The sequence below is a fragment of the Pinus tabuliformis genome, chromosome 1_2 (genome assembly GCF_031772625.1).
Source record: "Pinus tabuliformis cultivar Carrire ecotype Pingquan chromosome 1_2, CPIR1, whole genome shotgun sequence".
In the NCBI taxonomy this organism is placed as follows: Eukaryota; Viridiplantae; Streptophyta; class Pinopsida; order Pinales; family Pinaceae; genus Pinus; species Pinus tabuliformis.
The window spans coordinates 407,087,578-407,231,756 of NC_142298.1; the positions used below are offsets into that span (position 1 = coordinate 407,087,578).

A 144,179-nucleotide genomic window follows, 5' to 3' on the forward strand; every position below is an offset into this window, starting at 1 on the left:
GCTGGATCGACATGCACCCCCTGTTCATCAATGATGTATCCCAGATACTGAACCTGGGTCATGCCAAAAGTGCATTTCTCCAAATTGGCACATAGCTTGTGTTGCCGCAGTGTTTGGAGAACCTGTCGGATGTGGTGGAGGTGCTCTTCCCAACTCTGGCTGAAGATCAGAATGTCATCCAAGTATACTACTACAAAGAAGTTGGTGAATGGCCGCAAGATGTCATCCATTAGCCTCATAAAGGTTGCAGGAGCATTCGTCAATCCGAAAGGCATGACCAACCATTCGAAGAGGCCCTCCTTGGATTTGAAGGCAGTCTTCCACACATCGGACGGTTCGATTGGTACCTGGTGATATCCTGACTTCAGATCGATCTTGCTGAAATATTTCGCCCCCTTTAGTTGGTCTAGGAGGTCATCAATCCGCGGGATCGGGTACCTATTACGGACAGTGATCTTGTTCAGCGCCCGATAGTCAATACAGAGTCTCCACGTCCCATCCTTCTTCTGTACCAACACGATCGGGCTCCCACAGGGCGATGAACTCGGACGGATGTGACCTTTCTGCAGGAGCTCCTGAATCTGCCTCTTGATTTCATTGTTCTCCAGAACGGAGCGCCGATAAATTGGTCCATTGGGTAGCGACGCACCTGGGGTCAGATCGATGGAGTGCTTGACCTGACAGTGCAGAGGAACCCCTGTCGGGGAGGTGAAGATGTCCTCGTACTCCTCCACAACCTTGTCCATCTGTAGTTGTCGTGCAGAGGGACCCCGTTTGGAGGTCGCGGCCACTGTCTTCTTCTTTCCTTGAGGGCGTATCATCAGGAAAACAAATTTCCTGGTTTTGGAAATGATCTTACTGCATTGTTTTGCAGTAATCAAAGAGATGGCGGCAGGTGGTGCTACCTCTGGTATCCTGAACAACTTATTTCCCAATGTAATAATAACAACGCGGGGCCTTGATTCATACACAGCATGTCGCTTCCACAAGTATGGTTGTCCTAGTAATACATCACAAACTTCAAGGGGAGCAATGTCACACAATACCTCATCCGTGAAGGGCTTGATGTTGTATGGAAGGCGACACTGTTGGCTCACGCGAAGATCTCGTCCTTGGTGAAGCCACCCAATGGTGTATGGTTGTGGATGTGTTGTGGTCGGTAAGCCCAACCGCTTCACGACCTCTGCCGAAATGAGGTTCTTTTGACTCCCGCTATCAACAATGAACTGTATCGGGGAGCCCTTTACCCACATCTGGGAGTGGAAGAGACGCTCCTCCTCCTCTGGATCTTCGGGTTCATTTTTCTGGATCTTTGCGGTAGCAACAGTGGCGCTGGGATCCGCATCAATGATCTGCTTCCCTTTTTCATACCCCTTATCAGGTTCTGACTCAGAGTCGGAACATGCATCTGATTCTGAAACCTTTAGCTCAGCCACCAGTGACTGCTTGGCCCGACACTCACTTGTGTTGTGAGTGGAGCTCTTATGGAACTCGCACCATTTTCCAGTGTCCTTTCTCGGCTTCGCGGCGCTGTTCTTTGCTTGCGGCTTCGGCTGGTTGTCTTGGGCTGTCCCGCCTTGGCTTTGTCCTTTGTTCTGTGGTTTAGGGGCACCTTTCCCCTGCTTTGGATTCACAGATCCAAAGTCTCGCTTCTTTTGTTTAAACTTCTGCTCGACCTTGACGGCATATCGGTATGCTGCGCCGAGCGAGGGGATGTTTAGGAATTGTATTTCTTCCTGGATGTACTTGTGCAGGCAGCCACGGTATTTGAGTATCAAATGTTGCTCCGAATCCTTGATACCCTACTTTGTGCGAAGGGTATGGAAAAGATTGGTGAACTCTGGCACGTCTTGGTCCCTTCCCTGCCGCAGTGTGGTCCACTTTATGTATTCATCCTCATAGCTTCCGACAGGGTAGTACTGCTCCTTGATGGCATCCCGGAACGAATCCCAGGTGGGTGCGGCTGAAAATAGTGAGCCAGTACTTTCATCCTTCTGCTCGCAGTAGGTTTCCCACCAGTCCTTGACGTGGGGGGCTGCTTTGAGAAGAGCAAAAACAATCTTTTCCCGACTCGAAAATTCATGAACAGAAAAATAACCCTCTAGCAGATTTAACCATTTATCTACGGCATCTACGTCTATCTGACCCTCGAATATGGGGATTTCAAAATTAACTTGTACCTTAAAGGGTGTGGCGTTTCCAGAGTAGCTACTGGAAGCCGATGCGTTGCTTCTGGGTAGCCGTTGAAGGATTTGGGCAAAGCTGTCCATCATCGCGTTCCGTTGTCGCTCGAGGGCTTCTTCGAGCAAGATTTTGATGGGATCTCCTGCCCCCTCGTCTTTCTTCTCGTCCGCCATGGGAGGCCGTCGGGATTTGCGAGGCTGGTCTTGCAAAGGTTCAACCAGTTCAAGTCCTAACTCCTTATATCCCGACCTTGTTGGGGACATGCAAAGAAAAACAGAGAAAAAGCAGACTGCTCTGATACCACTGATCCGGATTTAAACAAGAACGCAACAAATCACAGAGATAACCATATACACAAAGATGCAGCGGAAATAATACCTCATTTCATTAATGGAAAATACTGAAATATGCTTACAACCAGAAATGGAAATAAACCAGCTAGGGCGATGGTAGTTTATCCCTGAGAAGAGATGTGATGGCTACATGCCTCTGAACTCTGTTACAATGAGGCTCGAAGGCCTATTTATTGTTGAGAAACAATGGAAAACCCTTAACATTCCAAAACCTAACCCTAGGAGATGAAACGCCAAACTGTGGGCCCCGTTTGGGGGTAAATTGGTACATCAACTTCCCGGGGTCGTAACTTTGGCATATGATCTCCGTTTGACGCGTACAATAGCTCATTAGAAAGATCTATCCGAGCACTATCATTGTTGGAACAAGCAACATCGGTCCATTCCATGGACCCTTGTTGCCCCTGGATTCCCCAAAAAACGTCGTTTAGGGCCTCAAAACGGCTCCGGAAGTTCAGGACCCGAAAAACTGCTAAAAATAGTAAGTTGTGCTACAATTAAGGAAACTGAAAATGCTGAGAAAGACAATGGTGGGGGTCCAGGTGAACTTGGCAGGTGGCCACCAATATCCACCTGGATCAATTGCCCTTCTAAAAGGTTTCTTAAACTACCAATATTCTTTACTTCAACTTTGTTTGGTTGGACAAGGAAGTGATAGGATCATTGTCTATATTTACTTGAACTTTGTTTTGTTGGACAAGAAAGTGATAAGATCATTGTCTGTCTTTACTTGAACTTTGTTTTGTTGGACAAGAAAGTGATAGGATCATGTCTGTGTTCAAAAGTTTGCATAATTGTATTTAAATTATAGTTGCTCCTTTAAAGGCTTTGCTTGAGCCTCTCAGGGGGACTTTTGATTTTGGATTTCAGAGTCTGGAAATTATGGCACTTTCGATTTTGGATTTCCAATTTGGAAATTATGGTTTGAATATTTACATAGGATTTTTGCATTCTTTGGATGTCTCAGTCATGTCTTCAAATGGCTAACAAAGCATGCTCGTGAAACAAACAACAAAAATTTCATGAGCATAGACTGTATTTGGATGAAATATCAATAGTTTTGCTAGAAATAACTCATAAACATACCTATGTTGTCTAAAGCTTCAACATTTACTGAATTTAATAGCAATTTCAAGTGTGCTTAATGTAAAATCATTTACTAAGTATATATTAGTCGGCTTGTGTGGAATTTAGTTTTTAAAATTTTATGGGAAGGGACGGGTGGTAGTTAATTTGAAATAATATCAAACTCAAGAATTTTAATGATGGTATCTCACAATTTTAATATATCATTCTTATATCATCAAACTCTACCAAATATCACACAATTTTAATAGTAGCATCTCACATTTTAATAGATCATTCTTATTTCTCTCTTATCTCAAGGAACATCAAGCTCAATCCAGCCTCATACAATCTTGATGATAGCATCTCACATTTAAAAAAAAAAATCATTCTTACATCATCAAACTCTACCTAACTTTACATAATTTTGATGATAGAATTTCACAATTTAATAGATCATTCTTACATCCTACCTATCTCAAAGAACATCAAGCTCAATCTAGCCTCACACAATCTTGATGATAGCATCTTACAGTTTTAACAAACCATTCTTACATCATCAAAGCCAACCCAACCTCGGACAATCTCTTGATAATAGTGTCTCAGAGTGCAATAGATCATTCTAACATCTTACCTACCTCAAGGAACATCAAGCTCCATCCAGCTTCACACAATCTTGATAATAGCATCTCGTTGTTTTAACAAATCATTCTTACATCATCAAACTTGATCCAACCTTATCCGCTTGGGGTAGCTCAATTGGTAATGGTTGTGGAAATGAAGTCTCACCAAACCGGAAGTCTTGGGTTCAAATCTTGTGCTATCCCCCCGATCAGGGTGAAAGATGGACATGATGAAGATGTAGTCCTACCAAACTCACAAACAAAAAGAACTTGATCCAACCTTACACAATCTACAAATCATTCTTATATCATCATACTCGATCCAACCTTACACAATCTTGATGATAACATCTTAAACTAATTGTATTTAGATTTATAGGTTAATTGTATGATGACTTTGTAATGATGTAGACTATACATAAAACTCTAAATAAGAATAAAAAATAAAGAAAAATAAAATAAAAAATCAATTAAAAGATAAAAATGAATTAATAAATTATGAAAAATAATTATATATGTAATTAAACTAAATATATAATTATAACATAATTATTATAATGATACAACATAATGATTATAATAACTTAAAATTATATAAATGAACTTAATTATCTCATTAAAAAAAATTAAAAAAATTAATATAATAAAATTTAATTTAATTTAACTATATATCTACAAAATTGATATGGTAAAATAGAATTAAACCTTATTATATAATAAAAATGCACACCAATTTGATAATTATAAAATAGAATTTCCCTTCTAAAAGGTTTTTTAAACTACCACTATTCTTTACTTAACTTTGTTTTGATGGACAAGAAAGTGATATGACCAGTGTATGTGTTCAAAAGTTTGTATAATTGTATTTAAATTATAGTTATTGCTTTTAAAGACTTTGCCTGGGCTTTTTAGAGGCACTTCTGATTTTGGATTTCGAGTGTAGAAATTATGACACTTATGATTTTGGATTTCGAGTCTGGAAATTATAGTTCAAATATTTATAGAGCATTTTCGCAGTTTTTGGATATTTTAGTGATGTCTTGAAATGGCCAACAAAGCATGCCAGTGAAACAAACAACAAAATTTTCATAAGCATAGACTGTATTTGGACGAAATGTCAGTAGTTCTGGTAATGAAACAAACAACAAAATTTTCAATTTTCATGAGCATAGACTGTATTTGGACGAAATGTCAGTAGTTCTGTTAATGAAACAAACAACAAAATTTTCATGAGTATAGACTGTATTTGGACGAAATATTAGTAGTTCTGCTAGAAACAACTCACAAACAAAGCTATGTCGTCTAAAGCTTCAACATTTACTAAATTTTATAGTCATTTCAGGTGTGTTTAATTTAAAATCATATACTAAGTATATATTAGTAGGTTTGTGTGGTATTAGTTTTTTAAATTTTATGGAAAGGGACGGGTGGTAGTTAATTTTAAATAATATCAAATTCAAAAATTTTAATGATGGTATCTCAATATTTTAATAGATCATTGTTATAACATCAAACTCTTACCAAATCTCACACAAATTTAATAATAACATCTCATAGTTTAATAGATCATTCTATCTCAAGAACATCAACCTTAATTCAGTGTCATACAATCTTGATAATAGCATCTCACACTCTTAAAAAAATCATTCTTACATCATCAAACACTACCTAACTTTACATAATTTTGATGATAGCATCTCAATGTTTAATAGATCATTATTACATCCAACCTATCTCAAAGATCGTCAAGCTCAATCTAGCCTCACACAATCTTGATAATAGCATCTCAAAGTGTTAACAAATCGTTCTTACATCATCAAAGCCAACCCAACCTCAGAGAATCTCTTGATAATAGTGTCCCAAAGTGCAACATATCATTCTAACGTCTTACATATCTCAAGGAACATCAAGCTCCATCGAGCCTCACACAATATTGATAATAGCATCTCACTATTTTAACAAATCATTCTTACATCATCAAACTTGATCCAACCTAATCTACAAATCATTTTTACATCATCATACTTGATCCAACCTTAGACAATTTTGATGATAACATCTTACAATTTAACGTATCATTCTTACATCTAACTTATATTTAAAGTTAATTTAAAGTTAAGGTTGAAAAAAAAAAAAAAAAAAAATCTAAATTAATTAAAACTGCTATGATCCTTGTTAGGCACTAATATGGGTGCATGTCCTTCAGGGAAGAGAACATGAAAGCAACTGCGAGCAGGTACAGTGATAAACCGCTTTTGGTGTGATGCCATTATTTGTGAGTGTAGTTTAAACCGTTTACATTTTTGTCTGGAAATGTTGATTTTTTGACCATTTTTTATTAAATTTAATCGGAATTTTTTTAAAATCAGATTAGTTGTTTAAATTGTAAAATTTTGAATACTCAAAATCTATTTCTGAAATTGAAATTGTAATTAAAAATTTTGCAATCCAAAAATTACCATCAAAAAATTATTTCAGTCGAAATTATTGCTTTTGTGATCCTCGCTGCACTTGTGGGGGCGTAAAGAGCACTGTTGTCGCTCTACCCCATAATTAACTTTAATTAATATATTAATTGAAGGAGGTGGAATCACTCTGGTACTCTGGCATACTAACACCGACCACGTGCAATGGTTGCCGAAGAAGGTGGAATCTGTTGGCACAATGTGATGGGCATTGGATGCCAAAGATAAGATAATGTCTAACATGTGGACTTAATAATTTTAGAATTTGACCAGAACCATCACTATCTGTTTCAAATTATAATTAAACATTTTAAACTTAAACACAATTTCAAATCAATTTTAAAACTTCTGTATTCCTAGATTTGACAGAAGCTACCCTTTTATTTCTATTTAAACAGAATTTATATATAGGGTAGAGATATGAAAGGCAGCATGTGAGGCCACTTGGTGCCCAGTTGTTACGATTATGTTGGGCACAGTGGGGTTTGTTGCTATCTATTACTAAAAATAAACAGAGAATATAGTGCTTAGGTTTGGTAAAGGTTAGTGAATAGAACAAAGCTACATGGATAAGGTGCTGCAGTGACTCTTAGGGAAGCCTGTACCCTGCCCTGTTTGGTGGGGGCATAACATGAAATGAAAAAAGGTAACAAGGCGAACGACATAACGGTGAAGCCCACTTTCCCCAATCTGCGAACCTTATTTATTTATTGATGCCGACCATCATTGGGTGCACATCACACATTTGATTTCTTCTTCTCGTCCAAACTATCTCCTCCTTGAAGAGCACCATGGCCACCCATCTCTATTGTGGCCTTTTTTCTCTCTGTATCATGGATTCCCAGCTTTATCTGGACATGAAGGAGCGAGAAGTGAGAGGACTTGCTTCTGATATGGAAGAAGATGGCACCATTCAAATCCCCTGTGTCAAATTCTGCAGTTTTTCTTCTAAACATGGTGTGTGCTCAAATTGGATGTGGGTAAATCATTAACCCCATATTTCAAGCCTTTTGATCTTCGTTGGATGGACACAGATCGGATGTATGCTTAATCCCTGCCAGTTCATAGAGAGAAAGATAGAATATGTGGCTAAATATCCAACTGGTTTGGATGAAAAAGCAAAAAGTTTTCAAAGGATAATATTGTCCTCTCAGTGAAACTGGAGTGGAGATCATGATACCCTCACACCCTCTTGAGTGTTGGAGTCATCGATTTACATGCTATGACCCTCCCGATGGAGAGACATAGTAACTATTCTTCTTAGATTGAGCATGCCAATCTTCTTAGATATTGCCTGTTCCTTCATAGGAGAAAGCAGGGTTATGGGGATAAGCATATGGAACGCATCAATAAAGTTTGGTTTGTTGGGTTTTCAAATCTGCAGCCAGAACAAGTGCCTTGTGAAGGTGAGCAGTGAAAACAGCATTAAATAGATGCATACATGACCACCTGACAAATCTGGGAAGAGATATTGCGGCTCAGGAGAGGTCTTAGCCATTAATGCTGCACCCTGTTCGGCCTCCAAGCAAGGACCTTCGTGACCCGCAGTAATCTTTTTGCGGAAGAATTTGGTCATCTGGACTCCTGCTCACACATGAAGTCGCTGCCAGATTCCTTTGGAAATCTAACAAACCTCCAACACATGGATTTGTCCAACTCATCCGATTTAACATTACTCCTGAAAGTGTTTGCCCCAAATGTGTGTTTGCCCCAAATGTGTAAGATCAACTCTTGTAATAGTAGGATGGACATGGGAGCCTGTGTGAGGCAAGGGCAACTGATGCTTGCCTTCCATCACATCTCACCGTCCTACCTTTCTAAGAAGATCTTCAAAATTTCTTCAAATACTGCCAAGAATCTTCTGGTTGATGACAGAAATGTCATATAGAAAATGTATAAACAGAGGGCAAATGCCCAAATACATTGAATAAATAGAAGATTGGGTGGAGACATGATGTCTTTGATGTGTAAAATTGGTATTTTTGTCCCTGTTGCAGGGACATGTGGTTTTACTTTAGTTAGCATCTAGGGTATTTTTTCATATCTCTAAGTTATCTGATTGCATCTGTTGCAGGGACATCTGGTTTTACTTTAATTAGCATCTATGGTATTTTCCCATATCTCTAAGTATTATCTGATTGCATTTGTTCCTTTTTATGTTGATTACTTGCCTGCATCTCTTTCATCGTATAATGTTTTACAGGGCTCCTTACTTACCTACCCTCTCTTTCATTGCATACTGTTTTACAGGGCTCTTTATGCTCTGTTTTTCTGTTTTACGACATGAAACTGTGATATTGGCATTCCAGCAAGGAAACTCTATAGGACTAGAGGGTTTTTCTTGACTGTATAGTAGCTGTTTAGTGTTGGATCATAAGATTAGAGGGTTAGTCTTGAGATTACAGTAATGCTAAGCAAGGAACAATATTGGAACATCGTTGATGCTTCATCATGATGGAAATTATCTTTATGAAAAAAGTGTTCTGAGAAGAAACAATGGTGAGCTATATTTGGGCATCAGGAAGATCTGTGTTTGCATTACCTATTGATGCCAAAGTACAAGCTGATTTGCAGAAGGGAAGATCATTTGAAAAGGGCATTCATCCTTAGTGGCATGTCAGGACTCAATGGTGAAGACTTTGCTGAAGGCCTTATCTGGGTTTCACCGATTCATGGAGGAAGATCGAATGGGACTACCATGGGAGGAGAGTTGAACTAGAACGTGTGTAACAGAGTATTGATCTAGGAAAATTCCAAAGGACTGTGAAGGTTTAGACTGCAGGTGGATTTTAGTAATTTGGTCAAAAGTGAACCTTTTGAAGGGCTTAAACCTGGAACTGTAATTCGAAAATTGATTGTTCAAAAGCGAACCTTTTAAACCTGCGAGTGTAATTCAGAAATTGATTCGGGGTGAATTTTAGTGATTTATCAAAATTGAACCTTTTCAAGATACAGAACTGTTTTATAAATGTAATTCAAAATTTACCTTAGAAATTTAATTTTTAATTCATCAATTCTGTATGAAGAGTGATAAAAATTACTGAAAAGAAATAAAATTATGTCATGTGTATTGTGCAAAAGCATGTGAATATTTTCATTACTCTCGTGTTTATTGTATCCCGGAAAAGGATATGAATCTGGAAAATAGGGGATTACGTATAAAATCATAGGTATTGTGCCCTGAAAAAGTATGTGAATCTGTGAATCTTTTTACTACTCTCATGTTTATTTTACACTTGGAAAAGGATTAGGATGTGAATCTAATAGGGAATTCAATATTCATTATAAGATTAACAGTATTTATATTTTCATTTATTTGTTGATATCATATGCTGTTTCATCGAATCTATTATTTAATAACTTAGGTTAATATAGTTTTGTTCTTATATTGATAATTTTAGTGTTAATGGATGGAAGTTTGTAGGGGAAGAATTGATCTATCTCAGTGTAACTTTGTATCTTAGTGTTAATGGATGGAAGTTTGTAAAAGAAGCTGTGATATATTGGTTTTTTCAATTTTTTCCTTAAATTTATAAATATAAATTTATGTAATTTATGTGTTATAAGCATAGTTAGTATTGTTGAGTATGGTTGATAATATTTGTTTGATTGTAATATTATTTTATAATATTATATGATATCAAGTTTTATTTTATTTTTAATATTTTTAATTAATTGGTTATGATTTATAAGTGTTTATATAATGGTATTAACAATTTATTAGTAATATCAACACCAAATGTATGGTTTAATGAAAATTTTTGAACTGTAAACAACTTAGATTGTGTGAACTTCTGCAAAAAGGTTCTCTTTATTCTCAAGTTCAGATATTTTCTCTCTAATTATATTTAAGGTGTTATTCCATAGTTATGTGTTGCATTTGTTTATTCCATAGTTATGCATTGCATTCGTAACTATGTGTCACCATATTAGTAGTGATAATATGGTTATGGTTTAATCCATAGTTACCACATTATCAATGATAATATGGTTATGGAATTTGGCATTAGTATTTGATTATTGATTGATCATATTAGTTTACCTCTCAACATTTAGTCTATAGTTCATAGCATCTTCATTATTGCAATCAATATTGAATACAAAACATGAAGTCTCAACAATACATTGACATCTTAAAATGGTCTTAGTCAAGATAATGGGTGGCTTTTGTTTATTTCGCACAAAAGCTCATTAATGATTTTGTCTAGGATAACAAACTCTATTATGCTCTTTGAAAGTTTCTAACATGTACCTTCTAGATTAAGTTTAGATATGTTAGCGCAAAATGGACCTTACCAACATAATAAAACCTAAAATTGTGATTATGTCAATGAGCATTGTGATTTTAGTCATTAGTTTTCTACATCATCATATCATCACTCCTCTTTTCTCCAAATTGTTCATTCTTGTTTTCCCGATTCTATGTAATATATCAATTGCACTTTTTCACCTTTTTTCCATTTCCTGTGAAGTTGACAAATGTATGATGATGCCTTCTTATCGAAACTTCTAGGATACCACCAAACCTTTATTTTCATGTATCAGCCTCATCCCAAGGCCAAGATCCCTGAGATTATCATTTGCTTCTTGAATGCTTGGAATAACATTTATTGTATATGGCTACGATTCTTAATCAGGTTATGAATAAGTTAACAAGATTATTGCTACCACCAAAGCTATCAGCATTAGGGATTCTCACGTTGAATCAACTATGACAGACATGTTTGCATGGTTTCAAAGATAAATTGAACAATCATTATCATCAATAAGAATAAAAGACCTGGTGGCCTTGATAAATAATGTCATTTAGCTCTTGTTTGTGTGGATCTCAAGGTCTCCAAATTATAGACATATTGGCCTAAATATTCAATCATGGATGCAATCATGCTAGATTTGCATGTTCTTGAATATCCATAAAGCAAATATGTCTCCTCTGAGCACTTATCATGTCTTATAAAATTATTGACATTTGGAAAAGGCTTTAAGACATGCTACAAAATATTCTTTCCTAATGGTATCTATCATTGATATTCCAAATGTCTTAATTGGGAATTTAAAGGTAATTAACTCATTTTGATCATGCTTTGTGATATGCTAGAGACATGAATCCAAGATGTAATCCTTGCTCATAATATGGATATACAAATTATCTCCTCATTCATATGTGTATCCCAAAATGATTTTTTACACTTTAAATTCTCCTAAATAAATGGGGGCATTTTTTGTGGAAATTTATTTTTTCAATACACATAATCATGTGGTTAGACTTCGTGTTCGAAACCTGATGATATTTCACAATAAATTGGACCACTTATTGTTATAATACTTAAACAATGAAAACTATATTAATGTTCGAAGGATTAACTGGAATGAGAATTTTTGGAGACTTGGTAACTTCGAAAGATAGGCTGCGAAGATTACACCAAATACAACTATTTCATAAATGCCACAATGGACCAGTTACAACATGTCTTCAGAGACTTGAACCCACGTAGTTGGGGAAATGAATTTTCACCAAACCACTTGACCTGAGATCCTTTGACACCTGTTCAAGGCTATATTTCAAATTACAAGATATTCTTATTATTAATTTCTTAATTGCAACCATAATTTATCTTTTTGTGGTTGATTAGGTTTTAACACAAGGGGCTATATGCTATTTTTCATTATTTAATGAAGTGCGCTTGATTTACTCTTAATTAATTGAAATACAATTATATTTGCAACTTTTTATTATTGAAGGGGTGGAATAATATATACTCTTCAACTTGAAATTAGGATCCACTCTTCAAACTTGATTACTAGTTCTATATGTGTTTAGATCTATGTAGTGTGCATGGCAATTAGATTAATAAATCATTGTTATATTTTGTGTGGCCTACAAGCCCATCACTCTCGTTACTTCTTCTCATCCTCTTGTTTTTGTTTTTCCTCATTTCAATGGCAATTTTCCTTCAAATAAGGAATCTCTAACTCCCCTCCCTTCACTAGTTGAGGATATGCATACCATTCCTATAGCGCAACCTCTTCCTACATGGCCCATCTTGTTGACTAGGATATATATCCTATGAAACATGTAAGGGATAAGCATGCTGAAAACCCCTCAAATGTGGCTCCCCATCCCTTTAGTTCTTATCTTCCAATTTGAACCATGGTTCCCTAGAGGTAAATAATAATGAAAATCAATTTTCATGATTTTATTTTTATTACTAAAAAGAAAGACAAATTATTTATAGCTTGTGCATTTCTATAAGGTAGGTGGAAATAAATGTTTGTTGAAGAAAGTGGAATTTAAACTTATGAGCCAACAAAAACAATTATAGCATATGATAAATACTGAAGCAAAACTCTCAATAGTACCATGAATTGTTCAAATTTGACTCAATCTAATTCTAAACAAGGAATAAAACAAAAGGAAGCAATTCTTATAACAATTATACTCAATGTTGATTTGAATCTAAATGCCACAACAATATTGTAGAAAAATATATTCCACGAAATTAGACTCGTAAAGGCAGCAACATCAATGGTGGAAACTTATGCTACATTCTATCAGCCACTTCAAACATTTGAAATCCATCGCAAAGTCACCCACAAGGCCAACGAAAACTTGACATATGCACGAGGAAGTCATAGTTTATTTCAATTCAAAGGATTAACTTAGTTGGTTTTCAACATTATTGTTAGAAATTTGGCTAGTATATTTCAATAGGTGCTAGGTTTGAATCCCCCAAGGTTAAGCACACTAGTTTATGTCAACAAGTTTACTAGGTATTGTTGAGGTGTTGTACTATGTGCAGGTAATTTTAGTTGATGGGAGTTTGTGTGGTCAATTGGTTGGTTGTGTAATATGACTAGAAATGAACCTCAACAAGTCTATATAAAGACAGTTGACTAGGATAGAAAGTCGACAAGATGGTTGTAGTCAAGTTGATGAGACGACAACTCGACAGTCAAGTCGATAGGTCAACAGTGAAATCGAGAGAAGTTACATCAATCGAAGTGAATGTGTAGTTGAGCAACCAATGGAATTCAATACTTAATTGGAGAATTTGAAGGGATTGCAGTCATGCACATGCACTAACCAATAGAGACTGGTGGGAAACGGTGGTTGAAGAGAAACATACTATAGTTAGAACTAGTCGAAACATGGTTAGGATCCTAAGATTCTTGATATCTCTAACTCAAGAAACTATGAATTAGGGTTTTTTCTGCCTATAGATATAACATGGAGTAAGGCTGATGAGAGATGGTGAATAATCATGATCAATAGAGATTAGACTATGTATGAGTGAATTTGTACTAAGGTCAATATTCATTGTAAACTAGCTTTGATATTTGGTCGAGAATATAAGAGCAGTGAAACTCAAAGGTTAGCTAGTTTTCCCTATTAAGGGTTTCCAAGATAAAATCTTTGTGTGCGGTTGAATATTTACGGTATGCCATTATTATTTTTATGTTCTTTGAGTTCTTTAATATTCATTTAAAGGTTTATGTTAATTGAGCTTCCACTCTGGTTTACATGTCTACTCGACTCTGCGATTGGACTTTAGTAGAAGAACTTTAAATCAAGTGCCTTAAGCCCAACACGAATAACATCCACGATTGTGGAGAAGCATCCCTCGGTTCTCTATACAAAACTTTCCATAGAATAAAACACACACTCTTCATTTTATTAATTCAAAATTGTTCCCCTCTAGATTGGAGAGATAATCCACAATTTGACCTACATCTCAACATTCGAATGGGAACTATGCAAGGAGATCAAAACCAAATCAACTTGGTTAACTCCATCAAACCAACATATTCCTTCTTCAACTCAAAAACCCCCTCTACCAGGGGTTCCTAAAGAATAGTGACCTTCTATAAAATTGAAGGAACATACCATCTATTATGTTTTCTACCAAACTCAAATCACTTTAAATCAAGTAGGACATCAATAATAATTATCAAAACTCTAATATCTCCAAAGTTAACATCATGCACCAAAACTTTTTGGCACCACATCCAAAGTTTCTTAGTACATATTACAAAAATTATCACATCTCCAAGCAAGACCTATCATACATACCAAAGACGAATATAATAACCTGCATACAACTCAACTCATAGATTGTTAGCTACTAAGCTTGTGGTAAAAATAACAACCTATAGAGGGTTATTCTCAAACTATGAACACTAAAATCCCTCTCCTACACCTCAAAGCCTTTGGGAAATGAAGCAATGACCCAAAAATGGTCATCTCCCTCTTTCTAATTGAGTTTTCAGGCAAGAGAAACATCAAGATCAACTTCTCCTTCCTAAGAGAATCCAACAACCTTCTCGCTAGTACTAATCACTAGTCCCATTAACGAGCTTGCAATCGATCATTGACTCCCCCACCATAGGTCTTGCATGTATCTCCAAGTTGTCCCCCACAAAATTATTTAATTCCAAAATATCCTTTGCTCTACTAGAATAAATCCAAAACCCTAGTGGACTTTTATCTTCCTAGGATTTTCCTCAAAAACCCAAGAACTCTAAAACAAGATTATGAAGTATAACCCACATGTGAAGAATACAACATCAAAGATAAACTCTCCAAGGTTGAGGATAAAGTGTAATCTCTACATCATACAAATGAATAAGATGACCTATTAATATTCATCAACAACTTATAAGCATCATACTAGTTATCACATCTATGATCAATCTCAATAAGTACAATGCACGAGATGTACAACTAGCACTATCCCCTAGGGAAAATAAATCACATACTAGCCAAAAATGCAGTACATGCTCCACCTATCGTAGATGAAAATATACTCTCATCACAAGAGAAACATGGGTTTCAACCCATCAAACCCTTCATAGGAGAAAGTGCGCAAAAACACAATAGGGTTTCAACACCCAACATCATCTTAGGGGTTTCAATAACTAAAATATCCAACCTTCAAATCAAGAAAAATGAAATCTTGATCCAATTAACTCTTAAACCATATGGAAATTTTCAAAATATGTTCTTAATGTGAATTCCAATTTTTCACCTCATTCACTTGAGGTTTCTTAGATTTGTTTCCTTGAACTTTCAGCATTATCATTAAATCTAATATATCAATTATATCAGTGTATATTTCACTTCTAACCAACCAAGGTCACTAGGTAGCAGAAGAAAACAAACGTCAAAACAATGTACTCCAAGGGGAGAAAATTCACAATGCTAAGGGATTAATCCACTTCAAAAATCAAATTCAGAAAATGCTTTATAATAGTAGATTTATTACAATGCTCATTAGGGTAGCCCAAGAGGTTGGGACTCACAGTGATAATGTATCCCACTGCAATTCAAATCTTGGCTAACCTTTCTTAGTATGGTTTGTGGGCTATCATATCAACCAAAGGGGGGTTTCTTGGTAGTAGTGTTATGTGACCCTTAGCGGCAGCAATGATTGTATGTTCTAGTTATTGATTTCCCCTTAACATAACCTTTAAAATATATATACTTAATATAACACTAAATTTGTGCCTTTAATTCCTTCTTAACTTGTTAAATAACTTAACAAATATATTAGAAGTTCATGATAAATCAACATACCAAACAACTCTAGAAGCTACTCATTCACATGAGAAACATAAAATAATCGTTTTCATATATGCAATGCACAATATTTGGACATCAAAATTACACATCATATTACAATGTAATGAAGATATTTGGTACATGCCATCAACTCATCACAAGTTGGTACAACATTTCCTATCCAATTTTCACAAAGTAAGACATTACAACTACATCCAAACCTTAGATAAGGCATTTATCATTAATCACAAACATAAACTAAAAATCACAACCTAGAGAGGCATCACATAAATTTATTTCTAGCCACTCCAAAGTTTCAACAACAACCTAGCATCAACACCAACAAGTCCACCCTTGATCTCCCACTTGGCCCTACATTTTCACCTGCAAATGTGCATCCACACCACTATGCATGCACCATCATGAAGTATTTGCAGTTTTCCTTTCCCAATAGTCACAATTGGTATGCATATCTATCACCTTGAACTCTTTTTCCATTCGTATCTATGCATTGCATTCGTAACTATGGTGGACAAATCTATCCTTTTACAAAGTGAAGCCCATTATTTATAGCCTTCTTGAGTAACAATACCATGGGTGGATGCCACTTCCCATTCATATCATCAAATGCAAACATACATTTTCACTGTCCATTTTTCAAGTAAAGTTGAATGTACAACCATTTCATCTCGAGGGTAATCTTTCTCTTTGTCTCTTTCCTTCATACAATCGGATCTTCTAAAGACTCTCCTACTGGGAAAGAGAGGTACCCCTATCTTGCACTTTTCTCCCCAAAGGCCCCTGCCTCAGATCACTCCATAGGTCATGAACAAGGTTGGTTTTCAAAGGTTTCATGGCTTCTCCAATTGATGACCATCACCCAAAGCACCTTCTCCCCTTCAATTACTCCATAGATGTGATGGTCCATCTCTTTCTACCTAGATAGATAGTGAACCGAGACATCAAACAAGACATATATAGATTATATACTCAGGTCACCTAGACCTCACCCTCATCAAGCCTATGCTTGAAGATATCTTTCTACTTGTACTTTTTGGAGTTACAATATGGTATCATTGTCAACCTCCCATACATGTATAGGCATTGGATGCATTCACTCAAATTCCCTCGAGGACAACTCCAAGTCAATCTCATCGACTCCAAGTGGACACTAATCACCACATCCCACGTTCTAATAAGGTCTTGTAGATGTGCCACCTACAAGAGCAAGAGATAGATACACCTCATTTTTTTATGCCTTGTATGTTATAAGATTAAAGGACATTACTATTGCCTCTATAGGGACTCAGGCGACTCCCTCTCCACTTTCTTTCGATATCAGGATCAGAGGTGTCTAGCTCTTTTCATTAAGGATATTTTCAGTCACAAATCCCAGTTCTTGAATATTGTCCAACCTCTTACCGCACCCTTCCCCACCACCTTGGGCAAACCAAGAGGATCAACTCAAACTTTCATGTCCTTCTATTAAATCATAGCAACAAAGCAACAAGTTAAGTTCTAGAGTACTTCAAATCATAGTGGTGATACCTCGAGTCTCCTCTCAGCCTCCCCTCTTAGGAGATCAACTAATATGTTTGAGACCAATTTGAAGGTGCAAAACCATACATCCAATCACACATCCTCATAGTGACAAAGGGTTCAACTCCAAACGGATCCAGACTAAGGCACCTACCTCTAATTTGATTGCCTTCTGACCCTAGCAAAGCAATTAAAGATCTATTTAGAGTTTCTTTCATTCAACCTCATATGGTAGATGAACTAAGCTTCCTTACTTCTACATCCCCCCATGGTCATATAGTTGGATCCCCCGTTGGTACTCAAAGACTTTGATAGGGAGCCAGTGCAACACCCCTCACCCCCCTTGCCACCTATCATCATATCTAGGAGAAGTTGACCTCATTGGCTTTATCTCCAAATATTTTTCTCTCCTTCTTGACTCGTATCAATTTGTTCAACTCCTACCTTGGACACTGTCACTTTGTATCACCATAAATATGAGATAATATTATACACTTTATTTTTGGCCTTAGCTAGACTTGGTGCTTAGCATTGTCAAATATTTTCCTAGATTGTACTTTCAATTTTCCTATCCCTCTCTTCATCTCATTATTCAGGAGTTGCTTTTGCACTCCCACATTGTATTCACCCTTTGGTCCCATTTGACCTACTTTTGTGATCTTTTGTTGGGCATCAATTAAATTATCTTGTCTTGTCAATCCAAAAAGTTGCTTCAGTGCTAATGTCTTGAGATGCAAAGACCCCAACCCCTCAAGCTTATAAAGATACTTTTGGTCAACCAAAATGGAAAGAAGCAATAAAGAATAATATTATTATTGTTGGAAAACAATATTTGGGATTTAGTCCCTCTCCCCCAAGGTATAAAAATTGTGAGATGCAAGTGGGTTCACAAAGTCAAATTCGTTGTGAATGGAAGTGTGAATAAACATACTACTCATTTTAGATACCAAAAGTTCCTCTCAAGTTGAAGACGTCAACTACAAAAAACATTTATGAATTAGCTAAGATGGAATATATTCACCTTGTTTTTCACTTGCTACTTCAAAGCATTGGATGCACTTTAGATGGATGTCGAGAGTGTCTTTTGCGTGGAAATTTGCAAGAAGTAATCTATGGAGAAACCTCACACATTTGTTCAAGGTGACTCTAATTTTGTTTTTGCCTTCACGACTCCTTTTAAAGACACAAACAAGCACCACAAGCTTGTTATGAAAAGATAAATCAATTTCTTCTTGATTGAGGCCTTTCTAGGTGTCACTCTAGCCCTAATGATTTCACCAATCCATGAATGGTGAGCTCTTTAGTCTTATGTCATTCTTGTGTTATATGATGATAAGCGCATCCTCAATGGAAATGATACCCACTAGATCAACCATGTGAGGTCATGTCTTGAGGGTCAATTTCAAAACAGAGTTAGGATCTTTGCATTGTTTTTGTTATCTTTAACTTCAGCAAATGAAGCATGTTTCTCTTTCTTAGCCTAACCATGCACATGGAAGATTGGAAGCCAGCTACAACCCCTTTTTCAATCTAGAGTTGAAACATTGTAATAAGAGTTTCATATCAAAGGTGGACCGCACTTGGTATTGGCCATGATTTCTAGTGTTGTATACTTCAATCATACTTAAAGAGACCTTTATTTTGTTGTTGGTCTACTTTCTTCGTTTATGCAAGTTTCACACAAGAGCCGCTAGAAAACAACAAAGAAAGTACTTCAACATATCCAAGTGTACCTCTTTCTATTGATGTTCTTTTGGGGGTTCTACTTCTATGATGGGTTTCACATATCCTTATGCATGGGTTTCAAAAATGTACTACAAGCTATAGCTATAATTTTGATTCTTGTCCTATTACTTGGTCTTCCACGTTACATGATACCATTTCTCTTTCTTCTTTGGATACAAAGAAAGATGCAATGCATGCATGATAAGAATTTTGACTTCAACATATACTCCTTGACTTTTGCATTTGCAAGGACATCCCACTACTTTATGTCGCACCAATCTAAGTGCTATTCAAAATGTTAAGAACCAAGAACCTTAGGACCCACATGCATTTTATCTAACAAAGGATTCAAGTGTCATATCATTGATTTGACATACCATCATATAGAATATCAAGTTCCAGATATCTTCATGAAGCCCTTGGTCAAAGACCAAATTTCTCTATATTTGGCTTATGTTAGGAGTGATGGAAGTTATTATTGAGGAGGTAAAGTCTCTAATGCCTCCCTCCACCGGCTTATGTGATTTTGTACATCCTCTCCAATATAGTTTTTAAATGTGTTATAATATTAGGCATTAAGAGAATGATCATGAGCAACTTGCTCTTAAATCAACATTCACAATTTTGTCTAGTACATGAGTAATTCTATCTTGCACGTGAGTGATCTAATTAATGATCATTCTCAATAATAACAACACTCGATCCTTTTCATTGTCTTTCTTGTGAACCTGTCATTGTGTTATATTGAAAACATTGAAGTTTTTCTTTTGTTAAGTTTTTACATTTGAGGTTTTCTCAACTAAAAATTTTATGTCTTGATCTTGTCCGCCCCTGCGAATTGATGCTTTACGTGTTCAATGTTGTGATTATAACATTCTCATTCTCTAACCGATTTTGTAGTGAACTATTATTCGCTAGAACTTTATCAGTATACTCATCCATCTTAATATGTCCATACCAATCTTTTTATTATTTTATATAGAGTAAAATATTCTTGGACGTCCTCACCAATCTTAAAGGGAAGCTTTATGGTACATTTGCATGGATTCGACAAAATATTTTGTAATCAAAAATCACACTAATGTCACAGAGTAGCATGCAACACCCGTGTAGTTGATACCATGAGCATACCCACAAAGTTTTCGTAATCCTTTGACGGATTTCAAATTTAATTTTAAAAATGTTCAAATTGGCTTTCAACTAAAAAAATTATTTATCTTCCTCGTTCCATCTAAGGTGTACCCATATTTCTTTAATCAACGGAAATGTATAGGAATGTGTAGGATGGGAACTCGTATTGATACTAAACACTAGATATGGTCAAGGTAACAAAAGCGGCCGGAAAGAATTTAAAAAAGACATCGCATATTATCAAAGGTTATGATGGTGAACAACTTTGCAATCATCACCAACTTGACATATATGAATATTATATATATTATAAATGGTTGAGATCAGGAAACTTTGTAAACTCACTGTATTTTTCGATAAGCTCAAATAATACCCAGGAATTTATACTTGCGAACGAGTCCACACCAAAAACCAAAAATCAAGGTCATAGGAGAGGTACTCGATTTCCATTACCTTCGGCATGTACTTCATTACGGGAAATGGACATGTAAGATCAGGTCCACCATTTGAAGAATTGTACTATATAATTAGATAAAAATTCCCAAACCCTGGTCATTCCCAGTTCTTTTCTTTCACCAAAAAATACTTCATGAAAATAAGAGAAACGCCATTTAAGAACTTCCTATGCTGCCTTGAACTTTCTGAAGTCTTCAATGGTAAAATGTTATCCTTTCTTGTCAAATACAGTGAAGGCATGACAAATCAAATTCGATGACTCTTTACACCACGCTTAATATCAGCTCTTATTTAAGAGGTAGTCTATATGTTAGCAGTCTTCAGATATTCGCTATTCATTTAGTTACAACTCATCTCGACAATATGTTTAATGTAACATCCCATGAAGGAATATTACAAGATGGCAATTTATCACATGATTCGATACAATGAAAACCAACTTTAGCTAAGTAAGCAACTTTTTCATATAGAATTCTGGTTTAGTCAAACTAAATCTATACAAATTCTGTGCTTCAATTTTCCTTCTTGAAGTACCTGCAATCTATTTCAAGGATTTATAGCCAAGCATCATAATTATTTAATTCCAAAATATTTCAAACCTAATCTAATTGATGAAATGAGTTAGTCTATAACAGCCCTCACAGATAAAAATTTCCTAGGATGATCAATTCAGTGAAGTGAAATTTGTCAAGGTAGGATCACGCCATATGATTTTAAGTGATATAACAGTAATAAGAAAAAGTATTGGGATACCAGTAATAAGAAAAAATATAACCATCCTTAGAACAAATATCTGACAATCAAGATTGTCCAGCAAGTTGATCCTGCAATGCAACCATATAATGATTCCAAATCTTGTAAAGCATATACTGCATTAAAACAAGACAACAAGAAGCAACACCTGACATGTGTTGAGCATTGAATGATGATTGAATATTGACTGAAATAAATTTTGATCACACAAGGTAAAACATGCCCCAAGAAATTATACAAAACAACCATGCTAATTAAAAACTTGTGACTTCTGAGCAATGCAGTTGAGCAATAGTGAAATGCCATCAATAAAAATACATCAAACAATGTCAAAAGAACTGACAAACAATAGGAAGTGCATCAACTAATAAACCTGCTCACTGTCAAAAATGTTCTGCCTTCCGGAGGCATTCAGATAAAGTTGATTGGCAAAATAGTAAGAAAAAAGAACTCCACAGAAAGATTTGCATAGGGATCAAGAAAATCAACTGTCAAACATATGAATTCCCTCCCTGGATAGAACCATAGGTAGAAACAAGTACAATGGAATCATCTCTGAAGCACTCCAACTACATCTGGAGATTTAGAAAATGAATTTTCCAGCTAAGCATCTTCATGTTTCAACCGTCACTTCATCCCTCTTCTCGTTGCAATTGAACCCCACATTAGAATCACAAGGAGAAACTTCTCCATTCTCATTACTACTAGACATCTTCTTCCTCTCAATAGTCAGATGAGGATCATTTGAATCAACTTCAGGTCTTTTTCTCTGTGGTATAACCTGAAATAGAGATTTCCTCCAGTCCTTGAACTCCAAAAATGTTATAAGAATCTCAAATACTTGATTCACAGTCAGAACCTGTAATTTTATAAACATACCAATCAAATATTTTCTTTTAGAAATAGCATATGCAAAGCAAAAGGCCACTAAACTTACACACTAAATGATCTCAATATAAACTTAAAAAATTACATCCATAAAAACAAAACTGACAAGCATGAAAATATGTAGAATATTATACAGGAAGAGAATAATGTCTCAAGGTATATGTTGCAGAGTATAGTAATGAATGGCCAAATGTGAAAACCATAAGCAAAAAACTCATAAAACAATTATCAAGTACAGAACTTGCATGCAGTTGCTCAGCATGTGATTTGAAAATCTTGAAATATTATTATACAGAATGAGATAACACAGCAAAGTGGAAGCATCGGTTATAATATCTAGGAAATTTCTAGCCAGAATAGCAGCATGGATGTTAGTACGAGGCATGATGTATCTTGATTTTAGTCAATCACAACATTAGAGCTGAAATCATTAGATAATTTCTAAATCTGAAGACTAAAATCAACATACATCATGCCTCATACTAAAGGAATAATAGTAAATACAAAGATGAGTGCTTCATCATTGAACGCTTTGCTAATGTGATAATGTAGGGTAGGTCGAACTACATATCCTAAAATGTGTCTACAACCTACATCCTCATCAACTGCATATTGCAACTCTAAATCATGAATACAAAACAGGGGAACCAAAAATGTTGGAAGTTGTAGTGAAGGCTGGACTAGTGGCATAACATCCTCAAGCAGGATGAGGTGAGTCATGGTATTACATGTCAAGTTTAGAATTTGATAAAAACTGGAGGTTGGAATGAACATACACAAGATCCTTAGCCTTTGTTGCTCCCAATTTGTTTTTCTTCATCAAAAGGATGACACCATATGTACTCCCATTCCTTTCAGTTGATGAGGAATTGGCTTCTTATTCATCTTCATTGTGGGTCGAACCTTCATTAGATAGCATTGGCACATTTATTAATGTTCTTTGATGATGCACTTTATATTGGAGCGTCCATGCATGCCACTTGTACTTGCTTATTATTTGGTCTTTTTCCCAGTTTTGGATGACAAGTGTGAAAGGGTACTTTTGGTGCTAGCTTATTAGCAAATATCGTTTGACAAAGTGACTGAATTGCTACCAGAACAACACTATTAGATGTAAAGTAGTTGTGGCATTTCCAAAAATTGCAAAAGAGGTCCAAAACAACCAAACAAGGGCAAATGAACTCTACATGGTTGGATTGAAAGGACAACTTTCACGCAAGGCCAAATGGTACTCACGAAGAAGGTAGAGGAGGATTTCCTCACCTCGTTTAGTAAAAGATTTTGGGGACCAAAAGCCTCCCTAAATGGGAAGCTATGAATCGAAAATGGATCAGTATATAACTTGTTGTCTATTTCGGTACTCTAGAGAAGAAAAATTGTAACTATTGGCTTGTAGGTCCATTTTAGGCGCAAGTTCCGCTTTTGTGTTTTGTGGTTTAGAAACTTCTTGAACCTGTTTGAGGTATCAATAAATGTTTTCTAGGGTCAAAACTTTGCAAATAAAGCTCAGAACCTATAAGCCATTATACGCATCGAGAGCTTTCCAACAATGCAAAGATCACCCCAACTAGAGTTTGCATGAGGAAATTATGCCTCCTAGAAGTTGACCTATCCGATTGACCACTGTGATACCAAGCGGATGAAATATCAACTTCTGTTACCCACACATGGATCTAGTAATGTGCGGACTTTCAAGAATATTCTAGAGTGTCCAAAACCCTAACCCTAGACAACCATCAAACCATGTTAAATATCGGGCCACTATGAAAGCAAGGGCTTCCATATTTTATTGTTTATTGTTCCAAAGTTGAGCAAAGCATATGGAAATAGGATATTGAAGCACAACAGAGGTAGTACATCATCTTATAGCAAATATATAAAGCATACTGTCCATTTCAACTCCATAGTGAGTGCACTTTCATTTTATTTGCATTTCATAACTAAGAAGAAAAGATCAAGGCATAAGTCTCACCTTTTAGTTGGGCTTCTCATGTAATGAGTTTTCCCAACATACAACTTCTGTCCATTGTGTGTACAATGTGTTATTTGCTTAGCTTCTTTCATTTCGGGTTCAATTTATTTCAATATTCTACGAGCTAAGATAGAAATAGTAAATATGAAATCTAATGTAAAACATTGCATAATAAGAGATTGCAAAATATTGTAAGATTTGTTGCGATGCACTATTCTAGTTGAATATCTGCAACAATTTACAAATCAAGAGAGAATCATCAATAACACCAAAAGCAACAACAATGAACATATCCTTAACATCTTTAATATGCACTCTATTTTGCCAAAACTCAACTTTCTTACCATCTCCTAAATGAATTGGTTGGTAAATTCAAAGAAATTTGAGGTACATAAATTACATCATAAAGTTTACCAGCATGCATACGAAGATTGCTAGATCCCAATAAATAAAGGAGAATTATCACCTACAAAATTTGATTCCCTAAAATCACATCTCCAATCGCAATGTGGAATATTATGTGCAATCAAGGAGGAACTTGTCAAAGAAAAGGCCACAGGTTAACCACTGGAGGAACTCGAGGAAGAACAATCAATTTTGATTTTATTTTCCTTGTAGCCTCAAGGGCTTTCATTTTCTTATGAACATTGTGCCTCGAGAAGACCAATCTTATGGTGATAAGAGCATTCGTTACCCGACTTCCTCTCTTTGTTTCTATAGCTTCGAAAGATGAAGATGAATTCAAAGGAGAAGTTTTTGCTTCCCACTTAGGACCCGAAAGTGAACCCTTATAACCCTTTGGAATGTGGCTTGTTTGAAGGACCCTTCTTTTGTTTAACCACAAATTCTTTTGGAGCCATTAGAACCTACTTCACCAATATGGCATAATTTATCGTGTTCTCTAATAAATTGCTCACCAAAAACATCAAATGTAGGCGCAACACATTTGTTTCCCAATGCAACTTGAGTATAATGGAATGTGGAGACAAAAACACAATAGGGGCAAACAATAATATAATTGGGCCCTCTAAGACTTCAAAGAAGAAAACACACCATTCAATCATCATCTTTTGTAATATCACATTCCTAGAGTTGGTTCTTAGTTGCTTTACCTTGGGAACCTATCCTAAAGCCACTAAAAATCTGTTGCATCAAGACAAATAAGCTAAATATTCAAGCCAATGAGCAAGTATAGTATTGGTTTTGTCAAAGAGATCTTTGGGGCATCACCAACCTATCGAGGATCATTCATATCTTGAATAAGAAACTTCAAATTTTCAAAAATAACCATATGAATGATTCCCCTTGCTTCATCATAAATTTTAGTCACTTGGACTTCACATCTTCATCTAACGGTTCAAGTTCATCACCACAAATAATTCTGAACAGCACCTTACACAATACCTGTTAATTTTATATAACAATGGTATGTTCTATGCTTAGCACAATTTACTTCAATGTTCCTTTATCAGCCCAATGACAATTCCAATTATATCCAATAGCAATCACATTAACCTAATCACATTGACAATAAATGCAAATAGAACATAAAAACATATACAGAAAACAAGCCAAGACAAGAGGACACCAGATTTGGCGGATGTCAAGGAAAAACCCCAATGTGGGGAAAACCCTTTGATCAAATCTTCTTATTATTATTCAATAGTTCAGCAGAGAGAGAGAGTACAAAAATCAAATTCACTTGCCCAATACACAGTGAAATCAGCCCTATCAAATTCTACAATCAACTGCAGTCAATTTCAACCCTAACCAGAAAGTCAACGCTGGTCAAAACAACAACAACACTTCACCAATGCAACTTGGTCCTCCTTAGTCAAACTCGGCCTGAAGAGGAGGTCAAATGCAGCCCAAAACAGCTCAGTCAAACTTGGTCAAAGGAGAGAGAAAAATTATTGTGATTTTCCGTGGTCAAAACAGAAGTCAACCTGAAGTCAATGTTGGTCAAACAGTCCCAAACACCTTAATTTTTGTGCCAATAAATACAGCCTCAAGAGATTGAAATTTTGCCCTTGAAAACGATGTCAAACTTGGTCAATAAACCCTTGGTCAATGTTGCCCTAAAACTCTGAAATTCGACCTGCAATTTGACCCAAAAATTCGTCCTTCCATCCACACGTGTGAGAGAGAGAGTTGATCTTCAAGTTGTACGAACCAATCAGATTTGGAGAGAGAAGAAATGATGAGTGAGTGATGTCCAAATGAGGAGAGAGGTCATTCCTATTTATACAATTCGATGAGGGTGAAAGGACACATCTATTGGGCTTCTTGAGCCTACATTAAGCTGAGGCCAACCTTAACAATTTGTGCATGAGAGAGAATAAATTCAAAATTCCACTTCTGCTTGACCGAATGAGATGATTTTTATATCAAATTTGGACCTCTCGAAAAGAGGAATCCAATGCAATAATCATCTCCATCATATGAGTTGTCCCAAGGTGGAATTTGGCCCTAGTTGCCAATTTTAACACTCCCTCTCAACTAGGGACAATTCCACCTGCCAATCCATTTGTCATCATCATGATATCCTGTCATCATGTACCATCGTTGTCATCACTGCTCTGCTGAACCATGAAGTAATAATGAAGAAGTGATCAAGAGTGAGTCACAAGACCTTACGACTCTCCACTGACAAAAGTCAATCCTTGATCCCAGATCAAGTTGTTGAACACCATGCATCATAGTCATAGGGAGTACAACCGTACACGATGCGTCCATTGGTAGTGCTATGGTCCCTAACAACTTTTCCCAACTCATTGGCCAGATGAGAGGTACTTCCCATGAGTCTCGGACTCCATGGGTAGGATGTGTGTTGGGGCATCGGCAGGAGAAGGTGAACCACTCATCCTATGCATATGTCAATCGTAGGGGAAGGTGAACCACTCACCCTACATACATGTGTCCGCAATCGTAGGGGAAGGTGAACCACTCACCCTGTATCTAACGCACCACTAGGAGAAGCTGAACCACTCACCCTGTATCTAACGCACCACTAGGGGAAAGTGAACCACTCACCCTATGGTCGCTCATAGCTCCAAGAAGTACCCAAAGCCCCCAGGAGCTCCCAGAGCTCAATGTCCAACTCATACGAGATCCTCATAGGAGGTTATTTCCACAACTCCAAGTCTCTCTCAGAAGTTTAAGAATTTGACCTTCCCCAAGGGCTTCATGAGAATGTTTGTGCCCTGCTCATCCATCTTGATGTGATGGAGCCTTATTGCTCCCCGTTGTACCATATCCCGGATAAAGTGGTACCTGATATCAATGTGCTTGGAGCAGTCGTGGAACACGAGATTCTCTGAAAGGCGAATCCCACTCTGGTTGTCGCAGAAGATCATGGTGGTATCCAACACGTGCTCAAATAGCTCACTGAAGAGCTTTCTCAACCAAATAGCTTCACAACAGGCCATACTCGTAGCAATGTATTCGACCTCGGTGGTGCTTAAAGCAACCGATTTTTGCTTCCTGCTCATCCAAGATATTGAAGCAGACCCCAAAGAGAAGCAACACCCAGACGTGCTCTTATGATCCACCACACTGCCAGCCCAGTCAGCATCTGTATATCCATGTAGCCTCAAATTCCCGACAATGTATCTCAGTCCATAGTGGATTGTGCCCCAGAGATATCTCAAGAGATTCTTAGCAGCAATCCAATGATTGTGATGAGGCTTTGTTGGAAAATCAGAAAGGCAATAAAGATTTTCTTGTTCTTGATAATTACTTGTGATGTTTCTTATTATTATGATTCTTTATATCTTCTTTCTTTTGTTCATCAAGCAATTACCAAAAGCAACAGCACATAAAACAATAGACACAAGATGTAGGCACATGCCAGGGCAAAACCCCCCTCGAGGGGAAAACCCAGTCAAGATAATTCTTCCTTTCAATAGTATTCTTTGAGACTCTTCACCCTAGACCAAGACAAGACCTTCCCTCCACACCAAGTTAGCCTCCCAAAATTTCGACCTCTTTCCAGCAACTTCGACTAGGGCAGCAGCTCACAGTAACTGGCAACTTCCGGCAACAACGAAACTTAGGAGACTTTGTTCTCCCAATACAGAACATGAAACAAAGAGAGAGAGGCACCAAAATTTTGATTTTTCCTTTCTCCTTAGACTTCCCCAAACTCACATTCACTTCGGCTTCCCAGCAACAGACTTCGCACCTTTTCCCAGCTACAAGAGAACTTCGCACTTCTACCCAGCAACAAGAGAGTTCGAACTTGATGAGAGAATGATGCTCCAAATGAATTCGATGTGCTTCCTTTTATAGGCTTCTTGTGGGGTCGAATGGGTCCTTAGGCCGACTTGATCTTCTCTTAGGCCGACATGGTGTGGAGGTTACATAATTCATATTTGACTCAATACTTAACCTTTTTACATGATTCAAAATCCCAAGAAGGGTCTCTTTAAATGTACAATAATTCTATAGACTCGGAATAAATCCTAGAAGTCTTCAATGGGGACTTAGACCTAAAACATGGTGACCCAAGCATGAAACCCAAGCTTTAATAATAATAATAGTTCTTTTCTTTATTCTTTTGACAAGTCCATTACAAGATGACTCAAGTACATTATTGAAGACCGAACACAGTTACATTTTCCATCACTCCCTCTTAACTAGGGAGGTATTCATAATGTACATATACAATGGAAGATCTCAAACTATACGAACTATGAAGAACTTTAGGCATTGCAATGCCATGGACTAGATTCCTGACCAGGGAAACCTATCCAAATAGTCACTCAACAGTTTATGCACCACGATGCCAAGGACTAGATTTCTGACCAGGGCAATATATCCAAACAGTCACTTAACAGTTTAGACACCGCAATGCCAAGGACTACATTCCTGACCAAGGCAATATATCCAAGCAGTCACTTAACAGTTTAGACACCGCAATGCCAAGGACTAGATTCCTGACCAAGGCAATCTATCCAGGTGGGACTAAGATGGACTCAAGCTTTCAGCCCCTCTAGGTACCATCAAGCTTACTTGCTAACCATCAACCCAAAAAATCCACATGTGTATCCAAAACAGAGCTCTATGACCAACACCACCTTTCCAACTTCTAGACATCAACACAATGTATCAGCCAGATGTCCTCCGAGGCAATGCTTCACTCACAAAGCCTCAACACCTCTTGATCCAGCAAATTGAGAATGACCAATCTCTCCCAATCAAACTGATTCGTAACCAGCATGCTATCAAATCCTTCAAGAGATTCACATGTACAAACACTACCCCAATCAATAATATACTTTCACATGTACATAACCAAATACAAACCTCCAGGGTCTTTCAGACAACAGATATTACTTCTCAACTTTCCATAGTAGGACTATCAACCTAATCTTTGATAGAAGATTCCTCAATCATACTTTATTCTTCCTACTTCATATGCAGCAACATATTCTTCAATCGTATCCTTATTTCCTTCTATCAGCAGCACCTCAAAATTCATTCTCCAATTTCTTTCTCCTACTCATGGTCCTCACCAAAACTTACGGTTGTTAGTCCTAGTCTAGTGCATGACACATAAAGCATAGAATCATATCTATCACTCCCTCTTAAACAGAGAGGATCTAATCATTCCTATAAAAGGAACATTCTCAACCATCCTCTTATCCTAGGGAGATTCCTTTTATTTGAACTCTCTCTTAACCTAGGGAGTTCTACTTCTTCTTTTCGTCATTGGAGAATCTTTTGTGGCTTCCAACCATTTCATCAGAGTTATTATCATCCTCATCATGCTTGTCATATCAAGCATCTTCACCAAGTTGAAGATTGTGTACCAGCAAAGCTTGCTTGTCACACCAAGCATCTTCACCAAATTGAAGATTGTGTACCAGCACAACTTGCTTGTCACATCGAGCATTGTCACCAAGTCGAAGATTGTGTACCTGCACAGATTAGATAGCAAGTACAACCAAATCTATAGAAGCATGAAGTTAGCCATATCAGAATCACGGAAGAATTTCATAGTTATACATATTAAATACCCAAACTCAATTTTAAACAAGAGACATATTCTTCAACATATTGCTAGGGACTTTGTTATACACCCTAGACTCCTTCATAACAACATTCATTCCATCTAGGGTTTCAATGTGTCTTCCAAAGGTATGACATACCTTACTACAACATATAGCAAACCCTAGAAGCAATTCAAAACAAATATAGATCTACAAAGCATCTAACAACCTTTCAAGGTACATATGTTAGACTTCACACTAGGGATAAATCCTAGATTTTATACAATCAAAGTCAATTACAGCTTAGTCGTTAATCTGACCAGCTTCCACTAGGGTTAGTTCCAAACCCCTTTATTTTCAATCAACCATCAATTATTCACTAGCATGACCAGTCACCACTAGGGTTAGTTTGCGAACCCTAGATTTCCGAGTAATCATCAAACTCAACCAAAAATTCAAATTTCAACAATTTCTTCACAAATCTCAAATCATATAGTCAACACTCCTCAGAGATTTCTACTTTGACTAAGGTTTAACTCCAAAACCCTAGAATTTCACAATCTCAACAATCATGACATACGTAGATCTTAGATTGTTACATTTCACACTAGACAATGTCACTACTATGATTTAACTGCAAAACCGTATATTTTCATTCTCAACAATCATCTAATAGATTTCCAATTGTTATATCACACATACTAGACAATTTTAACTTCACTAGGGTTTAGCTACAACACCTTAGATTTCCATTTAGCACATCAAATTCATTTGGAGCATTATTATCTCATCAAGTTTGAACTCTCTTGTTACTGCGTAGAAGTGTGAAGTTCTCTTGTAGTTGGGAAAAGGTGCGAAGTTTGTTGCCGGGAAGCCAAAGTGAATGCGAGATTGGGTATGTCTAAGGAAAAAGGAAAAATCGATCCACATAAAGAGATCATCCACATACAAGACCAGAATGAGAGGCCTGTCCTTTTCAAACTTGAAGTATAGGTGCGGGTCAGCTTCACTACTTGTAAATCCCAGCTTCATAATATAGTTATTTATCCTCTCGTACCAAGCCCTGGGGGCTTGCTTCAACCCATAGAGGGCTTTCTTCAACCTACATACACGTGTCTTACAATCTTGAACTTCCAACCCGTCGGGTTGTTCTACATAGACTTCCTCCTTAAGAGAGCCATGCAAGAACACAGTTTTGACATCCATTTGGTGAAGGCTTAAGCCTTGAGAGGCAACGAGGGCTATGATCGAACAAGTAGTGGTATATCGAGCAACTGGTGCAAGTATCTCACCATTGTCTACCCCTTCCTTTTGAGAGAAGCCTCGAGCAACGAATCTAACCTTGAACTTTTCAGCACTCCCATCAGCTCCACGTTCGATTTTGTAAAGCCATTTTGAAGTGACCACAAACTTGTCCTTGGGTCTGGGAATGACAACCCAAACATCATTCTTCATGATTGATTCATATTCCTCATTCATCACATCCTTCCAGACTTGGCGTTTCATGGCTTCTTCGAATGTACATGGCTCAAATTGTACAATGGTACTCATGGCAGCTAAGTACCCTTGGTACCTATTCAACTTCTTGCCTTCACGAAATGTCCCCCTTGGTGCAATATGTCTCTCAGCATCTTCAAGAGTATCTTTTAGCCACAAAGGTCTTTTTCTTGAAGTTGAAGTAGAGAGCTCACTAGGAGGTGGATCAATAGGATCCATCAGGCATCGGGTCATCAGTCAGAGGTTCATCCTGCTTTCCTGTATCATCATCATTGTCCTTCCTAGGGATAAAAAGATCTCAGACTTTCCCAAGGGCAGAATCTTCATCGAAAGTGATGTCATCATTTATTTCCACTTCTCTTTAACCAGGCACATAAATTCTATATGCCTACGAAGTTTCACTATAGCCCACAAACGTTCCTTCTTCCCATATGCATCTAGTTTGATTCTTTTCTCCTTTGGAACATGAAAATATACGGAACAACAAAAAATTCTAAAATGACCAAAAACAGGTTTCTTATCGGTGAAAACATCATCGGGTGTCTTGAAGTCCAATGCCTGATGCACACATCTATTTTGAACATACACAGCAGTGTTGGCAGCTTGTCCCCATAAGAACTTCGGTAGACCTTAGTCATGAAGCATGGCATGGGTGGCTTCTATGATAGTTGGATTCTTCCTTTCGGCAACTCCATTTTGCTCAAGAGTATATATAGTAGTGGTCTCCCTCTTAATGCCAGATTCTCTACAATAGTCATTGAATTCATTTGACTCATATTCGGTCCCATTATTGGTCCTCAATATTTTGATCTTCTGCCCTACTTGATTCTCGACCAAGGCTTTGAAAGAGCGGAACCATTTGAACACTTCGTCCTTCTTCTTCAAGAAATAGATCCATGTTTTGCTAGAGAAGTCATCCACAAAAATTGCATAGTACAAATATCCACTCAAAGATGTTACGAGCAACATACCTGATAGATCAAAATGGACCAACTGAAGAATATCGGTAGTTTCACTTTGCTTTAGGGGAATGGTCCCCTTGTATGTTTTCCAGCTGTACAACCCTAACAAACTCCTTCATGATCTAAGTTGAATTTAGGCATACTTGTGACCATCTTCTTTACATTAAGTAACGCTTTGTAATGAAGGTGAGCAAATCTTCGATGTCATAATTCAGATTGAAGAGAAGTATCACAAGTCATTGCTCCCAAAGGACTTCCTCCAACCTGATAGAAACCTTCAACTCTAATTCCAAGAGTGAATGCATCTTTCAGGTTCCTTTGCCAAACACGAACCTTCCCATCAATGAATGTCATCTTGAAACCTTTATCTTCCATCGCAGAAATAGAGACCAAGTTCTTTTTCAAATTAGGTACATACAACACTTCTTGTAAATGAAGGGTTTGACCTGTATTTAAATGAACAATAACAATCCCAATTCCTTTTACGGGATAAGTGGCATTATCCCCAAGTATAATCTCCATATTAGTCTTCTTTTCAAACAAGCTTGAGAGGGCCTCTTTGTACCCAATGAAGTGCCTTGAGGCACCATTATCAATCAACCAATGATCCAATGTATTGGAGGAGAGGCGGTGGTGACAGCAAAAATAAGATAAAATTCTTTTTGCTTTTCTACAACATTAGCTTCTTCATACCTAGAGCTTCTCGACTTCTTGGGAGGACGACCATTTCCATATCGAGCAACGGGAGCCTCTTTCCTTTGTTGTTGAACGTGTTGTTCCTTTGATTTCCATTGCCTTTGTAGTTGTTGTTATTGTTGTCATCATCTCTTGGAGTATCCTTCTTGTTGAGCTTTGTTAATCTGATCCACTTGGAAGGGCTTCTTGGAGGGGGTTGACTTGGTGCTTGGAGGAGAACTTGGTCTAGGGTTTGGGTCTTGGTTGTATGACTTGAAGAAGATTCTATAAGAAGTGAAGAAATTTTTCTAGGTTTTCCCCTTGGAGGGGTTTTGCCTTGACTTAGAGCCTAATTTTTGTGTCCATTGTCTTTATTGTTTTTCTCTTGATATTTGTTTGGTGAAAATATCTAATAAAGAAACACAAGAATATAAATAAAGTTCACAAGCAAATATTAAGGATTAAGTAGAAATTGAATTAATAGATGCCTTACTGCATTTTCCAACAACCCCTAGGTAGGGAGAAAATATACACACAAACTACCCTTTTAGATGATTCACAATTTAAAAAATAAAGGTTATTTTAATCTTAGACAATAGTGTAAGGTCCACTACTTGGCACTAGAAGTGGTTATCATGGGAAGAAATTGGCTTGAGGGTTGAATATGGAAAAGAAAGGAAAAGATACACGAATCTTCTAACATGCAGCAATGTTAGGCTCAAGGAAGAAGAGGATTAGCTACTCTGGTCATTGAATCTAAGGAGATCTTGTCCAACAGGATCCCAGACTAGAGACTGTGTTAGCTAGAGTGGAGAAGACTCAAAGTCTTACACTTATCTAGAGGATAAAAAAGGAGAAGCCAAGAAGGTTAAGAAAGAAGAGGGTTGTTCTTCTCATTTTAAGGACCTAAGCTACGAGACATGTTTCAGATGTCACAAGAAAAGACATTATGCATGCCAATGTCCAAAGAAGAATAAGGAGAAGTGATAGTAAAAGCACTTTGTAGGGAATGCAGAAGGTCTTCCCTTCTTGAGGTGGCACTACCTCCAAACTTTAAGGAGGTAAATGCAAAGCAAGAATGGCAAGAGGCCATGACAAAGGAGTACAACTCCATCATCAAGAATGATGTGTGGGAAATTTTTCTTAAGGCAATTAGGAACTGTGTAATTGATTCTCAATGGTTGTACCATAGTTTTAAAACTAGGTTGGTCTGACTCGGAATTGGCCTGGTTGACCGAGCCATACCCCTTCCCAGACTGATTAGGCAATTATTCAGTTCGACGGTCGGTTTGTTACCGAACCAGCGGAGTTGGTCACCAATTCCACTGATTCCGTAATGGACCGACCGGACAGACCAAACCCGACTTAAATCGGTTGGTCTCAGCGGTGGGAAAAAAGGCAGGCTGGGCAGACTTGAAATCAAATTTTTTTTAAACTATTTCCTAGCCCCTCTACCCTTCTCCCACACCTATAAATGTAACCCAACCCCCTCATATTTCCTCACAACTATCTCATTGCATTGATGTGAATATTTGAGAGGAGTTTGTGAGCAGTTGGAGTTGGTTTTTGGAACAGCATTGAGGAGTTGGTTTTTAAAGCAGCATTGGTTATGTGTTTTTGCTTTGATCTCTATATATTACATGTATTGGACAGTGCACTCCCTGCCATTTTGATATAATAGATATATTCATGAGCATGCTTTGATCAAGTGTTTTCTTCTCTCTATTATTCTAATGCTTTGAGTTTGGAAACATGAATGAAAATCTTTAAAAATATGACTTTTCATTAAAATTAAATATTTAATGTACTTTTTACAAACACAAGTCATTGGAATAAACTAGTCAGAGTCGATATTGAATCGAAGTCCGAGCCGAATTTGACCCTCGGTCGGTTCCAAATCCGAGTCCAAGTTTTAAAACTATGGGTTGTGCAAGATAAAGCATGTTGTGGATGGCAACATCGAGAAGTTCAAAGCCAAATTTGTAGCCAAAAGATTCTCTTACAAAGAGGTAGTAGCTTATGATGAAACATGTACTCCTCTTGCTAGGTATACTTCTATCCATACCTTTATGTCAATAGCATCTAGTTTTGGTTGCCCTTTTTACAAGATGGATGTATACACTACTTTTCTTAAAGGAGTAATTTAAGAAGAAGTATACATGAATCAGCCAAGAGGGTTTGAGGTGCATGGGCAAGATACCTATGTATGCAAATAGAAGAAGACCCTTTACAGGTTGAAGTAGGCACCACAAGTTTGATGCTCTTTGGCAGATGAGTACTTTTTGAATCTAGCCTTCTCCAAGACTTGTGAAAATTCCAATCTTTATTTTTTGTATGATGAGAATGATTTGTCTGTCTTGGTGCTATATGTAGATGAATCGATACAGGAAGTTCTAAGAAGCTCATTGTGTGATGAAAGCATAAATTAGCCAGCAAGTTTGATATGAAGGGCATTTGCCTTCCGCATTACTTTTGTGTCTGGAGGTATGGTAGGGTGAAGGTGAAGTCTTCATTGGGCAAAGGTGCTGCAAAGGTAAACCTTTAACAGCAGTATTCAAATGTTTGACTATAAACCATTGGTTATGCCTATGTTTCCAAATTTAAGCTAAAAGGTGTTGACAAAACCAATTTGGTTGGTCCCACCTTGTACACGCAATTGATTGGGTCCTTGATGTACTTGGTGAATGCTACACCTAACTGTGAAAATTCGGAAACCTGAATTTATTGCAACAATTGGAAATAATTCTCCTAATTGTTAAATTAATTCTCAACAAATTATTTATTGTTTGCTACAACAAATACTGAATCATTCACACTACAACCTACACAAATAAATTGCGGAAGAAATACTAGCACACACACATAAAATCACAGTTATTTTTGGACCAATGTCCCCGGAAAAACCCAACTTGGGAAAACTGGTGCAGCAACCGATGGTTTTATTATTATGCAGCAATGAAATAATTGGAGTACAACTAGATGTCAAAACTTTTGCACTCAGCTCAGAACAGCTTCACCTCAAGCTGTCTGGTCTGCTACTATCTGGGAAAATGTCTCTCCTGGCCTCTAGAACCTCTGCCCAGCTTCTGACACTGAAACTCTGCTTCTCCCCAACAATTTCGAAATTGCCTCTAGAGGCTATTGCGTTGCTCTGCGTCAGCCTCACTATGCCTCTTCTGCCTCTCTGCAAATGCACTCACCGAAACTAGAATCCTTCCTCCAGCTTCACTGTCCCTGCGCCTCTCTCACTATTTCGATTTCTCTGGCTCTCTCTCCGGCAAATGAATGCTACTACTCAGGAAATCAATATGTTCATGAAATCAAATTGCACAAGTGCTTTCTCCAAGCCCCATCGACTTCTTTTAATCCTCGGTCAAGACTTCAACGGCCGAGATTAGATCTTAATCGATGGCTAGGATTAACTTGAAGTCGATCCGTGTGTGTTTCTAGAATATTCACACATTAACTTAATTAATTTTGATTAATTAGTCATATTCCCTAAGTTTAGACTTAGATTTAAAAACTGACTAATAATCTAATTAAGTCATTTCTAGGCGAAATTTCTAGAAACGATTTCTGGGTTTTGAAGTTCTCATGCATTCTAACCTCTCCACAAAATTTCAAGGCTAGAACAAATCCGATGCTACAAAAACTAACACTAACATTTGCTATGTAGTAAATAAATTGAGCTGATTTATGGTTGAGCCTCGCTAATCTTATAGGAACATTGGTAAGCATGTTCTTGGGTATCTGAAGGGCACAATCCATTATAGCATGAAGTATTCTAGAGATGGTGAGTTGTTACTACACAAATTTGTATATTCAAATTGGGCTAGAGATATTGGTACTCAAAAGAGTACTTCTGACTCCTGAGTATTGTTTATGTTTGCGAACAAGTATGATTTCCTGGTTTAACAGAAGCAGGCAACAGTTGCTCATCTAAAGCAGTGTATATGGCAACTTCATCTACTCGTTGTCAAGCCTTATGGTTTCACAAGCAAATCTTGTGTAATATGGCCATTATGGCAGGGCCTTAGATATTATGGTCATAAATAAGTAATAAAATCTTAATCAGAGTCTTTATAATAAAGTGATGTAATCATTAGTTTTCTAAGATCTAGAGGAATTGGTAGCTGGTCAGGTTGCCTGGGCGAGGCCCAGTTTGAAATCTGGCTGGCTGCCACTATAACCCCTAAGTTAGTGCCAACAACCCGCAAGCCAGCACCTAGCAGGAAACTTATTAGCAAGAGCCAACACATCCCACCAGGGCAATCTACCCTTCTAGCTTCATCACAACAGGCCAACATGTCACTCTATGGAAATGGAACCCAGGTGGAGCAGATAACAAACAGTTTTCCCAACCACTCGAGTTAAACCGACGTAACAATGTAATCATTAGTTGATAAATGTAGCCATTATAAACTTAGGTCTCTATGGAAATGGAACCCACGTGGAGCAGATAACAAACAGTTTTACCAACCACTTGAGTTAAACCGACGTAACAATGTAATCATTAGTTGATAAATGTCGCCATTCTAAACGTAGGTGTTTGGAAGTTATGAAAACGAGTGGGCTGGTGAATCTGCAGAAGCTTGTATAAAAAATTGGTATAATGAGAAAGAGCTGAAGGACTTTAAGGCTTTGTCTTATCCTATATCTGGAGTATTTGGTTGGCATGAAACTCAGATTTGTGTAGAGAAATCCATCCCTTCATTTCAAGTTTCATAACAGGTTAGATGAATCTATTCAGTGAAGTAGACCTACCATTCCAAGGAGTCCCTAGACAGATAGGGAATCTGGAGATAGATCAAACCCAAATATGGGGTTTTTTGATGGAACCAGGCAAGAACCTCCAGAAGTTAGTGGTGCTGGTGAAAGCATGCATTTGTTAAATAATTACTTTAGGAAGTTCAAAACTGGATTGGGGGCAGGAACCAATAATTATGCCAACTTTATGGTCTTCAGATGACTCTTAGAATGTGTGCTGTAAAAGAATGTTAAGAAAATCTAGATAGTTGGAGATTCCAGTCTAGTTATCAACTTGATGAAAGGCTTTATTCGGGTAAGTAATAACTAATATATATCTCAGGCCTATTGGTCAGCAGCTAAAAATCATGTGAAGTTCAGTTGAAGCTATCTACTTCACTCATATTTTCCAGGAGCTGAATGTGAAAGCAAATGCCTCATCAAAGGAAGCCCTTCAGGTTGCAGAGGGAACCCTTCTTCTGGAGGAACCTATAGGAGGCATAGCTGTCACCTCTTCAGTCTGTTTATGATACTTGATTCCTTTCTGTTATTTCCTGTTGATGTATAGTGCTGCACTGCTGAGAGCTATCTCTGTTTTTTAATCTTATGACTGTTGTTAGGAGAATGATCCACTGCTTACTTTTGTTGGATTATGGTTTAACAAGCAGAACGATCTTTTGATATTACTCTGGATGTATGGAGTGTTAAGAGACCTGCTCGTTCGGATTACTTTGTTTCAAAGAGGAATATTTTTAAAGGGGCAGTGAAAAATCCATGCATTTTGTGAGTGCAGAGTGCACAAGAAATATTTTAATTTTTTTCATTCAAGCCATGAATAGAAATTGCACTTTTTCTCTGAAAAAGCAAGATATTCGAGAGTTACATAATACTCCTCTCTCTCCTATTATGTTTTTCATTCAAGCTGTGAATAGAAATTGCATTTTTTTCTTTGGAAAAAGAAAGATAGAGTTAACTACTCCTCTCTCTCCTGTTATGTTATGAGACATTGCATCAATCTATTCCCTCTCATTATTATGTGCAACCTGCCTACACTCCTTGTGTGTGAGAACTAACAATCATGACATTAACAGCAAGACTCCAGAATATTCAAGAATCAAAAGCTTTGAAATAAGAAGGCTTTCAAACTCCAAACCTTCCTCTCATGCTCTTACTGAGGCACTGATGAACTAGAGAGAATAACAAGGAATAAATTACAAGCACTATTTTCAACTTACAAAATTTGGGCCCATAACCATTGCCAGCTTAAAAACCTCAAAGAAACAACACACATCCCTGAAATAGACAGATGGAAATTTTCTAGAAATGCCAAACAATTAGATTTGATATTCACAGCAACATTTCCTAAGCCTCAGAAGGAAGAAATAAATAAATTGGTAGCAATCTAGATAATCATACACAAGAAGACCTTGCTAAGAGATCACATGATTGAGTTAGTTTTCAGGCCTCGCAAGGGCTAGAGGAAGATAAGCTAAGCTCAGGGCTTCGAGAAAACACAGTAAGTCATATATGTAGGATAGATTAAGCTGAGTGAGCTTGCTATAAATAACTCCATTGTCTCTTTTTTAAATTTTACACACCTGACTATAATAACAAGAAATATTTTTATTGCATTGCTGTGTGTTACTGTGTGTAACATTAGTTGTATCTTTTAGAAATAAGAGAACCAGTCCTTTTATTGTTTTGCATAAGTTATACAGCTTTGTTGCAAATGTTACAGTCCACATCTAGCACATGGTAATCAAATCATTCCTTTCCAATAAGATTGCATCATTACATTGTTGCTATACAATTTCATTCCTTATAAGAACTATCCTTCAAAGGTATTCAAATTTTTTGCAAATATCAAATGACAATGTTTTCTGAGCCAGGGAGGAGTACATAGCCCATATCATAACACTCCTGTATTTGTGAACCAACGTGTGTCTAGACTCTACATCCTTTTGTATAAATTCTAACAGTTCATATCTAGTGAAGCAGCGTAGAATTTCGCTGACCTGGGAGCTTGTCATACTCAAGTGCTCAGCAATAGGCAGCTTTGCAGTTTGAATACCTTGCTCTTGTGCTTTCTGCATAGTTATTCCTTTCCACCTGTTGCGATCAACAAGTCCCCCAACAACATAAATTTTAGATGTTTCCACTTCTTGAAGAGTATCTTCTGAATCTGCAGTAAGATAAACTAAATCTTCTTTCCGCTCATGTAATGCTTCGATATAAGAACGGTCTTCCTTCTCAACAAGCCAATTATGAAAACCTGGAACTTTCTGCATCCGACTCATAATTTCTCCTTTACAGCCTGTCAGCCAAATATGGGCTGGTGAAGCAGCTTTCCTATTGGCTGCATAACAATACATGATCTGCCATCCAATGTCAGTGATATATCCGACCAGTCTTTTCAGTATTTCCTTTAAACATCATCCACAACAACTCCAAGAAATCACATATACATTAGGGATGCACACAAGTAACACAATACCAAATAGCATATAAATAAGTGGAAAAAGGCATAGAAAAGGCATACAGATTTAAATACTTTTTATGCTCTTCCTATCAAGTTTCACTTATTTATAAACAGAAAAACTGTTTCAAGATCTGCATATAAATTCTAGAACACATTCATTTTCTTTTTCTAAATTTACCCATGGGCCAGATAGAATTTATATAGCCTGTTTGGAATGACATTTCTAATTTTCTTTTTTACTTCATCTCTTTCAGAACTGGACCACACCTTAAAAAACCATTTCATTTGGTAGAGAATGATAAAAACCTGTTTATAATTAGAACCAAATTTTAACCACCTGACAAGGGGGGGTTGGTTCAATAGTAAGGTTTGCAGAATGTTAAGTCCACAAAGGAAAAATAAAACAACCCACCAAGGAGGTTATTGATTCACTAGTGAGGTACATGGAGCATTAAGAATGTTAGCCTTTGGAGCCACTCGAAAAGTGTTTTCACCTTGCTAGGAAGGCACTACATCTCCTAGTCGATTGGTGATTCTTCATGGACATAAGAAAAGCTTAATTTGGATGGATGCTTGGCCTCGGTTAGAGTGTTAGCATAGTGCCTTTACCTAGGAGGTTGTTACCATTCAGCATGATGGGTAACCCATCAGGTGTACGCAATGGCAATAGGGAAGGTAGCTACCTAGCAGGAGTGCTAGGTACCTGGAGGAAGGTGCTTAGCCCTAGAAGCTTGGGACCATGTGATGTAGACCTTGGAGCTTGCACACTTGACTCGAGGATGCTTGGGTTGAGAAACATACTTCATGGAGGTTGGTGATGGCCTTTCACACATATGTTGAGGAGAGTTGGAGCTTGGTGACCACAGTGGCACATATAAGAGTAGCATTGTGTTGAAAAGTGTAACTAGGTTCGGTCTTCATAATGACATGTAATTGAGCTTTTTGTAAATGATAAAAAGAAGAAAATAAAATTATTATTGCAATGCTTGCTTCATGGGTTTCATGAGCAAGAGGTTTTATTTTAGATGGCTCCCATTGAGAGCCTTTAGGATTTGTCATAAAAGTCATATAGAGTCAATGTCATGTATGAAGAATGTATATGAGTCTATAAAAGTGTCTAGAAGCCCTCCAACGACAAGCACTAATCCTCCTCTTCAAGTCGGCCTTAAAACAGAGAGAAGAATTCATGTTGGCTCACCTTAAGAAGACACACCTATTCGAATGTATAGGTCGGCTTATTATATGGGACAAACCACTATATATAGGTGGGCAGGGTCTTCGCACTAGGACAGTTCAGAAGTTCAGATTCCTCTGAAGTTTCGGTGACTAAGTACAGTCAACAGTTCGGTTATATCTCTGAGATTTTCGGTTGGACAAGGCAGAGACAAGTTCGGATGGAACTCGGATGGGTAAGGAAGGGACAACGAGTTTTGTTTAGGGCTGATCACAGTCAGTAAGGCTTGGATCTCTCTGAGATTCGGATCACAGTCACAGCGAAAAAGGAAGAGACAAAGTCGGATGTCAAGAAGGAACTTGGATAGTTGATGGAGGAGCAGCGAGGGTCCTTTTAGGGCTAAACAGGATTTCTATTTCATGAGATAAAGGTCTCGGTGTTACAGCAGAGGAAGACCACTGTGAGGTGCTATGAATGAGCTACATCACAGTATCTTGGTGCTGCTACAGTGGTCACATTTTGTTGACATTACATTGACATGTTTCGGTGCAATATCTAGTGTATCTACAGTTCGTTGAGGAGATGATCTTAGTGTTAAGAAGGTCGAAGAGGAAGGGTCAAGAAGAAGAAAGGAGCAGAAGACAGAGAACTAGTGTCTTGGTCTTGGAGTGGCTGATAAGGTCAAAGGTCTTGGTCTTGGTGTTCGTCAATCGGAATCTCTATAAGAAGAATTTGTGCGGGTTTTCCTCTCAAAGAGAGAGAGGTTTTAGCCCTGGGTAATAGCCTACATTCTGCATCTCTTGTCTATTTAATGTTCATGCATTGGTTACTGTTTGATGAAGAAAAACACTAATAATCTAAGAAGAAGAATTCTAATCTAAAGAAACAAAAAGCATTCACAAGCAGTTACTAATCGAAGAGAAATCACATAATGCTAATACCCTAGATTTCTCAACACATTGGGCACGTGAGAGGACATATAACACACAGTTGGAGAACCATTGAGGAAGAGAGAGCATTAAGCTAACAACTTGTTGGAAAATGCACCATCTTAGAGGAGGGACATTGAACCCAAGGAGGATCATGCTTGGTGGGTATTTTTTGGGGGGTTGGATAAGCCCTAGTTTGACACATGTACATCCAACTATTGTAAAGCGCTCCATGTGAAGTTTCCTTGTTGGTTACTTGCATGGACTTGTGTCATTGTTTATCTTAACCTCCCTCACCTTGTCTGTATATAAAGGGATGAGAGAACTCTTGTATTCATTATCATCATTGTACTCTTTGTATTGTCTTGGAGAAGTCTTGTAGGAAGCGAGATGCTAGGGTTCGTGAGGAAACCCAAGGAGCATGATGTTAGGGTTCATGAGGAAACCCGAAGACAAGGGGGGAGAGAGAGACGGTTTTTATGTTATTACAAATATTGTTCATATGTAATGCAAAGGTGCTCTCCCAATGCTAGGGTTTGTGCCGTGCATGTAAGCCCTAGACAAGAACATGATGTTGGGAATGATGATGGTTATTGTGGCTCTTGTTGTAGCACTAAGGTTTTTACCCTAATAGAAGACATGTAAGAAAGATTTAATGCCTTAAATAATTTTGGAGCCTTGTTCTTACAAAACGCGAGGCTAAGGCAAGATCAAGGAGATGCTAGCTCGATGAGTCTTGAGCTTGATATGATGCCTTGCTTGGAAGAAGATTTGTGTATTGAATCTTTGATGTTCCATGGAGGTCTTGGTAATTGTGTTGATGCAAGAGTTGAAGACTTGGGTTTTGAGGATTCCAACCCTGAGATGGACATGTATATCTAACACTAGAGTTGTCTTGGTGTGATGCAACATGGCTAGAGTTTGTACACGCTAAGGAAGAGAATGGTGCTATAGTGTGGAGAGCTTGTGTGATACAAGCTTGTTGTATTTGCCAAGGACTTGTTGGTGATGATGGTAGCATGTAAGGGATCTTTGATGGAGTCTCCAAATATGTTTGGGATGATTCCTAGCTAGGAGGAGTTGGTGGCTAGGGTTTTCTTATGGTTTCCCCAACTACAGCTTAGAGAGCTTGACTTTTACCAGCACTGTGATAAAGCTATGGTATGTACTTCTACTTCATCTTTTACATACATATGAAGTTCCCAACTGTCAAAATATTGTGTCCTAGAAAATTTGATTTTCATTTTATGTTATCTTCTTGATTGAGTAGATTTCATCCCTTGTTGTTCATGTTGATTTGGCGTAACATATAGTTGATTTGGTTAAGTGATTTAACATATAACCATAAGATAAAGGAGAAGATTTTCTGCTATTATAATATGTTGTAATAAGACATTTCAGATCTATTATATCCTTTGGAAAAGTGTTCCCCAAGGCGTGCAGCATTACAGTATCAAAGTACACCGTATGGTATCTTTCTCTTGGGCTGCCAGATGAAATTGGGTTTAAGCAAAGTGAAATATTATTATTCTGATGTAATATTTCAGATCTGCCCTAATGCTGTAAGTTCACAGGAATTAGATCAAGGAAACTTCAAGTGAATTTCAAAATCACATTAGTTGCTCAATTCTTAAAACTTCTTCAAAGCAGTTGACCAAGTTTCCATTCTGGTTGTGCCCCACCCCACCATCAAGGCATGAGTATCTCTTGCCCATTTATATCTCTACCACGTAGGGATAATTATGTCAAAAAAGTATATCACGTTAAAACTCATTTATATCTCTACCACATAATTACAACCCTAAGTTGCAAGAAACGTGGCCCTAGGGGGCGTTTCTCCAAGGGAAACGAAACGAAACGCGTTTCCCCGTACCGTACGGCCTGGAAACGCGTTTCCGGCCGTACGACCACGTTTCCCGAAACGGAAACGTGGCCATACGGTCGGAAACGCGTTTCCAGGCCGTACGGGCCACGTTTCCCCCAAAAAAACATTTGTTTTTTAATTTTTTTTTTCTAATGTAGATCTCTTACATTTGTTTGCCCTAGTGTTGATATGCAGTTCATGGTAATGTTAAATTCTTAAAGTAAAAGTGGTATTCTCCTTTATTTTTCATTTTCATCCTTTTACTTAAATTTTTAACATTACCATGAAATGACTCAGGATGTTTGAGAGTGGTTTCGCCGTCATTGGATTTCATATGGAGAAAGTAGAATTTTAGATCTTACTCAAAATCCAGCAGACTTATCTGTTTTTCAGGATTTCAGGATTGGGGGAATTTCAATGTTTCCATTGGATTTTATCATGTACTAGGGTATGGAACTTGTATTTAATCGAGAGAACAAAGCCCTCTATGCAAGGGAGACTCCCAATAATCAAGAGAATGTAGGGTACTAGGGTATGAAACTTGTATTTAATCAAGAGCACTAAGGTCATTCGACTATGTAGGAGGAGACTCCCAATCAACCACGAGACAAAAAATTAGAAATTTCTCGTGGCTGATTTTGGATATTTCTATTTTCATTATGTGATTACTCATGAGTAAATGTGATGTAAATTTCGATACTTATAGTCTATGCATTGACAATTGACAATTTTATCATAATGTAATAAATTAGAATGTATCATATATGCTTTATGATTGCACATATTTCTTAAATTCCTAATATATATATATATATATATATATATATATATATATATATATATTCGCGTTTCCCCGTTTCCAAAATTTGGGGAGGTCGCGTTTCGTTTCGCTTCCCGTTTCGGAAACTCGTTTCCGTTTCCCCGTTTCGTGCAACTTAGTTACAACCGATGTTGAAAACATAAAGTCAGCGAAGATACTATCAAGGATCTAGAAAACAACTTATCAACAACATCAAAGAAAAGTATTGGCAAGCTTTAAAAAAATACAAAAAAAAAGACAATTTTTTTCAAAATTTTAGACATCTCCAGTTACAACAACATCAAATAAATACATTGCCACATAAAATATGAAAAGAAAATTGATATATAGGATGAATAAGATGCCTAGTGATATATCACATTAACACTGAATTGGGTCATGAATCTTGGCTCATGAACCTCAAAATATCATCAAAAATAATAATAAATGCATCTCATCATCATGAATCAACTACAATGAAATCAAATACATAAACTAATGATTCCCTCTACCCCTTTTAGAGGCAAAGGTAATGGCTCTGGTAAATGCTCTTCCTCTAGATGAAGAAGGCCCTATGGTTGTCATTGGACTCTATTGTGCCCTAAATAAGGAGGAGAAGCTAGACTTTGATGTCCTCTAGACGAAGGACGAGAAGCAAGATTCTAACATCCTCTACTAGTGCTACCACTGAGTCCAACTAGTATTTGTGTTAGTGTCGCACACTCCTTACATCAATAGTGACTTCCAATATAGGGTCTGCTCTTGAACATCCTCCTCCTCTATCCCACTCTCCCCCACCACCTACTCTTGGTCCTCACCCTATAACCAATCAAGGGCCAAATCCATGATAGACCTCCTAGTCTCAACCCTTGATGCAGTAGTTGTGTCAATCCCATCCAACAAAATGGCCTCCACATCAGGTGTTTTATGCATAGTTTTAAGAACCAAAACCAAGCTTTGAACCAGGCCAGCTGTCAAATCAAGATTCAAACCGGAAGCGGATAAAACTAGATTGAACTGAAATTCAAAAAAAATACATAAAATAATTATTTTTTAATGGAAAGAAAATTATTTTTAAGATTTCAAACCATGATTCCAAGACATTAGAGACAAAATAAGTAAAATTTTCTCATCTATATACCATGTAAGGGTGCATATATCAAAATGACACCAAGGGAAATACATATCATCAACAAAATATATAATCAGTGAGGCTCTATATGGCCTCTAGAGTCCAAAAACAATGCTACAACTGAAGCTACTAGGCCACTGGTCTATTACAAATCATTGATCAACATGATCACCCATCAAACTTCTGCTTGTATAGCCTTTTCTCTAACCTTTGCCTCCTCAAACTTCTTAAGGTATTCTGCCCTAATAGGCACTATCTCATCATCTGGCGCATCACATGGGATTACATGGCCTCTTATAACAGCCAAGTGTTATTTCAACCTATGGATGCCCCCACCCCCTTGGGAGCTTGCAATATTTGCACAACATTTTTCCCTCAACAACATCACAATGAACCCATGCAGCATCTTTTGCTTTTGTGGCCATGGTGGATGATGGCCTTTTAGATTTGAAAGAAAAGAGATCGGCAAATAGAAGAAAAAAATGCAACCAAGTAAAATGCAAAACCTATGATAGAGGCAGATTTAGCCTACAAAGCCTCCTCCCAAAGATGCCAACTCTACTAGATAGTTCCAAACTAGCTCCAAGATGAAAAAGAATCTCCAGACTTCTTGTTGCAGAACTCTCCAAGCTCTCATATGATCACAAAAACTTGAAATGAGAAGTGTGAGGCAAATAGGAGCTCAAGGCTACTTTTATAAGCATAGGAGGCCACAAAATAGAGGGAAATTGCCCATGGTTTCCTTAAAAACCACTTAAAACCTCAATCCATGGGCCCACATCCTCATTGCATGGAGAGTAGTTGACTCAGACCAATTTATGACGGAATCAGCTAGTTTGGACAGGTTGGTACCAGTTAGGTACCAAACCGGTCAATTTTATACCTAACTGGTACCAACCAATCCCCAAACTAGTTCAATTGGTCGGCTTGACCTCAAAAATTTGTTGACCGGTTTCTTGTTCGGACCGATCAGGTTTTAAAACTATGATTTCATGAAGCTATCCCACCCACAATTGAAGATTATAGTACATGTAGACCACGGCATTAAGACATTGTGATTTCATCCCATATGAGGTTGATGGAGCATAAAATTATAATTTATAATGAATTCAAAATTTGATTTGAAAATTTTTAACCTATTGTGTTTCTTAGTCTGTATTTTTTCGAACACACACCAATTATGCTCACATCCTAAAGAGCTACATGTTTGACTAAGCACCCAAATGGCAATTTTTTGTAAATTGGGTACTCTTGAGCCATAACTTGTCCACCAAGAATCCACAACAAACAAGAGAAACATTAAAAAAGGCATTGAAATTTGAAACAAAATAAAGCTCACCTGACATTTTGGTCTTCCTTCCCTGAACAACCATGTCAAATCCAAATCTTCCAATGGCTATCCTATATATTTCCATATCTTTAGAAACCTCTACACTTTCTTACGAACTTGGCACCATCCTCTAAACACGTGTGAGGAATCAATTTGTAACCTCAACATCAAATCTAGAATGACAAGAATAAGTGAACAAGGGATTGAGTTAGATCCTTGTAGCGTTATGAACGTAATAATAATAATATAATAAATGATGATAAGTTAATTAGTTAATGAAGAGATGTGTCTTATCAAAAAGACTTGTTCATTAGTAAAAAGGCACCCTACCTAGGTATTTATAATAGGGGTCCCCATCATAATATTCAGCATTCTTATTCATTCTATCAATTATTTATTCATAAATACATTTATACAATTACAAATGTATTATCTACACACATACAAACATATATTGTTTGTTATATTGGTATCAGAGCCAAGTTTTGGCTACCATTATGTTTTTAGATCTTAAAATTATAGAAACCAAGACATTAATCAACGAATCACAAAAATAATTGCTACATGAAATCAAAGAATTAAATACAAAAAGCCAAATGATCTTAAAATGTTGGATCCAACACATGAAATCGAAATTTCCATCAAAGAAAGGAGTATTCAAAGAGTATTCAAGGTAAATATAACGTAAGTGCAGGTTCGAACGCTGCTAGCAAGGCCCAGGTAGACCCCTTTGCCAAAGATTTGGGTTGCAATAATGAGTAGTGAAGATCGAAATCAAAGCAACAATAATGAACAGTTTGATGAGGAGGAGGAGAATTTAATGCTACCGAAGGATGACGAGGAAAAAAGGAAGCTAAAGAGGGGATCAAAGACCAATCTCAGTGTTTATTTTCCGAGGATAATGACCTCCAAGAATCATTACATTCAAGGAACAAAACTATAAAAATAAAGGAGCTTGAAACCCTTTGGGACAAATTGCATGTAGTGCTTCGTAATGCACCCGATGTGACAAAACTAGTGATGAATGCTTTGGAGGCCTTGTTTTCTCCTAATAGAAAGGCCTACATTGATCCCTAAGCCTGTCACTATCAACTCTCTTATGTGTTGACCACAGAGTCTGCAAAATTATTCCTAAATATTGCTACCACTTCCAACCCTCAAACTCACCCAATAGCCAACAAATCTATTCAGCCTTCTCCTAATTTCTCCCGGCTATAGCCCTTTGGAAGAATGTTGCAATGGCCACACTAGATCCACCACTGCATCCACCAGAAATAGGCATTGTCGGGGCGAACTGAATACAAATGCTAGAAATCTCTCTACAAATCTCCTCTGGATGATAATGGATGAACCTCTCTAGGGTGGCACTCGAAGTCCCCCAAAAAAAGGGTGAGTTCTCTGCTTGGAAAATTCTTGCTAAACAGCAAGTGACCCGACTAAACAGCTCGAGCAACAAAATCAAATTCAATAAGCCAAGAATGCCAAATGAAGTGTGTTGCCTTCCTTTTATAACTTTCGTGGAGCCTTTCTTCCCGCCTTTTCTTCCCTCTCATGCATTTCGAATCATTGGCTTAGGGAGTGCGTATTTCTTATGTGGGTGGTCCCCACATATCATAAACAAAACAAAATAAAATTAACTTGTCTCTAACTCCCAAGTCTTTTATCAAAAATCAAATGGGCCTCGTCTTCACCAAAATTGGCCCCCAAAATGTAGAAATAAATCTTGTTCCAAAATAATTTAGGAAGGGACATTACAGTCCTCCCTGCCAAAAATTGCTTGTCCTCAAGCAATGCCTGAACAAGTGCCCTCTCTGACTGTTGATCACCACTGTAACCACCAATAATACTAAGGTCCCAAATGTACTATTGAGTCATCCCCAATCTCAGCATTGTCTCGACATGAAGGAATCCCTCGATACCAAGATCCCAAGCCATCCTAATCAATGTGAAGCACACCTTGCTCCACTCGCTATCCAACCAAATACAGGTACCAGAAGCCCTCTACATACTAGCAATAAGTAGAGAATCGTGATAATATAGGACTCTGCCCAACTCCCCATGAAATTTCCCTACTGAGTAGTCCATCTCATGCACTACAAGAGTAAACTCCTGAAGATGCAATCCAATCCTGGTGGGATTGAACCCTCATCTACCCGGGCCTCCCCTGATCTCCTCCTGTCGATCACCCTGCCACATTGGTGAAGTTCCCCACACCATCAATGAATCACTAAAACCAAATGGAAGATCTGGATGACCCTCCCTTGTAGAACCCATCTCACCTTTACGGGTAGCTGAAATGCTCAACCCTGTTATACTAGAATCCCCTCCCTGTCGCGGAAGAAACCTATTCTGCGACATCGTGACACTCTGGTCATGAATGACTGCCTAACATGCTCGTACCAGAGCCTCCTCTCCCATAACTCTCGGCCATAATCTATGCAATGATCAAGGCTAGGCCAATCTTACCAAAGCAACTCAACAATGCTAGTGCCTATCACTCCATAGCTAGCCCCAATCCTGAGTAACAATCTGCCTCGTCCTATGGTGAGGGCTTCGGTGATCCCCCATGTGTCCGCATGTGAATGAATCAGTCTGCCTGTTATCCGGACCACGCTCATTGAGGAGTGGAGTATCCCACCAATCCACTGGATCCCATGACCATACTGAAGGTCCAAAACCCCCAATCCTCTTTGTCTGTCGTTGTGATATTGTGGCATGTTCCATGCAATCTGGGTGTAACTCTGTTGGTGTGAGTTGTTCTACAATGTTTGATGTGTCCAGTAATGGTGGGAAGTATGGTCGAAGGCGGTCCATTGATCTAAACTTAAACAGGAACGCAACAAATTATAGATACAACCAAGGATCCGAACTTAAACAGGAACGCAACAAATTACAAATACAACCACAGATCCAAACTTAAATAGGAAAGCAACAAATTACCTGTCCCTGAGCCAAACTCTTCTTTGAGCGAGTATGGGTACATTTTGGGATCCCACAAACCATTATATCAGATCGGGATATCAAGTTCCTAAGCACATTCTGGTCAAGCCTCGCGACACTATTGGACACCAAGCTCACCAAGTCCATTGCCTTCCATCCCCAAACATGACCAAACAGAGGTCGTCATAAGATGATAGTGCACATACTCCGCATGTACAACTCCAAGCATCCACGAACCTAGGATGAGAGTCTTCCCTATGTGCAGCACAGTTATAATAGAGCTCTCCATAGCTCGATTGGTCGCAGTCCCTTTCAAGTGGGTCTAGGATTTCAACCATTGTGTTTGATTAATGTTGCCATGCCTCATGCGACTACACAAACAGAATCCACACATGTATTGTCTGAGGTTGATAAAGCGACCAGATTTATTGAACGCATCCAACACATCCGCTAGCAGGTTCATGACATCTTGGAGAAGTCAAATGCCAAGTACAAGCAACGACATGATCAACATTGGGTGCCACACAAGTTTCAGGTGGGCGACAAAGTTTGGTTGCATTTGCAAAAAGAACGCCTTATCGGAGCCATCGGAAGCTCAAACCACTTCAATATGGTCCTTACACCATTACCAAGGTTGTGGGAGACAATGCTTTTGAGCTCAGCATTCCCCCATTCCTTGGCCTACACCCAGTGTTCAATGTGGACCGCCTTCAACCATACTTCCCACCATTACTAGACACATCAAACATTGCAGAACAGCTCACACCAACAGAGTTAAACCCAGACTGCATGGAATAGGCCACAACTGATCAAATTATGGACACACAGGTCAAGAACACTCGCCAGCAGAAGATCCAACTATATCGGGTTGTCAAAGTTAGCCAACTCCTGCACCAAGGCAAGTGGCTCACCAAGGACCAAGTTCAACAAAAGTTTCCCCATCTCATGGAGGCACTCAACGCAATGGGGACCATTGCTTCGTACGATGGGAGGACTGATCCAAGTGGATCTTGGTGGCCACCTGCCTATTCCACTTGGACCCCCACCATTGTCTCTTTCAGTTTTTCAATTTCCTTAATTGTAGCACAATTTACTGTTTTTAATAGTTTTTCGGGTCCTGAACTTCAAAAGCTGTTTTGAAGCCCTAAACGACGTTTTTTGGGAAAACCAAGGCCAACATTGTTCTTTAACCGATGTTGGTTGCTCGGAAGTCGCAGTCCTCGGATAGATCTTTCTAACGAGGTATTATGCATGTCAAACGGAGATCGTATGCCAAAGTTACGACTTCGGGAAGTTGATGTACCAATTTACCCAAACGGGACTCATAGTTTTGGCGCTTCATCTCCTAGGGTTAGGCTTTTAGATGTTTAGGATTTTCGATTGTTTCTCTATAATAAATAGGCCTCCAAGCCTCATTGTAACACAGTTCAGAGGCATGTAGTCGCCACATCTCTTCTCAGAGATAAGCTACCATCGCCCGAGTTAGTCTTATTTCCATTCTGTTTGTAAGCATATTTCAGTATTTGATATTAATGAAATGAAGTGTTATTTCTGTTGCATCTCTATATTTATGGTTATATTTGTAATTTGTTGCATTCTTGTTTAAGTTCGGATCAGTGGAAGGCGGTCCACTGATCCGAACTTAAACAGGAACGCAACAAATTACCTGTGTCCTTGAACCAAACTCTTCTTTGAGCGAATATGGGTACATTTTGGGATCTCGCAGACCATTATATCAGATCGGGATAGCAGGTTCCTAAGCACATTTTGGTCAAGCCTCTGGACACTATTAGACAACAAGCTCACCAAGTCAACTGCCTTCCATCCCCAGACTTATGGTCAGACGGAGGTCGTCAATAGGATGATAGTGCACATGGTATTGTAAGTGACATCAACCCATGGTATTCATCCACCCATGGAATTTATCCATGGTATTGTAAGTGGGATCCACCCATGGTATTGTAAGTGGCATCCACACATGGTATTCATACACCCATGGTATTATAAGTGATATAAACCCATGGTATTCATTCACCCATGGTATTTATCCACCCATGGAATTTACCTGTGGTATTGTAACCAAAAAAAGCTACAAGTAACAAGTCGCATTTTGTAAAATGACAGATTGTCCACCACAATGTAGCCTTTACAGTTATTATCTGTTTTAATAAAAAAAAAAATTCTTTGTGGTTTTGTTATTGTGTGTTCTCCTATTTTCTTCTGGCATTTCAATTTTTCAGATCTTGGGGGTCTCCCACCCCACCCAAGATCCATTTCAATTTGTTAAATCTTGGGGGCCTCCCCCCAAGATCCGGATCAGTGGTATCAAAGCCAGGTTATGGCTCCATGGGAATGAGGGTATCACGCATATTTCAGTTTGAAAGTTTTGCAACAATCTTCAACAAATTTCATGCACGTGCTACGACCTCCATAGAGGACTTTATAAGGCAAAGCAGGAAGAATTTTTTTTATTTTTTCTTTGCAAGAATTTTTTGGGCGGCGAGTTTACAAATCAGATCTGAAATTTTTAGTGCAAAATGTACAAAAACCCATAACAGATCTGGATTCCTTGCGAAAAACACCCAAATTCAAAAAACAAATTGGCCGAATCGAAGTTCAAATGAAGGAGATATCGCTGATTTAAAATCAGCTATTTTTTCAGAACTTTTGTGACGACAGAACAGTTGCAACGCGAATTTGAGTTTCCAATGTGTCCCGAAAGGGATTTCAAACACATGGGAAGATGCAGAATGGTCATTCTATTTCAAAAAACGGGTTATAATAAAGCTTCTGAGTTATATTGACCGAGTTATGTCCATTTTAAAACTGGAGTAGCATTCGGAGCGGGTTCCCTTTGGAGACATGCTCTCCTACCCCGCTTTAGTAGGCACCTGCTTCACATTCATCAGTTTCAGCATAGCGACATCCAACTTGGGTTCTCTGGAGACGTGCCCTCCCACCCCAAGTTATGTAGGCACTTGTTATTTCATCAACAGTCAGCATCACGGTTATGGGTCAACTGCATAAAATCCTGGTCATCGAAGTCCATTTGCTAGGTCACACATTGTTAGTATCACAGTTGGTCACAAGCATTACGAGGTATCTCTATCCTCGTATCTTCATTTGTTATGGTTATGGGTCATCCACAAACCCACATTTTATCGAAGTCCATTTGCTAAGCTGCACATTATCAATCTCACAGTTGGTCACAAGCATTACAAGGTATCTCTATCCTCGACTCTTCATTCATCACAGTTATGGGTTAACCACACAAAACCCTTCTCTTTAGTGGCTCTTCATATTCAACAAAGGCTTCTCAGGAAGGAACTTCACGCAATGGGGACCATTGCATCTTAAGGAGGGAGGAATGATCCAAATGGAAATTGGCATCCACCCATGGTATTCATCCATACATTGTATGTATCCACCCATGGTATTGTAAGTGGCATCCACCCATGGTATTGTAAGTGACATCAACTCATGGTATTCATTCACCCATGGTATTTACCCACCCATGGAGTTTCCCTGTGGTATTCTAACCAAAAAAGGCTATAAGTAACAAGTCGCATTTTGTAAAAGGACAGATTGTCCACCACAATGTAGCCTTTACAGTTATTATATTTTTTAATAAAAAAGTTTCTTTATGGTTTTGTTATTGTATTCTCCTATTTTCTTCTAACATTTCAATTTTTCAGATCTTGGGGGCCTCCCCCCCCAAGATCCATTTCAATTTGTTAGATCTTGGGGCCTCCCCCCAAGATGCTAGCTGTTGAGACCCCTTTGTGCCCCGTCTCTACCTCCTGTAAGTATCCAATAGGTAGGCACCGAACATCAAGAACCTGTGTCGTGAATATCCAGCTACTCTATGCCTGCCAAATCACAAAATGAGATCTGTTATTCCAACTCCTAATGATGTGCCCGAATACTACCAGAAGCCTAGGCATCATCTTGCCAACAAGGACTACCGTCCTCCGCTCCTCATGCTCACCTAACGCCTCAAGTTGTCCAGCTGAAAAAGCACCATGTAACTCCCTCTCAGTCACCTCACCAAGTGTGAGCCTATGGGTGGAACATATGCTACCTCAACAATCAACCATGCCATCCCTAAGCCTATAATTGTCAACTCGTGCACCCCTAAAATTATGGAAACCAAGACATTAATCAATGAATCGCAAAAATAATTGCTACAAGAAATCAAAGAATTAATTACAAAAGGGCCAAGTGATCTTAAAATGTTGGATCCAACACCTGAAATCGAAATTGCCATCAAGAAAGGGAGTATTCAGATAGTATTCAAGGTATATATAATGTAAGTGCAAGTTCTAATGTTCCTAGCAAAGCCCAGGTAGACCCCTTCACCAAAGATTTGGGTTGCAATAATGAGTCGTGAAGATCGAAATCGAAGTAACGACAATGAACAATTTGACGAGGATGAGGAGGATCTAATGTTACCGAAGGATGACGAGGAGCAAAGGAAACTTAAAGAGGGGATCAAAGACCAATCTCGGTCTTTATTTCCCAAGGAGGATAATGACCACCAAGAATCATTGCATTCAAGGAACAAAACTGTAAAAATAATGGAGCTTGAAACCCTTTGGGACAAATTGCATGTAGTGCTCCGTAAAGCCCCCGATGCAACAAAACTAGTGATGAATGCTTTGGAGGCCTTGTTTTCTCCTATTAGAAAGGCCTACATTGTGTGTTAGATTGGGAGAAGTAAATTCGATTTCAATTAGCAAACAAATTACAATGAAGATATGTGCACAAAATTGCATGATACCCAGTATAATTCAACATTAGATTCTAAAGAAGCAATCAAGTTGTTATCTTTCGCAAATTTCTTTAGAGTAGTAATTACAGAAGAACTTGTAGTGGGTATTAAGCCAACACTCAGTTCTAGTCCTAAAAGCTTAGTGGGGGTTCGTAAAGACATCGAGAAATTTTGTAAGCCCTCAAGGTATTCAACAATGTATAATACGAAATTTCCCTACATGGCCAATGCTAAGAAGCCAATGGAGGTTATTCAACTCCCAAGGACTCATGGTAAAGAAGAAAATATATTATTGGCCAGGTATAGATTAGGCATACTCTTGGGAACAAGGGCATCTGCAAAGGTATACCTTGCAAGCAATATAAAAATATGTTAAATTTTGGTATGTTCTATGCTTACAGCAATTTACTTCAATTATTTTATTAGCTCAACATCAAAATCCAAATTAGCAATCACATTAGCATGATAGTAAAATGCAGATAGAACATAAACATAACCAGCAGAAGACAAGCCAAGACCAGAGGACACAAGATGTGGCACCAGCCAGGGACAAACCCCAATGTATGGAAACCCTTGATTAATTCTTCTTATATTCTTCAATAGTTCAGCACAGAGAAAGAGATAGAGTACAATGATTTGAAGTCAATACTTGACTTGCCAAATAGGAGATCAAAGATCTTCACCATGAAGATGATACAATGAAGTTGCAATTCTGGAAATCAAGGACTGCAGATTTGAATACGGGTGAGGGCATGCTTATTAGTCCTCGTTCTTCAATTGGTTCTCCAAGGTGATTACACCACCACTCTGCTCCTTGCTAGCTGACTAATCCTTAATGCAATACTTCTAACCCTTGACAATGGCTCTGTCCATATCTTATTCCAGTAGCATTATACATCCCTTAGAACAAGTCTGAGGCAGCCTTTCTAGAGGACGGTTCCATCCTTTATGAGCTCTCAAATAGCTCCCTCTATCCTCTGCCTTCCAGCAAGATACACAGCCTCCTCTTCAGCCCTTCAGTCTTCCTTTATCACACAGTCACCTATAGCAAACACGTTGTCCATTCATGCATCTTAGTGCTGAGTTAAGACACTTCCTTGTTGCGTTCTAAGGCTACCTGTGTTGCGTCTTAGGATCTTTACATAGTTGAGTATTAGGGCTCCATTGACAGTGGCTTTAGGCTTCTTTGACTACGAATATAGAGCTTCTTTGTTATATACCTAGGGGGATAATATGGGGTACCAAGGGAGGTACCCAAGGTAATAATGTAATAATGGGATGGGCCATATTAATAAATAAGGTGATTAACCCATATCATCTAAGGGACCACAAGTAGTTAATAATAATGTAATGGGCCCATGGTATTAGTTGATGGTATGAGGGAACCATGGTAATGACCCATGGTATTGTATGTATGAGGCCTATATAGAGGCTAGAGACTCCACATGGAGAGTCAAGGATTATTGTATGAACAGGCATATGGCTTGTGGAGTGTTCTCCTTCCTTAAGGAGTGAATGTATGGTGTTGCCCTACCTTAAGGGTTTGATAATAAAGAAGCATTTCTATCTATTTCTCTCTTATTGTTTATGGGTTTATTGCTATTATCTTATATTTCTGGGTTAGATCTACAACAAGTGGTATCAGAGCACTTTCTTGGGCACAAAAGTGGAGATTTTTTTTTTTTTTTTGCAGGGTTTCGGGGGCGGCGACTTTGCAGGTCAGATCTGTACATTTTGGTGCAAGATCTGTAAAATATAATTACAGATCTGGATTCTTTGTGCAAAAATAGTCGAATTCAAAAAAAAAAATCAGTTGAATCGGAGTCCGGATGAAGGAGATATCACTGATCTAAAAATCAGTGGGGTTGCAGACAATTTTCAGGGCAGCGATTTTGCGGCGCAGATCTAGACGTCCTGGTACAAGATCTGCAAAATCTAATTGCAGATCTGGATTCTTTGGGAAAAAATACCCAATTTCAAAAAAAAAATCAGTCGAATCGGAGTCCGGATGAGGGAGATATCGTTGATTTAAAATCAGCTCTTTTTGCAGAAATTTTGGTGACGGCAAGAGAGTAGCAGCACAGATCTGAAATTTCAAGTGCCTGGATCAAGATTTCTACCACATGGGCAGATGCAGAATGATTGTTCCATTTCTAAAAACAAGTTATAATAGAGATTCTGAGCAATATTGACGAAACTGTGACAATTTCAAATTTTCGCCAAAGTAAGTGAATTTTTTTCAAACCCTCTTCATGGAAAATTTTACTGGAAAAGATGATAGCCCTACTATTGAAGAATTCATACAAAACCTAAAGAAAATATTTGAGGAGAGATGGAAGTTTATGGTACCACTTTTTTTGAAAGAAGAGGCCGCCATATGGTGGAACTCACTGGGCATTATAGGCTTGTCCAAATTCTCGAATGAAGAAATGGAAAAACTCCTTATGGACAAATGGTCTCAGACTAGAAAACAAGATAAGGGGAAACATGTGGGGTTATTTCCTACTGGTATCTCCTTATTGCAGGTTCATGGATTGATTCAGAAGGAGAAAATCATTGTTTCTATAAATCCTAGTTGCAAGCATAATTTCATCAATGTTAATTTGGCAAAAAAATTGCAAGTTCCAGCAAAACAAATTGAAAATACACAGGTTGATGATGAGGATGTTCAAATTTATAAGGATTTGAAGCTTTCTATGGATAAGTATGTGCTTCATGGTGATTTTTATGCTTCAGATATGGATAATATGGATGTTGTTTTGGGATATCCTTGGATGGAATCTGCGGGTACAATCAATATTAATGTGCAGAAGAAATTCCTGAAGCTATGGTATAAAAAGAAGAAAATTACATTACAGGATATTTCCATTAATAAGCAGGTAGAGTCCAAGGAGGTTGACGCAGAAGATGTTCCAGGGACTGACATATCAGATGATGAGCAGTTGATGGTCGACAATCAAACACAAACAGAGGCTGAAGCAAAACAGGTTACAGGTACTGACACATCTGATGAGGGTTCAGTGGTTGAAGTCATATTGGAAAAGAAGACACCACAACAGGGTGAATTAAAGAAAAAGACATCGTGGGTTAAAACTTCAACATATCATCACCCACATCACCCCGCAAGACAACCATCAAGATGGAAACCAAGTAGTCACATGACGGATAGCGAAGAGAGAAGATCTACCCACTACACATCAACACAGAAGAGCTGCCACGGTCAACTTCCATCTCAAGCGAGCGAGGCACCAGCGAGATCGACGGTTCACCTTTCTCTTGGATGGCTAGATGCACGTGCATGGTACCAGTGGACTACTCTTTTGAGTAGATCTTATTATTTGTGTTCTTCCCATGTTTCGGGGACGAAACATGCTTAGGGGGGTGGAATGTTATATACCTAGGGGGATAATATGGGGTACCAAGGGAGGTACCCAAGGTAATAATGTAATAATGGGATGGGCCATAGTAATAAATAAGGTGGTTAACCCATATCATGTAAGGGACCACAAGTAGTTAATAACAATGTAATGGGCCCATGGTATTAGTTGATGGTATGAAGGAACCATGGTAATGACCCATGGTATTGTATGTATGAGGCCTATATAGAGGCTAGAGACTCCACATGGAGAGTCAAGGATTATTGTATGAACAGGCATATGGCTTGTGGAGTGTTCTCCTTCCTTAAGGAGTGAATGTATGGTGTTGCCCTACCTTAAGGGTTTGATAATAAAGAAGCATTTCTATCTATTTCTCTCTTATTGTTTATGGGTTTATTGCTATTATCTTATATTTCTGGGTTAGATCTACAACATTCTTAGAACAGCGGATTTAGGGCCTCTTGGGACAGCGAATTAGGACTCCTTGATTGCTGTGTATTGGAGCTTTCTTGACAGCAAGTAGGACCACCCTTGACAGCGTCCTAGTTTCCTTCATGACTGCGGATTAGGGACTCCCTTTAGCTGTGTTTTGGAGCTCTCTTTACAACGGATTAGGGCCTCCCTTTAAGTGCAAATTAAGGCACCTTTGACCTACGGCTAGGGCAACTTAGGACTACGCATTAGGGCTTCAGCCTTCTCCTTCAGCTGTGTATAGGCCTCCTTCATTGTGGCTAGATCTCCCTGCTTGGACTGTGGCTAGGCTTCATGAACTACGGCTAAGTCTCCTTGCTTGGACTGCGGCTAGATCACCTCCTTTAGAACTGCGGCTTGGGCAGCATTAGACCTTCCTTAACAGCAGCTAAGGCACAACTGAACAGTAGCTTGCTTCCTCCTTGACTGTGTATGAGAGCCTTCTCTTTGACAGCATCTAGGGCTTCCTTTTAGATCTAGAACTAGGGTTAGATCTCCTCTAGGACAACGTATAGGGCTTCTCCTTTAGACCTCTCCTTCCACCAAAACCCAAACAAGTGGAGAGAGATCACAAGAGATATGAGTGTGTCAAAATGACTTGAAGACCTCTTCTATTTATAATGCAACGTTGAGAATAAGTTGGGGTAATTTGGTTGCTGGCCAACCTTGACAAATTGTCAAATAACATAAATAAATTCATATCTCCATGAATACATGTCGGAATCGGATTGATCTTTATATCAATCCTACACCTCTCGGAGAGAGGAATCCAAGAAAAATATCAGCTGCCATAAATAAGATGACCCACATGGAGTTTGGCCCCAGTTGCTAATTTTAACACTCCCTCTCAACTATGGAGAACTCCATCTGCCAGTCTGTACTATCTCTGCCATCAATGCAATGCCCTACACTGCTCTACTCTGCCCTGCTCTTCTCTGCTGAGCTATGAAGAAGTGGTCGAGAATGTATCATACCATTCTCTACTGACTCGAAGTCAGTCCCAAATAAAGAGTGTCGCATACCACTCTTACTGATCCGAAATCAGTTCCAAATAAAGAGTGTCTCAAACCACTCTTACAGACCCGAAGTCAGTTCCAATTGATCCCAGATCAATAACATCCTTGCATAGTGAGTACGGTAGTACACGATGCGTCCATCGATAGTACTATGGTCCCTATCCTCATTTCCATGCTCATTGGCCAGATGAGAGCTACTTCCCATGAGTCCCAGACTGCATGGGTAGGATGTCTTCGCAGGAGAAGGATGAACCACTCATCCTGCCTACATGTCGCCATGGGGTATCCAAGGGGAAGGCTGAACCACGCACCCTATACACAACAAATCACTAGGGGAAGGCTGAACCACTCACCCTCTGATTGTGTCTTAGCAGGAGAAGGATGAACCACTCATCTTACCTACATAGCAAACCACTAGGGGAAGGTTGAACCACTCACCCTATGGTTGCTCATCGCTCCACGAAGTACCCAAGCCCCCCGGAGCTCCCAGAGCTCAATATCCATATCATATAGGACCCTCAGGAGAGGGTCTCTCCACGACTCCTAGTCGTTCTCGGAAAGTCAAGAATTTGACCTTTCCAAGGGGCTTCGTCAGAATATCGACGACTTTCACATCACTCCCAATGTGATGGAGCCTTATTGCTCCTCGTTGTACCATATCCCGAATAAAGTGGCACCTGATGTCTATGTGTTGGGAGCGATCATGAAATACGAGATTCTCTGATAATCGAATCCCACTCTGGTTGTCACAGAGGATCACGGTGGTATCCAGCACGTGTCCAAACAGCTCACTGAAAAGCTTCCTCAACCAAACAGCTTCACAGGAGGTCATACTCGCAACTATGTATTCGGCCCAGTGTTGTTAAAAGCGCGATTTAATCGCGCTTTTTTCCCTCTGGCGATTTAATCGCGCTTTTTATGGGTAAAAAGCGGCACTTTTTTTTGGCGCTTTTTTCGCAAAAAAGCTCGAGGGGCGGCGGCAGCGGGTTTTATAATGAGAATTTCATTTTTTTTTGTTCATTTGCACTATGGGCGCGCGTAGGAGGAGGAGAAGGTGTTGGAGAGAGGAGCTGGAGGGTTTGTGAGGAAATCTAAGGGATTGTAGGACAAATTCAAGAGGAGACCAATAATTTCTCCATAAAAACGGTATGTAGATTAATTTTTTTTTTGTTTTCCTTGTTTAAAAACATTGTTTTTCATTGTTTTTGGTTGGAAAACTTCATATGGGCACCATTTTCCTTTTGTTTTCATTGTTTTTAAAGAATTTTTTGTATTTTTTCATTGATTTGAGATGGGTAAATTGATATGACTATGGGAACCAATTTTTTATTTTTTATTTTCATTTTTTTTAAACATTGTTTATGTTTTTTCATTGTTTTTGGCATTTGCCATTTGGTTGGGTAACTTGGGTTTGGAACTTTGGATTCTGGCAATTTGTAACTTGTAATTTTGTAAATGCTAAATTGTAATCCTAAATTCCTATTTCCTAATCCTTGTTTTCCCATAGGTTTGCAAATTCAAAATTCAAAAACAAACATGCCAAGGAAATTGGATCCTTTCTGGGAATATGGTGAACCTCAAGCTCCGAATGATAGACAAAACTTGAATTGCAAGTTGTGTGGAAAGGACATACGCGAGGGGGTGTACAGGTTGAAGTTTCACCTTGCACAAATCCCTGGACATGATGTGGGGCCCTGTATAAATACAAATCCTGAACTTATCCAAAGAGCCATGAGAGCATTGGGAGAATTAGAGCACACTAGAGAGGCCAAAGAAAAACTCAAAAGGCAACTAAAAAGGTCAGCTGAAGGAAGTGGGCCAAGTGGCACTGGTTCTACTGCAGCATCAGTCAATCCGGTAGCTGCATCATCATTTTTTGTTCCTCGAACCACACCTGGTTCACAACCATCTATCGGTTCAATGCTAAAAAGAACTGAAAAAGAACAAGCTGACAAGTTGATGGCAAAATTTCTCCTCTAGAGTGATATTCCTTTCAGCATTGTAAGGAATAATCCATTTTTCCAACCTACTGTTGATGCTATTGCCAGTGTTGGCCCGGGGTACAAAATCCCTTCTTATCATGATTTCAGAGGCCGGCTTCTTCAAGATGAAAAGCATGACTGCACCCAAAGATTGGAGGATTTTAGGGCATCATGGGCACAAACAAGATGCACTGTTATGTCAGATGGTTGGACTGACCAAAAGGGGAGAACCCTTATAAACTTCTTGGTTAGTTGTCCCAAGGGGACTATGTTTATCAAATCTGTTGATGCATCTCATCAAATCAAAGATGCAAGAACTTTATGTGATTTGCTGGATGTGTTTATTTTGGAGGTGGGTGAACAACATGTTGTCCAAGTCATAACGGACAATGCTGCAAATTATGTTGCTGCTGGTAGAATGTTGATGGACAGGCATCCTACTTTATTTTGGACACCTTGTGCTGCCCATTGTATTGATTTGATGTTAGAGGACATAGGGAAAATTCCCTTTGTCAAAGATATTGTTGACTCATCAAAAAGCATCACAAAGTTTATATATAATCATACATCTGTGCTTAGCTTGATGAGAAAATGCACCAACAACAAAGAGTTGGTGCGCCCCGCCATTACACGGTTTGCCACGAGTTTCATATCTCTTCAATCCCTCTTGAATTCTATGTGGGATGTGAAGAGAATGTTTCTTTCAGAGGAGTGGCGTGCTTTGCCAATGAGCCGCAAACCAGAAGGAGAGACCGTATGCAGACTAGTTTCATACCAGGAAGACTTCTGGGCGGGAGTGCAGGAGGTGTGCGCGGTTACTGAACCTTTGGTAAAGGTTCTTCGGTTGGTTGATGGTGAGAAGCCCGCAATGGGCTATTTGTATGAAGCCATGGACAGGGCCAAAGAAGCCATTCGGGCCTACTATGATGATAAGGGAGATGATGGGTTTCAGAAACAACTCCTTCTATGGGGAGTGATTGATGAGCGATGGAACAACACACTCCATCGTCCCATTCATGCTGCTGGGCTTTTCCTGAACCCTGCATTTTCTTATGCATGTGGGTTTGATTTTGATGGTGAGATCATGGATGGATTCTTATCTTGTGTCCAAAAGATGGTGCGATCTCCAGAACAACGTATAGAGATCTCTAAACAAATTGAGACATATAAGATGGCAGGTGGCACATTTGGCTTTGAGATGGCTGTCACTGATAGGACGATTAAAATGCCAGGTATTTGTTAGTTTGTAACTTTGTTTCAAATTTCATTGTCTCTTCAAATTCCATTTTTTTCTTATGTTTATTTAAAATTTTATTTGTAATTTTGTTGTAGATGCATGGTGGAAGATGTATGGTGGCAGAGTACCCCTTTTGCAAAAGCTTGCCGTACGCATCCTCAGCCAAACATGCAGCTCCTCAAGATGTGAGCGCAACTGGAGTGTATTTGAAAAAATACACAACAAGAAGCGCAACAGGTTAACACTTAAACATTTAAAATATTGCAAATTTCCAAATAAATTTTTGAATTCATTAAACAATATTTTTTTTATAATATTAATTATTAATTATTATTTCATGATCTTTGTACAGGTTGGAGTCCCAGCGACTTAATAACATGGTCTACGTCTACTACAATCTTCGATTGTGGGTGAGGCAACTTGAGAGGACACCTGATGTGGATGCCATCTCATTGGATGGGATTGACACCACTGCTGCATGGAGGGTTAAGGCCGAGAGGCCTCTCATGGATTCTACTGATGATTGGTTAGCGCAGGATGAGGGGGAGGAGGAGGAGCAGGAGGGGGAGCAGGTGGAGGAGGAGCAGGAGGAGGAGGTGACACCGCCTACCCGGGCTACCACTAGGACCAGTAGAGGACGTGGTCTACCTCCTATAGCTCATACTTCTAGTTCTTCAGCTTCTAGAGCACATCAGACTCCACTGCCATTTCCACCAGCACAGGCACCAGCATCTACATCTAGAGGGAAAGAGAAAGCTGTGACATTTTCTCGCAAGAGGGGCAGAGGAAATCAATAGGATTAGACTTTCATTTTATTGTATATGAGTCTATGACATTATGACATGATGAGATACATTATCATATTTTTTGTTGATATTTTGAGGCTGAGCTGGGACTCAGGAGTCAGGACTTACTATTCAGGACATGATTCAATGTTATGTGTGATTTTAGCGCTAGAAATGATATTAAACATCTTATATATTAGTTTTCTTATCATATTTATGTGTCAATGTATTTATTTTATGTTGTAGATGGTTTAGATATTAAAAAAATTGAAAAAAAATGAATATTTTTGTACCAAACGCTTTTTTCCCCCTTTTTTCCGCTTTTTTCCCGCTTTTTCCGATTTTTTCCACTTCATTCCCGGCGCCGATTTAATCCCGCTCGCGCTTTTCACAACATTGAAATTTCGGCCTTAGCAGTGCTCAAAGCAACCAACTTCTGCTTCCTGCTCATCCAAAATATCGAAGCGGAACTCAAATAGAAACAGCACCCAAAACTGCTCTTGCGATCCACCACACTACCTGCCCAATCAGCGTCAGAATAACCATGTAGCCTCACAACTCCGGCAGTGAATCTCAGTTCATGAGTGATTGTGCCCCAAAGATATCTCAGAAGATTCTTCGCACCAATCCAATGTGAGTGATGAGGCTCAACCATATATTGCCTCAACATGCTAACTGCAAAACATATATTCGAACGAAAGTTCACCAAGAACATCAATGCTACTATGAGTTGACGAAACTCAGAGACATTTCCTAATTCAAGTCCGGTAGCACTACCGCATAACTTATTAAAGTTAAGCTCCATCGAGGTAGTCACAGGCTTGCAATCCACCATTCCAAATTCGGAATCCAACTCCCTCTTACTTTTGTAAATGAGAGGGTTTGTACCTATCAGAAAGAGGTCGTCCACATAAAGTACCAGTATGAGAGGTCTATCATCCACAACCTTAAAGCAATGGTTTGGATCGACTTCACTCCTAGTGAATCTCAGCTTCATCAGATAACTATCAATCCCCTCATACCAAGCATGGGGTGCTTGCTTTAAATCATAGAGAGCTTTCATCAACCTGCATACATGAGATTCCTGATCATGAATCTCAAACCCCTCGGGTTGTTCCACATCTGTGGTCTTGCTATTACATGAGAGGAATGGTTCCCTTGTAAGGTTTCCTTAGATAAATCTCGGACGTGTACCTTCATGCTCTTCAAGCATCCCTGTCACCATCTGTCTCACATCGGGTAGGGCCTTACAATGAAAATGGGCAGACCTCCGGTGCCCTTGAAGAGATGTGTCATACGACATGGTCCCCAATGGACTTCCTGCAACTTGATACATCGTGCCAACCCTGAACCCAAGAGTAAAATCATCTTTAAAATTCCTTTTCCATGCACATACCTTTCCATCGATAAATGCCACCTTGTAACCTGTCTTCCATTGCTAAAATGGACACCAGGTTCTTCTTGAGATCAAGTACATATAGAACTTCTTGTAAATGAATCAAGTTACCCTGATTTAATTGAAGGGTAACATTTCCTACAACACCCTTTACGAGATAGGTGGCATCGTCTTCGAGAATAATCTCCAAGTTTATCTCCTTCTCTATCAAATTAGAGAGAGCTTCCTTGTATCCGGTGAAGTGCCTTGAAGCACCACTCTCAATAAGCGAATTTCCCAAAGAGTCCGGAGGAGAGGTAGTGGAGAGTGTCGAAATAAGATAATACTCCTTTTGCTTGTCAGAAACAAGATTTGATTCTTCATACCTGGAGTTCCTTAATTTCTTGGAGGGTTAACCATTTCCTTAATGTCCCGCATTCCTTGTTACTTTGCCATTGTACCTGTCATTCCTTCGATCATTGTTATTGAAGTTGCCCCTGGAATGATTGTGATCATCATCATGTGATGTGTCCCTTCTATTTGGACACTCCCTCGCATAGTGGCCAAACTTATTGCAAGCAAAGAATCTGCCTTTCCTTCCACCCTTAGATCTAGGCTTTCCATTGAAAATACCTTTAGACCCTGCATTATTTCTCCTTTTGGCATGAGTGGAGAAAGCAGTAGGGTTGCCTCTATTAGAAGGCATTTCTTGCTCCACCATTCTGGTTTCTTCTTGAATGCATCTCAACATCAATTCTTCAAACCCTGGAATTCGATCATTATTGAGAATAGTGGTTCTAAATATATACCACTCAGGTGGGAGCCCTCCAAGAGTAGTGATAGTAAGCTCCGTGTCAAAGATGGTTTCTCCAATCGATAGAAGATCATTTTTGATCTCGGTGATCCTTAAGAAGTAGAATTGAATATCCTCGTCCTTGCCCTTCTTAATATCCTTCAACTTATTTTTGACGAACAAAATTTGATTTGCATCACTAACCTTGAACATGCTTACCAATATGTTGTAGATCTCCTTGGAGGTGTTTAGATCAAAGATGTAGGCCGCAAGACGCTTGCCAATGGAATCTCTGATAATCTTCTTCGCTTTGACTTCACCCTTGGTGTACTTGTTCTTTGTAGCAGCCGATGCATTTGATGAAGGCTCGAGGATTTTACCCTTCACATAATCCAGCACTTCTTATTCTTCCAATGTCAAGATCAAGAGACATCTTCCATCCATGATAGTCAGACTTTTCAAGGAGTTTGTTTTCAACCACGAAGTGGGATGAGGAACCCATTGAGCCTTTTGTCCTTTCCAACTGTCTTCAGTGATTGCTCTTTCACTCTTGCTTGGGCTTTGTCTTCACCTCAGCTCCGATACCATGTTAAATTTTGGTATGTTCTATGCTTAGATCAATTTACTTCAATTTTCTTATTAGCTCAACATCAAAATCCAGATTAGCAATCACATTAGCATGATAGTAAAATGTAGATAGAACATAAACATAACCAGCAGAAGACAAGCCAAGACCAGAGGACACAAGATGTGGCACCAGCCAGGGACAAACCCCAATGTATGGAAACCCTTGATCATTTCTTCTTATATTCTTCAATAGTTCAGCAGAGAGAAAGAAATAGAGTACAATGATTTGAAGTCAATACTTGACTTGCCAAATAGGAGATCAAAGATCTTCACCATGAAGATGATACAATGAAGTTGCAATTCTGAAATCAAGGACTGCAGTTCTGAATACAGGTGAGGGCATGCTTATTAGCCCTCATTCTTCAACTGGTTCTCCAAGGTGATTACACCACCACTCTGCTCCTTGCTAGCTGACTAATCCTTAATGCAATACTTCTAACCCTTGACAATGGCTCTGTCCATCTCTTATTACAGTAGCATTATACAACCCTTAGAACAGGTCTGAGGCAACCTTTCTAGAGGATTATTCCATCCTTTATGAGCTCTCAAACAGCTCCCTCTATCCTCTGCCTTCCAACAAGATACACAGCCTCCTCTTCAGCCCTTCAGTCTTCCTTTATCACACAGTCACCTACAACAAACACACTGTCCATTCATGTATCTTAGTGTTGAGTTAAGACACTTCCTTGCTGCGTTCTAGGGCTACCTATGTTGCATCTTAGGGTCTTTACATAGCTGAGTATTAGGGCTCCATTGACAGTGGCTTTAGGCTTCTTTGACTGCGAATATAGAGCTTCTTAGGACAACGGATTTAGGGCCTCTTGGGACAGCGAATTAGGGCTCCCTGATTGCTGTGTATTGGAGCTTTCTTGACAGCAAGTAGGATCACCCTTGACAGCGTCCTAGTTTCCTTTATGACTGCAGATTAGGGACTCCCTTTAGCTGCGTTTTGGAGCTCTCTTTACAGCGGATTAGGGCCTCCCTTTAAGTGTGGATTAAGGCACCTTTGACCTGCGGCTAGGGCACTTTAGGACTGCGCATTAGGGCTTCTCCTTCAGCTGTGTATAGGCCTCCTTCACTGTGGCTAGATCTCCCTGCTTGGACTGCAGCTAGGCTTCATGAACTGCGGCTAAGTCTCCTTGCTTGGACTGCAGCTAGATCACCTCCTTTAGGACTGCGGTTTGGGCAGCATTAGACCTTCCTTAACAGCGGCTAGGGCACAACTGAACAGCAGCTTGCTTCCTCCTTGACTGCGTATGGGAGCCTTCTCTTTGACAGCATCTAGCGCTTCCTTTTAGATCTAGAACTAAGGTTAGATCTCCTCTAGGACAGCATATAGGGCTTCTCCTTTAGACCTCTCCTTCCACCAAAACCCAAACGAGGGGAGAGAGATCACAAGAGATATGAGTGTGTCAAAATGACTTGATGACCTCTTATGTTTATAATGCAACGTTGAGAATACGTTGGGGTAATTTGGTTGTTGGCCGACCTTGACAAATTGTCAAATAACATAAAAAAATTCATATCTCCATGAATACATGTCAAAATCGGATGATCTTTAGATCAATCCTACAACTCTCGGAGAGAGGAATCCAAGAAAAATATCAGCTACCATAAATAAGATGACCCACATGGAGTTTGGCCCTAGTTGCCAATTTTAACAAAATAGGCAAGACTGTTGCACTCAAGGTGATAAGCAAATAAGAATCACTTGACATGAAGAAGCTATCTCTCGTCAAAACCAAACCTTCCCCCATGTGATCCCTCGAGTATCCTAACATCATGTCGCTATACGAGGTTATGTCCAGTAACATGAAAATATATTTTGTGATGGAGTATGCAAAGGAAATTTGTACGATCAACTTACAAGCATCAACAAACCATTCCTTGACGAGAATACATCGAGGAGATATTTCCTGCAACTGATCAGCATGTTGACTTTTTGTCACAGTAGGGGAATTTACCACAAAGACATCAAGCCCAAAAATATGCTCTTAGACAAGAACGGAAACCTCAAGGTAGTCGATTTCAAGTTGAGTGCAATGGAAGAGAACGTGGGGAAGGATGGCTTATTTCATACTTAGCACAAGTCCTCTTTATTTGGAACCCGAGGTGATACTCTGGCAAGGCTAGGACAATGCCAAGGTAAACATATGGTCGTGTGGAATAATTTTCTACACGCTCAAGTCAGGTCATGTTCCATTTTATGGCAATTTGGAGGTCATGTGAAGTAAAATATACAAGAAAGAGTACATTTGCCCATACAAGTTTTTCACACAAGAAAAGAAAGAGAGGTACACTTGTCTCCAGGAGTTACAATTCAAATTAGGGAAAGAGAGAGGTACACTTGTCTCGAGGAGTTACAATTCAAATTAGGGAAAGAGAGAGCTACACTTAGACATGAGAGAATATTTGGTGAGAGTTACAAATCGAATTGAATGAGAGAGTTACAAGTGCATTTAATGAAGAGGAGTTACACTTTGGCCATACATTGAATTAGTGAGGGAGAGTTACATTCTCTTAAGTGTGGAGTTACTATCTTATTCCAAGAGAGAGGTTTGATTTGCCAAGTAAGAGACTCTCAATTTAATTTACTTATTCCATGAGAAAAATCGTTTTTATTAATCAATTAAAGGTGAATGACTTTAAACTATTTTTTAAATAATAGTATCATAATAATAATACTAGTAAGGATAAAAATATTAATTATTGACTTGTATAATCATGATTGATTTGATCTTAAAGTGGATTCCATATCTCGAGATCATCCTTGACCATTTAGACATGACTTTCTATTTTTGGAACATCGCTTCCAAATTGAAATGTGACTTACTATTTTTGGAAAGTCATATTAGAATTGTCAGAAATAAAATTTTATTATAGGTGGTTCATGTTGAGAAATCTATAGGGCAAGGATTATAGTGATTTCTCTTTTCTTGATCACTGTTTGTGATCTCTTTTTACTTTTTCTTACTTATTAGCTTCTTTACCTATTATTATGTTTGTATATCATCAAACAACTACCAAAACAAGAACAAGAACACAGAATGCAGGTTGAAAGCCAAGGCCAAATCCTCTCCACTTGAGAGGAAAACCCGCAAATCTCCTCTTCTTATAGATTCTTCAACTGACGAATTCCAAGACCTCTAGACCAATATCCTCCAAGACCAAGTCCAACACTTCCTGATGATGTGCTTCCTTTGTCCAAGTCAAACCCAGTCAAATCTCTTCCAGCAGCACAACTTCGACCCCCAACTTCAGAATTTCAGCCTCTACTGCAGGTCTGAAATTTTCGGCCCTCCCAATAGCAGTTGTTGCCACATGTGAGCTTATTCTAGCCTCCCAAGACTTCTTCAGACCTTCACTTGGATTTCTCCTTCTTCTGGTGCTTGAGGATGGCCTAATGTGACCTTCGTTAACCTTCTTTCTCTTCCTTCTTCAAGATCGAACCTACAGAAGAAAAAACCTAGTCCAACAGCAGAAACCCTAGCCTTCCTTTGCACGTGTGAGAGAGAAATAGCTCAGAAACAAGTCTTTTTCGTCCTCTTCCTTCTTCGTTGCCATTTTCCTCTTCCTCTTTTGTTTGAATGAGTGAAAGATTGAATGTAATCCAAGGAGGTCAAGTTTCCTCCTTTATATAGGCTTCTTAAGGTGGACACGGCTCCTCAAATTAGGCCGACTTCCCAACTGCTAGGTTGACTTCGTCTTGAAGTGTATTTTGACACTATTAATGACAAAAATAGTTTTCTTTACAAGTTACAATGTGCCCAATGGGGTCTTCAGCTTATGACAATGACTCTTTTGACTTCTTGACCTAGGACAAATCCTAGAAGCACTCAATGGGTGCTTGACCTCTAAAAGAAAAGACCTTAAGCATGAAACCCATGCTCCAAAAATAATAATAATAATTTTTCTTTCATTTTACAATATACAATAATCAAAAGTACATTTCATATTTATGAAGACCGAACCTAGTTACACATTTTTCAACACTCCCTCTTAACTAGGGAGGTAGTCACGAATGGTACATGGACATTCTCAATCTGAAGAGATCTCATAAGAAGAGTCGCATTGGTAACCCATATGTTTAGCATCATATCAACTAGCATTGTCATATATCAAGGCCTTGGCTAACAACTCTATCTCTCCACAAGATCATAGCACAATGCTAACGAGATCAATGATTTAGATACCATCATCATTGTCTCTCTCGGATCATACCCCATCCGGATTCTCTCAAAGCATGTTCCACCAAGACTATTCTTATCTTGGATAGCCAGTCCTCAAAGAATATCGGTCCTCTATGACTACTCTTATCTTGGATGCCCTAACACATCCCAAAGAGTATCGCATGCCAAATGCTTACCCAATCCTCCATTCTTTCTTCCAAAGTGAAGACAAGAATGATTGCCTATCTCTCCCTCTCAACCAAGGAGGATATATCAACCAAACCAAGCTTATCTCCCCAATACACAAGCTTTTTGTTAGGAAGAGATTTTGTCAAAATATTAGCAACATGTTCATCAATGGAGATATACCATAGCTGCAATACACCATCTTGTACTAGCTTCTAAAAGTTGTTTATATGCTTTGTCTTTCCATGAAAAACCGGGTCTTCAAACAATCTTCTACAACTGGTCTTATCACAATGTATCACTGTAGGGTCCATTGGTCCTTCAAACAAGTTGGACAACAGCTTTCTCAACCAGACAGCTTCTTTGCTTACTTCACAGGCTGCAATATATTCAGCTTCAACACTACTCAAAGCAACCGTATCTTGCTTTCTACTCATCCATGAGATCATGGAGGATCCCAAACTAAAACATCCTCTTATAGTGCTCCTTCCATCCTGCTCACTGCCTCCCCAATCGGAATTTGTATATCTAATCAAATGGACATCATTCCTCCTATCATATTTCAAGCAATAGTGGATTGTTCCTTGCAGATATCTCAGTATATGTTTTGCTGCTATCCAATGATCATGCTTCGGCTCCACTTGGAATTGACTAAGAACATTTATTGCAAAACATATGTTTGGTCGTGTATTCACCAAGTACATTAGTGAGCCAATCAATTGTCTATACCTGGTAGGATCCACAGGGTTCGATTCGAAACTCCTTAGTCTTTTCAAGTTTGTGATCATCGGGGTTGTCATTTGTTTGCAATCCATCATGTCAAACCTCTTCAACATCTCGATCACATACTTCCCTTGACCTAGATAGATCTCATCAGATCCTTTGCCAGACTTCCAACCCCAAATAGTAGTGCATCAGCCCTAGATCCTTCATGTCAAATTCTGCTGCTAGTTGCTTTTTACATTCTTCAATTCAACCTTCCACATCTGTCAAGAGAAGATCATCCACATACAGAAGAATGATTACCGTCTCTCCCTTCACAACCTTAATATAAAGGTTCGAATTAGCATAACTCTTTGTGAAGCCTAATCTTAGGTATGCATCCATCCTAGCATACCATGCCCTTAGTGCTTGCTTGAGGCCATATAATGCTTTCTTCAATCTACAAACATATATGCCTCTCTATCTTTAACTTCAAATCCCAAGGGTTGCTCTATATAGACTTCCTCATCAATTGTGCCATTCAAGAAAGTTGTCTTGACATCCATTTGGTGGATGTTCTATCCCATCGATGTTGCCAAAGAGACCAACAAACGTGTAGTTGTATACCTTGTTGTCAAAGCAAATGTCTCTTCATAATCAATGCTTTCTTGTTGAGAGAAGCCCCTAGCCACAAATCTTGCCTTATATTTATCAATACCTCCATCTGTTGCATGTTTAATCTTGTAGATCCATTTGGAAGTTACCACAGATTTTTCTTCAAGCCTAAGTACGATCTCCCAAACTCCATTTTTCATTATAGATTGATACTCTTCATTCATGGCATCCTTCAATTCTTGGTATGTGACAATTTCTTCAAAGGTGGATGGCTCTGCTTCTATCAACTTCATCATATAGGTTGCATACCAAAATATCATTTAGGCTTCTTGCTTTCCCTGAATGTGCCTTGAACTGCTCCATGACCTTCTGCATCAAGTAGTGTAGACTTCAACCAATTAGGTCTCTTTATAGTTTTGAGGATTATCACAGGTTGTATAGGTTCACTGGGACCTTCATCTTCATGATTTGATTCTTCTTCCTCCCTAGTAACTTCCTCTTCAAATACCGGAAGTTATTCGCCATCAGAGTTCATAGGAAGATCTTTTGATTTCTTGAACGCAATACTTTCGTCAAATACCACGTCTTGACTGACTTCTATTCGGTGTCCTTCCTTTATGTAGATCCTATAGGCCTTAGAAGAGTTATTGTAGCCAACAAATGTTCCCTTCATGCCTGATGGATCCAACTTCTTTTTCTTGTCCTTAGGTATATGAATATAGACAAGACAACCAAAGATTCGAAGATGATCTACTCTTGTTTTCTTCCCAGTGAATACCTCTTCAGGAGTCATGTGATCTAGTGACCTGTGGAGACTTTGATTTTGTATGTATACAATGGTCTTCGTAGCTTCACCCCACAGAAATTTTGGTAAATCTTGATCATGTAGCATAGCTTTTACACTTTCTTCAATGGACCGATTATTTTGTTCTGCAACTCCATTTTGTTCTGGATTATATGGGATTATCAACTCCTTCTTAATCCCAGAGTCCTTATAGAAGGCTATAATTTCCTTGGATGTGTATTCTCCTCCATTATCAAACCTTAATATCTTGATTCTTCTTTTTGTAAGGTTCTCTACTTCATCTTTGAATTCTTGAAATTTGGTAAATACTTCATCTTTGGATTTCATTAAGTAAACCCAAGTTTTCCTTGAATGGTCATCTATAAATGTGACATAATATATATGACCTCCAAGTGATTTAGGAGTCATAGGAGCACAAACATTGGAATGAATAAAATCTAAGATTTCTTTTGACCTTGAAGCACTACTTCCAAATGGTCTCTTAGTGTTCTTACCCAATGCACTTCTCTTGCATACTCCTTCATGATCTTCTTTCAGTTCCAAGATTCCATCTACTTTTGAATTTAGGGTTGGAAGGATTTTGAAGTGGAGATGACCGAATCTTCTACGCCAAAGTTCACATGAGTTGATTTCAATGTGAACTAAAGCTTGAGCAAGGGGCGTTAGTGGCCTATAAAGTCTTCCTTCATGAATTCCAATCACTCTTGCATTTTCTATGCTTGAATTTTTACCCCATACTAATGAAAGACACTTTATCACCTTTATCTTCTAGACTTGAAATGGAAAGTAAATTCTTATGCAAACCTGGAACAAATAGGATGTTGTTGAGATGAATATTTCCTCCATTCTCCAGCTCTAGTGAGGTTGATCCAATTCCTCTCACAGGATAGCTCTTATTATCACCAAGCTCTACAAAGTAAGAGGACTTTCCTTTTGATAGTGTTTTTAGTTGCTTGTGATGGTCGGTCATATGTCTTGATGCTCCACTATTGATCACCCAAATGCTCTCATCTTGAAATGTGCTAGTGAGTGCTGAGAAGAGTCCTTCGTCCTTTGTCTTGATCACTTCCTTCTTTGGAGTAAATAGAAGATTCCATACTTCTTTGAAGCCCTTCTTGAGATGACTTGCTACCTTTGAACACTTATTTAGAAACTTCTTCAGTGTAGTAGAGATCTTCATAATGCCCTTAGCCAACTTTAGCTCTGATACCATGTTGAGAAATCTATAGGGCAATGATTAGAGTGATTTCTCTTTTCTTGATAATTGTTTGTGATCTCTTTTTACTTTTTCTTACTTATTAGCTTCTTTACTTATTATTATGTTTATATATCATCAAACAGCTACAAAAACAAGAACACAGAATGCACGCTGCAAGCCAGGGCCAAAACCTCTCCACTTGAGAGGAAAACCTACAAATATCTTCTCTTCTTATAGATTCTTCAATTGACAAATTCCGAGACCTCTAGACCAAGAACAATACCCTCTAAGACCAAGTCCAACCCTTCCGGATGATGTGCTTCCTTTGTCCATGTAAAACCCAGTCAAATCTCTTCCAGCCAATGTTTTAAAACTCCGACTCCGACACCGACTCTGCCGAGGGTCGGCTCCGACTCCGACTCCAACTCGGTATCGACTCAGCCGGCGCGATTTCAATGACTCGGTCGTTGTAAAAAATACATTAAATATTTAATTTAAAAAAATAAATAAATAAATAAATAAAATTTTAAGATTTTCATTCATGTTTCCAAACACACATCATTAGAATATAGATAGAAGACAACATATGATCAAAGTAGGCTCATGAATATATCCATTATATCAAAATGGAACCCAGTGCACTGTCCAATACATACATGATCATGATATAGAGATCAAAACAAAAACACATAACCAAGGAGGCTAGAAATGGCCTCTACAACAAAAGTAAACTGTGACCAGTACTACTGGCTACTGCCGGAGGAGCCGAGATCATGTGGATCAATCCCTGGATCATCATCAGAGTCAGACAAGGGTCCCCATGGCTCCTCATCATCATCATCTCCAACTGCAACTGTAGAAGTAGTAGCACTAGCAGGCTGTGCAACAGCTGCAAGCTGAGATAGACGAGATATGTGCTTCTGTCGTGGCTCCACAGAAGAAGCGCCTGCAACTAGAGGACTTGGGGCTGGCCTTGAGGCTGGTACAAGTGGATCAAGATCTGCATTCAATTGAACATTATGTTCGAGTGTTGCCTCCACCTGTAAATCCAAATCAAGATTCTCATCAGAATCAAACTCTGCTGGATGACTCTCCACTACCCAATCTGATGTTAGATCAATGTCGTCCAACACAATGGGATCTGAATCAGGTCTTTTGTTCAGCAATTGGTTGCATCTGAGCCGGAGGTTGTATTGGACATAGACTAGATCATTTAACCATTTTTTATCCAAACGGTTTCTCTTCTTTGTGTGAATCCTCTCAAAGACAGACCACTTGCACTCACACCCAATAGCACTGCAAGTTTGACTCAAAATACGAATTGAAAACCTCTGCAATTCAGGACAATGCTACCAAAAGCCTCCCACCATTGTGCTGCAAAAAGCATAGGAGTGTAATGAGTTAGCTCAACAAAATTACAAATTATATCCAACTTTCAAATTATAAACGATTTAACGTAAATGTATTAAGAATTTGAAAATTGAAATCTTTGTTTACCTGGCTCATCTACTTCCCTTGCAATCTTTGAAGGTTGTGGCCCGTCAGTGTATCTCTAGCTGATCACACTCCAATGGGATCATGCGATCAATGCAGTCAATCAATCAATCTCTAACCTCCCCCTTCAAAGATCTTGTCGCCTTAGCTTTATAATGATACCGTGGGTTCAAAAAATACCCAGCTGCATGTATAGGGCTACGGAGTCGATTGTTCCATCTTTCATCAATGATTGCCCAAATGGGCCCATAGCCAATTTATCCTTGTATGCCCTCTTTATTTGCTCCTTTGCTTGATCCATAGCCTCATAAATGAAACCCATAGCCAATCTTTCCCCATCCACCAACCGCAACACTTTAACCAGTGGCTTAGCAAGCTTCACAATCTCTGTTGCCTTTCTCCAAAATATTTCTTCATTAACTTTCTTTTTCAATTCTTTGCCTTCCAATTTGTGAGACCACTGGCTTTGATTCCATTCTTCACTGGAAAAAATCTTTTGCAAGTTTCTATGTTGTGAAAGCATAGATTGCAATGTCAAAAAATGAGTAGCAAATCTAGTGATGGCGGGCCTAATAATATCCCTGCCCCCTGTGTGTTTCCTCATCATGCTCAAAGTCCATGAATGATTGTAGATAAATTTTGTTATGCTTTTGGCATGATCTACAGTGTTTTTGACCCAATCTAATTTGTCAATATCCTCAAGCATGAGGTCTATGCAATGTACAGCACATGGGGTCCAAAAGATGGTTCTGTGCTTTTCCTCTAATAGTTTACCAGCAAGAACATAGTTAGAGGCATGATCTGTGATGACTTGAACAACATTAGCCACCCCCACCTCCTCAACAACCTCGTCCAATAGCTAAAACAACAATTGTCCATCTTTTACCTTATCAGATGCATCAACTGATTTTAGAAACATGGTTCCTTATGGGCAGAAGATAAGAAAGTTTATGATGGTACGGTTTCTTTGATCAGTCCATCCATTTGACATGATGGTACATCTTGTTCTTGCCCATGAGTCCTTGAAATCTTTCAAATACTTATTAATGGAGGCAATTTCTTTCTGTAAACGATACCCCCTTAGCTCATGCATAGTAGGGCCTTTGAAGCCTTTTCTAGCAGCATGTATGGCATCAAACATAGGCTAATAATATGGTGAACGGGAAGCATTGAAGGCGATATCACCATCATACCACCATCTAGCTATGTAATCGCAAGCAGTCTCCTTCAATTCTTTCTTCCAATGGTCATCTAAATTGGGCTGCAAATGACTTCTACTAGGTTGAGGACCATGTGCATCTGATGGAGAGGAGGGAGTGAAATAACTTTTGATATTCATATCACCCTTTTTCATTTTACCCTTTCCCTTTTCTTGAATAGACTCAAAAGAGGGAGGAACATATCGGAAGGAGTTGGATGCATTAGTACAAGGGATAGAAGAAGAACCCTCAAAATCAAAATGGGGGTTGGTAGCCAGCTTTTTTTGTATATTCCTCTTCCTCCCAATTTCAGCCTCTAACTCTTTTTACCTAGCCTTATCTTCTTTAAACTTCTCAAAGCTGGCTAACAAATCCTTCCTAATCTCCCTAATTTCTAGTGAGGTACATGGAGTAATTTGGCCTCTAATCCCCACCAAGTGTTGTTTCAGCCTATTAATGCCCCAGGACCTTCCTTAATTTTCCTATGGCAAAATTTGCAATGCATTTGACTATCAACCATTTCAACATATGCCCAAGCAGCATCTTTCACTCTAGGTGCCATTTTTTGACTTGGAAATGAAAGCAAACAATCTGAAAATGAAAACAAAACAAAAAAACATTGATTCAATGTTCATTTCTTTCACAAAAAACACTCTTTAGGATTTCTAGATTTGCACATAAAATTTAATAAGCAAAAACAGATTTTTACAAGTGAAAAAAAATACCTCTAGGCACAAACTGCCTCCTCAAGCTTGCTCCAAGAAACCAACTCCTCAATGCTGCTCCAAATGGCTGCCCAAGAAGCTCCTCACTCCAGCTACAATGCTTGCCCAAGACTCCTCACTGTTGCTCCAAAAACAAACTCAACAACTCCTCACAAACTCTCACTGAAATTCTCACTCAAATGCATGAGATGGTTGTGAGAGAATGAGAGGGGTTGAGTGGGTTAAATAGGGTTTAGGAGAGGGGAATGGACCCCAAAGACCAAATAGGCAAAATTAAAACCGGTTTGGAGTCCCCAAAAAAAGCTCTTCTTTTTTTCTTTTTTTTTCTTTTTTTTTAAATCGTTGTTTCCGGTTTCATTGGGCTGCTGTCACTAACTCGGCCGAGTTAGAGCGGGCTCGACCGAGCCGGCCAGGTTAATACCGAGTCGGTCGAGTTGTTAGACAACTCGACCGGCTCGGTATTAACTCAGCCGGCCGAACCGAATCCATGGTCGAGTCATAATTTTAAGGCCTGGCTCGAACCAACTCGGCCGAGTCAGTTCCAAGCCGGCCAGTTTTTAAAGCAAAGCTTCCAGCAGCACAACTTCGACCCCCAGCTTCAAAATTTCGGCCTCTACTGCAGGTTTGAAATTTTTGGCCCTCCCAGCAGCAGCTGCTACCACACGTGAGCTTATTCTGGCCTCCCAAGACTTCTTCAAACCTTCGCTTGGCTTTCTCCTTCTTTTGGTGCTTGAGGATGGCCTAATGTGACCTTCGTTGACCTTCTTTCTCTTCCTTCTTCAAGATCAAACCTACAGAAGAAAAACCCTAGACCAGCAGCAGAAACCCTAGCCTTCCTTCGCACGTGTGAGAGAGAAATAGCCCAGAAACAAGTCTTCTTCGTCCTCTTCCTTCTTCATTGCCTTCTTCCTCTTCCTCCTTCGCTTGAATGAGTGAGTGATTGAATGTATTCCAAGGAGTCGAGTTTCCTCCTTTATATAGGCTTCTTAAGGTGGGCGTGGCTCCTCAAATTAAGCCGACTTCCCAGCTTTGACTTGGTCTTGAAGGGTATTTTGACACTTTTAATGACAAAAATAATTTTCTTTACAAGTTACAATGTGCCCAATGGGGTCTTCAACTTATGACAATGACTCTTTTGACTTCTTGACCTAGGACAAATCCTAGAAGCACTCAATGGGTGCTTGACCTCTAAAATAAAAGACCTTGAGCATGAAACCCATGCTCCAAAAATAATAATAATAATAATTTTTCTTTCATTTTACAACATACAATAATCAAAAGTACATTTCATATTTATGAAGACCAAACCTAGTTACACATTTTTCAACAATTCAAACAGAACTGAAAGATATGTTTTCTTCAAGAAGAAATTCATCCCTGAGCTGCCAAATTTTAACACAGGGAGCAGCAATGTTGCCAAGTGACTTGGTTAGGTATGCCTTGTGAGACATGGAGCAAAATGTTCAAAGAAGGAGTTGTGGATTATTGCAGCTTGGGGTGACAAAATGGGAGTTTTGGTGGATTGGTGGAGAACTTGGTACACGGCAATATGTTGAGTGGTGGGTTGTCGAGATCATTGATGGACTTCCGTTGACTTTTCAAAGTAAGTTGCGACAACTCAAGTGTCTTGGTAGGGACTACTTTGGCATGGATGAGGTAGCTTCATATGGATTGCAGTTCAAAGAAGTACGTGAGATAGTATCTTTATTGGGTTGCAAAGTTGCACATCTGGTAGTGGAGCCATGTGCATATGAGGTCTTTGACTCGGGAGGACAAGGGCACTTGCAGAGGTGAGTTGCAGTGGTCTAGAGTGGACTAGGCCACTCAAGACTTACCTTGAAAGGACACAAGTTCAATTGCAACATGTGTATAGGTTTTCGTGAGGTTACTTTCGAAGAGGGAAAGTAGAGTGAGCCAAGGGGAAGTTGTATAGGCTCAGATGGAGAGTCAACCGCCGAGTGGAAGTCTAGCCTTCAGGTCCAAACGAGAAAGTGGAATCTTACAGACGATGCAAGGAAAGTCACGGACCATGCAAGGAAAGTCACAGAACATGCAAGGAAAGTAGTAGACAATACAAGGAAGTTATGGTGCATGCAAGGAAAGTCATGGTACATGCAAAGAAGTCATGGACCATGCAAGGAAAGTCATGATCATGCAAGAAAAGTCATGGCACATGCAAGGAAAAGTCACGGAGCTAGAGATTTCTAGGAACAAGGAAAGTCATGGTTTGGATAGCCATGTAGAATGCTCTGAAGCAGGAGGATTTTAAGAACAAGGTGTCTTCAAAGGTCCAGGTCTTCCAAAAGGATGTGGTTTCCGATCAAATTCAGAGGCAAGGCCACTTCTAGGTGGTGGTGGAAATACCTTCCTCACTAAGAGGGAGTGTTGAAATATTGGTAGCTCGGAAGGTATTTCTGTTTGGAAAAGCACTTGGGGCTTTTTTGTTTGTTTGTTGGAGTTTTTCACCCAAGGAAAAGCATTTAATATTTAAATTTAAATATTGTCAACTTAAGGCATCAAGTCAGCTCAGATCCACCAACAAGGCCAAGAGAGATGACCCTTAAGGTTCCACACCCCTTGGAAAGGTAGAAATAAAGAGATGAGTCATCATTTGAGTTGTGTGGCAAGGCATGCCACCAAGGAGGCCACAAGAATGTGTGAAGGGTCGCAAGAAAGACAAGGAGGCCGCAGGCCTATGTAAAGGGTCGCAGCTAAAGAAAGACAACCAATTAAGGGCCACAACTACTACACGAAAGGCCAAGGAAGGCCACAAAGCTAGCCGCGAGCATAGGAGAAGGTTACAGGGCTTGAGGAGCAAGCCACAATGGGTTAAAGGAGTTGGTTGGAGACTACAGTTAGGAAAGGAACAAGCCAAGGACTAGCTGGAAGGGCTACATACCTATGGAGTTTTGTTAAAGTTGGATCGAGGGCAACGCTAAAGGAGTTGTAGGCCTAGGAGCAGGCCACAAGCAGTAAGAAAGAGAGGTCAAGGTCTGATAGAGCATACAGGAAGGCTTGCAGAGGGGGGTTGTGGATAGAAAAGGTTTGTCTTCTACAGCAACGAGAAAAGCTAATGCCGTGTCAGTTGATTGGTGTTTGAGTAATTTAAGAAGGGCTAGTTATGCCCTAGTTTGCTACAACTATATAATTTGGGTGTTGTAGGTGTATATGGTTGGGCAGGAAAGGCTTAGAGGGCAAAGTTGTTGGAAAATCAAGGTTCTCATATATTATAGATGAATTTCTGTTCAAATTGGCAACTAGGGCCAAACTCCACATGGGTCATCTTATTTATGACAGCTGATATTTTTCTTGGATTCCTCTCTCCGAGAGGTGTAGGATTGATCTAAAGATCATCCAATTCTGACATGTACAAATGAAGTTATGAATTTATTTTGATTATGGTCAAATTGTCAAGGTCGGCCAGCAAACTTATGTAGGCTCAGAAGCCCAACAGTCACATCTATTCATCCTCAACGTTGCATATAAATAGAAGGTGACTTAGCCTCATTTGGACACACTCATCTTCACACTTCTCTCTCTCTCCCCTCATTGATTGGGTACGGATTTTTGGGCCTCTCTCTCTCCACACGTCCGAAATTTCAGGAGGCCGAAATTTCAAGAGAGCGAAATTTTGGGAGGCCAAAATTTCAGGAGAGCGAATTTGTGGACAGTTTGACCAAGCATTGACCAGCATGCGTTGACCTCCTTTGACTGTGTTTTTGTGAGGCCTATCTCTATTTGGGCAGGCCGCATTTCTGGACACAAAAATCGAGGCTAAATGTTGACTGTTGACTAGTGTTGACTGCAGCTAGTGTTGACCGCAGGTGGGCTATTTGACCAGACTTTGATTGGGCTGAATTTGGCTGTTTTGAGAGTTGTTTTATCTTGTTGTTTAGAGGCCGAAGTTGACTGAAGTTTACCGATTTGCTGAGAGTCAAATCTGCCCTGTTGACCAACATTGACTTTTATGTTTAGGGTTCTTTTATTGTTGTTATAAATTATCAGATTTGTAAATCGTACTATCTCTCTCTGCTGAACTATTGAAGACTAAAAAAAGATTTGATCAAGGGTTTCCCCACATTGGGGTTTGTCCCTGGCTGGTGCCACATCTTGTGTCCTCTTGTCTTGGTTTGTCTTTCGTTGTTTATGTTTATGTTCTATCTACATTTTACTATCATGTTGATGTGATTGTTAATATGAATATTGATACTGGACTAATAAAGAAATTGAAGTAAAATTGCTCTAAAGCATAGAACATACCATTGTTGTCTAAAATTAACATAGAATCAGAGCTGAGGTGAAGACAAAGCCCAAGCAAGAGTGAAAGAGAAATCACCAAAGACAGTCGAACAAGGACAAAAGGCTCAGTGGGTTCCTCATCCTACTTCATGGCTGAAGACGAGCTCCATGATAAATCTGACTATCATGGATGGAAGATATCTCTTGATTTGACCTTGGAAGAAAAAGAAGTGATGGACTATGTGCAGGGTAAAAATCCCTCAACCTCCTTCAAATGCACCAGCTACTGCGAAGACCAAGTACAATAGGGCCGAATTCAAAGCAAAGAAGATTATCAGGTATTCCATTGACAAGCATCTGGTAGCCTACATCTCCGAATTGAAGACCTCCAAGGAGATCTACGACAAGTTGGTCGGCATGTTCAAGGTTAGTAATGCTAATCAAATTCTATTTCCCAAGAATAAGTTGAAGGATATTAAGAAGGGCAAGGATGAGGATATTCAATCCTATTTCTTGAGGATTATTGAGATCAAGAATGATCTACTCTCGATTGGAGAAGTCATTCCTAACAGGGAACTTACTCTCACCACCCTTGGAGGACTCCTTAACAATGATCGAATTCCAAGGTTTGAAGAATTGATGTCGAGACTCGAGATGCATTCAAGAAGAATCAAGAATGGTGGAGCAAGAAATGCCTTCTAATAGAAGCAACCCCACTACATTCTCCGCTCATGCCAAAAGGAAAAATAATGTAGGTTCAAAGAAGCAAAGTCAAGGAAGACCGAGATTCAAAAATGGAAGGAAGGGAAGATGCTTTGTTTGCAATAAGTTTGGCCACTATGCAAGGGAGTGTCCAAATAGAAGGGACACATCGCATGATGATGATCACAATCATTCCAAGGGCAACTTCAACAACAACGATCAAAGGAATGGCAGGTCCAATGGCAAAGGAAAAAGGAATGCAGGACATCAAGGAAATGTTTGACCCTCCAAGAATTCAAGAAACTCCAGGTATGAAGAATCCAATGTTGTTAACAACAAGCAAAAAGAGTACTATCTTATATCGGCCCTCTCTGTTGCCTCTCCCCCGGACACTTTAGGAAATTCGTTGATTGATAGTGGTACCTCAAGGCACTTCACCGGATACAAGGAAGCCCTCTCTAATCTGATAGAAAAGGAGACAAACTTGGAGATCATCCTTGGAGACGATGCCACATATCCCGTGAAGGGAGTAGGGAATGTTACCCTTCAATTGAATCAAGGTAACACTATTCATTTGCAAAAAGTATTATATGTACCTGATCTCAAGAAGAACCTGGTGTCCATTTCGGCAATGGAAGATAAAGGATTCAAGGTGGCTTTTAACGATGGAAAGGTACATGTTTGGAAAGGAAATTTTAAAGATGCTTTTAATCTTGGGTTCAGGGTTGACACTTTGTATCAAGTTGGAGGAAGTCCATTGGGAGCCATGTCTTGCGACACATCTCTACAATCTAAACTATGGCACCGGAGGTTTGCCCATCTTCATTATAAGGCCCTACCCAATGTGAGACAGATGGTGACAGGTATGCCCGAGTTCAAAGTAGAGCATGAAGGTGTATGTCCGGGATGCGTCGAAGGAAAACTTACAAGGGGACCACTCCCCTCAAGTAATAGCAAGACCACAGATATATTGAAATTGATCCACTCCGACATATCTGGTATGATGCCCGTAAACTCTTTGGGAGGATACTTATATTATCTCACCTTTACGGATGATTATTCTCGCAAGACCTAGATCTACTTCTTGAAGAAGAAGGATGAAGTGTTCACCTGGTTCTGACACTTCAAAGCCTTGATCGAAAACCAATCCGAGAAGAAAATCAAGATATTGAGGACTGATAATGGGACCGAGTACGAATCTAATGAATTCCAAGATTATTGCAGAGAAGCTGGCATTAAGAGGGAGACTACAACGCCATACACTCCTGAGCATAATGGTGTGGCTGAAAGGAAGAATCACTCTATTGTAGAAGCAATTCGTGCCATGCTTCATGATCAAGGCCTTCTGAAGTTCCTATGGGCTGAAGCTGCAAATACCGTCATGTATGTTCAAAACCAATGCCCTCATCAAGCATTGGACTCCAAGACTCCCGAAGAAATGTTCACTGGTAAGAAACCCGATGTCTCTCATTTTAGAATTTTTGGAAGTCTCGTATATTTTCATGTGCCGAAAGAGAAAAGAAGCAAATCGGGTGCATCTGGGAAGAAAGAAATCTTTGTGGGCTATAGTGAAAATTCTAAGAGATATAGAATATATGTGGCTAGTCAAAAGGAAGTTGAGATAACTCATGATGTCACCTTCGACGAAGATATAGCCCTCAAGAAGATCAACAACTTTGCTATCCTAAGGAAGGACAAAAAATTTGACACCGAAAATCAGGGTGCAAAAGAAGACGAAATGATCCCTGATGTTGATAAACCTATGGATCCTATTGATCCTCCTCCTCATGAGCGCTCCTCCTCCAAAAGGAGACCCTCATGGCTTAGGGAGACTCTCGAAGATGCCGAGAGACACATTGCAACAAGAGGGACTTTCCGTGAAAGCAAGAAGTCGAATAGGTATCAAGGATATTTGACCGCCATGAGCTTTATCATTCAAAATAAGCCTTCATCATTCAAAGAAGTTGTGAAACATCAAGTATGGAAGGATGCTATGAATGAAAAATACGAGTCAATTATGAAGAATGATGTCTGGGATGTGGTCCCTAGACCCCAGGACAAATCGGTTGTCACCTTTAAGTGGCTCTACAAAATCAAGCATGGAGCTGATGGAAGTGAAGACCCTCTCATTCACAAATGTAAGAGGGAGTTGGCTTCTGAATTTGAGATGAAGGACCTAGGACCGATGCACTATTTCCTAGGGTTGGAGGTCTGGCAAAAGCCAGGTGAAATTTTCCTCTCTCAAGGAAAATATGTTGTGAAGATATTGGAAAGATTTGGGATGGTGGACTACAAGCCTATGACTACTCCGATGGAACTTAACTTTAAGAAGTTATGTGGTAGTGCTGCTAGACCTGAATTGGGAAATGCTTCTGAGTATCGTCAACTCATAGGAGCATTGATGTTCTTGGTGAACTCCCGTCCAGACATATGTTTTGCAGTTAACACATTGAGCCAATATATGGTTGAGCCTCATCATATACATTGGATTGGTGCCAAGAATCTTCTGAGATATCTTCGGGGCACAATCACTCATGGATTGAGATACACTGTCAGAGATGTGAGGCTGCATGGTTATTCTAATGCTAATTGGGTGGGTAGTGTGGTGGATCACAAGAGCACTTCTGGATGTTGTTTTTCTTTGGGTTCTGCTTCGATATCCTAGAAGAGCAAGAAGAAATCAGTTGCCTTGAGCACCGTCGAGGCCGAATAGATAGCTGCTAGTATGGCCTCCTGTGAAGTTGTTTGGTTGAGGAAGCTTTTCAGTGCGTTGTTCGGACATGTGCTGGATACCACCGTGATCCTCTGCGACAACCAAAGTGGGATCCGATTATCAGAAAATGTCATGTTTCATGATCGCTCCAAGCATATAGATATCAAGTACCACTTTATCCGAGATATGGTACAACGAGGAGCAATAAGGCTCCATCACATTGGGACTGATGAGCAAGTCGCCGATATTCTGACAAAGCCCCTGGGGAAGGTCAAGTTCTTGGCCTTCCGAGAATGACTTGGAGTCGTGGAGAGACCCTCTTATGAGGGTCCTGTATGAGATGGACATTGAGCTCTGGGAGCTCCGGGGAGCTTAGGGTACTTCTTGGAGCGATGAGCAACCATAGGGTGAGTGGTTCAGCGTTCCCCTAGTGGTTTGCTGTGTACAAGGTGAGAGGTTCAGCCTTCCCCTAGTGGTTTGTTGTGTACAAGGTGAGTGGTTCAACCTTCCCCTACAATACCCCTTGGCAACATGTAGGCAGAATGAGTGGTTCATCCTTCTCTTGCTATGACATCCTACCCATGAAATTTGGGACTCATGGGAAGTACCTCTCATCTGGCCAATGAGTAGGGAAATGAGGATAGCGACCATAGTACTACCGATGGACGCATTGTGTACTATTGTACTCCCTATGCTAGGATGACCGATATTGATCTAAGATCAATTGGAACTGACTTCGGGTCAATAAGAGTGGTATGAGACACTCACTTTTGATTGGAACTGACTTCGGGTCAATAAGAGTGGTATGAGACACTCTCTTTTGATTAGAATTGACTTCGGGTCAGTAAGAGTGGTATGACACACTCTCCTTTGATTGGGACTGACTTCGCATTAGTAGAGAATGGTATGATACATTCTCGATCACTTCTTCTTCTTCATAGTTCAGCAGAGTAGAGCAGTGCAGAGCAGTGCATTAAAGGCAGAGATAGTACAAATTGGCAAATGGATTAGCAGATGAAGTTATCCCTAGTTGAAAGGGAGTGTTAAAATTGGCAACTAGGGCCAAACTCCACATGGGTCATCTTATTTATGACCGCTGATATTTTTCTTGGATTCTTCTCTCCAAGAGGTGTAGGATTGATCTAAAGATCATCCGATTCTGACATGTACAAATGAAGTTATGAATTTATTTTGATTATGGTCAAATTGTCAAGGTCGGCCAGCAAACTTATGTAGGCTCAAAAGCCCAACAGTCACATCTATTCATCCTCAACGTTGCATATAAATAGAAGGTGACTTAGCCTCATTTGGGCACACTCATCTTCACATTTCTCTCTCTCTCTCTCTCCTCATTGATTGGGTACAGGTTCTGAGCCTCTCTCTCTCCACACATCTGAAATTTCAGGAGACTGAATTTTTGGATAGTTTGACCAAGCATTGACCAGCATGCGTTGACCTCCTTTGACTGCGTTTTTGTGAGGGCTATCTCTGTTTGGGCAAGCCGCATTCCTGGGCACAAAAATCGAGGCTAAACGTTGACTATTGACCAGCGTTGACTGCAGCTAGTGCAGACTGCAGATGGGCTGTTTAACCAAACTTTGATTGGGCTGAATTTGACCGTTTTGAGAGTTGTTTTATCTTGTTGTTTGGAGGCCGAAGTTGACCGATTTGCAAAGGGTCAAATTTGCCCTGTTGACCAGGGTTGACTTTTATGTTTAGGGTTCTTTTACTGCTGTTATAAATTATCAGATTTGTAAATTGTATTATCTCTCTTTGCTGAACTATTGAAGACTAAAAGAAGATTTGATCAAGGGTTTCCCCACATTGGGGTTTGTCCCTGACTGGTGCCACATCTTGTATCCTCTTGTCTTGGCTTGCCGTCTACTGTTTATGTTTATGTTCTATCTGCATTTTACTATCATGTTGATGTGATTGCTAATATGAATATTGATATTGGGCTAATAAAGAAATTGAAGTAAAATTGCTCTAAAGCATAGAACATACCATTGTTGTCTAAAATTAACAATTTCCTTACTTGATAATTACTTGTGATGTTAGTTGGCCTTTTATTACTTTTTATTCCTTGTTCATCAAGCAATTACCAAAACAATGAAGATCACAAAGAGACAGTATACAAGATATAGGCTCCAAGCCAAGGCCAAACCCCTCCAAGGGGAAAACCCATAAAGAATACTTCTCTCCTTATAGAATCAGTTCAAAATGAGACTTCCAAGACCTATAAACCAAGGCCAAAAATCCTTTCAAGCACCAAGTCAGCCCCTCAACAAGATCTCCTTTTAGCGAGATGAAATCTTCCAAGGGCAACAGAGACAAACCTTCTTCAAGTCTGCTCCAGATAGGTCTTGGCCTTCACTTCAGATCTGCATCTTCGGCCTACAATTGTCGACCCTGGAATTAGCCCAGAAACCCTAGATTTCGCATGTTGGCAAAGGAGGGCCACAGACCTGTAGGGCAGATTACAAGTCAACCAAGAGTTTGAGAGGGCTAGGAAAGCACTGCAGCAAGGTAAAGGAGGTACCGATGGCATATGGTGGCCATTCAAGGATGGACAACAGCTAAAAAGGAAGCATTTTGTAGGGCAGTTGCGTGCTGGAAGAACTCACCCTCAACCCAGGCAAACGCAGGTTTGTTTATTCTTATGTTTTTGGTATTGTACAAGGATTATATAGGGCCACTTTCCCTAGTACAAAAGTGTTAAAATTGGCATCTAGGGCCAAATTCCACCTTGGGACAACTCATATGATGGAGATGATTATTGCATTGGATTCCTCCTTTCGAGAGGTCCAAGTTTGATATAAAGATCATCTCATTCGGACAAGCAAAAGTGAGATTTTGAATTTATTCCCTCTCATGCACAAATTGTTAAGGTCGGCCTCAGCTTAATGTAGGCTCAAGAAGCCCAATAGATGTGTCCTTTCACCCTCAACAAATTGTATAAATAGGAGTGGCCTCTCACCTCATTTGGACATCACTCACTCATCAATTCTTCTCTCTCCTAATCAGGTTGGTTCGTACAGCTAAGCGATCATCTATCTCTCACACGTGTAGATGAAGGATGACTTTCTGGGTCAGATTGCAGGCCGGAAATTTCAGAGTTTCAGGACAGCATTGACCAGAGGGTTATTGACCAAGTTTCACTATGTTTTTGAGGGCAGAAGTTTGATCTCCTTATGCCGCATTTCTGGGCACAGAAACCGAGATTTTCTGAGCATATTGACTAGCGTTGACTTCAGGTTGACTTCTATTTTGACCGCATAAAATCACAACAGATTTTCTCTCTCCTTTGACTGAGTTGTTTTGGGCTGCATTTCACCTCTTGTTCAGGCCGAGTTTGACCAAGAAAGGCCAAGCTGCATTAGTGAAATTTTGTTGTTGTTTTGACTAGCGTTGACTTTCTAGTTAGGGTTGAAGTTTGACTACAGTTGACTGCAGAATTTGACAAGGTTGATTTGACTGTGTATTGGCCAACTGAATTTGATTTTTGTACCCTCTCTGTTCAACTATTGAATAATAATAAGAAGATTTGATCAAAGGGTTTCCCCACATTGGGTTTTTTCCCTGGCATCCACCAAATATGGTTTCCTCTTGTTTTGGCTTGTCTTCTGCATATGTTTTTAAGTTCTATCTACATTTACTATCAATGTGATTAAGTTAATGGGATAGCTACTGAAAATAATTGGAAATTGTCATTGGGTCGCTAAAGGAACATTGAAGTAAATTGTGCTAAGCATTAAACATACCATTGTTATTTAAAATTAACATGGTATCAGAACTCAAGTGAAGACAAAGCCCAAGCAAGAGTGAGGAAAAGCAATCACTAAGGGAAGTTGTTGGACAGGACTTGGAACTAGTCCCAATGACGACTACATCTTACTTCAAATCCGAGGACAAGCTTAAGGACAAATCCGACTATCATGCATGGAAGATGTCTCTAGATTTGACTTTGGAAGAAAATGATGCCATGGACTATGTCAAAGGAAGAGTAGTGGAGCCTCCTTCAAATGCATCTGCAGCTACACAAACAAAGTACAAGAAAGGTGAGGTTAAAGCTAAGAAAATTATTGTTGATTCTATTCACAAGCCTTTGGTTGCCTATATTTCTGATTTGGAAACATCTAAGGAGATGTATGACAAGCTGGTTGGGATGTTCAAAGTAAATAATGCAAATCAAGTCCTATTTCTTAAGAACAAGTTGAAAGACATCAAGATGGATAAAGAAGAATCCATTCAATCCTACTTCATGAGGATTACCGAAATCAAGAATGTTGGTGACAGGGAGCTCACTCTTATTGCACTTGGAGGCCTTACAAGAGAATGGGATGTGTTTAACAATACCATCCTCAATAATGACAGGATTCCGAGAGTTGATAAATTATTGGCTAGATGCACTCCAGAAGAAATTACGATGATGGAAAGAGAAAAGCCCTCAAATGGAAACAATCCTACTGCCTTCTCCACTCATGCTAAAAGGAAGAAAAATGTTGGTCCAAGAAGACAAAGTCAAGGGTTCAAGACGGGATTCAAAGAAGGAAGAAAAGGAAGATGCTTCAATTGCAACATGTTTGGCCACTTTGCTAGAGAGTGTCCTCACAAGAAGGATACTCCAATAGATGATGACAACAATAACAACTGCAAAGGCAATGGCAATCACAGGAACAACAGGTTCAACAACAAAGGAAAGAGGAATGCTCCCGCTACTCGATATAGAAATGGTCGTCCTCCCAAGAAGTCAAGAAACTCCACATATGAAGAAACTAATGTTGGTGAAAAGCAAAAAGAATTTTATCTTATTTCTGCCCTCACCACTGCCTCTCCTCCGGATACATCAGATCATTGGTTGATTGATAGTGGTACCTCAAAGCACTTCACTGGGTACAAAGAGGCTCTCTCAAACTTGATTTAAAAGAAGACGAATATGGAGATTATACTTGGGGATAATGCCACTTATCCCATAAAAGGAATTGGGACTGTTACTCTTCACTTAAATCAACGTCAAACCCTTCATTTACAAGAAGTATTGATCTAAAAAAGAATCTAGTCTCTATTTCTGCGATGGAAGATAAAGGCTTCAAGGTGACATTTGTTGATGGGAAGGTTTGTGTTTGGCAAAAGAACCCGAAAGATGCATTCACACTTGGATTTAGGGTTGAAGGTCTCTATCAGGTTGGAGGAAGTCCGTTGGGAGCAATGACTTGCGATACTTCTCTTCGATCTAAATTATGGCATCGAAGGTTTGCTCACCTTCATTACAAAGCCTTAACTAATGGAAGGAAGACGGTCACAGGTATGCCCGAATTCAACTTAGATAATGAAGGAGTTTGTCTAGGTTGTGCAGCTGGAAAACATACAAGGGAACCATTCCCCTCAAGTGAAACTCAAACCACCGATATTCTTCAATTGGTCCATTCTGATGTATCAAGTATGTTGCCCGTGACATCTTTGGGTGGATATTTGTACTATGCGGGATGACTTCTCTCGCAAAATATGGATCTATTTCTTAAAGAAGAAGGACGAAGTGTTCAAATGGTTTCACTCTTTCAAAGCCTTGGTCGAGAATCAAACAAGGAAGAAGATCAAAATATTGAGGACCGATAATGGAACCGAATATGAGTCAAATGAATTCAATGACTATTATAGAGAAGCTTGCATTAAGAGGGAGACCACTACTGCATATACTCCTAAGCAAAATGGTGTTGTCGAAAGGAAGAATCGAACTATCATAGAAGCCACTCATGCCATACTTCATGACTAAGGTCTACCGAAGTTCTTATGGGGAGAAGTTGCCAACACCACTGTGTATGTTCAAAATAGATGCCTGCATCAAGCATTGGCTTCAAGACACCCGAAGAAGTTTTCACAAATAAGAAACCTGATGTTTCTCATTTTAGAATTTTTGGTTGTCCCGTATATTTTCATGTGCCGAAGAGAGAAAAGAAACAAGCTAGATGCATATGGGAAGAAAGGAACGTTTGTGGGCAATAGTGAAACTTCAAAGGCCTATAGAATCTATGTGCATGGTTAAAGAGAAGTGGAAATTAGTCTTGATTTCACTTTCGATGAAGATTTTGCCCTTAGGAAAGTTTGAGATCTTCCTATCCCTAGGAAGGACAATGATGATGATGCAGGAAAGCAGGATGAATCTCCGACAGATGATTCAATGCCCGATGTTGAAGGTCCGATGGATCCCATTGATCCACCTCCTAGTGAGCCCTCTACTTCAAGAAAAAGACCTTTGTGGCTCAAAGATACTCTTGAAGATGCCGAGAGACATGTTGCACCAAGGGGAACATTTCGTGAAAGCAAGAAGCCGAACAGGTACCAAGGGTACTTAGCTGCCATGAGTACCATTGTACAATCTGAGCCATGTACATTCGAAGAAGCTGTGAAGCACCAAGTTTGGAAGGATGCGATGAATGAGGAATATGAGTCGATCATGAAGAATGATGTCTGGGATGTGGTTCCTAGACCCAAAGACAAGTTAGTTGTCATTTCAAAATGGCTTTACAAAATCAAACATGGAGTTGATGGGAGTATTGAAAAGCTCAAGGCCAAGTTCGTTATTCAAGGCTTCTCTCAAAAGGAAGTAGTGGACTATGATGAGATATCTGCACCGGTTACCTAATATATCACTATCCATTTGACCAAATGGATGTCAAAACTGCCTTCTTGCATGGCTCACTTAAGGAGGAAGTCTATGTAGAACAACTCGAGGGGTTCGAAGTTCAAGATCGTAAGACACATGTATGCAGGTTGAAGAAAGCCCTCTATGGGTTGAAGCAAGCCCCCAGGGCTTGGTATGAGAGGATAGATAACTATCTTATGAAGCTGGGATTTACAAGGAGTGAAGCTGACCCGAACCTATACTTCAAGGTTGAAAAGGACAGGCCTCTCATTCTGGTCCTTTATGTGGATGATCTCTTTCTAACAGGTGATGACCCTCTCATTCATCAATGCAAGAGGGAGTTGGCTTCCGAATTCAAGATGAAGGACCTAGGACTGATGCATTATTTCCTAGGGCTGGAGGTCTGGCAAAAGCCAAGTGAAATTTTCCTTTCTTAAGGAAAATACATTGTGAAGCTGCTTGAGAGATGTGGGATGGTGGATTGCAAATTTGTGTCTACTTCGATGGAACTCAACTTCAAGAAGCTATGTGGAAGTGTTGTTGGGCCTGGATTAGCGAACCCTTCTGAGTATCGTCAACTTGTGGGGGCCCTGATGTTCTTGGTCAACTCCCATCCTGACATATGCTTCGTTGTGAACATGTTGAGTCAATTTATGGTCAAGCCTCATCACATTCATTGGATTGCTGCTAAGAATCTCTTGAGATATCTCCGGGGCACAATCCACTATGGACTGAGATACACTGTCGAGAATTTGAGACTACATGGATATTCAGATGTTGACTGGGCTAGCAGTGTGGTGGATCGTAAGAGCACGTCTGGGTGTTGCTTCTCTTTGGGGTCTGCTTCTATATCTTGGATGAGCAGGAAGCAGAAATCGGTTGCTTTAAGCACTGCCGAGGCCGAATACATTGCTGCGAGTATGGCCTGTTGTGAAGTTGTTTGGTTGAGGAAGCTCTTCAGTGAGCTATTTGAGCATGTGCTGGATACCACCGTGATCTTTTGCGACAACTAGAGTGGGATTCGCCTATCAGAGAATCTCGTGTTCCACGACCGCTCCAAGCACATTGATATCAAGTACCACTTTATCCGGGATATGGTACAACAAGGAGCAATAAGGCTCCAACACATTAGAACGGATGAGCAGGTCACAGACATTCTCACAAAGCCTTTGGGAAGGTCAAATTCTTAACCTTCCGAGAGAGACTTGGAGTCGTGGAACGACCCTCCTATGAGGGTCCCATATGAGTTGGACACTGAGCTCTGGGAGCTCTTGGGGGCTTGGGGTACTTCTTGGAGCTATGAGCAACCATAGGGTGAGTGGTTCACCTTCCCTAGTGGTGCGCTATGTACAGGGTGAGTGGTTCACCTTCCCTGGTGATACTCCATCATGGTTGACATGTGTGTAGGTTGAGTGGTTCACCTTCCCCTACGATTGACATATGCATAGGATGAGTGGTTCACCTTCTCCTATGGCATATGAGCAGGATGAGGTTCACCTTCTCCTGTTGACACCCCAGCATACATCCTACCCATGGAGTTCGGGACTCATGGGAAGTACCTCTCATTTGGCCAATGAATTGGGAAAAGTGGTTAGGGACAATAACACTATCGATGGACGCATAGTGTACTACCGTACTCCCTATGACTAGGATGCATGGTTTTCAACAACTTGATCTAGGATCAAGGATTGACTTGTGTCAGTGGAGAGTGGTAAGGTCTTGTGGCCCACTCTCAATCACTTATTTTTCATTATTACTTCATGGTTCAGCAGAGCTGTGATGACAAAGATGGTACATGATGACAGGATGCCATGATGATGACAGATGAATTGGCAGGAGGAATTCTCTCTAGTTGAAAGGGAGTGTTAAAATTGGCATCTAGGGCCAAATTCCACCTTGGGACAGCTCATATGATGGAGATGATTATTGTATTGGATTCCTCTTTTCAAGAGGTCCATGTTTGATATAAAGATCATCTCATTTGGACAAGCAAAAGTGAGATTTTGAATTTATTCTCTCTCATGCACAAATTGTTAAGGTCGACCTCAGCTTAATGTAAGCTCAAGAAGCCCAATAGATGTGTCCTTTCACCCTCAACGAATTGTATAAATAGGAGTGACCTCTCACCTCATTTGGACATCACTCACTCATCAATTCTTCTCTCTCCTAATCAGATTGGTTCGTACAGCTTGGGGATCATCTCTCTCTCTCACACATGTGTGGATGAAGGACGAATTTTTGGGTCATATTGCAGGCTAAAAATTTCAGAGTTTCAGGACAGCTTTGACCAATGGCTTATTGACCAAGTTTGACTATGTTTTTAAGCGCAGAAGTTCAATCTCCTTAGGCCGCATTTCTGGGCACAGAAACCGAGATTTTCTGAGCATATTGACCAGCATTGACTTCAGGTTGACTTTTGTTTTGACCGCAGAAAATCACAACAGATTTTCTCTCTCCTTTGAGGCTTTGACCGAGCTATTTTGGGCTGCATTTGACCTCCTGTTCAGGCTGAGTTTGACCAAGGAAGACTGAGCTGCATTGGTGAAGTTTTGTTGCTGTTTTGACCAGCATTGACTTTCTGGTTAGGGCTGAAGTTTGACTACAGTTGACTGCAGAATTTGACAGGGCTGATTTGACTGTGTATTGGGCAAGTGAATTTGATTTTTGTACTCTCTCTCTCTGCTAAACTATTGAATAATAATAAGAAGATTTGATCAAAGGGTTTTCCCCACATTGGGGTTTTTCCCTGGCATCCGCCAAATCTGGTGTCCTCTTGTCTTGGCTTGTCTTCTGCATATGTTTTTATGTTCTATCTGCATTTACTATCAATGTGATTAAGTTAATGTGATTGCTACTGAAAATAATTGGAAATTGTCATTGGGTTGCTAAAAGAACATTGAAGTAAATTGTGCTAAGCATAGAACATACCATTGTTATCTAAAATTATAAAGAAGCCCTTGTATTTCTTGTTAAAGGAATAATAAGAAATTAAATTGAGTATTAAATTCTGTATACTCTGCATGATCTAATTGCTGGTGTATTTTCCGTTATGCAAGTTGTTTTAAAGTTAGGCATTTCAGTGTGTTTGTGGTTTCTATTTTGTGACACTGACAAAACATAGACTAGACCTGGGGTGCATGGATTTCTATATATATATATATATATATATATATAAATGGCAGATCTCCCACTAAAAATCAATAAGAAGAAGGAAAACTAATGGACATTGCAAAACCTATCAAAAATCTCAGAAGAAAAAAAAAACAAGTTGAAGTTCTTACGCATACCTGTAAATATATAAACCATTGATAAGAACCAATTGCCACTTAATACTAAACTTTTGATGGCAACGAAATCACTATATTATTGGTCTTTCACTCAAAGAAAAATGGTGAAGACCTACTTTGCTCTCAAACCCCTTCACTCCTTTTTGAAGATACGTTGAAAAAAGTCAATTCTCTGGTTATAAAGTGGACTGTGCACAGCATCAGATATATTTTCCATTGACTCGCTACTCATTCAAAAGAAGTGATTTTCCTGAAATCATCGCAATATTTCTTGGCAGCAATATTATCACCAGCTTACACAATAGCAATGCCCGTGGTTATAGCACACCGTTCGCAACACTTTAAAGAGGCAGAGCTTTTTACAAAAAGATGTAATTTAATTCAGAAGTAATTATAATAAGTTATAGGACTGTTTAGTATATACTGCATCTTTAATGCCAACAGATGATTAAACTGTCTACCTCCGTTCCATTCACACTGTGATCTGCCTCACCAGGATGAGCATGAGTTTCAAAAAAAAGAATGAAACCAGGTGCAAGCACAAGGTGATTGTTTTGACAGAATGGTTGACCTCTTAGACCTGGCCCCTAGCCTTATATGCAGCTAGGCGTGTTTTTGGGTGACTCCTGAACAACTACAAACAAAAAATACATTTAAAAAAAAAAAAAAAGAGAGAAAGATAACTACAACTTTGTGATATAATACAACCATTTTATAGTGCTAGGCTGCAGTGAGAGCGTATCAGACTGCATAACGAACCTAGTTGTACAGTGAAGTAACATGTTTAGCTAACTAAAATGTCATTAATTTGCAGAACCTTAAGAATAATTTTATTTTTGTCTTAAAGTTGGGGCGCATTTTCAAATGTGAGTTACCAAAAGAGGCAACCAAGGGAGCCTACACACTGAACTTAAAATAGCCAACACTATATATATCTAAATAGCCAATAAATCAAAACCCTGAGAAGTGATTAAACCCTATACCATACCTGCTGAACGAGGCTGTTAATCTCGTTGGGATTCATGAGCTCACAGAACTCGAGATCAACCACGATATTCTGTCCATGTTGCATAGCGTTTCTGAGTTTTTCCTTGGTATGTTCCCGCTCTTGGTTCCTCTCGGCCATCCTCTCCTTCCTGGTATCCAATTTGGCCTGAACGAGGCTCGATCTCTCGTCCTCTGGAAGCGCGGCCAGTTTATCGGCCCACTCTTGCCTCTTCCTCTCCATGTGCTCCTGCTTATTCTGTTTGGCGATTGCCTTCCGGTGGGCCTTTTTCGCTTCGTATCGCTGGAGCTTCATCAGCTTCTTCTTCGCGCTTTTTGACACACGAGGAGGACCACTTCCATCCTCCTCCACCCGCCCTTCTGCTCCATCTTGCTCTTCTTCTTGTGGCATTGAAGAACCATCCTCAGCGTCATGTGAAGGCTCCTCTGCGTCCCTGTTTGCACGGTTTTCTTCCAGCTCCTCTGCGTCCCTGTTTGCACGGTTTTCTTCCAGCTCCTCTGCGTCATTGTTTGCACGGTTTTCTTCCATAGAAATTTGAGTTTAACTTGGATTTACAAATTCGAATAGTTTTTCGTTGTGTGCAGCTGAATCTGCCCGCCCAGACTGAGTCTCCAAGTAGCCGGAATATCGATTCTATCATAATTTTTTTAGGGTATGGTTTTCCAAAAGATTTATAACCTCTCCACATTCTTGTGTGGTATGACCCAAGCCTCGAGGTCCTCTTACACAAATTGAGTCGTTGGTCGAAACCAGTTTATTTAGCTATAGAAACAACCCAAAAGAGGACTAAGTTGTTGCCTCCATACTAATGGTTTGGTTTTTGTTTCCTCGGTCGGTTTTACATGGAAGATTTTAAGTTTTATTTTATGGTAGTTTTTTTACAGGTGGAAAACTTATTATAATTTAGTTATCAAACAACTAGTGAGGACAATCTCTAGCTGTTAATCGCGCCTATCATAATTTAGTTATCAAACAACTAGTGAGGACAATCTCTAGCTGTTAATCGCGAATGCAGGCTGACTCATCACCATTATTCAAGGAAAACCACGCCACCTGGAATATCTTGTTGGTGGTCCGTAAGGGTGCAGACTTTCACTCCTACCAGAGGCCTCTGGGTCTTGGGTCGTTAACCGGTTTCCTTACATCCGAAGAAAACGAGCTTGTTTCCTTACGTCCGAGGAAGACGAGCTCTTAGCCAAAAAGAAGCAGTTTTAAGGCATACTCCAATCCTGTTTTTATGGTAGTTTATTAGACCTCAAGTTTTCTTTTTCTTTTTTCTTTTTTTAAGTAATTTATTAGTGGTACATAATATTACTTCTCTTATCTTTTTTTTATGTTGGTTTATCTTCAATTACACTATGTTATCATCCCTCTTATTTGAGAGGGTGATCACAATTTTCTATATAATTTATAAGTGGTTTATCTTCAATTACACCTTTAGAATCATGTTATCATCCCTCTTATTTGGCATGGTGATCATAATTATATATAATTTGTAAGATTGGTATATGAACAGCTTTCATCATTTTGTCTATGGTCTTCTCATATTTTTGAACATATATATGAACTTTGTAAATAAACTCATAAGTGTTTTTTTTTTGTATCTTTTAATGAAGTTACTTGGTGTAAAAACAAGAAGACGTCATAATTCAAATGGTAGATCCATCTATTACCCCTGAGGATGAGACATAAAACCATAAACATTGATATCTGAATCTAATAATTTGAATATGGTTGGCATTACTTGTGCTCGTGTGAGAGGCTTTATATCCCCCGAAATGAAGGCGACCTTCTCGCCATGTAGTCAAAATTATTGATATGTTTTACAAGTCTTCTCGAATTAGCGGCAATTTCTAACCTGCTAAATGATGGAACTTAAAGCGTCATGATGGGGGTTTGTGTGAAGCATGAAGCATATCAACTACTGTTTTAAAAGTATTAACTTGGACAAGAGGATCTTGCCCTTCCCTACCCCATTACCCCTTCTAGCAATTCTCAAAGATATTCCTTGACTATTCATGCTTTATAATAATGATTAATACTATCCTCCTATAACAAGTTTAAAGCAACTTAGATTTATTTTGTAGCTTGCTTGTTTTTAATGTCGTTGAGAAAAAGCATGTAGAATGATAATTGAAGGGAGAAGTTGTTGAGGCACGCAAGAGCACTAACATTATGTCATGGGATAATGCATGTGGAAGATCTTTGCAGAAGAAGATGATTAAGTACACCATCGCCTTTATGGGCACCTAAGGTGTCATGGGGTACCATGGACCTTACAAATGACTGCCTCAACTATGGAGTTATCTATTATCATGGCACAATTTCTCATCCATTGTCTAACAAGGAGGAATTTCTTAGCAAATTGGACTATCTATTTCCACTTGATCACCACAAACAAGGAAAACTCAATCCATTATTGAAGGGGACTCATAGATGAGCATTTGGCTTCGTTGCCATCATGTCAATAGTTACCTTGTGGAGGTTCAAATCAACTCTTTCCTAATATGTCCACACGTGTGATTTTCACCTTTTCCAACTACAAAAATTCATGCATGAAAAACACATGTGATTTTCACCTTTTCCAACTACAAGTAGTCATGCGTGAAAATCCTTCCCGAGCACAAAACAATGTGTAGTGCATGAAGTTAGTGATTTTTCCATAGTAGCTAACAAAAATGCTCTCACATTCTAACCACGAGCATACACTTCATCATACATCCGCATGTTTTAAGCAAACAATAAAGAACTCAAAATTGAATTCAAGAGTCCACTTATATGTTTGGTGCCTTCAAACCCTCCAATGAATATCATTTGAATTAGCATTTGTTCATAATCCAAGGCATTGATCTTAGCTCTCCAATTACGTAGCATATGAGGACCAAAGTTAGAATAAAACCGCTACTCCTCCATATTGGGCTTCAAACCATGTTGCTTCTGTTGTTATTTTGTTGTGAATCCCACCATAGTTTGTGGAATTCCATAAAAGAAGTGAAGATTCGTAGAAATTGAGATGACAAAGAAGGGAATCAACAAAAATGAGGAGGACATTATCAAGAGTGTTTATATGAGTGAGAATATGCAAAGGAGAGTCATGAAGTGTGCTCCTCAAGTAATATTTACATTCATGTTTAGCTTAGCAAGGATGCAATTGCAAAGAGCCCCACGGGGTAGGCGAGTTGGTAATCACAATGCGGTGCAGTTCGTTAGAAAAGCGGGCTCCGTACTGAAGGTCACGAGTTCAAATCCCCCGGACTTACCCTGGAGCTATATAGAGGGGCGGGCGTAGTTCCCAATGGTTATAGAGGTAGCGATCAGAATCGACCCCGTGTAACACGAGTCGCGAGGCTGCCCTTGTTGCCGATTCCACTGTAAAAAAAAAAAAAAAAAAAAAAAAAAAAAAAAAAAAAAAAAAAAAAAAAAAAGGATGCAATTGCAAAGTAAAAATGTTAGGTGAGAGTTTCAAATGGCTTTTCCAACCAAGTTTTACAGGACAAACCTTTCTAAAGGTACAACCACCCTACTAACACACATTTTCCATTAAAAAAATAAAAAATAAAAATTTACCAAATATCATATGTTCCTCACCAATAGTGCAATACAATTTAGCAATAATGTCTTGTAATTCGGAGATTGTATAACATATATATCGTTGATCGCATGCAAAGATCTCAAGAAACATTGACATTTGGATTAAATAGTTAACTCTTAAAATTTTCCAATTTGGTTTACTAATTTTTTCCTCACTTTGTTTAATAATGCACATGCCTCCTCATCCATGCCAATAATTAATATGTACAAGCACCACTATTGTTCTAGTTATACCAATGGAGTTAGTCATGTAATTGGGTTTTTGTAATAGACCTTTCATTTAACTCCGATGTTTATAAAGTGATTGTAATGCTAGTGTGGACATAGTAGCCACGATCGGCTGATATAATGTGTTGTGACTGCAAAGTTAGCGTGGGCACAAGTGCCACAGCTAGCTAATATAATGTAATTTAAACATTTAAATCTAATTGTCAACTAAAGGAGAGGACAACCTTTTGGATCCCAATGTCTAACAGAGTTTGCTTGCCAAGAAGCTATGAGACCAACCTTGAGCTTAAATGTTGAAGTTAATGAACCATAAGTTGTAGACTTGGGTGAGCTACTTACTAACAACTAATTTATAAGATGCGATTGGAGGTGAGCTACTTGTTGACAATCAACTTATGAGATGTGACTGGAGGTGGTGGAGGGAAGAGATGATGCCTCTCCCCTAACACATCAAGGAGATAGGCAAGAGTCTCCCAAAGGCACGAAGGGACATTGGGAGTAAATATATGAGTGCACAATTGAAGAGAACGGGTTCTTGCTAGTTGATTTTAGTGGTTGGTTTGTTAGTCTTTTGTGGGCTCTCACTGGACAGGCTCTCACAAGTTGGTCTCTTGGGTCTCAAGCTTTCTCCTCGACAGATATTTTCTCCCTTCTAAATGCATTATTTTTTCACAAGAGCATGTGAGATTTGTTGGGAATTTGTCGTAGAAGACAAAGTGGTGTATGGGCTGGTATTCAAAGCGTTGTGCATGAGTTAAACCCATGTGAATTTTGGGTGAATTCCCAATGAACTATGTGTGAGGCCACTAGATTGTGTTGTTTAAGCTTTTGTGGTTAGTGGGAGGCTCAGTGGATGATTGAATCACTATGGTGATTATTATATAGCAGATAAACCACCTGGACAGGGAATTTTGGGTAATTTTGGTGTTGGTTGAGTACCTGATAAACCACCTAGACAATGGACATCAGACCCTTATGGTGTTTGCTATGAAAATATAGTTGATAAACACCTAGACAGTGGAGATCAGACCCTTGCAGTGTTTGATATGAAAAGATAGTTGATAAACCACCTAGACAATGGATTGCAACTCCTAGACTAAGCAATACCCCATCTAAACCTTGGGAGAATCCATGTGAATGAACTTAATGGAAAGAGTGAGTCACTATGGTGATTACTACTAGGAACAATTGATAAACCACTATGCTGCTTATTGTAGGTACAATTGATAAACCACGTTGGTGTTTGCTATTAGAGGGTAGTTGATAGACCAATTCCCTAAGCAAGCATTCCTCAGACATTAGATCTGGCTCGAGGGTGAATAACTATAATAAAATTGCAATATAGATGGCCTATGGTTGGGTGGAGAGTGGAAGTCCCTCCTTTAGTTTCCAACTAATTTAAGATATACAAATAAGTATATTACATTTGTATATTTGAATGATGATTAATGTTGTTCAATGCCATGTTTATGATTTGTATTAAGTATTGTGTGTCCATTATTTTAATGAATGTATGATTGTGTTGTTCGATATGTAGTTCATGATTGATATGAGAAATTGTGCATTTCTGCTCTCTTAGTTGACAACAATGACTTTTGACTATATTAGATTAGTTTGTTAAGAGAATTAGTAATATTTGATAGACGAATTACAACTCTTCTTCTATAGTTATGAAATCTTGTGTGTTCATGCTTAGTTAATTACTATTCATAGCCCTCTAAACAAGTTTAACTAGATTGCAAGTTGCACAGTGGAAGCAATGGTAATTTATTAAATATTATAATGAATTGATGAAATAACCAACACCTTTGAAATAATGTTTTTCTATGTAAAAATCTGATGGATGGTATGCGTAGGATAAAATAAGTATCCTTTTAATTAAGGTGCTTAATCAATGTTTTAAGCCTACCAGCCTATGGAATGTGTGTAATGGACCCCACAAACACACTAAGAAAAAAATAAATCTCATTGTATAGATTTCAGTACTCCATTGGTACTTCAAAAGTTTATAATTAAATACTTTGTTACTTGCTTGTTTATTGACTAATTTTCTCTTTGTAATGGTTAGATCTTCCCTTAATCACTAAATTGTATCATAAGGTCAACTCCTATTAAATTCTTACATTTTTTTTCGCCCTTGTTCTTTTGTAAGACTCTTTTTGGTCTTTAATTTATACTAGTGTCCTATTGCAATACAACTGCTATCAAGTTCCTAAAAGGAGATCTTTTAACCATCTTTGTTTCTCAACTTAACTATGACCCTCTATGTATATCATTAAGCTCATACCTCTCTTATATTCTCTTAAAGACCTTGTACAAATTTCATCCAAGATTTGCGTTGCACAATTTCTATAGTGGAACAACATGGAATTTACTCATTTTCTTTATTCATTTAAACATGGTTTTTAACCCATTTTAATTCATCATATAATTATATATTTAAAGTAAAAAAATGAAGAGAGTAATAGTTTCATGCTCTGCCCTACAGCAATTGTTGCACTGAACCATGCCCTTGATCTCTACTTTAGATTGGTCCGATGACCCCTTTGAAGATTGATCTGAAGGGGGGCGATCCCCTCCTCCCCCGTCATCTCCCGATCTGGCTACTCGTGCATTCTTGAACCTCATCTCCTTGCTTGGACCACCCCAAGAGCACCCTTCAATTTCCAAGTTCGTCAAGAGGTTGGACTCAATCCCTGAGATATATTTGCCTCCCACCATTCCATGCAAAGCAACGCTCTCTCTTGCAAAGTGAGGATTAGTTAGACAATTTATGGGACTCCGACCCTCACTAAAAATAATGGAAAAATGGATAGAGCGCAACTGGACCCTGAAAATACAATGGCAAATATCGATATGCTTTTGTGGAAGAGGATATTTTACCTTTTTACTTTGAATCCAAAGAAGACCTTGACCTGATCTTTAGGAATGGACCATACTTCATGGATTTAAGAGGACTTTATTTGAATCTATGGACTCCAGACTTTGATCTTGAGCTCGACATCCCTAGTGTAGTTACGGTTTGGGTGTGCCTTCCCCACCTTCCTCTACATTGTTGGGGAGGTGAATCAGTAAGATCCATAAGCAATGCAATCGAGAAATATATTGATTGAAGTGAGCCAAGCCTCAAGTATGTCTTATACATTCTAGATGGTCTATGTTGTATCACTAAGTGTTCGTGTGCGATCATAGTCGAGTCCTATCATTGTTTACATCTGTTTCATTGATCTCACACTTAGCCAATTTCTCGAACAACCTAGCCTCATCCAGCTTCCCAAAACTGTGCACTTTTCTTCTTAAACCATCAAGCTTCCTCCCTTGCCTATTGAAACTTCGCAATGCACAGAGACCCCAACATCCCTTAGCATCCAAAACTGGGCAGTGGTTTCCTCCAGTGTCCTTCCCCCTGCCAAAATCCACTGTCATTAGAAATTGCGCAATATTTCCTCCCAATTGCCTATGCTGCACTTACACTCAGAAATTATGCAGAGGTGTCCTCCCAGGACCCCCATCCCGCAACAATGTCCTATGCATCAAAACTGCACAGTGTTGTCCAAGCTACCCTATCTATCTTGCATGCAGAAACTATGTAGATGGGCCTCCTAGGGTCCCATTCCAGCAGCAGTCACTACCCGTTGAAACAACGTTGTTCTAGCTCCCAGTGACAACAAGAAAAGGTGACATGCTGAGATCACTCCCAAGGAGTTGAGGAGAAGGACCAAGAAGACTAAGTGATGGTAAAGGTTAATACCGCATGCAAACTCGATCGGATGCATGATCATCTTAAGCATAAGTATGGTAAGTAAAGAACACCTTTCAAAGTACACCTCTTGGTTGAGTTTGTAGGGATGCTTGTCAATGTCATATCATCATGCCTTCATTAACATGCATGTGCACAAACACAAAAGTCACTTTATGTGTTTCCTCTATATGTCTTGCTTCCTTTTTGCTTGTTTGACCAACTGTCATCTTCAACATGTTCATTACTATGTCATGCTTGCGACCTTGTTCTAGTGATGTTGAAGGTTTGTGTATGAGTTGGGTTCACTATGTAAACACCTATCACACTTACACACGATGTTGTAAGCATTGTCGCGCAAGTGTCATCACGGTCGTCTGAAGGTCTATCCGAAGTGTCGCACTTGTCGCTTTCACCATTAGATAGTCCTGCAGTCAGTCGCACTAAGACATGTTGTCTTGTTGGTTTTAGGTGTCTTGTCGTCGAGTCATGTTGAGTGTTTGTTTGCAAGGTCATGTATACACGAGTTTACTCGCTCACACACTTAGCCATTTTTCCGAAAATATGTCAACCGGACCACCCTCCATCAGTTAGACCTCCACTGAGCTGCACTACGCAATCTTAGCCTTTAGTGACCAAGCAATGTTACCCATAACTGCGCAGAGATTGAGGCCGCCCTCCAGGCAGTCTGCACTACACAATTTTGGAATCAACCCGGCTAACTGTCACCCAGAACAAAAAGTTTACTAAGAACTTATCTCAATCTACGCTTCCCGCAAGCCTATCCATCAAGCCTCCCATCGGTCAACCGAAGAATTTGACTAGGGCAGTGACCCAGGGCTGCACTCCTCCCAAAAATTGCGTAGAAGCTATCAGCTTGCCTACTTGCATTGTCTTGTCGTCGAGTCATGTTCAGTGTGTGTTCGCAAGGTCATGTATACACGAGTTCACTCGCTCACGCACTTAGCCATATTATTATTATTATTATTTATTTATTTTTATTTATTTATTTATTTTATTTTTATTTTTATTTATTTATTTATTTTATTTTATTTATTTATTTATTTATTTTATTTTTATTTTTTTTCGAATATCTGTCAACCAGACCACCCTCCATCAGTCGGACCTCCACTGAGCTGCACTACGCAGTCTCAGCCCTCAGTGATCAAGCATTGTTGCCCAGAACTGCGCAGAGCTTGAGGTTGCCCTCCAGGCAGTCTGCACTGCGCAATTCTGGAATCAACCCGGCTAACTGTCACCTAGAACAACGCAGAAGTTGCCCAAGAAGCTATCTCAGTCTGCGCTTCCCGCAAGCCTATCCATCAAGCCTCCCGCTGGTCAACTGGAGAATTTGACTTGGGCAGTGACCCAGGGCTGCACTCCTCCCAAAAATTGCATAGAAGCTGCTAGCCTACTTGAAGAAATTGCGCAGATAAGAGGGACAGGCACACGCTGCATGTCACTACACTGTCTCTGGAAATTGCGCAGTTTTGTCAGTCAGTCCCCTTGTCAGCCTGCTTGCTACTCCTCCTGAAAATTGCGCAATTTTCATGGACAGTCCACCTGCTACCCATCACCCTGCTCAGTGATCTGAATGGGAAAATTAGTGTTTGTTGTGCTAAATTCCAATTCATAATAGTAAACAAAGTGCTTGAGGATTATGAGGTAGATTGCAAGTTTTACATGAGGTTTTATGTCTTTATATGTAATTCATGAGCTTAAAACATGAATTAAAAAAAAAAAAACACTAAACAACAGCATAACAGTAATACACTCAACAATTTATAAAGGAGTTCACCCCTCCTGGGTCACGTCTCCTTGGTCCATCTTCCAATGGCTTGACCTAATCTCATTATGCTCAAAATATTTCAGTGATAAAGAGTACATAAAGTGTGCTGACCAAAAGAGTGGCTAGTTTCCCCTTCAAGGAAACATTCTTATTCAAAGAACTCTCACTCTAAAAACATGACAACCTACAGTTAGTCATGAAATAATCAGCAAGAAAAGGGTTCTCAAATCAAGACCCCATACACCATCTGACAATGAGCATAACAAGTACAACAATGCACTTGAAGTACTACAGGAGAGTTTTCCTTAAAAACATAATGAGAAAAGAGAAACATGAGCTACACCATAGATGTCTCAGCTACTGCAGAAAACATATGAAGACTATAAAACCCTTACAAGGTCCTCTCCATTATCAAAAGCCTTCAAAAACTGATTCAACCCCCTGGTTGATCATAGCACCCATGAAATTAAACCTGCAAAAAGTCTCTTCAAAAGCACTCCAATGGCTCTGAAACCTATTCCATTGGCTTTAGAAGGCCCAAAAATGCATGTATAACCTCTTCCTGCTCCTAAAAAGACCAAAAATGGAAGAAGATATGAGCTTTTCTAGCTCTTGCATTGTTCACTCTACAAATTCCCCAAAATTCAACATCATTCCTACAGTTTTGCCCCAAAATCCGCTAACGGAGTGCTGATTCCGCCAAACTCCAGGCGAAATTGTCAGAGCATTTAAATGCCCAATAACACCTTATTTCTAAAAATCGTGGCCACATTGCGACCACACGTCCTGGAGCTGGCCCCTTAGTGATGGCGGTCAACGTGGCTGGCCCCTTAACGCTAGCGGTCAACTTGGCTTTAACGCCGACAGTAAATTCACATTCACATGGCAGAGTTAGCGTTGCAATAGTTAAGGTGGAGATTACGCTAACGATGCGATTTAGATGACAAACTTGGCATTCACATGATAATGGTTATGGTAAACTGTGTGGGGGCGATGATTATGGTTTAATGCCATAGTAACACCGCGTGACCAGGCTAGGGTCTATCCCCCGATCCGCGGTCCCGTGGCGCTGGGGTGGCCAGGGTCTAGGCCCTAGCCTGACCCCCATGCCAAATGTGCCTCCCTAACACATTTAAATATGATTTATTCGCCAACATGAAATAAGTGACACCCTTGTTGTAACAACTAGAGCCCGACACTTGTGGAACAGAGGTTTTAGTTTTGACCCCCGTGGAGTCTCATTCGCCCTTTAAAAAAAATTAGTGGTCCCCATGCTACCACGTGGCAACCTCTGGTTGGGCCACGTGGAAACTTGTGGTTGGCCATTATACTACCAATGAAAAATTTCCCATGTCATCTGTACAGGCCTGCCACATGTCACCATGTGGTACGATGAAGGAAAACAATCAATGCACAGTCACCCTACCACGTAGGCATGCCCAGTCAGTGCCACGTCAATAGTACGAACTGTTGACTAGGCTGTTATATTTTTGCAAAAAATCGCTTTTTAAAAAAAATGAGCAAAACTCGTTTCTATGAGCATACAGAGTTAATTTTTCTCGAAACGAGTTGCGCTGAATTCAAGATGACGAGCACTACGCGGTCATTCAGGTTCCACACCAATCCGAAAACTTTGAATTTTGAGAAAAAAATTGAGCTCCAGATCACTCAGCTCAGAAACTGCGCAGACATGTCCTGCATGAGTGCCTCTCAGATTTGCGCATTTCTGGCTAGCAAGCTCTCTCAGACCGATCTCGTTCTCCTTTGAAAATTTGTGCAATTTTCATTGTCAGTGCCTCATGTTGCCCGCATTGCCTTCCCCGGGAAAATTGCGCAGTTCTGCCTCCCAGCCGAGCCAGATCCTGTAGATGTCACTGTTGTCCCGGACTACTCAACCCAACCTCTTAGTGACCTCTGCGTTGTTTTTCTCGATAGTGTCCCGGAGCCTCGCTTCTCGACCTAACATGTGCTCTGCACTGTTTCAGAACCTTGTCCTTTCTCCTGGTCACCTGCACCCAGAAATGAAAGACAATGCATCATGGTAGACTAGGGGATTTCTGGATTTGATCTCGTCTCACCACAAGTGATTGCAGAAGCAGGAACATGGATGAGACACAACGTGATGATGAACAAGATGAACAAGGAGCGCATGCTAGAAGACTTGCTCGCGGTTGGACGAACACACGAAGCATACCAAGTAGTAAGCGAAGGAGACACATGCACATGCATGAATTATCAAGCGAACACCAATACCATTAAAGACTCCGCGCACTCTGCCATGCAGAGGTGAAGCTATGGTACACCATGGGCACACTCATCACTAAGCAACACAACATCTCAACACGAGCAACACAGCCAACATGTGCATGCTAGTAGTGTCATGTCGAATTGTGTCATGAGTCGCCTTGACCACATCACTATTTTGGGTCATACTTGTGTAATCAATGCATTGTAACGTGGAAGTCCAAGAGACCCATAGATGAAGTTAAAGATTCATGTAAGTCAAATAGTCATAAGGGAAGTTGAAGAGTCACAAGGGTCAAGTTCACCCTTGGCTATATATACCCCTCATTTGTACATGAAAAGGACTTTGAGCTTGGCTCCTCCCACATAGCCTTGAGAGTTTGTAGTCTTTTCTTTGGGGAGTGATCAATGGCTCCAACGTCCTATTATCAGGGTTAGTGATGTATCGTGTACGAATGTTTCTTGGAACTTTCACTTAATTCAGAAGCTTGTTAACATGCGAGCACGTTTTCGCACATGTATTGTATTCGTTTGTAAGACTATTCTTTGGGTGCTTGTAATGCATGTGGTTTTAACCTGTACTAATATAGTTGAACTATTTCGGTTGTTTTAATGCATATGTTGTTGGAAATGTGTTGTATTAGTTGTTAACATTGTCTCGCCCATGTGGACTATTCCGTCGGACACTAGCAAGCTAAGTCAACTTGATTGTGGGGAAAACTCCATTGTTAAGCGTGCTTGAGCCAGAGGCGATCTAGGATGGGTGACCTCCCCGGAAGTCTTGGTTACCCGGCGCAAGCCCCGTAAGTGATTATTGATGCTATGTGATTCATTTCACTGGTTTCAATCCCACTTCTTCACCCCTGTGAGCATCACCTGATGCAATTAGAGCTAAGTGGACTATTCAAAAATCATGAGAAATTAGTCAGTTACAACTACCTCTCATGGAAATGGTCATAGATGAATGACTTACTTAACGTAGTTGAATCCCAAAAAATGATATCTGATATAATGCACTGTGAAAACCCCTCAATACTTAAATTCATTCTTATAAATTGGTTATAATGATTGTCGCACTCATGTGGACTACTCCACTGGGTGTTGTACGTGCTATATGTTCACTTTGTGTTTGTCACTGTCGCATCCGTGTGGACTACTTCGTTGGAAGTTGTGCAGATTGTGTTGTGTTGTGTGTCTCTAACAGAGTTGGGACTATTCCCTTTCGACTTGAGACTCACTCTCACCCTCTCCCTCTACAGTGAAAGAACTTTGACACAAGCGACACTAAGCACTCACCAGGCACATAAACCTCACTGTTTGAAGACTAAGTATACCACTCTCATGTGCTGAAAAGCAAGAGTTAAGGCATATCTTTAAGATAATGGCAACTAGGCCATCATATCGGATGGGACTCCTATACCAAACGGTGTGAGGTTTAGTTGGGACTTCATAGGGGAGATCCCCTGAATGTTGGTGGGTCCATCACTGTCAACACAATGGCTCCCCCAGCTTCGTTTGGGAGACAAAGCTGAAGCTGGTTAAAAACACATTAAAAATTTGGGTAAAATCGAGCTACAAAGAGCTAGCCCAAGAGAAGATCGACCTTCAAAAAGAATTAGTTAATGTGCAAGAGGGGTTGGAAAGAGAGGAGGAAAAAAAATATATCTACAAGACAAAGAAAAATACCTTTATTGGAAATTATATGAAATTAGTAGAAACGAGGAGGAAAGTCAGTAGATTAAATCCATAAGTCTCTGGATTCAACCTGATGATAAGAACACAACCTTTTCCACAATAAAAAAAAGCCATAAGGAATAAGAATCAAGTAGATTCGATATTCGGAGAGGGAAACATCTTAATAGAAGGGCAAGAAGAGATTAAGGAAGAACCATATCACTACTTCAAAATATTGTTGACATCAGACCCAAAGCCTCCCAACTTTGAAGGAATTATTAAGACCATTCCAAATATGGTATATGAAGAAGCCAATGCAGCTTTAACAAATTCAGTGGAAGAAGCAGAACTGAAGTGGGGAATCTGGAACCTGCATCCAAACAAAGCGCTAGGGCCAACTCGATTTACCATAGCATTTTATTGCTCTTATGGAGATATCATTAAAAAATATCTCATAAAGATGATCCAATCGGTCCTAAAGAAGTACAAGGTAGGAGGTAACACCAATTCGACCTTCCTAGCCTTAATTCCTAAGGAAGCTAGGCCAACCAACTTAAATATATTTCAACCCATCTCTTTGTGCAATTCCTCATACAAAATTCTAACTAAAATTATGACAAATTGACTCAAAATTCTTCTCCCTTAGCTGATCTCTAAAAACCAAGGTGGTTTCATTTAGAAAAGATAGATTATTGACAATATTCTCCTAGTATAGGAAGTCTTCCATTCCCACTTCTCCAAAGAAGAATAAGGCTTCATTCTCAAACTTGACATGGTGAACGCCTTTGATAGAGTAAGACACTCTTTTCTTTATGTTGTTTTAGAAAAGTTTGGTTTTTCTAACGAATTTGTTGATCTCATCAAATCTTGCATTCATAAGCCTTGGATAGTTCCCCTTGTAAATGGAAGACTAGGGCAATTCTTCTAGAGCGCTCGGGGAATAAGGCAAGGATTTCCACTATCACCTTTCTATAAGTAATTATGGCAGAAGCCCTCAATAGGAAATTGGGCCATGAAAAACAAAATGGGTCGATTACCTAAATACACTATAGTCGAGGAGTTAAAAGCATAAACCATTCCGAGTTCGTTGACGATAAGCTATTAATAGGAGTAGCTTCTACCAGAAGGTTCAAGAATGTTATGGATAAATTCTTAGAAGCATTGGGAGGACTTCTCAACAAGCTTAAGTGTAGCATATATGGTTGGAACATCTCTCCTAGAATCCTTAGTCGAATCTCTCAAATCCTCAAGATCCCTCACAAAATGGAATGGACTCATTTCAAGTATCTAGGAACACCAATTTTCAAGCAAAATATGAAGACTGAGCTATTGTCTGAAGTCATTGATAAATGAAGAGGAAACTACAACAATGGGGAACATAGTGGTTGAACTTGGTAGGCGAGGTTGTTCTAATCAAATCCATCTTAAAAACCCTTCCAATATATCAATATGCAATTTTGCAAGCACCGACCAATATACAAAAACAAATGGAGTTCATCCCATGGAAACTTTTGTGGCAGGGAGGTAGGACAAACACCAAAAAATTTAATCTCCTTAGCTGGAAAAAGGTGGTTGCCCCATATAAAAGAGGGGGGATAGCCATAAAACAACTATATCTAATGAATTTAGCATTGGGGGTGAAAATTATGTGGGGTCTCATTACTAATGGGTCTGCTAAAATATTTGAACTCCACTTGTCATCAACTTCTACAAACTCAGATCCCAAACAGGCCATGTACCTCAATTTGGAAATTGTGTAAAAAAACCCTTCCTCTCATTCAACTCCATACATTTGAAATTATTGGAGGCATTCATGAGATCAATTTTTGGGAAGACAATATATTGAGCAAACTAAAGCTCTCCTCTATTCAGGAAGTGCAACACCTCAAGGCATTGTGCGAAAGGACAAGAATAATTAAGTTGACACAAATCTTAGAATGGGATCAAAATGATTTAACCTGGAAGGCATGAAAACCTCCTCCCATCCCTCCGGAGCTAGTAAACCAATGGAATCTTCTTATCTCACATTTAAAATATGTTGTACCTATTCAATTTGAGCAACAAGATAGCTTTAAATGGAACTTGTCTAGGAAATACTACATAGTCAAAAGTGGCTACAATTCTCCAAGGAGAATGAGAGTAACAACCCATGTGGCCTTATCGGAAGGTAGTTTGGAAAGTCGAAAGTCTTCCCAAGGTCAAAATATTCATTTGGACCCTCCTCAGGGGGAAATACTAACAACTGAAAATTCAGAAAATGTAAAATTTAGGGTCCATCCAGATGCTCATTCTGCATCAGCATCGAAGAAACAATTCAAAATTGATTTCTCTCCTATCCCTTCTCTCAAAAATGTTGGAAGACTCTGTTCCACCCCCTCCTTGTGAATATAAATTTTGAAGTGAAAATTATTGACTTCTTTGCACAATGGAATTTAGCTTATCCCTATTCCCTCAAAAAGAAAAACTTGCTAATGCGATTCTGGTTGAGTCTCCTAATATTCCTTTGCTAGCAACTTTGGTTAGCTAGGAACAAAAACATTTTCCAATGTAAGAAGCTAGAGTAAAGGAGGATTATGGTTGAGGTTTGGGGTCTTTCCATTGAAACCATTCTCTCAAAAGGCAAGAGTAAATTTGACCAACAGAGCTTGCAGGTGGAAGAATTACAATGGTTTCAATTTGTTATGGAAAAAATTCCTTGTATTGTGTATAATCCCCCAGGAACCCTCCCATTATCCTTAATTGGAAAACTCGATTGAAAAATAGGGGCTTTAAGAACTAGCTAGGAGAACAAAATCAAACTTGTCTCTTCTTTAACTGTGCATCAAAGAATAACCCAAGCACATAAGGGGAAGGGGGGATTATATTTGATCCTAAAGGGAAATAAAAGGCAAATTATGAATGGGGCCTTGGTTATGAATCTAAAAGTTACAGAGCTGAAGCATATAATAATATTCTTGGAGTCATCACTCTGCTTGAACTTTGCATTCGAAATCCTATTGTGATAGGAGACTCTGCCCTGATTATACATCAATTAGTTAACAATTCCCAGGCAAAAAATGCAAAGATATGCAAAATATTAGCTCATGTGCATCATCACTCAACTCACCTTGGGATCGTGAATTTCTACCATGTTCTGAGATAAAACAATGTAGCTGCAGATCATTATGTGAATCAAGTTTGTCAAAGACCCCAAGGAGAGGCCTAAATAAATGACAATCTCTAGTATATCCAAATTCCCTGATCGTGTACTTTGATCACCATCTCCCCGCGAACTCAATCCTAACCTCCTTGGAAGCTGAGACAAACTCTCACATAAGAGCTAACACCCACATAATATTTGATAATGCTTGAAGGCTCCTCCAATGTTAAATCACATCCCCATTTGGTGGTCTAAAAGCTCCTCAATGGGGAGGATTGATCCAGGTGGATCTTCAGACACAATGGCATGGAAAAGCTCAAAATTCAAAGTGGCAGAAAATCAAGTACCTTGACATCAAATCGAAGTGCTCGTCACCTTGATTCCAACAGTGTGAACGGCACTCCAATCCGAGTCTGGATGATGAAGTTATCGCGAAAAGAGTTTGCCTTTGTTCCTTTGGAAAATGAGGCATTTTCTCCTAAAAATGGCTTTAAGCCTTTAAAAGGCAAATTGCAATCAGAGAAGTCAAGAGGCGGGCTTAAGGCAGGCACAATGGAACCCCCGATCAACGATCTTTGACTAAATTGCAATCGGGGGCGAGCAATTGGCGATATCGGGATGATCGGATCAGCAGATCGGGTCGGTGAAACCCAAAGGATAGAACCAGCGACATGTGATATAGCGACTGTCGATATCGGCGTCAGTGGATGCCAAAGGCAGGAACCCTGGTCCGCAGCGATAACGATCTGCGATGTGCAATCTCAGCCGTCGGATCAGAAAACAGATCAATGGTCCAGATCTAATCGGCATATCGACGATTGGCGGATCAACATATCGGCAATCGGCGATCGATGATCCCCCGATATTCAGGGTCATTGACATCATCGATAGCGATTTGTGATCAGCACGGACCCGATAGGCAAATAAAGCCCGATTTCATATATTTTGAAGTCCGGGGTTTTCAGTTTTTCAATGTTTCTACGTGTATTATTTGTTTAAACAAACAAAGGCCATTTCAGGGTTTTTTTGTGAAGGACGGGCGGATTCATCACGCCTGACTGGTCCTTCAATTCGACGACATTCTATTATAATCCGACAGACCCCGATTTTCAAGTGGCATCACGTTATAAAGCCCAATGCACGCAGAAGTGTACAGGGGGAGAGGATCTTTGGCATGCAGTTCGAGGCAGAGCTTGCAGGAAAGGGCGAGAGGTCATTTTGTCTGAACTGGGCAAATTTTATATGGTTTCTGCCCCTTTCGACGCCATGGACATCATTTCTCCATCCGAGTTCTCCATTTCTCAGCCATTTTCCAGAATGGAGGTAGAAGACGACTTCTTCTTCTTCTTCTTCAATCTAATTGATGATTTTATTCTCTTCTTTTCATGCCATTTAATGAATGAAGGCCTCCCCATTGATCGAGCAGGGCCCGAAGACGTAGTCCGAGTTGGACAAACTCCGTTATGAGGTCTTGTTGTCTTCTTTTCGTGCCTTTGTGTGTTCCTTCTTCTTTCTTGTGTGCACATTAAATTCGTGTGTTAAGCTGCAACTTTCACATGTGATTCTTTTCATACATATATAAGCAACAAATCCCTAGATCAAGTGGTATAAGAGCAGGTATTTTTAGATGTGAATTGCATGTTTGTATCCTAACATGAAACAGGCTCCGAAGAGGCGAAGGGGAACTAAAGCCTTTCGATCCCGAAGCAGGGCGTGCACATCGAAGGAGAAACATGGCAGAAGATGAAGCTCATCTTGAAGAGGAGCGCAATTTCCGCAAGACCTTCTATTCAATGGCAAAGAATGTCAGTAACTTGGTTTTAAGGCTGGAGAAAGCAGAAGAGAGAATCCTAGAAGAACAAGGTTCAGTGCATGGAAATGGTGGAGAAGAACCCCCTCCTTCTCCTTCCGCAAGTGAAAGTTCTTCTTCCTCTCACCACCATAATCGTAGAAATTCAAGGGATGCATCTAAGAAGCCTTTCTTTAAATTAGATGTTAAATTTGATCTTCCCATGTTTAATGGTGAAAGTAATACAGAAAAGCTTAATAATTGGATTAGGCAGATTGAGGTCTACTGCAGGATTCAACAGATCGTGGAGGATGAGGCAAAGATTCAGCTGGCCTCTCTACGGTTGAGCAACACTACTCTCATTTGGTGGGAGAGCAAATTGCAGAGCAGTAAGAATGTGGTTAACCTCTTTTCCTCATGGCCTGATTTTATTTCTGCGTTAAAGGAACAATTTTATCCCTTGGGATACAAGCAAAAATATTTAATGAATTGGCAGTATTTAAGGCAAGGCAAAGGTCAGGATGTTCAGAGTTTTACAAAGGAGTTTAGAAAGCAAGCACTGAATTTGGGTATTGCACTTGATACACCTGAAGTAGTAACTAAGTACATTGGATCATTACATAGTTACATTAGGCATTCATTATTGTTGTTTGAACCAACCACTATTGACTCAACCAGCATAAAGGCAATTCATATTGAGAACAGGGGCAAAAATGAAAGAGATGATCATTCTAGAAAACCACCGTTCAAACCTCCCAATGGAAAATCTAAAGCGAAATGGAAAGGAAAGGAGAAGAAAACGGCAACAACCAAAGAAGGAGAAAGGTCGTATTGCAATCACTGCAAAAAGGAAGGTCACGATGACGATCACTGTTGGAAACAACACCCAGAAAAGAGACCGAAGAAGTATGGAGGAAAAGGCAAGCAGAAGACAGTGGCGACTGCGCAACAAGACCTTGGATCCGATTCGGGAGATGAAGTGTTGATCACAGCAGCAGGAACAAAAGGTACTCTTACACCTCATGTTAATTCTGAATCGCATGAAAGAACTAGTTTTGTAAATGAGTCCCTTCCTAATGATCGAAAGAGAATTGAACTGTTTCATATCAGAGTTGTTGTAAATCATACTAAAGTTGAAACTCTGTTTGATACTAGATCCTAAGAAAACTTAATTGCAGAATCCTTAGTAAAGAAACTCGCTTAGAAACAAAACCACATCCAAAACCTTACCCACTTGGATGGATACATGATAAGGCAAAACTGAACGTAACCAAGCAATGTAAAGTAAAATTTGTAATCGCTTCTAAGCTAGTGGATGAAGTAGAACTGGATGTGATCCCATTGGATATCTGTGGCATGGTGTTAGGGAGTCTGTATCTATATGATAGAAAGGCAGTCTTTTTCTGTCATGAAAACAAATACCAAATCACAAAAGATGGGGTAGAATATATAGTAAGGGCTCATCAAAATAAAATCAATGTCAGCCTTGTAAGTGCTGGACAAATGAAAAGGCTGGTGAATTCCAGTAAGGGTTGCATGCTTATGGTTGTAAGGGAAAAAGAGGTAGAATTAGTTGATGCTTTCCAGGGTTGTGATCAGAAACATAAACAGGAATTATGTGAATTAATTTCTAATTATGATGAGCTATTTTAGGAACCGAAGGGATTACCTCCGAAGAGGGAAATCCAACATGAAATCCATTTGTAGCATGACGCTCCTTTACCAAATACTGGCATGTACAGGATGTCGACCATTGAGAGGGAGGAAATCAAGAAACAGGTGCAGGAATTGTTGGATCAAGGGGTCATCAGGCCGAGCACTTCTCCGTGTGGTTCACTGATTGTCTTAGTCCCAAAGAAAGATGGCACATGTAGAATGTGTGTGGATTACCGCGCACTAAAAAAGATCATGGTGAAAAACCGTTACCCTCTTCCACGCATTGATGATTTATTATATCAGTTAAAGAATGCTATCTATTTCACCAAATTGGATTTGCGCAGTGGTTATCACCAGGTCCGATTTGCAGAGCAGGACATGTGGAAAACTGCTTTCAAGACCAAACAGGGGTTGTTCAAATGGATGGTGATGCCATTCAGACTTTGCAACGCTCCAACCACTCTATGAGGGTGATGAATGATCTCTTTAGGCCTTTCATTGATGAATGTGTTCTTGTATATTTAGATGATATACTTGTCTTTAGTAAAAGTTGGAATGAACATGTGTGTCATGTGAAGAAAGTGCTTGATGTATTGAAAAAAGAAGAACTCTATGTAAAGTTGTCAAAGTGTGAGTTCGGGAAAACCTCTTTAGATTACCTAGGTCATATTGTTGGTCATGGTCAGTTAAAAATTGATCCTTCTAAAGTTGAAGTAATTGTAAATTGGCCCAAGCCTACTAGTGTAACCGAGGTCTGCAACTTTTTAGGTGCAGTCCAGTATTAGAGGAGATTTATTGCTAATTTCTCTGTTATTGCAGCACCTCTGCACACATTGACAAGTGTGAAACAAGTCTTCCAATGGGGAGGAAGACAGCATAAGTCCTTCGAAATATTGAAGGAAAAGAACAGCACCGTGCCAGTCTTAGCCTTACCAGATCTCCAACAGCCATTCGAGATCAAAATTGATGCCAATGGTTATGCCATGGGAGCTTTACTGATGCAACACAAGAAGCCGATTTGTTACCATTCTGAGAAGTTTTCTCAGGCTGTGATAAACTATCCCACTTATGACAAGGAGCTTTATGCCTTGGTACAGAGTGTGAAAAAAAGGAACACTACATGATCGACAAGGAGACCATCATCCATACGGATCATCAGCCATTGCAGTATCTTCAGTCACAGACCAAGTTGCAGCAATCTCTTCATTTCAAGTGGATGGGTTTTCTTCAACAGTTTCATCTGGTAATAAAGTATAAGAAGGGCACTAGCAATGAAGTAGTCGATATGCTATCTTGCCCTCCTAGTTCTGCTTCTGTTATTTTGCACAATGCTTCATTATCTTTTGAGAGTTATGCTCAACAATATGCTAACAATGATGACTTTAAGGAGATTTATGCAAAACTAACCCATGGTTCACAGGTGGACAAATATCACTTGTAGGGGAAACTGTTGTATCACCTTGGCAAATTATGCATTCCCACAGGGGAAAGAGTACATGTAATTCGAGAGGCCCACACCTCTCTTGTGCCTGGACACTTTAGTGTCGAAAAGACTTTATGTCATGTACAAAGATTTTGTTTTTCACCTCATATGAAGAACATTTTGACTCGCTATGTAAAGGGTTGTGTGATGTGTTCTGTTTCAAAGCCCTCTAATAGAAAACTTGGACTCTACACACCACTCCCTATTCTGAGTCGTCCATGGGAAAGTGTGTCAATGGATTTTGTAGGAGGTTTGCCTTTGTCTAGAAAGAGTCACGACTATTTGTATGTCGTCGTTGACCGTTTTAGCAAGATGTGCATTCTAATGCCTTGTAAAAATCAGATTACTGCAGAGCAGATTGCTTATCTTTTCTTTCAGCATGTTTGGGTCCATTTTGGGCTACCCACATCGATTGTGTCAGATCGGGACTCTCACTTTCTTGGAGAGTTTTGGACCAGCTTGTGGAAGATGATGGACACAAAATTGAAAAGAAGCATGACATTTCATCCACAAACTAACAGACAGACAGAGGTTTTCAACCGCACCGTGGTACACTTGTTACAAGGCTATTGTGGGAAACATCCCAAGTTGTGGGATGAGCATCTCCCATATGTGCAGCATTCCTACAACCGAGCAGTGCACTCATCTACGCAACGTTCACCATTTGAGACATGTTTTGGTTGCCTGCCAAAGGACCCTTTTGATATGGTCTTTGGAAGGGAAGATGGCTCCAATGGATGTAATGATAGGGACAAAGCTCAGCAGTTCATTCAGCGAATCCAGTTGATTCACCAAGCAGTACAAGAGCAGTTGGAGAAAAGTCAAGCCCGTTACAAGGCTCGACATGACAAACATCGAGTCGACCATCAATTCCAAGTGGGCGACAAAGTGTGGTTCCACATCAGCAAGGACAAGATGAAGGGAGAAGGGAAGAAGTTGCGACCAATCCAGTATGGTCCATTCACCATTTTGGAGAAGATTGGGAACAATGCCTTTCATCTTGATTTGCTGATATATATGCAAATGTACTCAGTAGTGAATGTGGAGAACTTAAAGCTGTATGAACCACCATTGATCATGGACACCGATGAGGTGGGCACAGTTCCTACAGTTGATGATTTTGCACCAGAATATCTCGATGAGTTACCTGAAGACATCATCCTTGAAAAAAGAACCAGGACTTCACAGCGAGGAGATGTGGAATACCTTCGAGTTGGTTTCAAGGGAATGCACCCCAGCAAGGCAAAATGGCTAGAGAAGGAAAGGGTGAGGGAACAATTCCCTCACTTTCCAATTGACTAATGAAAGATTTTGGCGGTCCAAAAGCTCCTCAATGGGGAGGATTGATCCAGGTGGATCTTCAAACACAATGGCATGGAAAATCTCAAAATTCAAAGTGGCATAAAAGCAAGTATCTTGACATCAGATCGAAGTGTTGATCACCTTGATTCCAATAGTGTGAACGACACTCCAATCTGAGTCCGAATGATGAAGTTATCGCAAAAAGAGTTCGGCTTTGTTCCTTTGGAAAATGAGGCATTTTCTCCTAAAAATGGCTTTAAGCCTTTAAAAGGAAAATTGCAATTGGAGAAGTCAAGAGGTGGGCTTAAGGAAGGCGCAGTGGAACCCCCGATCAATGATCTCCTACTAAATCACAATAGGGGGCAAGCAATCGACGATATCGGGATGATTGGATCAGCGGATCGGGTCGGCGAAACCTAAAGGATAGAAATAGCAACATGCGATATAGCGATTGTCGATATCGGCGTCAGCGGATGCCAAAGGCAGGAACCCTGGGCCATAGCGATAGCAATCCATGACGTGCAATCTCAGCCGTCAGAGCGAAAAATAGATCAACCGTCCAGATCTAATCAGCATATCGGCGATTAGCGGGTCGGCATATCGGCGATCCCCCGATATACAGGGCCATTGACATCAGCGATAGCAATTTGCGATCAGCGCGGACCCGACATGCAAATAAAGTCCGATTTCATATATTTTGAAGTCTGGGGTTTTTGGTTTTTCAATGTTTCCACGTGTATTGTTTGTTTAAACAAACAAAGGCCATTTTGGGGTTTTTTGTGAAGGACGAGCGGATTCATCGCGCCCGACTGATCCTTCCATTCAACGACATTCTATTATAATCCGACAAACCCCGATTTTCAAGTGGCATCATGTTATAAAGCCCAATGCACGCAGAAGTGTACGGGGGGAGAGGATCTTTGGCACACAGTTCAAGGCAAAGCTTGCAGGAAAGGGCGAGAGGTCATTTTGTCTGAATTGCGCAAATTTTATATGGTTTCTGCCCCTATCGACACCATGGACATAGTGGTGCTATCTATTTCTCCATTTGAGTTCTCCATTTCTCAGCCATTTTCGAGAATGGAGGTATAAGACTCCTTTTTTTATGTAATTGATGATTGTATTCTCTTCTTTTCATGCCATTTAATGAATGAAGGCCTCCCCATTGATCGAGCAGGGCCCGGAGACGTAGTTCGAGTTGGATGAACTCCGTTATCAAGTCTTGTTGTCTTCTTTTCGTGCCTTTGTGTGTTCCTTCTTCTTTCTTGTGTGCACATTAAATTTGTGTGTTAATTGCAATTTTCACATGTGATTCTTTTCATACATCTATAAGCAAAAGATCCCTGGATAATTTTGACTGCCATGCTCTACTAAATCCATAGTGATGGTAATTCCTGTTCTCTTCCAGGCTTAAACTCTTCACTTACGACGAAGGCTAGATGGTATATTTTTCACATGTGTTAAGGTAAATTACAAGATATGAAGATTTTATTAGGATTTCCACATTTTCATTCATTCATTCAAATATATTATTACACTAATTACTCACTAGTTTTATTTGGTGTTTACAAGATTGATGGGGAGAATGTTGAGGTTCTACTCGACCTCTATTGTTGGTGAAAATATGCCTTCACTACTCGGTTCATAACTCTTACTTGAATTCATTATAGATGTTGTTTCTCCTCGTTCCAATTTTCCTTTGGGTGAGCTCATGCACATATTTCGATTTCTCTGTTTATGGTGCTCTATGTCAATTAAACAGCAAGGGTTTTTAACTTAATCTTTATTTTCATTGTGTGCAAGTTCGTCATGGAACTATAATGTGATGTTTGGCCTTTTCTTCGCAGAAATGTGTTCTCAGCAGAGGTACACATTTTGACAGAGATTCATTCTTTATTCAAAATATTTACACTCTTTCTTTTGGAGAGATTTCTAACACATTGCTCAAATTTTCTTGTTAGTTACTGGCCAATTCATAGGTTAGAGCTTAAATGTTAAAAACCTAGTCCGAATGTGATATTTTGGTTTTTCCCCAATTAAAACCCTAGTTTAATCATTTTGCCACGCCCATTTATGGTTAGGACATGTCGTGGAAAAACTTTGTATGCAAAGTTCATTTGTTATTCGGGGTTTCAACCCTATTGGAATAAATTTACTTTAAATACCTCTTTGTAATTACCTTATGTTAATTATTGTTCTTTTATTTGTAAAGTTTGGGGTTCTCAGAACCGAAACCCTAACTTAACATGGTTTGTTTAGCCATTGGTAAACATTGGCTTAGATCTTTTGATTATGGTCGTGATAATAAATGTTATATTTGGCTTTCTCCTTATATAGAAATTTTCTTTATTCGTAGGGTTTTAATCCCTACTTGTAATTTGTTATATTGCCATTTTATTTGCAACAGTGCTAACAACATTTGTAATATGTTGCAAGAAATCAACATGACTCCTCGGACATAGTTTTTTCCTCAAGTAACTTTGTCAATAAATATTATTCTTATTTTGTTAGTTAATATTGTTCCCTTTTTACCAATCCTTACTTGTATTTTGATTTTCTAGAATTTCACAGGGATAATCAGGCACTGGTTAAATTTGAAAGTTTTTTTCCTGTGAATTTGTTACAAAGGATTTCCAATCTTTAATGGGTTTGTCAACTCCTTCCTCTAGGTCGAGTGCTCCTAAACTTTTGGTCACTTCTTATGTGTTTTATTGACTTCTTTGCGTCATGGACAGAGACACCATAATTCTGATTTTTAATTTAATTGTTAGGTTTTTTGCTTTTAATTTAGTTACAGGGTTACTATGTTATTCATTACCCCAAATAAGTATTCATGGTTTAAAGGCAGAGGTGTCTTCTTCGTAATTATTTTCAAAAGAACCTAGTTGAAAACCTTCGACTAGTGTTAACATTATTGTTACACTTTGTCATAAAGTCCATTCTCGACCATTCTAAATATTAACCATGATATGTTGAAAATATCATTCCAGGTGCTAAATTCTTTGGATTGCGGCACCTAGATTCCGTGTTTAACGAGGGCACTAGACATTACTTATATTCCCAAAGGAATGCACAAGCCATAGGCAATGGCTGCCGCGGAGTTGCCACTATGACGGGCATAGGGAAGTGCTTGGTGACAGCACTGCGGAGGAGATCTAGGGTATGGAGAATGCGCTTGGTGGCCTCACGTCTCCTCACCAGCGGCAAAGGCATGGCAAAAATTGCCAGGGGCATCAAAAACCCAGATCCAGAGCGAAACACCATAGATGATTCCTTGGGTGAGACTAATTTTCCCAAATCAGAGATCCGTGTTTTAGATCTACATGTGAGGAGGTCATTACCGACTAAATATCCATGCTTTTGGGGGTTCCCTCTGTCTAAAGGCGTGGGTTTTCCACAATAGGCAAAATGGGGTGCCATGAAGAAGATTCACTGAGCAATAATAAATGCAAGCCATGGGAGGAGGCCAGAGCAGCATACAAGGCCTGATGCTAAGGATTACCTTAGACCAGTACATGTCAATCACCGGTGAGTAATGCTGGTCCATAAATGAAACAACCTAGATCAACAGAGAGCTACAACGATTGCGCAGGAACAGGCAAACACCCCAACATTGGGGCTTGAAGCATCTGCTCCTGAAATGCTCGAAGGTAAACAAAGTACTCCCTTTATCAGATCTATGGAAGGGAACACAGTATGCATCAAGATAGGGAGTTGGGAGGAGATGAAAACACTCAAACAGAGGATATAAGAAAGGATAGGTATCCCACCCTGTAAACAACTCCTAATCTACATAGGAAAAGTATTGCAGGAGGAGCACAAACTAAAAGAATACGACATAGGCAACGACTCAACTATCTACCTTAGCACAAGACTCCACAGAGGCTGCTCTGGCACAAGCTCAAAAGGACCTGTTTCCTTCAAAGACACAATAAAAGGGAAGATGGAACCTCAAGCACAAATAGAACAACAAGCTATGATCCCTGGTGCCTACATCTTTGAGCAAACAACTTAGAACCCTGCATTAACAATTGTTGTACTTGAGGTAAATGAAATACATGATGATTATTTATCTAAAGCAGTGATATGCAGGTTTAATGGGTTTTGGCCCAAACCGGAAGCCCTTCGTCAATGGATTTACTCCATATGGACAGAAAACTGTGATATCCACCTCTATTCAAAAGGATTTTTTATTGTCAAATTTGACACAGTAAATGACAAGGAATATGCATTGAACGAGGGACCATGGTTCTGGGGTAATGCTGGCCTTTTTATGACATCTTGGTTCCCGGAATTTGACCCAAACACCATGGTGGTTTCCAAAATGCCTGTGTGGGTAAAGTTATACAACCTACCTCTACACTTTTGGCACATCAAAGTATTAGCAGGCATTGGCAACGCTTTGGGGAAATTCTTAAAAGTAGACAGTGAGCGCCTTTCCAAGGATATCTATACATTTGCCAGGATCTGTGTGGAGGTTGATCTCAGTCAAGGATTACCAGACCACATCCTCTTACTCCACAACGAAAAGCAATGGGCCCAGCCACTTGATTATGAAAACACTGCCTTCAGATGCCGCATTTGTCGTCAAACTGGTCATCTACAAAGCGTGTGCCCACAAAACAAAAAAGACAAGAAAAGAAGACAACCACCAAAGCCGAAAGGATGGCAGTTTTCAGCCACATCGACAGATGACATAGAAGAGGAAGAAAACACAAAAACTACCACAAACAACATATTCCAAGAAGAAGAATATCTAGGAAATAATCCAGAACTCAACGAAAAAAGCATTCTACACAGCCCACAGAATGATGAAAATCAGATTTGGTCTGCAATAGTTCCAAAGACAACCAATCCACAGCAACAAAGTGAGCAACTCATCCCAGGGCAAGAAATTGGTGGCAACAAGCGAGCACACTCTACAAAAAGCTCAGATTCTAAAAAAGAAACCCCGACTGCCACAAATGAAGCACAAATGTCTATTGTAACAGCCACACCCAACAATGAAGGTTGGCGGAAAGTGGAAAAAAAGAAAGGTAGGAAAGCATAGATAGACAATAAATTATTTTTTTAGATCCTGTTCCATCAGGACAAGTTTTGATAAAGCATATGCTGTTTCAACATCTACAACATGTAATTTTACTCAATATGAATAAAATTACGATTTTTCCATGGGAAATATATATATATATATATGTGAAAAAAAATTGTTGTATTAACTAAGGTTATGAGCCTTCGGTCCATGAATGTTATTTTCCTTTTAAACTATAAAAAGGTACATATTCTCCCTTTTAGAATTATTCTTTAATTTTTTACTTTTAATATTTCCTACTGAGTTTATTTCAACTACATGGAGGGTTTAATCCCTTACTCAATGTAGCCTATAACTTCATTCTTTTTAGTTGTCATTCAAAAGCTAAGAGATCCTTGTTTATAATTAACCTTGTTGATATGAGAGCATAGCTCTAAAATTCTATTCTTCCTAAAATGTTAGCCATCTCGACTTTACTAATATATTCGTCTAAATTTGTAATTACAAACTTGTTCTGGTCACTGATTTTTTATATAAGAAAAGAACACTGCCAGTGTACCCTTATGCATCTATTCTGTTTGACTATGTGATTATTTGTCTAATTTTTCACATTTGTGTGCATCCAAAATTTCCAATTATTATTTTCTTCAATGCAATACCTAAAATATATATTGTCTTAGAATTACACAGTGAAACTCTAACAATAAATAGAAAATTTATTCTATTCAATTATTTAATCACATGTCGCCCACAGGGCGTAGAATAGATGGTGATGGGGTCTACTGTTAAGTCACTCTGTGATGTGAAGGTCACTGATTCAAAACTCCGTGGGAAAAAAATCCAGTCATGTTAAGGGATATTGTGGCCCAGCGCAGGTGTGATCCCCAGGTGATTTTGACAGCTTAGATGCCCTTGGGTCCTGGTTTCTCAAGCCACAGGTCAAGCCTGATGTAATCTCTGATGAACTCAAACCACTTGATAAAAAAAATGTTTAATCACATATCTACATATTTGTGTTTATAATACTTAAATAAACATATCTCTATATTCTTTTCATTTACTTTCATAAAACATTCAAAACCCTTGCACATGTTATAATAATATTCTACTACATATAAAAACATCTAGTATAGAATTGATAATAATTTTTTTTTATTATAGACTTGATAAATACTTTCTCTTGAAAATAATACTAGAGCTACAATGCTCCTCCCAACCTTGAGTCCTCCTCTTGGTTGAGTCCCCCTGAGCTCTAATGGATCGCCAAGACTAGCATTAAACTCAATTCATCTTTATTTTTCTCTTCCTGTCCACTATACCTCCTCCACACTAGCTATGCACCACATGAGTCTAACTACAATATAGGATAGGATGACCCTTTTTTTAAGGATTCTATTGGTAGTTGGTAACTACGTCCTCCCTTATCCATTAGGTGGCAGGTAGTTACTTCCTCATTAATGAGTTCCACTTCCCCAACTTCCTAAGACAACGTCCTATCTTTTTGGGGAAGTTATTGATCAATAAATTCTCCATAAATAATCTAATCCCCAGATTAGATGCCTGGGTATTACAACATCCAAGGGTTAATAAATTCAACCACTAGCTTACAATCCATAGTTTTTTGCTTTAGCCATTTGCAGCCTACTAATTATTTTTCATATTTTTTATTAATAAACTAACTAAATATACTTACACAAAGTAACTTATCAGTAACACAATATTGATATACCAATTCCAATTATGTCTTCAAATATAAACATCATACTTGACAATTACAACATATACAAATAAAAAACTAAGTCAGGGGATTTCACATCCTCCCCCACTTGAGTTTAACATCGTCTAGGTGTCTACTCTGGGCTTTCCCCCAGTTTTAAAGTAATAATGGATATGCTTCTTTAAAAGCATCTTACAATTCCCAAGTTGCCTCCTTAAGGTTGAAGTGTTTCCATTGAACTTTAACTTAGGCTATGAATTTATTCTAGATCGTGACTTCCCTCCGGCCTAGTATGCATAGAGGTTATGCTAGGAACTCTCCCTTCAGTTCTACCTATATAACATTCCAATCAATTATGTGAGCTGGATCATGTACATATTTTTTCAATAAAGGCACATGAAACATATCATGAAATTTTACATTTGCTGGAAGAGAAACTTGATAAGAAACTGGACCTATCTTTGTTAATACTTCAAGGGTCCATAATATATGGGTGACAACTTGGCACAACTACCAAGTTTAAGAGTACCTTTCTTAGGTTTCACTTTCAGTTAAATGTTATCTCTAATATTGATTTTTTGTGAACTCTCTTTAAATCTACGTAGCTTTTATGTTGATCCTAATCTACCTTCAAATTCCTTTTCACTTGTTTAACTATTTCCTCCATTTATTTCAACATATTTGGTCCTAATACCAATCTTTCTTTAGGATGATCCCAACTTAAAAGCATCTTACACCATCACCCACACATTACTTCAAAAGGACCCATCTTTATTGAAGTCTGATAACCATTATTGTAGGAAAATTCAACTAAATACAAATAATCTTCCCACTTAGTGGGTCTATCCATGATATACATTCGTAGCATGTCCTCTAGGATTTTATTGGTCCTTTCTATTTGACCATCAGCATGGGATGACAAGAGGTTCTAAAGTTCAGTTTTGTACCCATGGCTTCAAACAAACCTTTCCAAAACTTAGAGGTAAATTTTACATCACGATCTGAGATTATAATCTTAGGCATACCATGTAGTCTAAAGATTTCCGCTATGAATATTTATTATATAATAATGCCTTTGAAAGTAGATTTTATAGGTATGGAATGTGTTTCTTTACTAAATTTGCCTACCACAACCATTTTAGAGTCATGTCATTTCCTTGTTTTTGGAAAACTGATGATAAAATCCATGGATATTACCTCCCAATTCCACTCTAAAATGGGTAAAGACTGTAACAATTCAACGTGATGTTGATGGGAAGCTTTAACTTATTAAAAATTCTAAACTTTTTTTATGCATGTTATGTTGTTTCTAACTTCATATTAGGCCAATAGAAGTCCTTTCTCGACATGGTTATTAGCTTTTGATAGCTAGGGTGTTCAGGTGTAGGATTTTTATGCAATTCATTAAGGATAAAACAATTTTATGTTTTGATCATTAGGTGCAAATTTTGTCTTTATACATTAACAAATCTTCTTCATTGAATGAGAAGTCATTTTCTTCTTTATCTTGAGAATTTGATTTTTGAATTTTCTCCTTGATTTTAACATATTTTTCATTAAAATATGCAATTATCCTTACTTTTTTAATCAAATCTATTTGCCAACTACATGTAGAAATAATACAAAATGATTTAATTTCTTGTTAAGAGCATCCACTACTTTATTTTTCTTTCCCTTAATGTAAATTATTTCAAAATCATACTCACTATGAAATGCCAACCACCATGTTTGCCTAGCATTTTGATTGGTCAAGGAGATATTTAAGGCTGATCTTATTGGTTTTTAGTTTAAATTTCCTTCCTATAAGATAGTGCCTCCACATTTTCATGGCATGAATGATAGTTGCTAATTCCAGATCATGGGTTGCATAATTTTTTTCATGGTCTTTAGGTTTTCAAGATTCGTAGCTTACCACATGACCCTCTTGCATTAATACTCCCCCCAACCCTTCTTTACATGCATCAATACATACTACAAAGTCTTTGTTGGAGTCAACTATCTTTAAAATTAGGGCAGTAGTCAATAATTGCTTCACTTTTTCAAAGTTGTCCTAACATTTTTTATTCCAATCAAATTTAGTTCCCTTCTTTTGTAAGGAAGTAATTAGGTAAGCTAATTTGGAAAATCGTTCGATTAATCTCCTATAATAACCCATGATTCCCATGAAAGACTTGATATCAGCCACATCCTTAGGCACTGGCCATTCCATAATGGCCTTTATCTTCTCTAGATCTACAATAATCCCCTCTTTAGATATAACATGCCCTAAATAATGAATCCGTGTTTGATAAAATGCACATTTTCTAGACTTACATACAATTAATTTTCTCTAAGTGTTTGGAGAACCATTCGCAAATGTTGGTCACGCTCCTCCTTGTCTGTTAAATAGACTAAAATGTCATTAATAAACACAATGACATTTTTTCTTAATAGGTTTCTAGTACACTATTCACCATACACATAAAAGTGGTTGGTGCATTAGTGAGTCTGAAAGGAAGTACAACGAACTCATAATGACCATACCATGCCCTAATAGTTGTCTTATGAATGTCTTCGTCTTTAATCTTGGTCAGATGATATTTGAATCTTAATTTAATCTTTGAAAAGATAGTAGCTCCTTTGGCCTGATCAAACAAGTCATCAATCATGGTTAAAGGATACTTGTTTTTTATTGTCATTTTGTTGAGCCGTCAGTAGTCTATGCAGAGTCTAAGGGTTCCATCTTTATTTTTTATAAATAATACTTGTGCATGGTAAGGTGACACATTGGGTCTGATATATTTCTTATCTACAACTCTTGTAGTTTCATCTTTAATTCCATTAACCCTAGAATACTCATTATGTATCGAGCTTTAGATGTTGGGATTGCTCTAGGAATAAGATCTATAGTGAAATCTATATCCCTTTGTGGAGGTAGTCTTAGGGTTTCCTCGGGAAATACATCCTTATATTCTTCTAAGATGAGATAATCCTTTATGGAAGGTTTCTGATTACTATTAGAATGAACTTCAATCTAAATTGCATACAACTTGCATGCTTTTCGAGTACATTTATTTAACAGTAAGGCGGATATTTGCCTCACTGAAATGGCTATTGGAACCCCTTTTAATGTACAAATTTCCTCTTTATCATTGAAACATATGAAATAGTTTTCCAAACAGTTCAAGAATACCCTGTGTTGTTTTAGCCAATCCATGCCAATGAGGATTTATTATGATCCTAGAGCCATAATAATCAAGATAAGTTTAGTATGCAATCCATTTAGGTCTATTGAACAATCTTTGCTATCTTGGTAACTCTTCTATTGTTTCCTGTAACTAATTGCACTAAGCAAGGTTTAGTATGTTTTTTCTTTCATAAGACCACATTTTTCAATCACAAAGGGAGAAATATAAGTCAAACTAGAGCTAGTATCAATTAACATAGATACAATTTTTCCAAAGATCTTACCTTGAATCTTTACCATGGTGAATTGATGTTCAACCTGCCTATCATCCAATGCTGCATAATCCTTGGAATGTTACAGGAAGTATCATTTACTATAGAGACCTCTCGTATATTATGCATTGTTGCTTCTTATTTAAAGGATTTTGCGGGCAATTCCTCCATAGATGATTTTCATTACAAACCCAACATTTAATTGGTGATCTGGAAGATTTCTCATTTTTTCTTTTCCTAGCTCTTGTTACCAACCCACTTCCCTAACTTAAATTCCTCTGCTAATTTACATTCCTACTGTAATTCCCCCCTTGAATACTTTTAGAAGTATTGACAAATGCAAGTTTCTTAAATCCTTTCTTTTTAACATTGAATTTTTCATTTTTCTTTTCGAGACAACTCTTAAAACTATAACTTTTCTTCTTATTCTGGTTATAACACAATTTCACTTTTCTTATTGTTTCAAAATTTGTTTTTGGATTATCAGATTCAATCCTTTCTTTTAAATAAAAAGACAAACAACTCATAAACCTTTAAATATTTGCCTTTTCTTCTTAAGGTATGACACATATCACAACATGCTCTTGAATTTATTCACAAATTCATCCATTGTTAACTGACCCAGTGTTAACTCATGGAATTCCATAGATTTCTCATCGTAGTACCTCTCTGTTAAATACTTTTTCTTGAATAATTTCCAAGCCACATTTTTACCTCTAATTTTGTTTATTGTTTTGTTTTCTTCCCACCACAAAGCTACTTTTCCAATCAACTCATATGTCGCTAGTCTGGCTTTCAAGTTACTAGGGTAGTTATAGATTTCAAAATCTTTTGTCATGTTCAGAAGCCAAGATTCTGCCTCTTCTTTAGAGTCTCCACAAAAATTTAGAGGTCTTATCTTTTTAAATTTGCCCTGTAATTGGGATACAATAATTTTCTTAGACACAGAAGCACTCCTTCCTTACTTATGTTCTTCTATTTTATCATTAAACTCGGGTGTTTGACTCTCAATAGAGATTATAGGTTTAGTTTTGTCAAGAGACTCACTTCTAAAACTTTTCTTATGAGTTCTTTCAACTTTCTTACTGCCTTTGTTTTCTTCTAACCTCTTGAGTATGTACCCATTTATATCTTCTTGTTCATACTTTACCTTAGACATTTTTTCCTGATTAGCTTTTACACTATATAAATATGCTTTTAGACTATGGACCACCTATAAAATCTCAGGTTCATGGTTATTTTGATTTTAAGTTTCTCCCCTCATCATTCTCTATTTACAATCATGCTCTCTACCCCCTTTAGGCGATCCTACAAAAGTTTTCCTATTGTTATCTTAATCCATTCTTCAATTTGCTTTGTGGTACTAGTTTTTCTTTTTGTATGTTACAAAGACAATAATATTTCAGCTATGACCCATAAAGGTCGGTGTTGCAACCTACAAATATGATATCACATGTAATGAAACCCATAGACACACTAAAATAAAATAAACAATCTTGTTGTATAGATTTTAGTACTCCATTGGTACTTCAAGAGTTTATAATTGAATACTTTTTTACTAGCTTGTTTACTAACTAATTTTCTCTTTATAATGGTTAGATCTTACCTTGATCACTAAATCTTATCATAAGGTCAACTCCTCTTAAATTCTTACATTTTTGGTAGCCCTTTTTTTTTGTAAGACACTTTTTGGTCTTTAATTATACTAATGTCCTATTACAATGCAACTAGTATGAAGTTCCTATAAGGAGATATTTTAACCATATTTATTTCTCAATTTAACTATGACCCTTCATGTATATATTTAAGGTCACACTTCTCTTATATTCTCTTAAAGGCATTGTACAAAATTTGATCCAAGATTTGTGTTGTACAATTGCTACAATGGAACACCATGGAATTTGCTCCTTTTATTTGTTCATTTAAATATGGTTTTTAACCCATTTTAATTCATCATATAATTATATATTTAAAATATATAATAATATCCCCGAATATGGGTGTCAGACAAGAAGCCGAGGGCATTAATTGCCTTCATGAATCTAACACATAGATCAAATGGTGTGGAATTTTGACCGCACCACTGGCATGCCTTCAATAGTGTCTTGGGTCCGGAGCAAGGAAATGGTGTGAAGTCCACCCTCCTCCTACATTTAAAGCGCATTAAGTGTAGGTTCAATCACCCTGTTTTATGGTGAGACAAAAACAATGTTAAAGGCTTGGTGCCCACGACAATGGCCACCCATTTCCTCTTCTGCTTGAAGGTGGAAACGAGGTTCAAATCCAAGGAATTGCTTTTGATTTCACAACAATAATGGTGTGGGCATGTGGGTAATACGACATAGGTGGTTGAGGAAGAGGCATACCTCCCCTCCATCCTTGACATGGGAAAGGGGATGAGCACTTTGATTGCAACATCCTTCATCGCTATCGCCTAATGGTGGTTGACGCAAAATCTTAGGAGCTCAGGGTCACATGCAACCACCTTTGGGCTCTGCACAACCTCCTTGGTTGTCATTACATAAATCGGGAAGATGTCAATGTTATGTTAGAAGCCAATGTCCTCTACATGGAATATCATCTACACCACGCAAAAGCAACCTATTGCTACATTGCCAATCTCCTCGGCATGTAGCTCTAGGGCTCTATTCCTCCATTTATTGAGATCATAGATGAATCCCCGTTGCTCTCTCTAATGCACATCAAATCGCACCATGACAGGCCTCAAAACCCTTCGCCTAGGTGACGCTAGTTTTGCGGCGAGTCAAAGCATGCCCCAGCCAACACGAACCCCTCTAGAAGCAAAGGTGGTTAGGTCAACAGTCAAGGTAACACTCTTGTCCAATGAAAAGCTAAGTTTCTAACCTTCTTTAGCTAACCAGCTTCCATGGGGTCCCTTTGCCAGATGACCCAGATTATTACAAGCCATGCCATGTGGTTCAAGAGGATAGTCCTAAGAGCTAACTGGGCTCTGCTCATTCATCAAGGTAGCCTCTTATGTGGCACTAATGTCTCTCTATTCTCAGATCTCAGTTATGGTTCCACTTATTTTGTTGCTATGTAATTGTTAGGAGGTTCTTTGGCTTCTCCTTTGGGAGCAAAGGCCTCCTCGCTCTTACCTACACCATCCTCTCTCTTAGCTTCAAGCCTATGTCCATGGACAATTTCTTTTGAGCTCTAAAGTTTAGAAATCTACAATTTTTCTAACACTTATGTAATACAAAGCTAATTTACTTACAAAAAAAAAGAATATAGAAATAGGGTTTTAACCCTCTTTAATTTATTTTCATATGTATATATAAGTATTTTCTTACTATGCATCATAGTTTGTTCACATTCTTGCTATACGTTTGATATATCCTATACTTCAATATTGAAAATATGGTTGGTAATATTATTAACATAATGTGGTGAATTAAACTGAGGCTTTATCAAACCTTGTATTATTATGTTGTGCCAACATACCACAAGAACTCTTATTGCAATCTAACATTGTTTAGATTTAATACTCGAGACATTATTTGAATCTAACATGTGGATCGATCCTGGTCATGTGGAGCCATTCCATTACTCCAGAATGCGACTACCCACATGGCTTCACATGACCATACTTGGTAACATGTGGTATTTCAATCAACGGTTATGGCTTGATCTTCTCGGTCCAACGATGATTATCATTAGGGTTTGGGTTTTGGTCTTATTGACCATCTCTTTGCCAGTTCATTCGGTCATTTTGCCTTTGTGTTCTAACAAAGCTCCACTCTGTTCTGCAATGAAGTTATTTCGAGCTCCATGCTCTGCTAAATTCAGAGTAATGGTAATTCATTTTCTCTTCCAACCTTAAACTCCTCACTTACAATGAAGGCTACATTGTGTATTTTTCATATGTGTTGAGGTAAATTGCACGATACAAAGATTTGATTAGGATTTCCATGTTTTTCTTTTGTCATTTGAATGTATTACTACACTAATTCGTCATTGGATTTTGTTAGGTCCCTATAATACTAGTGATTACCCCATTACTATTGTAGTTTTATCCCTTATTAATGTTGTTGTGCCCCTATTGTCCCCATATTGTTATTACTGTGGCCCATAGAATCCCTCTATTGTTATTTTTGTGCCTCTATATTATTATTGTTAGGTCAGCTAGCTTATATTGTGACTCCTTAGACTCCTATATATAGAAAGGAGGTTTTGTCATTTGAATCATCAAAGAATCATTCATTTGTGTAATGTAAAGGAGGTTGCCCCCCTCGAAGAGGTTGAATTCTAAGGTGTTGATCTATCTTTTCTATCTTCTTGTGAGCTGGTTCCATAACATTTGGTATCAGAGCTTTGGATTCTAGGGTTTCGCTGCTCCAAATAGGTCATCGTGGCATTTTCGCTATAACTTTTTTTTTTTTGCGACGTTTCAGAAGCAAAAAAAACTCATTTGAGACGAAATCACACTGAACCTCGAGTCTGAATTTCAGAGCTTTTCACGCTATATTTGTGGAGATATGATCTGAGGAAGTTGGTCTTTTTGCAGACTCCTGAATTACATTCCAAATAGGTGACCTGAGGAAAATCGTCATAACTTTCTCTTTGAGCATCAGATTGAAATTTCGTAAGAAGGTACAGAAGGAGGACGGACTATAGTTTCTTGTCTATATTTTTCAGAGCCAAAGGTCGAAACAAGGACACATGGCACATCGTACAAGTTCGCTCTACTGAACTAGTCTATAATCAGGTCACTGTGGGAGATTTGGCATAACTCTTCCTTGTAGAATCCAATTGGGATCAGACTGGTGGCATTGGAAAGAGGACGCAGAGGGCTACTACAGGTCGCAATTTCAGAACTGTATGATCTGAAATTACATAGATACATCAGAGGCAATCTCAAGCTCCTACAAAGTGAAAAAAGGTGTGTAGATTTTTAATTTTTTTTTTCTTAAGCTTGGTTTGAAAAATTATTTTGAAGGAATTTAAAGGGCATAGTAGAGCATTATTATCGGTAACTGATGCCCGAGGAAAGAAAATGCAAACACCTAGTAAGCAACCTGGAAGCTCTAGCATGACTCATGAAGAAGATGAAGAAATGCTACATGATATATCAAAATTACAAGACCAAGTGCAACAAATTTCACTCTCACAAAAGCTAACAGAAGCTAAGATAAATGGTGCGGAATCTAAGATAAAGGGCGTGGAAGCTAAGACTGACGATTTGAAGATAGATTTGAAGGAAAATTTGACAAGTTTTCTACAAGAAATACTTACTAATGGTGAAAGGGTAGTAACGGAAACTCATGATGCGAACAAAAGAAATGTTAATCATGATTTCATAGACTCTAATGTTGGATCAAAGACCCACCATATTCCAAAAATCAATATGAGGAAGTTTGATGGCAAGGATCCCCCAACATGGATATTACAGATGGAGCAATTTTTCGATCTCGATAATGTGCAAAACACACAAAAGGTACATATTGCAACTTTATATTTGGAACCAAATTAGTTTGTACGGTATCAATGGCTTTGCTCTCGTAAACAAATTATCACTTGGGCAATTTTTACAGAAGAATTAACAGCACATTATGAGGATACAAAAAGCAACACTTTTTTAAGCCAATTGATAAGTCTCAAACAAAAGGGTTCAATAATGGAGCACATTGAGGAGTTCCAAAAATTGAAAATAAGGGTATCAATGGCTTTGCTCTCGTAAACAAATTATCACTTGGGCAATTTTTACAGAAGAATTGACAGCACATTATGAGGATACAAAAAGCAACACTTTTTTTAGCCAATTGATAAGTCTCAAACAAAAGGGTTCAATAATGGAGCACATTGAGGAGTTCCAAAAATTGAACATAAGGGTAAAAAATATTCCAGAGGAGCATAGGATTAATGTGTTCGTAGGGACTTTAAAGGATAATATCCAACATGATGTTCGCCTTTGGGAACTTGATTCATTAGAGAAGGCATTCAGGTTAGCAAGAAAAATGGAAAGCAAAATTATGGCAACCAGGAAGCATATCACTCACAACTATAAAGATGGAAGTGTTGTTGCCCCTAGTCTTCCATAACCTATAAGGTTGACACCACAATAATTGGAAGAAAAAAGAGCAAAAGTGCTTTGTTACAGTTGTGATAGCAATACACTAAAGGTCATAAGTGTGCGGAGAATAAATTATTATACATAGATTGTGAAGAGGAAGAAGAAAAGGAGCAAGAAAGGTCAAAAGAAGAGGATATACTCCAGGAACAAAGCCTAGATAAAGAAGAAATGAATCCGACCATATCTTGTAATGCATTGGCCGGAATTACCACTCCTCAAACCATCAAGATAGAAGGACAAGTCAAGAAGAAAAAGGTAATAGTGTTGATTGATTCAGGAAGTACCCACAATTTTATTCATTGTAAGTTAGCAAAAGAATTGAATTGCTTCCTATATCTAGCACCAGAGTGTCAAGTGATGGTTGCAAATGGAGGAACAATAAATTGCTCTGGAAAGTGCCATAATATCAAGATATCCATGGGAGAATATGTATTGACTAGCCCAATGCTTTCCATTCCAATGGGAGGTGCTAATGTTGTACTAGGAGTCCAATGGCTAAAATCCTTGGGTACAATAGCTTTTAATTTTCAAGAACTTTTCATTAATTTTTTTGCGGAAGGAAATGAAGTTGAATTAAGGGGTATTGCAGGGAAACCAGGAAAGATAATCAACTCTAACCGTATGACAAAGCTTCTAAAAAAGGAACAAAGGGGTGTAATTGCACAATTATGTTCGCTAGATGTTTCCACATCGAAATCATCTATTTCTCCAGATCTCCAAAAAGTCTTGGACAATCATTCCAAGGTATTTGAGGCTCCCAAAGGTCTCCCACCTATTCGTGATCATGATCATGCCATTCATCTGATTCCAGGAAGTGTTCCTCCAAACATCAGGCCATACAGATATCCCTATGCCCAAAAGAGTGAAATTGAACGTATGGTTGCAGAAATGCTAGAGGCTGGTATAATTCAACCTAGTCAAAGTTCTTTCTCTGCTCCAGTAGTATTGGTGCACAAGAAGGATGGATCATGGCGCATGTGTCCGGATTATAGGGAGCTCAACAAGCTCACTATTAAAGATAAGTTTCCCATTCCTGTCATTGATGAATTACTGGATGAATTGCATGGATCAATTTACTTCACCAAGTTGGATCTCCACTCAAGATATCATCAAATCAGAATGAAGACTGAAGACATTCCGAAAACAACATTTAGAACTCATGAGGGTCATTATGAATTTTTGGTCATGCCTTTTGGCCTTACCAATGCACCTTCTACATTTCAAGGTTTGATGAATTCCATTTTCAAACCGTTCCTTAGAAATTTGTGTTAGTATTTTTTGATGATATACTAATCTACAGCAAGTCTTGGAAGGATCATGTTGAACATGTTGACAGGGTGCTACAACTATTGGAGGAGAAACAATCATATGCAAAAAGATCCAAATGTTTCTTTGGAGTAAAAGAGGTGGAATATCCGGGTCATGTTGTATCTCATGAAGGAGTTAAGGTAGACCCTAGCAAAATTAAAGCCATTAAGGAATGGAAAATCCCCACATCCATAAAGCATCTGTGAGGATTTCTCGGGTTGACAGGGTATTATTGCAAGTTTGTTAAGAATTATGGGAGAATAGCAGCACCTCTAACAACATTATTGAAGAAAGATGCATTTTCATGGACTCCAGAAGCAACAAAGGCCTTTGAACATCTTAAAGAGGCAATGTGCCAAGCACCGGTCTTAGCTACACCGGACTTCACAAAAACCTTTATTGTGGAATGTGATGCTTCAGGAAATGGAATTGGTGTTGTTTTAATGCAAGATGAAAGACCCATTGCTTTTGAAAGTCGCCCAATCAAGGGAAAGTTTTTACACAAAGCTATTTATGAGAAGGAAATATTGGAAATACTACATACACTTAAGAAATGGCGACCCTACCTAATGGGAAGACACTTCAAGGTAAAAACGGATCATGATAGCCTTAAATACTTTTAGAACAAAGATTATCCTCTGAAGAGCAACAAAAGTGGGTCACAAAGATGTTGGGTTATGACTTTGAAATTATCTACAAAAAAGGGAAGCAAAATGTGATGGCAGATGCACTCTCAAGAAAGGATGAGGATGTGGAAGCATTGTTGTGCGCCATTTCTATTATCTTACCAAATTGGATAAATGAAGCAATGGAGGAAAGGAAGAATGATGAATAAGTGTGGGCACTTATTCGAAAGTTACAACAAGATTCTAGTACATCTGATACATTTAGCTAGCAAAATTATTCATTATGGTATAAAGATCGCTTATACCTCTGTAAGAATTCCCAACTCAAACAAAAGATTCTTATGGAACTGCACACTTCTCCCTTAGGAGGGCACTCAGGATTTTTAAAAACTTACCACAAGGTTAAGAAGGAACTTTTTTGGGATGGCCTTAAATCAGATATTCAAAAGTTTGTGGCGGAATTTTTGGTTTGCCAACAAAATAAAGTTGAAACAATTAAGACCCCGGTCTATTACGACCTTTATCCATTCCAAGCCAACGTTGGGAGGAGGTTTCAATGGATTTTATCACAGGTTTACCCAAGTATGAGGGAAAGAGTGTCATTATGGTGGTAGTTGACAGACTTACCAAGTATGCACACTTTTGTGCATTATCACATCCATTTAAAGCCAGTACAATTTCTACTGCATTTATGGAAACAATTCAAAAGCTACATGGAAACCCAAAGATTATTGTAAGTGACAGAAATCCCATTTTCACTCGAAATTTTTGGACAAAATTATTTTCTTGTCTCGGTACTCAGTTAGCTCATAGGTCATCTTATCATCCTCAATCTGATGGGCAAACTGAGATAGTAAACAAATGTTTGGAAGGATATCTTCGTTGATTTGCATGTGATAAACAGACACAATGGGTCAAATGGTTGCCTCTGGCTGAATGGTGGTATAACACTTCCTTCCATACTGCAACAAAAATGACCCCATTTATGGCACTTTATGGATATCAGCCACCATCCGTCACATCATATTTAAGAGAAAATTCTAAGGTTCAAGCAGTGGAACATCACATCGAGCATTAGCAACAAGTCCTCCAACTCTTAAAGGATAACCTCGTGTTGGCGCAGAATAGAATGAAACAACGGGCAGATCAACATCGCAGTGAAAGAAGCTTTGATGTAGGTGATTGGGTATTCCTACGACTACAACCATATAAACAAATCTCCCTCAAGCAAGCTAAGAAGGATAATAAATTATCACCAAAGTATTATGGTCCGTACAAGGTGTTGCAAAAGATTGGTACGATGGCATACAAATTGGAGCTTCCTGCAGCTTCTTGAGTGCACCCAATTTTCCATGTTTCATGTTTAAAGAAGGTTATAAGCGACAAGCTCCCAGTTCAAACAATATTGCCAGAACTTGACGAGGAAGGAAAAATTATATTGGAATCGGAAGCAGTCACAGAAACAAGAACTCGACAGCTACAAAATCGATCAATTTCGGAGTATCTCATCAAGTGGAAGAACTTATCCACTGAAGATTCAACATGGGAGGATGAGAATTTTATATAGAAGCATCTAGAACTACTCAAGCGTTGAGGACAACACTTTTTTGAATGAGAGGGGCCTGCTAGGTCCCTATAATACTAGTGATTACCCCATTACTATTGTAGTTGTATCCCTTATTAATATTGTTGTGCCCCTATTGTCCCCATATTGTTATTACTATGCCCCATAGAATCCCTCTACTGTTATTTTTGTGCCTTTATATTATTGTTAGGTTGGCTAGCTTATATTGTGACTCCTTAAACTCCTATATATATAAAGGAGGTTTTGTCATTTGAATCATCAAAGAATCATTCATTTGTGTAATGTAAAGGAGGTTGTCCCCTCGAAGAGGCTGAATTCTAAGGCGTTGATCTATCTTTTCTATCTTCTTGTGAGCTAGTTCCATAATAGATTTATTTGGTGTTTACAAGGTTGATGGGGAGAATGTCGAGGTTTTTCTCGACCTTTGTTGCTGGAGAAAATATGCCTTCACTACTCGGTTTCATAACTCTGACTTGAATTCCTTACAAAGATTATTTCCCCTTGTTCTAGTTTTCCTTCAGTTGAGCTCACATATATATTTTGATTTCTTTATTTATGGTGCTCTATGTCAATTAAACGACAAGGGTTTTTAACTTAACCTTTATTTTTGTTGCGTGTGGGTTCATCATGGAACTGTAATGTGATTTCTTACCTTCTCTTTGTGAAAATGTGCTCTCGAAAAAGGTGCACATTTTGATATAGGTTCGTTCTTTATCCAAAATATTTGCACTCTCTTTCTTTTGAATATATTTGTAACACATTGCTCATGGTTTCTTGTTATTTCCTGGTCAATTCATAAATTAGGGTTTAAATGTTAAAACCCTAGTTTGAACATGATATTTTGGTTTTGTCTTGATTAAAACCTCCATATAATTATTTTTTTATGGCCATTAATAGTTAGGCCATGTTGTGGCAAAACTTATTATGTAGAGTTTATTTGTTATTTAGGGTTTCAACCCTACAAAAATAAATTTACTTTAAATACCTCTTTGTATTTACCTTCTGTTATTTGTTTTTCTTTTATTTGTCGAGTTTGGGGTTTTCAGAATTGAAACCCTAACTTAACATAACTTGTTTAGCCACTGGTAAACCTTGGCTTAAATATTTTGATTATGGTAACATCCACACATGTTTATGCATGTGATGTATGTATATGTGTATGTGTGTGCATATGTATGTGTATCCTATTTATAAATGTATGTATGCATATGTATAGAATATATAAATGTAGAATGCATATGTTCACTCCAAATTCCTTCTTGATCAAGAGAGAGAGAGTGGCGTCTCAAGAGCAAGCCCTTATGGTTGGAAGTCGAAGGTAAGAATACAAAGTTCTTCCAAGGGTGTGTAAAGGAACCTCAATAATGTTTGGCAGAAGTTAGATGATGATGGCAATAAAATTACAAGTTTTACAGGTTTAGTAAACTCTGGGGTAAACACTTCCGTGGTTTTTTCAATGCACCGACATAAGAAAATATGGGGGAGATGCTCAGGTTGTTGGGTTAATTTCTATGATTAATTGATGAAGAAGATAATGGTTAGATGCTTCGACCAATACCCAAGGAAGAATTTCCTAAACTTATGGGTGAGGGCCTATTACATGTCATGGAAGAGGTTAGAAGTTATAGTCACATGTTGAGGAGTTTCAACTCCACTTTCCTAGGTTATAGTCTTAAGGTAGAATTTCGCTCCTCTTACAACTACTTCTCACCTATCTCATTATTTAATAGTATGTATACAATTATTGCCAAGGTAATGGATGTTAGAGTTGAGCCTTTGTTATCCAAGGTCATTACTTCTGAGTAGTGTAGGTTTCTTAGAGGTAGGCTCATCCATGAAGCCATTGGGTTGGCTCGAGAAGGCATACACTCTACAAAAAATTCTCAAGGATAAACTAAATTCCTTAAACTCAATCTTTCAAAGGCTTATGATTGAGTCTCATGGACATGTTTGATCTTGCTACTACTTCAGGTAGGGTTTGAATGACCTCTAGTCAAATGGACTATGGCATGTGTCACATTTTCCACCTTTGTGGCCTTAGCCAACAACTCAAGGTTGGAATTTTTAAGCTTTATACGGGCCAAAGGCAAGTCCATCCCCTGTCTCCCTACTTATTTCTCCTCGTGGTGGAAGGAATCAGTAAGATTATTTCAGAATTAACAAGGATAAGTAATATCCAGGGTGTTCAAGTTGGGAGAACTAAGCAGTTGACCCACCTTTTGTTTGTGGATGATATCTTAATCTTTTGTTTTTTTGGAGGACAGAGGTGAATTCTATAAGGATCTCTTACATATATTTTCCGAAGTGATGGGTATGGTAGTCAACCTCTAGAAATTAGGCATATACTTTCCATGTATGGAGGAAGAGATGAAACTCCATGTGACTGATTAATCTCCTTTCCATCCTTTAATTTGGATAAAAGCTTCAAATATCTTGGTTTTAACTTAAAGCTTAATAGGCATGGAATCAATGATAGAAAATAATTGTTGTCTAATGTGGGAAAAAAATATTATTTCTAGTGAAAGCGATAGATCTCTTGAGGTAAAATATTGGTGCTCATTAAGTTTGTCATTGAAGCAATTCCTGTATTTTGACAACTCTTAGCCTTGATTCCAAAAGGGGTGCTTAGTAAGAATAGAAGGATATGATCTTAATTATCTTTGGAAGGGTAGTACTAAATATTTGGGCTCTCATTTGGTCAAGTGGAAGAAAATGTCATCATTTTTTATGCTTTCAAAGTGGAAATTTTCGAGGAATAAGCTCACAAAGCAATTTTCACTAGCAAGTCCCAGATTTGAGGGGTTTAAAACCTTCTAGAGGCAGTTTGAGGCATAAAAATAAATAAAAATGGGGTCCAAAAACTCTTACTTTTGCTAGAACCCATGGTGTTATTCTACAACCATAGACCTTTCTAGTGGTGCAAGAAATACATCAAATGGAGTATGAATGCAAAACTTATGCCACCCAAAAACCTTCATGTTTGACAACCATAGTTCAAGAGGATGCCACTTCAATCCCTTGTTACTCATACAAAAGGGGTTGGTCACATGAAGACTATGAATAAGACTCTAGAAGGGTCAAAATTGTTATTCTAGTTAAGAACTAAAGGAATCAAACTTCATCCCTTGTTGGCTATTATTTTATGTTATAACTGAGCCACTAGGAGTAAAAGGGGTTCCATTCATTTTGATTGTATATTGTTCCATAGTAGAGCAAAACAACTTAGGAGTGCAAGTGATAGATCATAACGGAGGAGGTTTAATGTCCATAGCAACCAATCAAGCCATAAGTCTCAAGCAACTCCACAACGAGTACCTTATCCTTTGTAGTTGCATTATTCCATTCCAGAAAAAGCGAGCAGAGCGGCGTCACCTTATAGATAGGTTTTTTCCCATAAGGATTTCCTAGATCATATCTTATGTTCACCATGGTTGGTGTGTAATTGTATCTCATTGTTATCTATTTTCTGCATTTTATCTATTACATGCATAAGTAAAATTAAATAAATAAAAAATTTGGAATCTAAGGAAATTGACCCTCATAGTATATATTTCAGTCTAATTTTATTAGATTTGTTGTAAGGAGTTGTCTAGTGGAATATCCAAGGCGATTTACAAATAATATTGGCATCAAAGCATATTTCTTTGGTACTTTTGTGGAAAGTTGTAAGGGATCCAAAAATTGGTTTAAGCGGTAAGTGATACAACCCTGACCATGGCTAACTTTTATGTTCATAATAACCCTCAAGATCTAGAAAAGGAGAGATTCTTATGGCTGGAAGTGTAGGTTACAAATATCAATTGCAATATGAACCTCCTTATGGCAGCGCTAACAAACAAGCTTAGAATTGGAGAAGATGGAGGTTCCAACTCAGAGGTTAGATTAGAGGGAAAATCAAGGGATTAGGAAGATCCAAAGAAGGATTCAAGGAAATAACTAGAAAAATAATAGTTGAGTTTGAGTGTCATGAACCATTCGTAGTCCCTCTTCAAGATAAAGGCAAAGGTGGACATCAAGCCATATCAAGTTGAGATCAATGCTTTAAAATTAAACCACTAGATGCAATAGTTAAAAGTTTACTTTACCATTCACGATATAGATGAGGAAAACAAATATTGTTTGCTATATTGAAGTTAGAGGGCCATGCCCTAACCTTGTGGGAAATCCATATAGAGACACTTAGGTTGGAGGGTTATCCCCCACTAAGTAAGTGGGATGACTATAAAACACACATAAAATCCAAATTCTATCCTACATAGTATTTACAAGATCAATGGATTGATGACATTACTTTAGGAAGACGCAGAGGAATAGTGTACAGAGATACATCATCAAATTTAGGAAGATGGCCATTGTGTTGGGTATCTCTCTTAGGAGCCAAGATGTACTCCTTAA

General features: G+C 38.9%; 1 protein-coding gene across 1 annotated transcript; it reads right to left on the minus strand.

The window, feature by feature from the left end:
• Window positions 1–22,104: 22,104 nt before the first annotated feature.
• On the minus strand, window positions 22,105–98,053 carry LOC149206063 (uncharacterized). Its single transcript, XM_089395274.1, has 3 exons — window positions 97,333–98,053; window positions 40,602–40,961; window positions 22,105–22,712 (listed from the first exon to the last, which is right to left on the minus strand). The coding sequence occupies exons 1-3, from the start codon at window positions 97,876–97,878 to the stop codon at window positions 22,467–22,469; spliced, it is 1,152 nt and encodes a 383-aa protein (XP_089251400.1). The 5' UTR covers window positions 97,879–98,053; the 3' UTR covers window positions 22,105–22,466.
• Window positions 98,054–144,179: the final 46,126 nt, after the last annotated feature.

What these genes read in the sequence shown, in the direction of transcription:
- LOC149206063 (XM_089395274.1), bottom strand. Translation starts at nt 97,878, where the DNA reads ATGGAAGAAAACCGTGCAAACAATGACGCAGAGGAGCTGGAAGAAAAC. An exon ending in TTAACAGCCTCGTTCAGCAG is followed by an intron (nt 40,962 to 97,332) that starts GTATGGTATAGG and finishes ATTGGATGGCAG; the next exon opens with ATCATGTATTGTTATGCAGC. An exon ending in TGAGTATGACAAGCTCCCAG is followed by an intron (nt 22,713 to 40,601) that starts GTCAGCGAAATT and finishes ATAAAATTACAG; the next exon opens with GTTCTGACTGTGAATCAAGT.